We start from the raw sequence: 144,179 nt of genomic DNA on the forward strand, positions 1-144,179 counted from the left end.
TTTTCCTCAAATGTCTAAATACCACGTGTCTTGATTCTGCAACTTCAATGACCAAATTGGTCACTGTGAATCCTGCCTTCAATGCAATTCAATTTTCATGCAGGATTTAGAGAACAATATTTTCATGACTTTGTTAGTAGAGTATAATGGACAGGGAGAGCTATTTCTGGATCAAGAAAACAATTTTTAGTAAGAATGCGCAAATGGATTTTGGCAGGAGAAAACACTCATATGCAGTTGCTCTATCACTACATGTTGATAACAGTCTTTAGTCTTAATAGAAGTAAAATACTGCAGATTCTGGAGATCTGAAATAAAAACAAGAAAATGCTTGAAAAACATTAGCAGGTCTGTTAGCAACTGTGGAGACAGAAACAGAGCAAAAGTTTCGAGTCCCATATGACTCTTCTTTGGAACATAGTTTTGAAGTTCTGAGTTCTGAAGAAGAGTAATATTGAACTTGAAACGTTAACTCTGTTTCTCTCTCCACAGATGCTACCAGACCTGCTGAGTTGTTCTAGCATTTCATGTTTTTAGTTCAGTCTTAGTAATCTTGCCACATGGGTAGGTATGTGTGTACATATACATGTTTGTATATATTTGTGTAAGTAGAGGTGAGATGACATTAACATTTGTCATCCTCCACTTCGGGTACAGCTTTATTCCAAAGCTTAAGTACAGTTTAATCTAAATTGCTGAATCTAAAGCGAAACAATAACTTGTATTTATTCAGTGCCTTTAATACAGTCCCAAGTTACTTCATAGGAGCATTTTCAAACAAAATTTGAGGCTGAGCCATAGAACAAAATTGCTAGAACAGGTGATCAAAAAATTGGTCAAAGAGTGTTTTACGGAGTGTCTTAACAGAGAAGAGAAACCGAGAGAGGTGGAGAGGCTTAATGAGAGAATTCCAGAGTCTATGGCCCAGTCATCTGAAGGCATGATCACCAATGGTGGAACAATGACTATTGGGGATCTACAAGAGACCAGGAATAGGATATCCAACATTATTGACTCGTAAACAATAAATCTCAACGTATGGACAGTGTGTAAATTAGGGCTGAATCATCCCAGATTTGCACTAAGTGCGGTTGTGGGTGGCATAAAGAACGTTTTACCCGCTGGCCGCAATGGCGGCTTTTCATGCCATATCATCCAAATCCTACCTCATTAATCATATATTCCTAGGAAACACGCCATCACCTCGCCGCTTCATCATGCTGAACACCACATTTAAAGTGCAGCCACGCACACACCTCTCAGTGCTTCTAGTCCATTACTGCTGCAAAGAAGACATGGCCCCGAAAGGCAAGAAGACTGCAGATCCCCGGTTTAATGATGCACCTCTCGAGCCTTTTGGAAGCAGTGGAGGCCCGCTGTGATGTCCTCTACTCCTGCTCTAGCTGCAGGATGGGCAGCAACACCACTAATCCAGCATGAGAGGTGGTGGTCAGCGCCAACAACCTACAAAAAAGGACAGCCGCTCAGTTCCGAAAGAGGTTGAATGATCTCCTCTGTTCCGCCAGGGTAAGTCACCCTTCTCATTACTCTCAACTCACACACTCACAAACCCATCACGCATCCACAGGGATCTCACTAACTGCCAATTCAAGGGTCAACGCCAATCACTCTCTCATACATACACTGTCATTGTCCTCATCCCGTCCATGGGACCACTTGCCACCCATACATGCCAGGCATACTCATCATCTGGCCTGGCAGGTGTCCTACTTATAAACTCTCTCCACCTCTATTTGTGCAGGACAAGCTGGCACACAACAAGAGGGAGAGGTTGCAGGCTGGTGGTGGAATGTCTGAAATCAAGGTCCTCACGCACTTTGAAAACAGAGCCATCCAGCTGGCCAGCGAGGATTTGGCCCATTCCTGTGCTGACAGTAAGGTCAGTGGTGCTCCACCAAGTGAGGATCCAGCAGTGCAAAATCCATCTGACAACCATGCCGTGAGTGATGTGTCCTGTTCCGCAGTTCCCTGCCATGCACTAATTATCTCTCCTTGCTTTCACAGGCACACCTAGGAAACAGCCAATGGAGTCCACGACTCAGAGCCTCCAATCAAGCCCCGAAGAAACCTCTGAAGAGGAATCTGAAGACACCTTCATTGACGACCCAACACAGTGCTCGCCCACACCCTCCACCAGCGCAGACACACAACTCGGTGGGACATAGCTTTAGAGTAGCCTCAGGGTCACAATATGGTGAGCACATTGCACTGTCTGATCCAGAGCAGGTGACAGCAGGGACTTCCCAGGGGTCCGGTACTTAGAGGACTGCTGGAGGCCAGAAACCTGCTGAGTCCGAGTCAGATGAGGAGCCTCTGGACTCGGTCATGTCACAGTTGCTGGAGCTGCAAAGACAAGCTCAGGAACATCAGGAAGGGATGTCCACTGCACTCCTCAGATTGCAAAGCATGATGGAGGAGTCTGTCCGCCTTCAGGCTGAGGTGATAGTGTCGGCATGCCAAAGCACTGAGGTCTAAAGCAGTAGGATGGCGGCTGCCATGGTGATCCTGCTGTGTGGGATGAACTCCATCGCTGATGCTATATTTGGCCTCCAGCAGTGTGTACACAAGGGAGGTGCGAGGCAGCTCAATCTCACTCTAGTTACCCCTTCTCCTCAAGGTTCTCAGCCAGGGGCCTTTGGGCACCCATAGGGAGGAGGACCAGCAGCTTGACACCCCAGGGCCATCCACCCAGGTGACTCCGGAAGTGTCTGGCCCATTTGGAACCCCTCTTCCTATGACCCCAGCAGCTCCAGCTCCTCAGGCTGAGGAGGGTGCTACTGACACACAGCAGGATACCCAAAAGCCGTCCAAAGCCTTCCAGCTCTCAGCCCTTCAGACGACGCCAGCAAGGTCATCTCAGACAGGGCGTAGCAGTCAGTAGGCTGCCTCCACTTTCGCTGTGGATGTTCGGGGAGCACCAAGATGTAGCGGCAGGGCTAGGAAAGTTTAAGAAGATATAGCTGCACAGCCTGGGCATGGGTGTTAATCACTTGTACATAATGTTCACTATTGTAAATAAACTCCCAAGAATGTCTCCCTACCTATGGCTCCTTGTTCTGATGAGCAGTGTTTGTGTCACTTAGATGTGAAACCTTGGTTCCTGCACAAGATAAGGCAGGTGTCTCAGTCCAGGGCCTCTCCCCTGTGATTTGTGCAGCCTTCAGACCAAATTGGTGGTTCGGCCTCACTCACTGGATATATCACTGATACCTGCACCTCGATGGTGCTTGTTGTTGCTGCCAGAATGTTGTGGGCAGGCGTCACAGAATTCCATCATTCTCTCTGTGTGCTCTCAGCACCTTTAAGGTGGGGCTGGCCCCCATCTCTTCAGCATCTGTGACCAGTGCCGCTGTGATCAGGTGCTGAGGACTGACAAAGGATCAATTTAAAGTTTCATGGCTGCGTCTCATGTTATGGCCCTGAACACAAAGCGTAAGAGAGCTGCCCTCGGCCAGACAGGAGTCAGACATTCTCAGAGACTATGTGAAGATCTATGGAGTGTTCTCACAGCATGTCATCAGCATCCTCCTGCATGCTGTGTTCTTCGCTCAGGTGTGGGCATTCTCCTAACCCACACTGAAAGGCTGCACTATTAACTTGAACCATGGGGGACACTGGTCCAAACCTGAATAATGACATTACAAGGGGCTGTGAACGCCTCCACCAGTGACTGCTCCACTGCGACCTTTAGCAGGAGATTGTACAACGTGCCCAGTCTATTTTGCAGTCCATTAAAATGCTCATTAGTTTGCAGTCTGTGCCCAAGGGGTGAAAAGCTCTAGAGCACTTGGTGGCAATTTCATGCCTCTGCATTGCTTGAGTGGACAGATAAGCTACAGACCTAGCCCTGCGCATGTCAGTTTGGCTGCGCCTGATCTGTCTCAGCTGCAGAAGAATGGTCACTTTATACAAGGTTTCCTTTCCCCACTTCCCAGCCCCCACTCCACACGTGCTTGTGTACCACCATCAGCCGCAGTGCAGCCCATGCGCACACCCCAACTTGCCTCAACCGCAGGGCAGCCATTGCCTCCCACCATGCACCTCAACCCTGAAGTCCAACAGGCAGTCTTTGTGAGTGCTGCCCAATGTTACTGTGTGCTCACCTCCGAGTTCCCCTCAAAGTGCAGACCACCAAGTGCACGCCTTATATATTCGGTACGTGCTCGATGATCCAGCATGGGGAGATGACTCCAGCGGGATGGGCTTATAATAAAATGCAGATGTATGAAAATGAGGTTTCCGACATCTGACAGTGGGAAACATGGCCCGCTATTGTCGGGCAGAGTGGGCGACTGGAAATTGGTTTCACGACATCGTGAGCCTGATTTTTGGCCTTCTCGCCATATTGTCTGCTCACACCGCCGAACACACCCGACGCCTGCGGGCACGGAAAATTCCACCCTTGGACTGTTATTGAGAATAGGGACAAAATCTACTGTCAGGAAGGTAAAATAATTCTCATAATGTTATTGGAATTTATTGTAAAATAGTGGTATCTGTGTCTATATGTGTCTGTGTGTGCGTGTGAGACTCAATTGGATTAAAGGCAGCTGCTCTGAAGGCTTTGATGTAAACATGGTAAACATGGAGGAAGTTTAGAAAGTAAGATGTAAAAGGACATTTGCATTTTGAAATAAACCAGACTAGATTGTTTTCAAAGGAAAGGTGAAATGTGTCACCTAGCCAGGTGAAGTTTAGAAGCAGCATGTTTATTTTTCCCAAAGATTACTGGTAAAACTTAGTGCTATGAGAGATTTTTATTATCAGAAAGATAAAGTCCAAAGACATAGCGAGACAATTGGAATTTGCATTCAAAAGGGAAAATATGTATAAAGGAGCGAAAGCTGCATGTAAGGGTAGGCATTTTTAAGGTCAAACAAGTGTGAAAAGTCTTCAGCACTAATGTCTCAAGCTGCTATTTCAAAGAACTGATGTTAAGAAAACTCACTTTGAATTTGATTGGTTCAGGGTATTGTGTCTCACTTTGCCTGGGTCTTTTAAAATCTATGTGTCTTACTGTTTCCTTAACGAAAGTGTAAGTGGGAGTCAGATTAAGTAGGGGATTTAGAAGTTATTATAGTAGTAATTTATATATCTATGTATGTGTTTAAAATCATTTCTCTTATTAACAAATGTTTAATCTAGTTTTGTAAAAACCTATAAGGCCTGGTGGTATTATTACTACTGAATTCAAGGCACGATTCTCTAAATTTATACAAATTGTGAAATAAGTAGTGGCAGTTGTTTCAAGTTTCCCTTTGGGATTTGAACAACTCAACATTTACCATCGGCTGTGCCATAACGCTACAAAGTAAATTCAGGGGAAGTCCCATTGTGTTGGAAACATGCCAACATGATGCCTGTTTTCAATAAGATAACCCTTGTAACCACAAACACATTAGCATTAAATAAACAATTGGCAAAATAATAAAATTGGGTCAACCTTAAGGATTACCAGTATGTAAATAACTTAGTAAACAGCTCTCATCATAGTTTCAGAAGGGGGCTATCCTGATTGACTAATCTCCTTGACTTTTTTGAGGCGATGGCACCCTAAATAAATATTGTAAAGCTCTTTGTTGTGGAGCACCACCATTTTCAGAAAATGTTTAATATTAACGTTCTGCATCAAAGGCCCCTGAACAAGTTTAAAGAATTGGGCGCCGAGGGTAAAATTTGCAGGTGGATAATAAACTGTTTGAAAGAGAGCACGTGTCAAGCAAAACGTTGCACTTTCTCAGCTCAGCTGGGGCTCACTGTTGGAATGAAGGGCAGTACAGGACTTGAGTTGAGGTGTACCGGCCTCTAGTTTGGTGTAAACGGGCTCCTCCAGGTGAAGGGTCCGGGCAAGGATGGTATGATAGAGTTAGCTGAAGGGAGGCCTGAGTAACCTCCAACTAAATAGTGGGCAGGCACTGGATTTTCTGATTGCACAGGTAGGCAGGTGGCAGAAATGCATGCCTAATGCTGTTGATACCTGCTCATTTTAACTGGGTATCTGCCACTGAAGCTGAAAAATCCTGCTCAATGATGAGTGGAGAATCCCAGCAGAGGAGTAAAAAACTGAACTTGCAAATATTGGCAGAAGCTGACCAGATGATAGAATGGAGAACACAGCAGCAAATGCCATCTCGACAGCTGACACAGTAAGTAAGGAATGGATATGGTAGTCTGGAGCAAATTACCTTAGATTTTTGGAAGTATTAAGAGGAACAGCAGAGTCATGGCAGCCAAGTTGTGTTATGCAGTTCAGTGGAGCAACACAATCCTGGTGCTAGAAGAGTTCAGAGAGTACAGGAAATCAGAGCTGAATGAAACGTGTCCCCTTTCTAATGACATATCTTATAAAGTGCTAAGTAAAGGGACTGTTCTCCCCAGAACATGACATTGCATTGATATTTGTACCTACTGCCTGTATAGAGATGTGTCTAATGACTGAGGTATATATTCTGCTGCCTGTGGCATTTTGCACTGAACTTCAACCCTTAATGCAGTGCAAAAGTAATTAAAAGAACAGTTATTGAGTAATGTATAATATACAATAAGAAATTGATGTGGCAGTGTGGAGGTAAGTGCAACAATCATGTGACTGCATGAGAACTGTATGTTGAAATACAGTTTGACTACATGACTACTGGTACTCCTAGCAGAATCACGACAGATGCAATGAGCTGAATGGCTTTCCATTCAATGTGAACTTCCATATATCTATGGTTCTATCTATATGGGATGACAATGTGACTGTACACTGCTCTATGGAGTGACTGCAAACCTGGATCATAGAATCAATAGAATGGAGTTGATTCTGAACTGCACTGCAGATGATCACGTTCTCTCTGAATCAGTTTCAACATAAAGTAAATCCCATACATTGGTTAAACTACCAGGAAGAATGTTTAACTCAACATAGTTATATTGTCTAAAGTTAATGTTAGTTTCAGATCCAGATTAAATCAAAGACTTTGGACTGAGTTGGTTGATTTTAGGAGGGTGAAGTCTGAGCATTGCAGTGGGCTTGTGCACAATTGAACTGAGGTGCATTTCACCTTCCAGTGACTCTTACTGGAGAATGCTTATGAGAATATTGGGTCATAATGGTTTTGAACTTAACTCAGAATCAAAGAATGGCCATGTGGAATGGGGTACTGACTGACTGACTGAAGGTATCCATGAATTGTATCCCAGCAAAAGTCACTGTCTTCAAGGGAGAAAAAGAGGAAGAAGTAATAAAGCTCTACAATCTATTGAGCTTCAGCAGACTGCAAGAGAATGTGGCATTTTTGTTCTTAGGGTTTTCACACTCTGCCCTCAGTTGCAAAGATGTGTCTCAGCCAATCGCCAGTTAGTTCCTTACCAAGCTGAAAGTTGGAAATGTGGTAGGATCACATATTTTACACAGATAGACCAGGATCTTAAAAGAAACTAACACATCTCCAAGGATTATTAGAAATTTTATGTAATGATGATAAAATATTAAAGGCATGTGTTTTGGTTTTTGAACTGCTTTGAAGTGCAGTGTTGGGATCATACAGCTGATCATTAAGAGATGGTGTTATTGTAAAACTTCTACCAGGAGTTCATTCGCTCGAAGATTAAATAATTAAACTTGTTTGCTATATTAATCTAGTAAAATAACCCAACTATTACACTAATTAACTCTGTTTCATGGCAGAATTTTACACCACGCTGCAGTGCCTGCCACAGCCCCTCCCCCCAGTATCCCCCCAGTTAAGAAGTCAGTGGGGAGCCCATCTATGGGAAGAACGGCTGCCCTGCTGTCAATTAACAGCCGATTGGCCGTTAATCGGCTAGAGGTGGGATTTATGCCCCTCAGAGACAGGAAGTCCTGCCTCAGAGAGCTGCTGGCCAATTAATGGCCGGCAGCTCTGCAGTCCCAGCAGCACCAGGCAAGAGCAGTAGCTGCTGCTGGGACAAGAGACAGGACCCAATGAAGATTACTGCTGGAGTTGGACACCAAGGTAATTGGGGTGGTATTTCACTGGGGTCAGGCTGGCAGGCCCTGGCGAGGAGGGGTGGGGGGTAGCATTGAGAGGCTAGGGTGAGGGTAAAGGGGGAAGTGTGCTTTAGTGGGGGGTGCCTCCCGTGGGCACAGGGTCCTGTCTTTTAGATAATATCACCACCTTCAACACCTCTTTGTTCTTTTGTCTGTGACATCTTTTGGTTATCTCCTCCTATCACTGTTTGCTTGTCCCAACAACCACCCCCCTTCTTCTCCCCCCCCCCCCCCCCCACCTAAACCAGCTTATATTTCACCTCTTTCCTATTTCTACTTAGTTCTGTTGGAGGGTCATGAGGACTCGAAACGTCAACTTTGCTCTTCTCCGCCGATGCTGCCAGACCTGCTGAGTTTTTCCAGGTATTTCTGTTTTTGTTTTGGATTTCCAGCATCCGCTGTTTTTTGTTTTTATCCCTGTAAAGGAGGTTCCTCCCCTCCTTGCCTGACAGGTTAAAGCTGCCTGGCTACTCGCATTACATGGGCCTCCCCCGTGCTGTGGGTAAGATAGTGGTGGGGGAAGGATGAGGCCCTGAAGGTGGCTACCTAAGGGCCTGAATAGGTCCAAGAATGGGCGGGCACCTGCTGCTTCCGCCACCCCCTATAAAATTTCATACAGGTTGGGGACGGGCAAGCCACCTGCTGGATTTTACGAAAATTCAAACCCACCAGTGGGGGAACATAAATTCCAGCCGATAGACTTTGTCAACAGGTTCCTTCATCTTGATGATATTTAGTTAAGGCTGAAAAAATTAGTATAAAAACTGATTGGAAGTTTAGCTACATTAAGGTTGTTGAAAATAGGGTTAAATGTTAAATAAGCAAGCATGTACAGAAGATGTCAGATTATGTACCCGGAGACCATGGGTGGAATTTAATAAGATGAGCACGACTCCTGATACCAGGAAGGATGTGGGCACCACGTTGCTCATGTATCGAGAGCTGCAACATGCAAAATCACAATACAAATTTTAAGTGTGTGCAGTGGGCATGTGTCCCAGAATCACAGAATCACAGAATCATAGTGCAGAAGAGGGCCTTCGGCCCACTGAGCCTGCACCGACACGTGAGAAACACCTGACCTACCTACCTAATCCCATTTACCAACACTTGGCCCATAGCCTTGAATGTTATGACATGCCAAATGCTCATCCAGGTACTTTTTAAAGGATGTGAGGCAACCCGCCTCCACCACCCTCCCAGGCAGTGCGTTCCAGACCGTCACTACCCCCTGGGTAAAATAGTTCTTCCTCACATCCCCTCTAAGCCTCCTGCCCCTCACCTTGAACTTATGCCCCCTTGTGACTGACCCTTCAACTAAGGGGAACAGCTGCTCCCTATCCACTCTGTCCATGCCCCTCATAATCTTGTACACCTCGATCAGGTCGCCCCTCAGTCTTCTCTGTTCCAACAAAAACAACCCAAGTCTATCCAACCTCTCTTCATAACTTAAGTGTTTCATCCCAGGCAACATCCTGGTGAATCTCCTCTGCACCCCCTCCAGTGCAATCACACCCTTCCTATAATTTGGCGACCAGAATTGCACACAGTACTCCAGCTGTGACCTCACCAAGGTTCTATACAACTCTAACATGACCTCCCTACTTTTGTAATCTATGCCTCGATTGATAAAGGCAAGTGTCCCATATGCCTTTTTCACCATCCCATTAACATGCCCCTCCGCCTTCAGAGATCTATGGACACACACACCAAGGTCCCTTTGTTCTTCAGAACTTCCTAGTGTCATGCTGTTCATTGAATACTTTCTTGTCAAATTACTCCTTCCAAAGTGTGTCACCTCACACTTTTCAGGGTTAAATTCCATCTGCCACTTATTTGTCCATTTGACCATTCCGTCTATATCTTCCTGTAGCCCAAGACACTCAACATCACTGTTAACCACCCGGCCAATCTTTGTGTCATCCGCAAACTTACTAATCCTACCCCCCACATAGTCATCTATGTCGTTTATATAAATGACAAATAATAGGGGACCCAGCACAGATCCCTGTGGTGCGCCACTGGACACTGGCTTCCAGTCACTAAAGCATCCTTCTGTCATCACCCTCTGCCTCCTACAACTAAGCTAATTTTGAATCCACCTTATCAAATTACCCTGTAACCCATGAGACTTCTTTATAAGTCTCCCATGTGGGATCTTGTCAAAGGCTTCGCTGAAATCCATATAAATTACATCAACTGCACCACCCTCATCTACACACCTGGTCACCTCCTCAAAAAATTCAATCAAATTTGTTAGGCATGACCTCCCTCTGACAAAGCCATGCTGACTATCCCTGATCAAATCTTGCCTCTCCAAGTGGAGATAGATACTATTTTCAGAACTTTCTCTAATAGTTTCCCTACCACTGACGTGAGACTCACTGGCCTGTAGTTCCCTGGCTTATCTCTACAACCCTTCTTAAATAGTGAAACCACATTAGCTGTTCTTCAGTCCTCTGGCACCTCCCCCGTGGCCAGAGAGGAATTAAAAATTTGGGTCAGAGCCCCTGCGATCTCCTCCCTTGCCTCCCTCAGCAGTCTGGGACACAAATCATCTGGACCTGGAGATTTGTCCACTTTTAAGCCTGCCAACACCTCCAATACCTTGTCACTCACTATATCAATCTGCTTAAGAACCTCGCAGTCTCTCTCCCAGAGGTCGATACCTTCATCCTCATTCTCTTAGGTGAAGATGGATGTGAAGTATTGGTTCAACACTCTAGCGATGTCCTCTGGCTCCACCCATAGATTGCCCCCTTGGTTCCTTATGGGCCCTACTCTTTCCCTGGTTATACTCTTCCCGTTGATATACTTATAGAATATCTTGGGATTTTCCCTACTTTTACCAGCCAGAGCTTTCTCATATCCCCTCTTTGCTCTCCGAATTGCTTTCTTAAGATCCACCCTGCACTTTCTGTACTCCACTAATGCCTCTGCTGATTTGCTTCCCTTGTACCTGCTAAAACCCTCTCTTTTCCTTCTCATCATAACCTGAAAACCCCATGGTTCTCTGGGCTTGTCACTCCTTCCTATCACTCTAGAGGGAACATGTTGAGCCTGTGCCCTCCCCATTTCCTTTTTGAACACCCCTCACTGTTCCTCTGTAGATTTCCCCACAAGTAACTGTTCCCAGTCTACCTTGGCCAGATCCTGCCTTATTTTACCAAAATCCACTCTCCCCCAATCCAAAACATTTTTTTGCAACTCGTCGATTTCTTTGTCCATAACAGACTTAAACTGTACCATGTTGTGGTAGCTATCTCTAAAATGCTCGTCCACCACCACCTCAGCCATCTGTCCGGCTTCATTCCCCAGAATTCGGTCCAGCACTGTGCCGTCCCTGGTTGGACCCACGACATATTGACCTAAAAAGTTCTCCTGTACACATTTCAAGAAATCCACTCCATCCAAGCCCTTAACACTATGTCTATCCCAATTAATGTTGGGAAAGTTGAAATCACCTAATATAATTACCCTATTGTTATTGTTTTTACACGCCTCCACAAATTGTGCACATATTTGCTCCTCAATTTCCCGCTGACTATCTGGGGGTCTATAATAAACATCTAACAATGTGGCTGCCCCTTTTTTATTCCTAAGCTCTAGCCACAAAGCTTTATTCAATGCCCCCTCCAAGATATCATCTCTCCTTATTGCAGTAACTGACTCCTTAACTAATAATGCAATGCCTCCTCCTCTTTTACCCCCTCCCCTGTCTCGCCTGAAGATTCTATATCCTGGAATGTTGAGCTGCCAATCCTGCCCCTCCCTCAACCACATCTCAGTGATGGCTACTATATCACAATTCCACATGTCAATCCTCACCCTTAACTCATCTGTTTTACCTGTAATACCCCATGTGCAGTCACGTGGTGGGGGATCATTCTCAGCAACCTGCCTCCTCATCAGCTGCTGATGTCAGGTGTAGTGGTCATGAAAAAAAAATTACTATGAATTGAGGGCACAATGGTGGCATGGGTGCTAAGAAACTGTTAAGGTGTGCACATGTTTATAGATATCACAATATATTTTGTTCACTTGACTATTGTGTGCATTATGTGCATTTGCTGGACGTCCTCCTTCAGAGGGCACATTGCACTGTCATGCTTCATGATTGGCAGTTGTTGCTCAATGAAGGGGACTGAGGGAACATCTCATCAGTGTGGGCAACAATGTGGTGGTGATTTAGAGGTCAGACTTTATTGGATAGCAGTGTGTGTGGTGTGATTTGACTTCTCAAGGCAACGCGACATGGCTGCACATGAGGCGTCTGCTGGCCTCTCCATAAATGACTTGCCAAGCAAGAGATCACTGATAAGTGTGGTAAGTGATGGGCTGCTTGTGCAATCATTGGCCTTGGAAATGTGGGAAAGGAGAAAAGAGATTGCTCATGATAGCTTCATTGGCTTCAGTGTCAGTGCAAAGTTGGTATCCTATGGGCATGTCACGTCTTTTCACCCTGTGTGAGAACAGACCATTCCCCTTATCCTCTATGGGGTAGAGAACATGTTTAATGAGGTAGCTCTGGATGGGGCTGGCAGAAATGGGGCACAACAGGAGCAAGTGAAAGATTTCAGGTGAGGAAATGATGGTCAAGTAGGTGTATCACTCATGGTCAAAACGATTGAAGATGAGGTAGTCGCTGACAGCCCTGGGACAGCTGATGCGAGATCTCTGTCTTCCTCCTTATAGTCTTCCTTGTCATTCTCACCTGAGGAGGTTAGCAGCTCCTCCATCTCCTCGATTGGCAATTTTTCTACCTTTTGAAATGCCACATGTGCAAGGCACAGCAGAGGTCAACAAATCCTGGACACTCTCTGTGGTATGTATTGTAAAGCTCCACTAGACCAGTCAAGGCATTGGAAGCACATTTTGAGTAGTCCTATGTCTGCTCAATGGTTGTCCTTGTTGAGCAATGTGCAGCATTGTAACAGTCCTCTGCAGGGCTTTGGGGATGACGCACTATTGTCATGAGCCACGTTCTGAGGGAATAGTCCTTTTCACCCAGGAGCCAAGTCTGCAATTGGACAGGGGCCTCAGGAGCTGTGGCAGCTGGGAGTTCCTTAAGATGTGTGCGTCATGAGAGCTCTCTGGGAAATGAGCACATACCTGTATAATTCTTTTCTGGTGGTCACAGACAACTTGAACATTGAGGGAGTGAAAACCCTTCTAACTTAAAAATGCAGCTGGCTGTTCCCAGGGAGCTCCAATGGCCACGCGTGTGCAGTCGATTGCTCCCTGTACCTGTGGGAATCCTGCGGTGGCCCCAAAACCAACAGCTTCAGTAGACTGGCTGTCAGCAGCTGTTGAGAATCTGATGAATTTTTTGGCCCTTCTGAACAGAACATTTGTCACCTGCCGTATGTCTGGGAAAAGTGCCGAACATGTTCTTTGTGAAGCCCGGAAATGAATCGCTGTCATAGGGATTTAGGTCACAGTTACATTCAGGGTGACTGGCATAGGGTTCCCTCCAAAGCCAAGAAGCTGCAGATCTTGTTTTGGAATTGTGCACAGGTCAGTGACTGCCTCCTGGGAAAGCCTTAGCTGCCTCTAACATTTGCCTTTCAGACATCTGGATGTCATTGGTGCGCACTGTGAACATGCGCTAATGCTCTTCAGTGAAGACGGCCCTGGTTGCCTTTCTCCAGACTTCCCTCCCGCTTAGCTTGTGCCGGCTGATGGCCTTGTGGCCTATGTTTTTGTTCACCCATGTCCTTCCTCTGGTGAGTCTCCTCCACCTGCACAAGGTTGCAAAAAGTTTGGGTGTTTGTAACCCATTGCAGATCCACAAATTGAACTGTATGAAGAAGCAGGCACTGATATTAGCACCTCTGTTGACATATATTTCACTCCTAAAGCAGCTGCAGTTGACCAATAGGAATGGATGGCCATCCCATGGGGGCCACACACAGAAGTCCTCCCATTCCCACAGTGGCCTCCTCCCTGAGCTCCAGCAAGGTAAACGTTTCTTAGTAGCCATGTCAATGGACACTAACACTGTGATCCTGCAGCTGGACTTGCCCTGCTTCAAACTCAAGGTCCCTTCCCTGATTGTTGAACTGCTATGCGTGGTGCAGCTGCCTTCCTTGGACACGCAGGATGAGACGACTGCAACAATGGACCACGCCTTATGTTGTGGTTATTATAACGATATAAAAGCACCATTTACTCATAAGGGAGTGGGTAAACATGTGGGTTCATTTATTTAGACTTGGCACATAAGAACATGTATAGGTAGAAAGCTTGAAGACATCAGCAGCAAAACTGTGTGTTTGTGCCCTGCTCAAAATCAAAAGCGAAACTAAGACTGTGTCGAATGACACCGTTCCCTTTTAGTGCTGCCTTGCTGCTATCCTTTAAAGGCATATTACAGCATCCTCCTTTCTTTTTAAAGATAATCTCCCCCCTTCCAAAGAAGTATTTACAATAAATGTTCATGTGTGGATACCATTACATAAGTGTCTAGGGCTGGTGAATCTGTGAGTCTCTAAAGCGTAAAGGTAATCTGCTGGTACGCCCAGATCCTGTAATGGTAATCTTGCCTGAGAGTTTCTTTAATTGCTCACAGCAGTCTGTAGGGTTGTCATTTTTGGATGCTGTTCCTGGTTGCATTTGGGATCTTTTCCTCGCTGCAGTAGGACAGTACGGTGGTTGAGGAGCTGGAATGGATCTGATTTGTCCTCGGTTACCCCTCACCATTGGGTCTTTGTGTGTAATGACTTCATAGGACCTTAGTTCTGAACAAATTCTTGTCACCTTGGCTGGTTGCTATGTACCTTCTGTGGGCTCCTGGATACAAACTTGTTGTCACAAAGCTAAACTTGGTAATTCTGTACCTGGATTTTTATTGTTGACATTAATTATCTTCTCTTACTGTTTTAAAAGTTGCTCTTTAGTTTCTGAGAGAGTAGAATGGCTAAGAGTAGGTAAATTGGTATGCACTAGTCTGCCAAATATGAGCTTTGCTGATGATGGAATAGATGATGGAACTTAAAGGTGTAGCTATCAGATGTAACATTGCAATGTGTAGATCTTGCTTGGTCTGTCTACCTTTGAGAATTAGGGATTTGACTGTGTGAATCATTCGTTCAGCTAGACTGTTAGATCTAGGGTAATGCAGCGAAGAAGTAGTGTGATCCATATTCTACTTCTTATACACACCTTGAAATGGCTTACCAATGGATTGCAAATTGTTATCTGTAATGATCTCTCTAGGCACACCAAATAAACTGAAAATAGCACTTAAGAGAAGCGTGACAGTTGTACTTGATGTATTGTGCAATTGTCGAATAATGGGGTACTTGGTAAAGTCATCCACGATGATGATGAAGTCAGAGCCATGGACATGAAAGAGGTTGGATGTGATTTTGGACCAAGGTTGGATAGGAATTGCATTGCACATCTGCATTTGCGCAACATGTACCAGATCAGTTGATGGACTTGCATTCTTCTGCAAGTGTAATGTTGCAGCTTCTTGAAACTGGCAATTTTGTTGAAAGATGCTAGATATTTTGATGTTAGGTCATGAACCAAGGTGATAGGGGTAATTTCTGAGGATTACCTGCTGTGTGAGGTCTGACTAATTCCTTGGATTGTCACTAATACGAGGTCATGGCAAGCCAGTAGACCTGCAATCGCTGGGCCTTTAGTTCGCATGATGAAGAACATGTGCGACACCCAGAAGGATTGAATGTACTTGTACTCCAAGGCTATGGATCCTGCACATGGAATTTGTGAACCATTGTACACTGAAAGTTGTGCAATAATAGTAGCTTTTGCCATGGTCTTCCATGTCTGTGGATACACGTCTTTTTGAATTTGCAGAGGTAATATGTTGGCGCTTGCTCCTGTGTCAATAGTTGCCAACTTTCTTAAGACAGAGGACGGTGTGACAGCATCTGTTTTTTTCAGGAGATTGACAGTGCGAAACATGTGCCATTGTGCACATCCTCATCATGCTTTTTGTTTGTTCATCACCTCACGTATATGTTTCTGATGGGATACTGGGTGGTCATTCTTCTTGCCTGAAGGTACCTGTTGTGTACGGTCTGTTTGGAGCAGTGCACGGCTGTTTGTAGCTGTGTCAGCCTTCACTCTAGTGCACTACCTCTGTTAGTGACCCTTTCTGCCACATGCCTTGCAGAGCTGGTGGAAAGCTGGGCATTTCCTTAGTGCATGCAGAAGGCCACACATTCCACATGTCTTGCTAGGTTTGGGTGTTCTAGTGAATACGTCAACAATTGGGGTTCTGCTTAGGACCTGTAAGCTTCGTCGACCTGCGAGGGTCGCTTCATACTTATGTTCATCCTTGAGTAGCTCTCTGATGCTGTATGTTTTGGGCTTTTCTAGCAGATCTTTCTGGAAAGCTTCCATGGGAATGGACGTGATCACAATGTGACAATTCTGCCCGCTAGTTCTGCGTCTGAAAAATCACAGTACGTACCCTTTCATATACATCTGCTGATGAAGTGGTCTATGGATTCTGTAGGCTGTGTGTATGTGCTCTGCTCAAAATCAAATGTGAAACTAAGACTGGATCGCATGACACACATCCATTCTAGTGATGTCATGCTGCTATCTCTTAAAGGCATATTACAACACCTTATAGGCTGGCTCCCTTCTGACACCTCCACCCCCCTTGCCCCCAAATGTGCCAGTGCCTTGCTGCTGCTTCAGGAGCCGAGCACAAAGCTCACCCTGTTGCTAACCCAACCACTGCACCATTTCAGGACCCAAGAACCACACTCTCCACCCCACCTCGTCCTTTCTGCTATCTTCCCCGATAATGTCCGCTGTATTGCTGAGTTAGACAGAGACAAAATCTCACCTCAGATTCAAAGGTTGTAAAACCTTGCCTTGTGCACACCATTTTTAAATTATCGGGAAACAGGAGGCCCCGAGTTTCCTGTTCGTCCACTGCCTTAAATCTTTAATTTAGGACTGAATTTGGTGTGAGTCCCAATTAATGAGTATCCATGCTATGCGGAATGCTATTTTGATCCCAAGACAGTGAATGAACAGAAATATATTTCCAAGTCAGGATGGTGTGTGGCTTGGAGGGGAACTTGTAGGTGGTAGTATTCCCATGCATTTACTACCCTCTGGACCAAAGGTTTCTGCAATCTGGTGACACGTTGGCTGCTCCACCGATGACATGCCACCCAATTTATCTCATGAACTCAACCCTACATTGGGAAACCGAGATTTCAGCTCCTACCCAATTAAGTCCCCCTGCCGGCCATATTTCCCACTCTTACAGGCTCCATTAAGTGCCACCCCACAGACGGTAACCATCTCCCCTTGGCATTGAATGATATTACCTGAATTCCCCAATATCAACATCCTGGGGGTTGTCATTGACCAGAAAATGAACTGACCAGCCATATAAATAGTGTGGCTGCAAGAGCAGGTAAGGAGCTGGGAATCCTGCATCGAGTAACTCACCTCCTGACTCCCCAAAGCCTGTTCACCATCTACAAGACACAAGTCAGGTGTGTGATGGAATACTCTCCGCTTACCAGGATGAGCATGGCTCCAACAACACTCTAGAAGCGTGACACCATGCAGGACAAAGCAGCCTGTTTGATTGACACCTCATCCACCACCTTAAACACTTACTCCCTCCACCACCAATGCACAGTGGCAGCAGTATATACCATCTACAAGATGCACAGCAGCCACTTATCAAAGCTCTTTCGACCTAACCTTCCAAAGCTGCAAGCTCTGCCACCCAGAAGGACAAGGGCAGTAGATGCATGGGAACACCACAACCTGCAAATTCTCCTCCAAGCCACACACCAGCCTGACATGGAAATATATGGCTGTTCGTTCTCTGTCTTGGGATCGACATCCTGGAATTCCCTTCCTAACAGCACTGTGTATATCCCTACACCACATGGACTGCAGCAGTTCAGGAAGGTGCCTTAACACTACCTTCTCAAGGGCAATTAGGGATGGCCAATAAGTGCTGGCCTTGCCAGCGACACCCAGATCCCACAAAAGAATAAAAAAATGTCCAGTATTATAAGCAGTACTATCACTCTATGTTGAAGCAATCAACTTGATCATGGTCCCAATGGAAAATGAAAACAGCAGGATAGGAATCTGGGATTCTTGCAGATCCCACATTTCCCCAATTTCAGAGCATCAACGATTGTGAACATATCTCCTTGTGGGCTCCTGTAGATGAACCTGTTGCCTTCATGATTCGCAAAGATTTCCTTTAATATGGAAATAGAAACTAGCTGGCACTTTTGCCAATCCACTATTTCCCCAGCCCCCCATCATCGTTTAATCCACTCAAGTAATGGCTCTTCTGGTCTCTGTGTTTTTGGTGACCAGACATGCAACAGAGATGCACATCAAGACCCTGCAGATACCCTGACGTGTGGACCTATGTGGGAATTTCACAGGAAGTTTAAACTTCTGACGAGATATTCCCCTGCTGTCGAGGACCCTCCACGAACGTCTCCAACTCTGAACTAGATTGGAGACTTGGGACAGATCCGTGCGACTTACCTTGATAGTTATCTAGGAAATGTTAGACAGTTTAAAACCTGGTCTAACATCTGCGTAACTCCACAACTGACACCCCATTCAATCCTAAACCACCCGACTACCCGCAACCTCCCCAACTACCAACCCCGACCATCCGACTATCCCCTCGAGCCCCCCCGACAGACCCCAAGCCAACCAGACTCGACTACCCCCCGACCACCCGACTATCTCTCCCGACCAGACCCAACTACCCCCCTGACCCCTCAGCTATCCCCCTGACCAGACCCAACCAACCCCTGACCCAACTACCCACTCGTGCACCTATCCACCTACCCACCTCATCCACTCATCCACCAACTCACCTCACCCCCATCTACCCACTTAACCACTTACCCACTCATCCACCTACTCATTCACCCACCTACCCATTCACTCACTCACCCACGTACCCATTCACTCACTCACCCACCTACACATTCACGCACTCACCCACCTACCCTTTCACTCACTCAGCCAGCTACCTATCCACTCACTCACCCATCTACCTATCCACTCACTCACCCACCTACCCATTCACTCACTCGCCCATCTATCTATTTATTCACTCACCCATCTATCTAGTCACTCACTCACCCATCTATCTATTCACTCACTCACCCACCTACCCATTCACTCACTCAGCCATCTACCCATTCACTCACTCACCCACCTATCTATTCACTCACTCACCCACCTGCCTATTTACTCATCCATTCATTCAGTAACACACTGAAAAGCTTTGGGACCTTTAAACACTAACCTGAATACAGCAATAAAAACAGAAAATGCTGGAAAAACTCAGCAGGTCAGGCAGCAACTGTGGAGCGAGAAACAGAGTTAATGCTTTGAATCCAATATGACTCTTGTTTTATTTCAGGTTTCCAGCATCCACAGTAATTTGCTTTTATTTTACCTGAATGCAGCAGCTGATGTCACTAAAGGGGGTGTATTGTTTGCGCTGATCTTCTTTGCAGGTCTCTAAATGGATTCGTGCACTGAGGGTGTTCTTCTGCCTTGTGGATTGGAAGTTTGGCCAGAAAAATTGTGTCCAGGTAAGTGGGCAGTTTTCTGTCTGGTCACAGTCAGGTGTAATGGTTCAGATGCAGCTTGGAAGATTTGGGCCAACAGTTCTGCTAGCTGAACAGATATTCTGGATTCATCAAATAGAACTGAGAGAGAGCATTCGGTACCAGTGGCTGGCTGCATGTTGCATAACGTTGCTTTGCAATGGGAATAACACATTGGATAAGATCCTTCTATCAGAGGACAAAGGTGAAACATCAAGGATGGCGAGGGAGCAGGAGGGCATCAAGACCAGCAATGAAGATCACTTGAACTGAACAATCCGCCTCTCTGGTGAATTAACAGTCAAGCCCAATATTTCTCCCAGGCCCTTCCACCCTCTAATAAACTACTTTCACTCAAGGACCGACATCCATATACATGTCATCTGATGTTAGAGGGTCAACAACTACTAGGGGAACTCACACACAAAGATTTTGGAAGTTTATGATTTTACTGACTAATACAAGTGTCTATCAACTAATATCGCCCAAATGTGAGCTCACGGTTCCTTTTTTAAGTGATCCCTTAACTACTCTACAATTCTTACAACATGCTTACCCAGTGACTTTGGTATGGGAGGTGGAAAGCTGCTGTGGCTGAGATGAGAGTTTTAGGAGGCTTGACCTAAGGGACCCAGCTGCGGACTTCAGCATCTCAGCAGCTATCAGGTGCCCTGCTGGCTTTCTGGCATTAGAGTGCACAATGGTTGAGGGGATGTCACGGACCCAGAGATGTCTTCGCCCTGAGAGAGGGCAACATGTTAAAATCTGTGTAACTGCCCCTGCTATAGGGCTGTGGTTCAGTACCCTGAACTATAGCAGAGTGTAGGGAATTATTCATAGTGTTTAAGAAAAAGGTGAATTGGTCAAATACCCAGTTGTTGAATGGTAGCTACATTTGTCGCACTTAATAATACACTTCCTTTGCTTTCCAGTCCCATTTCACTCCAAGTGATGATGTTAAAATTCCGGAAGTGAGGTCTTCAAACAAACACCTTGGCAGACAAAGAAAATTTTATTTTGTGCGAGTAACATTAGTAAAACTTTACGATGTAGGGAGCCTTTTTCACATGAGGAAGAGTCAGAGTACGAAGATGTCACATGATTTCTATGACTCCAAGTCATAAACAGCTTAATCCTGAAGGATTTCCTTTCCCTTGAGGAGAAATGGAACGAAGATAATTTTATTTTCTGACTATAGGTTGCAGCTTAAATGAGGATTTTCCTGCTGAAACCTATTGTGAAATGCAGCCTGTATCATGCAATTATTCAATGGTTAAGCCTTAATGTTATAATAGACAATAAAATATCTCTGCAACCATGTGCAGTATTTTACATTCGGCGTGTGGGTGCGCACCCGACACGCCGGAACGTAAAATGGTGCACCATGACGTCGGGCGTGCGTTCTGATGTCATCGCGAACTCGCACGATATTTCGTTCGGTGGGTGCGCGATGGAGTCGGCTGTGCACCTGCCGATAATTGAAAGGCCTATTAAGGCCATTAACAAGGTAATTAAGCTGAATTTTACGCTGCCTGTCCAACCTTACGGTTGGTGGGCAGGTGAAAAGGCCAAGCGGCCTTTACATTTTTTAGGAAACCTCATCCACGAGCGGGATGAGGTTTCATAAAGCTATTACAAATTAAATAAAAACTTTATTTTGAAAATAAAAACATGTCCCTTCATGTGATTGTGTCACATGAGATGGGACATGTTTTATTTTCAAAATAAAGGTTTTATTTCATTAGTATTAGTTTTAGGAAACCGCATCCCACTCGTGGATGAGGTTTCCTAAAAAATGTAAAGGCCGCTTGGCCTTTTCGCCTGCCCACCAACCGTAAGGTTGGACAGGCGGCATAAAATTCAGCTTAATTACCTTGTTAATGGCCTTAATAGGCCTTTCAATTATCGGCGGGCACACAGCTGACTCTGGCGCACGCCTGCCAAATGAAATATCGCGTGAGCTCGCAATGACGTCGGGGCACACGCCCTACGTCATGGTGCACCATTTTACGTTCCGGCGTGTTGGGTGCCGAATGTAAAATTCTGCCTCTGGTAACTTTTACCTTCCAGTGAAAATCCAGTGTGTTAACAGTGCCAAAACAGCTCTCAAAAATAACTACTGATCACAATGTAGTCACTGACATGAAATGCAGACCTTATGTAGTGACTTCCTAACAGGAAATACTGTCATGACATTGTCACAAACTGATGCTGAACATAGTTCTGAAGCTATCACATCCCAACATAAAATGTAATTCTGAGGCAGTTACACCCTGACAAACTATGCAGTCCTGATGTTTGTCACATGCTAACAAATAATGTCATCCTGACAGTCAAATTGAAATGCAATGCAATCTGGATGTAACCAAATTGGGTCAGATTTTATTACTAAAATAATGATGAGGCCAATGGCACTTGCTATTATTTAGATGTATATAGTACAGCAACTTTAAGTGAGGAGATACCCAGCTAAGTGCCAAAGTTTCAAAGTTGCTGTCCGAGCTTTGTGGAAACTCCAGTTAGCGGCCTGCCTCACCATTGATGTGCATTGAATGCCTTGAAGTTCCTGACATCGCTGTTTCTTCACTGTCACTGGATCAAAATTCTGGATCTCCATCCCTAACAGCCTGGCTGTACCTACATCAGATGATCTGCAGCAGTTTGAGAAGGCAGCTCACCACTACATCCTAAAGGACAATTAGGGATGGGCAACAAATGCTGGCCTAGCCAGCATGTCCACATCCCATGGAAGAATTTTTTTTCAAAAATTGCCCTGTAGATAAGAACTAAATTTTCCGCAGGATGATAGAAGAAAATAGTTGCATTTATATAGTACTCTTCATGACCACCAGATAACCCAAAGCACTTTGAAGTACAAAGCACTTTGAATATACAATGAAGTGCTGTTGAAGAGCAGTCACTGTTGCAATGTAGGAAACAGGGCAGCCAATTTGTGTACAGCAAGCTCCCACAAACAGCAATGTGATAATTACCAGGTAATCTGATTTTGTGATGTTAAGGGCGGGATTTTTCGGCCTTGCCCGCCACTGGGATCGTCCGGTCCCATTGAAACTAAATGGACTTCTAGCTGGACTACTGAATCTCCTGTAGCGGGTCCCGCCATGACGGGACCGGAAAATCCCGGCCTAAGTCTTTTCTCACAATTGTAACAACACGTTCAATAAGGTGATAATTGTTAAATACTACCAATTAACCTTATTGGCATTTAAAATGAACTATTATAAGTATGCATTTTTATTGCTTAAGGAATTAATTGTTGTTGGAGACTTTAGAAACATCTAATCTAAAATTTTAGTTTTATCTCTTTTCTCTCTCTCAATTGGATCTTTTGTTCCCTCCCTCTATTTTTCTTTATGTACCTGATTTGTCATTGAACTCAGTCACTCTAATTGATTCTTCCTTCTCAGTCGTTCTGCTGCAATTTCTCAGTACCTCAATCTAATTGGTTAAGGAGATACACAATTGCTTGCTCTGTTCATTCAGGTTCCAGAAGCCTATTTCTCTTACTGTGCCTTTATCAGCTTGCACTTTCAGCAACTTAGTGAACAAAAGCGTTTACAGCTGAAAGGTGTAGGGGCAAGTCTAATGAATTGGAGATGGAATAGATGCCCCACTAAAACAAAACCTGGCCCAAAATGAAGTGCAGTGCAATCCAGATGCAGTCACAGTCTGGCATGCAAAACAGTCCTGATGCAATTAAACCATGAACATGCAATGGACTTCTGATGATATAATACTCTGACAATGGATGTGGTGCTGATGGAATTGCACAGTAATACTGCACTATGTATTTCAATTGATGATTTATAACTACATCCACCCTGCGTTCTGTCTTTAATAAAATAAGATTGTGAGAATGCAATATTGATTTGCAGGATACAATGATTGCTTTTTTTCCAAGAAAATCACCCAGTGATTATTTTTTGGATTCACTTTTTTCTTGTGCTGTATCTTGAGTGTCAGAAATCCCTACAGAGCTCATTATACCCAAACCCTGCACTCTTAAGAGGGCTTAAGGTCTAAAGCAGCCTGTTCTGAAATGATCAGTATTAAAGTCAATGATCCTCTGCTGCACCAAATTAGATTGCCTGATTAAATCCCACAAAAAAGGGAAATATTTTAAAAAGCATAATTGTATGTGACATTGTGAACCTCCTCACTGGTAATTGAGAACATTCTGCAGCTCAATTCAACCTGTTCTCCATAACAATATGGAGTGGAAACTGCACCAAAAAAGTGCAATTCCTCAAAGTTGTTAACAGAGTAAAAGGAAATTGTTCCTGTTCTCTTGAGAAAGACATAAAAATTGTGTCCATCTGGAAGAAAAAAGATATCCTGTCCCCATGTCAAATGGATAGTCACAGAAACCAGTTTTGTCCTTTAAGATACAGATTATAGACATGGAAATCCTACTCTCAGAGACACAAACCGTGGTCCCCTGACCCTTCCAAAAAATCATATAAACCAGGGTTGTCCCTCTCGCCTAAAGAAACAGTCACATTCTCCACCTATAAAAAAATAGAAACAGCATTCTCCTTCCGGGTAGAACCCTACAGCACAGAGCAAGGTCATTCGGCCTAACCTGCCTGGGCTAGTTCTTTGAATGAGTTGTCCAATTTAACCCAACACCTTTCCCCAATAACCCTGCAAATTAATCCTCTTTATGTAAACGTTCAATTGCCTTGGAATGTTTCAATGAAATCTGTGTGCACCACTATTTCAAACAGTATGTTTCAGACCTTAACAACCCTCTGAATGAAGAAATTGCTCCTCATTTCCCCTCTTGTTCTTTTGCCAATTATTTTTAATCTTATGATCTCGGGTTGCCATTCCACTTGCCAGTGGAAACAGTTTCTCCCTATTTATTCTTTCAAAAATCTCTCCCCATTATGGAAGCTTCTCATCTCTGGTACCACTCTCGTAAACCTCATTTGTTCCCTCGCCAAGGCTTTGACAGCCTTCCTAAAGTACAAATACTTTTGGGGTATACACAAAAATGTTCATTGCTCTGCATTATAAACAAAAAAATTGTGAAGTAGTCTTAACCCAGCTCAGATTCATTTCAACTAGGAATCTTTTATTCCTTGGATTGAGTTGGAAATAAGGCCTGGAAGTTAAAGAACATTTTTCTAATCTACTTCCAAAACTGAGAATATACTGTCACTTACACAGTTCTGGTTCTTTCCCAATCCTGTATTTTCAGAATAGCAATGTAGAGTTCACTGGCCAGCAGAGTGCTAGTTATTTATTTTTGTATAGGCTCAAAAACCATTATTAGGAATGTTCCATTAGTATTGTGTTCGATCACGATCTGAGCTTAAAACCCCGCACCTCTTCACCACCAGATTTGCTTAGTTCTATCACATAGCCTGCCTCTGCCCCCGGGGTCAAAATCCTGGAACTCCTTCCCTAACAGCACTGTGGGTGTACCTACACTACATAGACTGCAGAGGTTTAAGAAGACAGATCACCACCACCTTCTCAAGGGCAATTAGGAATGGGCAATAATGCTGGCCTAACCAGCAAAGCCCACATCCCTTGAATGAATAAAAAAAACTTAGCCCTTCATCTCCAAAATTCTTGTCCATGTATTTGTTGCCTCCAGTTTCAATTACTCCAAGGCTTTCCTTATTGTTCTATTGTCCACACTCTACAAATTCAAATTGTCCAAAATTGTTGCCTGCATCCTGATTCACCCTAAGTATTCCTTGCCCATCATGGCAAATTTACATTGGCTGCTTATTCCCTGACACCTCCAATTTAATACCTTACCCTCATGTTCAAATCTCTTCAAGGCCTCGCACCTATATAGTAAAAATAGAAAACGCTGGAAATACTCAGCAAATCAGGCAACATCTGTGGAGAGAGAGAAATGGAGGTAATGGTTCAGGAGTGTGACCTTTCATCAGAACTGAGAAAAGTTTCAACAAAGGTCTGAGATAGTGTGGAGGGCAGGACAGATTAAATGACAAAAGGTTTCAAAGATACAAAACAAAAGGAACTGTTAATTGGACAGATAAAGAAACAACAGATGTGTCTAGATGAGGTGCAAATAGCAGGATAGCAGGTCACCTTTGTACATTTGTACCTCTGCTTTTTTATGCTCTTCAGTTCACTGACTCTCACCTCCTGCACATTCCTTCTTCCTTCACCCTATCATTTGTGGCAAAGATTTCATTTATTTCATTCATCTTTGCTGTCTGAAAATCCCTCCCTAAATTCTGCCACCTCTCTATTTCTCTGTCTTGCTTTTAAGAACTTCGACGAACTCCCAGCTTTTTAAAATTAGCCCTCCATCACCTCTTCTGATTTCTATTCCAGGGCTTGGGGCACTGTCCATTCATTGTTCTTTCTTAGTCCTCTATGAAGCACCTTGTGCTGTCTGGCATGCTAAAGCTACTACATACCACACATTTTGTAGATCTACCTCTCCAGATCTTTGCCCCAGTTCCAGAGGACCAATCGATCCAGAAACTGAGCTGAGGCCAACTCTCAACATATCACATTTCCCTGTTAGTGTGACAGTATTTGCTGACTGTAACCAGCATCTTTTAGTAGCATCAGCCATGATCTCCCAATACTCGGACATGCATGTGTCAATCACCAGCTTGGGGTTGGAAATTTGTGCAAGTCTTTGGAGTTTTCACTCTCGCAGATGAGTAAATTGACGCAAAGAAATGTTTCAACCTGACAACCTGGCAATGAAGAAAGGTTTTGTTTTCACGTAATTTGGGTGCAAGCCTATCCTCCTGGTAACAGGGCACAATTCTTACTGTTCTACTGTGATAGTTTCTGGGCAGTAACAGGTTGTAATGTCGATGAACTACGGGTCCAATATCCTGGGCATATGGGAATTTCCTTTAAGGAGATAATTCCCAAAAGTTACATGTTTCTTCTTACACAGGTTTCTGCTTTAACCGTGGGGATTTGAATGTGGGAAAAATTGAGCGTGGTTAAAAAAGCTCTGACTGAAATGAGCTACAAGCTCTTCAAAAGCCCTGTCTTTTAAAGTTTAAAGCTTCCTAGATTGTTATCATATGCAATCCTGGTGCTGAACAAGAAATACAATCAGCAATATACTCCTAACAGCTGATTAGTCAATTTCCCCTTTTATGTGCTTTCCCAAAACAAGTGATTTGCTTCTGAGTGGTGGCAGTTGGAGAGTATTGGTGTGATATAATCTTATATATTTCTTTCCTTCTGTTCGCAAATACCAATGTTTAACATTGACAATCGGTGCTTGCGGACAAAATCCAGCAAAGGATTTAAACCTCCTAAGCTGTCCCCAGGGTGCCTCAGAATGGACAATGTAGATCATGCACACAAGCACACTTGTGATGCACAGCTCTCAGACTTTTGAACAGCTATGAAGCATCCACCCCTTGTTGGAAAGAGCTGTTTCCAAACCTTAACTCAAGTTTGAGCTGATCTTTCAGTAAATTTGTGAACTCCTTAATCTCACCTCCCAGTCCCCCTTAATGCAGCTCTCTCTGGCTCTGGTGGGCTTCTCTTTTTGATATTATTATCCAACACAACTGTTAATGTTTAATTCAGTGATGATTGTGTCTGTGTGGGTGCCGTGACAGTGTCAGGTACACACACTCTGGCCACTCCAAAATTATTGCAAACAAAGTACTCTAGATGTATTTCACTGATATTGGAGATCATGAGTGTCCACGGCTGCCATTGAGATATTTAATTTTTAAAAATTTGGCAGGAGTGACAGTAGAATGTGTGAAAGGGAACAAGGTGATAGAGAAAGGAAGAAATAAGGCTACTTTCCATCAGATATTGCTATATATTGATCGGGGTGTGAACCATCCTTAGCTCTGGAGGCCAAATGTGGTGCTCCTTATAGTCACCCTGGCTAGGATCATATCTAATTCAATATTGAATCTGGGACCTTCTGACCTTTACTTTTTAATTGCACAGCACGAGAAAGCAAGAGATTTCTATAGAGACACTGTTATCCCAGCATCCATAGTAAGAATAAAAAACCCTACTAAATCTATCTGTTTTAGATGGTTTTCACATCAAAATGAATTCTGAGATGATTTACATGACAAGTATTAGCATCCCAGGTCCCACATGTCAACTTTTGCTAACTAGAACCAGCCTGTGTCTCATTGCATCACTTATCAACCTGTGCTTGCACCATTTTTGAGTTTCCATTTTTTCCCTCCTGTGCCAACTCAAAGTTCATGTTAAGCTTTGGCTAAGTTGGAAGGTTGGCATGTATGGACCAGGTATTTTCCTACTTCTATCCTGCTTTCTCAGCTGTTGCTTTGATTTCTCTCTTTGCGTGGCAGAAGGTGAATGAGCAGTGCTGAACCTCAGCTCTGGCAATAACCAGAAGCATATGAAATAACAGATCTGCTGAGAGTCACTGGTGAAGGGGAAGAAAGCCACAAATGCCTTCTGAACAATATTGTAGTTAACATTGCCATAAAATCCCTCCTGAACCTCATTATAATTAACACTAATAAAGGAAATAGGTATTTGTTAAATATACCAGAGATAAAATAAGTTCTACAGAGTTAATATAATCACTACTGGCTGAGTGTAGCAAATGAAAGCTCTCAATTCTATGTGAAAATACTCTACTTTAGGCAGTGTAGATATGCGTGAATGAAAACATGGAAACATTTAAAGTGAGGTAGAGTTCAGTGTGAGGTTAACACAGGCACCTCAGAGCTCACAAGTTCATTTCTCACAGCATTTATGAAATGTGCAACTATGTGTCACTCTTGTGTGATTTCCATTTTATTATTTATGTCTTGCGTCCAGGCAGTATTTGTAGGATGTCCATTTCCCCTGTTACCTATCTTGCTGGAACCACAGGACATCTACAGACAACAAAACATGAAAACTGTCAGGAACATGAGTGATTGAGGTGGTGGCAATGTTAAAGGCATAGTTGCCAATAAATCTTGCAAGTGCATTCGATTCACTGAATACCCCCGCAATCAACATTCTGGGGGGTTACCATTGACCAGAAACTGAACTGGACCAGCCATATAAATACTGGCTACAAGAGCAGGTCAGGAGATAGGAATTCTGTGATGAGTAGCTCACCTCCTGAATCCCCAAAGCCTGACCACCATCTATAAGGCATAAGTCATGAGTGTAATGGACTGGATGCGTGTGGCTCCAACAACACTCAAGAAGCTTGACACCATGCAACAAAGCAGCCTGCTTGATCGGCATCCTATTCACCAACTTAAACATTCACTCCCTCCACCACCAGCGCACCGGTGCATACTATATACAAGATGCAGTGCTGCAATTCATCAAGCCTCCTTTGTCAGGACTTTCCTATCATCTGAGTCATTTGTATATCTTTGGTCGGCTTGCAGCAAAATCCCTGCCTCTGTCATGGAGTCCACCTCAGAGGTGGTAGGTGCATGGGGAAGGGGAGTTAGCTAGAGGGAAGAAGAGGGGAGGTAAATTGTTGTGTCAGGCCTTGAGTGTGTGCTGTTCTGTAACTGGACTGGCTAGCTTTGGCGCAACTAAAGTTGGACCTCTCTTCTAGGAATTTGAGTTTGGCAAGACAAGGCAAACATAGGCCTGGGCTCACAATTGATTACATTTCCTTCAAGCCTGTAAATTTTAAGTCACTGGCCGCCACATGCTACTGTGCTGCAGGACCATATGATGTATTTTAGCACAAATGACATGAAGTATATTGATCATATAATGATGAAAATCTAAGGGTGGAGCCAGAGGACATCACTAGAGTGTTGAATGAATACTTCACATCCGTCTTCACCCAAGAGAATGAGGATGAAGGTATCAATCTCGGGGAGAGAGACTGCGAGGTTCTTGAACAAATTGATAAAGGGAGTGACAAGGTATTGGAAGTGTTGGCAGGCTTAAAAGTGGATAAATCTCCAGGTCCAGATGATTTGTGTCCCAGACTGTTGAGGGAGGCAAGGGAGGAGTCGCAGGGGCTCTGACACAAATTTTTAATTCCTCTCTGGCCACGGGGGAGGTGCCAGAGGACTGGAGAACAGCTAATGTGGTTCCACTATTTAAGAAGGGTTGTAGAGATAAGCCAGGGAACTACAGGCCAGTGAGTCTCACGTCAGTGGTAGGGAAACTATTGGAGAAAATTCTGAAGGAGAGAATCTATCTCCACTTGGAGAGGCAAGGTTTGATCAGGCATAGTCAGCATGGCTTTGTCAGATGGAGGTCATGCCTAACAAATTTGATTGAATTTTTTGAGGAGGTGACCAGGTGTGTAGATGAGGGTAGTGCAGTCGATGTATTTTATATGGATTTCAGCAAAGCCTTTGACAAGGTCCCACATGGGAGACTTATAAAGAAGGCAAATGCACATGGGATACAGGGTAATTTGATAAGGTGGATTCAAAATTAGCTTAGTTGTAGGAGGCAGAGGGTGATGACAAAATGATGCTTTAGTGACTGGAAGCCAGTGCCCACTGGCGTACCACAGGGATCTGTGCTGGGTCTCCTATTATTTGTCATTTATATAAACGACATAGATGACTATGTGAGGGGTAGGATTAATAAGTTTGCGGATGACACAAAGATTGGCCGGGCGGTTAACAGTGATGTTGAGTGTCTTGGGCTACAGGAAGATATAGACAGGATGGTCAAATGGGCAAATAAGTGGCAGATGGAATTTAACCCTGAAAAGTGTGAGGTGATACACTTTGGAAGGAGTAATTTGACAAGAAAGTATTCATTGAATGGCATGACACTAGGAAGTTCTGAGGAACAAAGGGACCTTGGCGTGTGTGTCCATAGATCTCTGAAGGCGGAGGGGCATGTTAGTGGGGTGGTGAAAATGGCATATGGGACACTTGCCTTTATCAATCGAGGCATAAATTACAAAAGTAGGGAGGTCATGTTGGAGTTGTATAGAACCTTGGTGAGGCAACAGCTGGAGTACTTGTGCAGTTCTGGTCGCCACATTATGGGAAGGATGTGATTGCACTGGAGGGGGTGCAGAGGAGATTCGCCAGGATGTTGCCTGATGTTGCAGGATGAAACATTTAAGTTATGAAGGGAGGTTAAATAGACTTGGGTTGTTTTCATTGGAGCAGAGAAGACTGAGGGGCGACTAGATCGAGGTGTACAAGATTATGAGGGGCATGGACAGAGTGGATAGGGAGCAGCTGTTCCCCTTAGTTGAAGGGTCAGTCACAAGGGGACATAAATTCGAGGTGAGGGGCAGGAGGTTTAGGTTTTGGGATGTGAGGAAAACTTTTTTCACCCAGAGGGTGCTGACAGTCTGAAATGCACTGCCTGGTAGGGAGGTGGAGGCAGGTTGCCTCACATCCTTTAAAAAGTACCTGGATGAGCACTTGGCATGTCATAACCTTCAAGGCTATGGGCCAAGTGCTGGTAAATGGGGTTAGGTAGGTAGGTCAGGTATTTCTCACATGTCGATGCAGACTCGATGGGCTGAAGGGCCTCCTATGCACTGTGATTCTGCGTTGTCATCACTTGCAACTAATTGCAAAACACCCACCTATATTTGGGCAAATAGCATCACTCACCTTAACTCCCAATAGAAATTCTTAGACCTGGGGCTGGATTTAACACTCCTCTGCCAGCGGGTTTGAAGGTGGGGAGGGCACATTAAATTCATTGAGTGGCCTGCCTGCCACCTACTTGCCAGCCTCTGCTCCTGCAACAATTATACCAGCAGTGACGGTGGTATTGTATCATCAGCCACTGGCCCAATTGAGGCTCTTAAGTGGACAATTAATGCCAACTGAAGAGTCTCACCCTGCTACTCTTGGGATTTAACTGGGGGTGGGAGAGGCCCATGCCAAGTGGTCAGCCCGGCAGGTTTCCCTGTGTGGGTTGGTTGTGGGCAGGTGTCCCTCCTTAACTGGCCCCTTGGGCCCATCGGAGAGCCCACCCACCCGGTTGCCCTTTCTCAATGGCCTCTCAAACCCCAGCCCCATGCCAACTCCCCTCATCAACCCCTGGACACTTACAAAATTCCAATCCATCGCAGCTCACCTCCTCATTGCCCAAGTGCAGTACTGGCAGTGGCCACCGCTCCTGCTGGCACTACAGCAACATTGAGAAGTATCAGTCTCTGATTGGCTGGCAGCTCTCTGTGGTGGCCAATTGGCCATTAATTGACTGTGGGGCAACTGTTCTTCGCCTTGGGGGGGCTTCACCCAAACTTTAGACTGGGTGGAGCAGGGACCAAAGCACCCCATATAATTCAGCCCCTGGTGCTGGAAAATAGGTTGAATGGTTCTCTGTCTGATTTTCCTCTCCCACCCATACCAGATCCACCAACAATCAGACAGGATGGAATAGGAAAATGTGCCTTTTTGCCTTTGTTACGCTTCAAGGCTCCACACAAAGCTGCACTCCATAAAAAACATGGAGCTCTACTTATCTTTGATATTTAGCTCGTGGATCCCTTAGACAGCATTTGATTGAATTCTGAGTAGAAGAAACATGATCAAAAGTAAAGCCCTAAATCAGTGCTTCCCAAATAATTTTCCAATACGACTCTATTTTAACACTTGAAAGTTAACTTGACCCCAGACACCGACAAAAAACAAAACAGCAATAAAACAGCATAGCAACGTTCAGTATATAATGGCCAGGATTTTACGGCCCCTCCCACCCAATGGGATATTACGGTCCCGCCAAACTGAGTGGAGATTTAACTGGCTCACCGCATCCACCGGGGGGAGACAAGCCACAGTGGGGCCGTAAAATCCTGGCCAATCATTAAAGCTTGTGTATTATTGAAGGGTTCTCAAAATTCCCACATTTTTCATATCATCAACAAGGATATGACTTTTGGACTTTTAAACTGCTGAGTTAAGTGTAAAACCCTGCAGACAGGAGGCTGGGCCCATGAAGGCTTGGGGCTGCACATGCCCGGGCTTATTGAGTACAGTGTAGATTGTTTTACCTGAAACCAGACAACGAGAGGAGACAGACTACACATTCTTCCCTTTAATACAATCAACCCAGAGCAAGACTTCACCTCACACGAAACTGAAGCCCATTAAAATCTTGCATAAATAATCGCTACTAACTACTAAGGCAGGAAGGCACAAGCAATTCAATTATGCGAACCCATCAATACTCCACACATACAATGGCTTTCAGTTCAAAACTAGTTACTAGGCAGGAAGAAAATGATAAACATCATGCGAGCCCATTAAAAACAACGAGACATCAATCACCGGGGGAAGCCCACCAAAATCAAACAAAGAACTAACCTTGATTTGGATTGAGGTAAGAAATTCGAAAGACAGTATAACTGGGCAATCAGTTACGAAGGAAAGAGGGAGAAACCTGCTAGCGGAAGGGTTGCAGTTTTGAAAGCTGACAGAGAGAAACCAGCTAGCAGAAGGGTGAGAGAGAGAGAAATCAGCTAGCAGAAGGGCGAGGGAGAGAAACCGGTCAGTTACGAAGGAGAGAGAGAGAAACCAGCTAGCAGAAGGGAGAGAGAGAGAGAAACCAGCTAGCAGAAGGGTGAGAGAGAGAAACCGGTCAGTTAAGAAGGGGGAGGGAGGGAAACCAGCTAGCAGAAGGGTAAGCAGTTTTGAAAGCTGACACAGGGCAGTGAGCAGTTAGGAGCGGGTGAAACAGAATTTAAGCAAGAAGATCTGGAGGTTTTGCAGGCCTGCAGGCGACATCACGGCGAGGGGCACGGGGTGGCAGGCTCAACCGAAGACAACATGGCCGCAACCGCAGCCCTCCACGAAGATCGATCACCCACAACTGCACCCTCCACCCAACTGAAGAACCTTTGCAGATTCCACAGACCAGGACCGCATGGGGATGGCAGGCCCCAGAGGACACAAAGAGCGTACCCCAAAACTGCAACCAGCTTACCTGGCTGAATTTCGAATTGTCAAGGAACCCTGATTGGTGAGCATGATCCCTGACCTCTCCTAGTTCAATTTAGTTAGGTATTGGGGGTGGGACGAGGGTAAGGGGATTAGTAGCGTGATTTTCCCTCGTTATGCCGTGTGTTCCCCATTCTTAACTAAGTATACTTTGTAAGTCTGTATAATCTCAGTGTAATCCTAATGTTCATTTGTGGCTTCAATAAACTCAGTTTTTCTTGCACCAAAACCAGTTGTCTGCTGCACTTTGTCACAGCCCCCAAATAAGCGCAAGGTCTAGAAACCAGGGAGTGGGAGTGATTCGGACCGCTCAGAAGTCAGAGATGAAACTGATTCACACCACCACCCCCTACATTATAGATCAATATATAATACACATATAAATGTGAAAAGCTGTGTTAAAATATTTTATAAAAATATTTTTTCATGTGAGCTTATGGACTTTGGCCAGGAGGCAGCGGAAGCGCAGGTTGGGGGTCTTGAGGTGGTGAATGTTGGAACCCAGGCCATTCCGCAGCACCCGGGTGACAGGGTTGAGCTCAGATAGGCCGGACATCAGCAGCGGAGGCATTGCTGCTGTGTGCGTAGTTGGGGCTGGGCTTTAAGAGGAAAGTGGAGTGCTTCTGAACAGGTATACTGTTGTGAAAGAGTATTTCATTAACAGAATGCTAAAGTTGGGAATTTGGTGCAAGTGGGAATTTGGTGTAGAGGGGCAAGGAGGTGCTGCTTCTTTTTTATGATCTCCAATAATGAGTGTGAGCGTTATTCTGGATCCAAGCTGGGAAACTGTAAGCTGCTATTACTTTACTAAATTATTACTTAAACTAGATAAACTAATTAATTAATACAATTAAACTAATCAGTTCAATTAAAGAAAAGTTAATAAACAAATTAACTATATCAAGTAAATAAGGTTAGGCCAACATGGTAGTGCAGGTGGTGTGCTGTAACTGCAGCATGTGAGAATTTGTGGAGAGCATTGCAATCCCAGACAACCATATCTGTGGTAAGTGTCTGGAGCTCAGGAAACTTCAACTCAAGAGTTGCTGGTCTGGAGTCCAAGCTACAGACATTGTAGGGCATCAGGGAAGGGGTGTGTTACCTGGATATTTTGTTCCAGGAGGCAGTCACACTCCTTAGGTTAAATTGAACTTTAAAATTGCTCAATGTTCAGGGACAGGAGGGTATGACTGTGAATCAGGCATATATGGGGATCCAAGATATAGTGATGAAGGCACCTTAGTCCTTGTCTTTGACCAACAGGTATGAGGTACTTGCTACCTATGTGGATATAGAATAAGGACTGCAGGGTGCATGGACAAACTGACCATAGCAACATGGGGCAGGAGGCCATTCAAAAAGGGAGAATGAAAAGAAACATGGTAGTGGGGCACAGTATAGGGGAATAGATACTGTTCTCTACAACTGCGACCAGGATTTCCGAATGCTGTGTTGCTTGCCCGATGCCAGCTTCAAAGACATCTCCTTGTGACTGGATAAAAACTTCAAGTGGGAGGAGAGGATCCAGTTGTCGTAGACCACATAGGAACCAACAACATGGGAAGAACTAAAATGGTGTTCTTTTGTGAGGTTTGAGGAGTTAGGACCCAAATTAAAAACCTCAAATATTATGAAGCTCTAGAGTAATAATCTCTGGGTTGTTACCTGAGCCATGTGTCAATTGGCATAGGGATAAACAAATTGGAAATGCATGGCTGAAGGAGTGGTGTGGGATGCAGTGCTTTTACTTTTTTGGGACACTTTCACCTGTACTGTGGAAAGCTGATCTGTTGGGACCAGTGTTCCAGTGAATTGAATAACTAGGACAATAGGCAGGGCTTTAAACTAATAAAGTTGGGGGCGGCTGGGTGTGGTGGCAATGGCGGGGCAAGGATTCAGGAAACAGTAAATTCAAAAGCAACAAGGGAACTCTTCTGATTAAAGATCACAGACCTGAAACATTAACTCTGTTTCTCTCTCCACAGATGCTGTCAGACCTGCTGAGTATTTCTAGCGTTTTCTGTTTTCACTACAAATGAGGATGGTAGACAAGCATTGCCTAGCATTTAAGAAATTAATACATAATTTTCAACTGATATGCAGTCCTTAAAGGCACCAAAGCCTCACAGAGAAAGTGTTCCAATCATGGCTAAAGCTAAAGATAGTATTGGATTAAAGAAAGATGCTTATATGTTGCCCAAAAGAGTTGAACTTGAGGATTGGGAGGGTTTTAAAATTGTGCAAAAAAGCACCAAGAAATTGATAAGGAAAGAGAAAAAAGAATGTGAGAGTAGACTAGCAAGAGAGTGAAAATAGATTGTAAATTTTTCTATAGGTATATAAATAGGAAAAGATTAGGGAAAGTAAATGTGGGTCCTTTACAGACAGAGACAGGTGAAATTACGATGGGGAATAAGGAAATGGCAGAGACATTAAACAAATACTTTGTATCTGTCTTCATGGTTGAAGACACAAAAACATTCCGTAAATAATGGGAGACTAAGGGTCTAGTGAGAATGAGAAATTTAAGAAAATCAGGAAAAGTAAAGAAATAGTATTGCACAAATTGATGTGACTTAGCGGCAACAAATCCTGTTCATTTTTAAACCTGCAACCTAGGGTTTTAAAAGAGGTAGCTGCAGAGAAAGTGGATGCATTGGTTTTGATCTCCTAGAATTTCTTAGATTCTAGAACATTTCCTTAGATTCTATAACAATTCCCCAGAATTGGAAGGTAGCAAATGTAACCCGGCTATTTAAGAAAAGAGGAAGAGAGAAAATGGGTAAGTACAGCCTTGTTAGTCGAACATCAGTAGTAGGTAAAATCTTAACATCTATTATAAGGACGTGGTACCAGAGAACTTAAAAAATCATTATATGGTTATGGAGAGACAACAATTATTTATGAAAGTGCAACTTTGACATTTCTGTTACTTTTTTGAGGGTGTAACTAGTAAAATGGATAAGGGAGAACATCTGATGTAGTATATTTGGATTTTCAAAAAGCATTCGATAAGTTGATTAAATTAGCAATCATGGCATTGGGGATCATATATCAGGATGCATTGGGTATTGGTTAAGGGACAAAAACAATAGAAATAAATGGGACATTTTCAAGTTGGCAGGCTGTAACTAGTGGGGTACTACAAAGATCAGTACTTGGGCCTCAGATATTTACAATACATTAATGACTTAGATGAGGGACTGGGTGTAACATACCCAAGTTTGCTGACAATACAAAGTTAAATGAGAAAATAAGTGATGAAGAGTTTGCAGAGAGGCTGCAGAGAGATATAGACAGGTTGTGTGAGTGGGCAAGAACATGACAGACAGTTTTGGCACTATTATCAGCCTCAAAATTCAGGCTTTGGGGTAAATATTCTGGAGTGATACACTGTCAGAAGATCAGCTTGGACCTACCTCCATACCACAACCACAAACAGGATAAATGGATGTTTCTACTGAGAAACTTGTGGTAAATTCTTTGGAAGGTGAGAGTATTCAAAAATAGAAGCTCCCCTAATTAGGAAGTACAAAGGTATACATTGAAGCAGTAAGCAGCCCATAGAATAGTAAAAAAATTGGAAAGTGGTTCAAAGACAAAAATAGGGCTTCTTCAGAACTTCTTAAATTATCTGCTGTAGCCTTTTAAATTTTCTTCCACCATTTTTGTGATTCCGAATGCTGGGCTCGCATTTATATGGGTGTGAGTTAGGTCGAGCCTTATTGAGATGGTAATGACATAAAATGGGATACATGTCACCACATAATTTAAATATACTCTCTCCTAATTGTGTGGGTACTTCTGGTGTTCAGCAAAAGTGATGCTGGAATATATAATAGATGTTAAGATGGCATCACAGGTCCTTGCCCCATTTTCTGCTCCAGTATTCTTGAAAAATGGGTAGTGTAAAGAGGAAAGTCTACTCTTCACAGTTGTCAGATTATGTCCCATAGTCTCTTTAGAGCTTCTAGAATTGCAATGCGGAGTTCAGGCCTGTTGCCATTTTGCGAGATACTTGCTCTGCTTTGAAAGACACACATTGAGTAGATCAAAATTATGTCAAGATAATGAAAATCATTAATATTCATCATTTTAGTGGCAAAATCCATTTGAGGGTAAATTTCCTTTAGTTTTTAGATCTTATCATTAATGCATGATGCCAATAAAATTATGCAGAGCACCAAGGCCTGTTAAGGTTGATGAGGCCCAGCCCTGGTATGACATTTAAACACATTTCCATTTCAAGACTTTTTCTAATACAGAAATTAATGAACTGCTTTTCAGGGAAGGCGAGGTGAATCTTGCCCTCTCCTTGAAAGCTATTCATATTGTTCCTAATATAAAAAGAAAGCCTTATTGACCCTGCCCTCTAATTACTTGTCATAGCAGCCATATTCACATGACTTGTCTCAGCAGAGCCTGCTTTGCATTTTATAAAAGTTGTCATCTCCCTGACGTTATCAAAGCTGACTTTCTGAAAAGAGATCTGACTCTCATCCTCATTTAAACTACAGAAGATGAAAATTTAGCAGTTATGTAACTCTTAACTGTTAAATAAAAGTTTCTTATCAAAGCTGACTTCCTCCCAGTCCCCTGTGTTGCTGTAGGAAAGAAGAAATATTTGAAGTTCTGTCACTTTTACTATTAACGCAAATGCCTTCAAAATGTTGATCACAGTAATTTATATATTTGGTAGAGCTTTCTTCAAAAATTCTAAAATCATTAATGCTGAATATCATAGCATAGGTTTTCCACTTGATTGTAGGTGATATTATCACAAACAGAAGCTAATAGATAATGGAATTAATCACCAATTGTCAGTACATTTTTCCCTTGTGGATGCTTTCAATGAAGGACTAACAAGAGAAAATACAGTGTCCATTAGTCTAAAGTCGTGTTACTTTATCTTATTTTCTTCTTCACTAGCATATAGATCGCAGTGGAGCTTGGGCACATGCAGCACCTTTTTGTGCAATGGAGTCCAATGTATACAGAGAGTCTTCTGAACTGTCATGTACATCAATGTGCAAATGAACAGCCTTCATGTGATAGTGCAGTGTTAATACTGAACATCACAAATTAGACTGAAAATGTTATAAATGACTAATTTGCAACTGGGGGTTTCTTTAACCTAGAGCAGCGTGTGCATGGGTCCAACCTGATGATCTGTATTTAACCCCAATGCATTAGACTGCTTGCAGCCACCTCAGGATTGCTTATTACCATATGCTAATCACTCAGTTGGAGCAATATTTCAACTCACTTTCAAATTTAATATCATGTCCACAGGTTTCCCAGGCTTCCTGAAACTCGCTAGTGAATGCGAGATGAACACATTGGTAATTGTGGGGCTGAATTGAACTCATAGAAATGCTTCGTACTCAAAGCTGTTTAATCGCCTGCTAGTGGGTAAAGGTTTGTTCACAGTATTTTTGCTGAGAGTTTACTTTCTCACTTTGGAGGTTTACTGAATTTTAGCAGGATAGCTGGCACTCTGGCTGCCCTAGATTTGACCTAGAAAGAAGAGTAATATCACCATCAGCAGCAGCCTGCTCTTGAGACACCTATAGCTGGACATTTGCCTTTGATGGCACCAGTCAGAGTGAGCGGGCACTTGGGTTTGTGACTCTGGTTGGTTTCCCACAGCTCCAGGGTATCATTGATTACACAAACATGGCAACTTGGGTACCCCAGATCAACCAGGAGTATTTGTCAACTGCAAGAGCTTCCAATGGATGAATGCACAGCTGGTGTGCAATCACAAAAATATATTAATGCAGGTGTCTAGCAGATTTCCGGTTGCTGCTATAATGCTTTTGTGCTATGGCTGTCCAGGCTCCATGATCTCTTTGGACCTGCAAGCAGAAATAAAGGGGTGGCTGCTAGCAGACAAGTGATGCCCATTTTGAAGTTGCTGATAAAACCTGCTAGAAAACTGACCAATAAAGCCCAGCAGGGCTGCAGTGAATGCCATAGGCCCATCAGATTTGATCAAAGAAACGATTGGCATACAGGAGATGGGCTTTACCTGCCTAGATAGATCTGGAGGTACCCTTTAGTATGCAGCAGCCAGGGGCTCCAGAATTGACCTTGTGTGCTGCACTTTGTAAAGTGAGGTTTGGACTTGCAGCAGCAACAAGGCATGGAGTTCAATCCTCTTTGGATAATCCCATGGAGGAGGAGGAAGGCGATGAGGACAATTCGTCAACAGCTGCTCACATTGCTGCCTGGGATGCATATTAATGCAATGCTCATTTATGTTGCCCCAGTCGACCGATGCCAGAAGCTCATGCAATGACCACTTTTCCCACCATCCTGTGCACATTGTCCCCATCAAGATATGTCTCCCCATTTATCATCAAGTGAGTTAAAAGGTGACTAGCCATTCAGTAACCAAGAGTGGGCAAGATGCAAAAATTGTGCAAAAGATTAAAATTTATATACTTTAACTATACAACAAAAACTTGACAACATTACATTTTATTGTAAACTCATGTGGGTAGTCTTGTGTTACCATAAAATATTCATCTTCCTTTCCTACTGCTTCTATATGATGAAACCCCTGTGGCTTGAGCAGAGGTGGAGACAGGGTGCTCAGATCCCCACTCTGACAGCTAAGATGTTCTTGGCTGAGGTTTGTTGAGCCCTGCTGCACTTGCACCTGCACTGGGGCAGACTTGGCCATCGGGAGATGCGGCAGCATGTTGGGTAATGACTGATTAAGGGGCAATGAGTGAGGCGTGCTTTGAATAGAATCCTCACTTCAATTTTTCATTTTGCCATGATCTCTCTCATGGCCCAACCACACTTCATGGTTACCACTCTGCTGGAAAGCACTTTAGTGTAGATCAGAGTGGCACTGTAAGGCCAGTGTTTAAGATATCTGTCATCCTATCATCCTATTTAATATGGCTGACATGCTGTCATCCAGAGTGTGCATGGCCATGGTAAAGATATGCATGGGCTTATTTGTTTGGTGCATTTAATGTTCCATGGAGTTGGCCACTCTATCCTTACAAGAGCACATCATCACAATGTTCTGCAACATCAACCCACTCATGCTTGGGGTGGGTTACATCATTCTCTCTGCAGTCGTGCTTGGAAGGCCAGTTAGTGCTTCGCACATTCTCTGCTGCTGCTCAATGATTCTCCTTTTCATAGACTGCCCCCTCCAATGTGGACTCTCCACTGCTGTCCTTGTCACCACCAGCTGCTCATGCTCACTTGTGAAATCCCAACTATCTATCTAACTGGTCACAATGAATTGTAAATATCTGAGCTGGTGGGTGGTATGCAAGTGCCTTGTGATGGTGCACCCACAGAAGGAATTGGCTCCTCTGAGGAGCCTTGGTCTATGACCCCCACTGACTGCTGCGTGAAGGCCCTGTCAGAGGTAACCAAGTTATGAGACTGCACTGGAAAGATAAGAATGCTGTAAGTTATCATTATGAAGATGGTCATATTTTTCTCACTGTTGAAATCAAGTTTTTTATATACCTTCACAGGATGTGAGTGGCGCTGTCTAGGCCAGCATTTATTACTTATCCAGAATTGCTCTTGAGAAGGTGGTGGTGAGCCACCTTCTTGAAGTGCTGCAGTTCATGTGATGTAAGTACACTCACAGTGCTGTTAAGAAGGGTGTTGCAGGATTTTGACCCAGTGACAGTGAAGGAACAACAATATAGTTCCAAGTCAGGGTGGTGAGTGACTTGGAGGGGAACTTGCTCTTGGTGGTGTTCCCAAGGGCACTTGTTGGAAGATGCTGTTGAAGGAGCCTTGGTGAGTTGCTGAGTCACCATGACTGAGAGTTGCATGACATGAATTGTGTCACCAGGTAGCTGGAAGCTCCCCATCTCTCCATTAACAAGGCAGACCAAAACTCCACTTAACCCCATTGTCTCCTACTCTGCAGTTATGAGCTGGGGAATCTGTGGAGGCCAACCTTGTGTTCTATGCTTGCTTCTCCTGCAATGAGGGGAAGCCCTAGAAGTGACTGCAAGGGCATGTGTTCGCTCAATGGATGCATTGCAATTGATGAATGTGACTACTGGGGAGGCACATAAAATTGTATAAAATGAGGGCGATTGGTAGTGATGGATGATAGATGGGGATTTGATGAAATACATAGAGAGAGAAGGGTGGATGCATGAGAAAGGTAAGTGAGTGGGAAGAGTGAAGTGACATATTGGACTTGAGAAGACGGAACATGGGTGTGTGATGATGCGCACAGCAGGATGTAGGTGAATGTGCCATTGTACTTACCTTTTCTGACCTGATGAAGCTCTTACAGTGTTTTCTGCATTGAATCCATGAACATGGCTCATGCCCCTGCTCAGCCACTTCCAGCACACCTTCTTGGTGTCAGTAGCAGGCTTCTTCCTCTCACTGCTGGGGGAGTGTATCTCTCTTCAATACTTCACAATTCCCAGTAGCATATCAAACAAGATGTCATTGAACTGCAACAGAGCTGTTGCCCATCGGACACCCATTGCCTTGCATTGTATTCTCTTGTTTCCAACTCTAACTCCTCCAAATTTCATCTTTGGATTTTCCCTTTAAATACTTGAGTTGAGCTCTTGTCATGTGGGTCCTCATTGTGCCCACTGCTACACTTTGGACACCAACCCCTGAAAGTAAAATGCTAATGAACTGATTTAGCTAAAAATCAGCTGACAGACACACAAAACATCCTTCCTGGTTCCCTATGTGGTATGAACCCTGCTGCTTCCAATGCATCTCCAATATCAGAGCAATTGGCTCAGGTGGATGCTTTAGACATTGTACTCCAAGTTTGTGAAAAAGGCCTGGTTGGACATTTACATGTGAAAATTCAGTGTGTGGTGCTGCAAGGGGCAGTTGATGGATCTGATAGGAATAAGTTTATAATTAATAAATTAACAAATGCAAAATTGTGCCTTGTGAGACCAACTTGACTTGTACCACTGAAGGTGCAAAGTTGCTTGAAAATGTTATTCCTATCCCTGCTCTTTGTAGCAACATAACACTGTAGTAATCACACAGAAGAGTGATAAAGGTGAGACCATATTGACATACAGGGTGCATCCATCAAACATCCACAGACAAACAACAAGTAAAACTGAAACAAAAGGACTGATTTCCATTTCCTAATTTGCATCGTTTACCCATCATGTCTGTGCATGCTGCCTTACATTGACTCTCGCTAAAGCTATCCCTAGATTTTAATATTCTCATCCTTATTTTCAAACTCTTCCCTATCTCTGTAACTTTCTCCAGCCCTATAAGCCTTTGAAATCTCTGCATTCCTTCAATTCTGGCCTCTTTCCCATCCCTGATTTTAATTATTCTACTGCTAGTGGCCATGCTTTCAGCTGCCTGGGCCCTAAGATCTGAACCTCCTACTCTAAACCCCTCCTCCTCTCTTCCTTTCTCTCCTCCTTCAAGATGTTCCTTAAAACATACCTCTTTGACAGAGCTTTTGGTCACTTGCCCAAATATCTCCTTATATGGCTTGGTGTCAAATTTTGTTTGTAACTACCCCTTTGAAGTGTCTTTGGATGTTTAATTACTTTAAAGGCGCTTTACAGATGCAAGTTGTTATTTTTGTTGAATGCAGAACAGCCATGGGGAGTGTCATCAGCTGTTCACAAATAGGAAACTGGAGGTTAGAATTTTAACAATTGGAAGCCTGACCACAACTCGCCTTCAATGCATCCCCATGTGGGTTTAATGGGAGTGGGTGACTAATCAGCTCTCCAGAGGCAGCTTCCCAATTTAAATATTTTTATGAGGCTGCATGCCTCCTACTGTGCCACATTTTTAAATTTAGCATTGCAGGCTGGTTTCTCTCATGTTCAGAAAATCTTGCAGCTGAAAGGAAGTGGACGCTATAAGGTTCAGCACCTAAATGCTTTTCCTGTATTCTTGTGGACCAGGGGGAGCGGGGGAGTACTTGCCCGACCCCTCTCCCCCACCGTCCCATATATGAACTTACTTCTCTCCTCCTGATTGCACTGTCTCCCATTCCCACCCCCTCCTCTCATCCCACCACCAACCCCCACCCCTCACTCATGATTGGACACTTGACCCATGAACCTCACCCCTGCCCTACAGTCTATAATATCTCTAGGCCTTTCAGATTCCACTTCCTCCTTTGGTCTTTCCTGTTTATTTCATAGGCCTTCCCAATCCCCCCTGGACCTTTCTGTTCTGCCCCTGACCTACCACCCTGGCCTCCAGGATGCTTTTTTAGTATGAAGTCCAACTGTTAAATTTTGAAGGAATCCACATTTCTGGGATTCTTGCCCTGTTCAACTGCCCCTGTTCCTTTTCCATCTCTCCATAAATATCAGGGCCTATGCTTTCTATCGGTTTGATTCTACATAAAATTCCTCTAATTTGTCTCTTCAAGCAAACACGTGTTGGGTAGAGCACAGGGTGGATGAAGGATCAAGCTCCCTTTCCATTGTCTGAATGCACCTTAATCCCAACCTTTACAGTATTGTATTGACATTTCCATTCCCCACATCAATCAAACTCATTCTCTCTAAGGGTGGTTGCCTACTTGTCTGCTAAGCATGATTTGGACCTGGGGCCCCCTCCGCTTCACCCTTTACTCTTTTTGGACCGATAATAAGTGATGTTATGAGCCCATTGACCAAACAAGACAAATCACATTCATTTCCAAAAACTGCAATTGATTGCGGTGATGACTAATTAATAATTGACAAAATAATTAATGTACTCTTTCTGTCGGTGCTTCACTGTAGTTACATAATAATGAAATAACGAGCACATCTGCTCCTTGTCTCCAAGCACCAGGGAAATGAGTTTAACAAATCAATAATATGAATGAATCCAGCCTACTGAATGCTAACAACAGGTTCATGGGGGAAGCCAAGGTACAAATCTCCTCAGCTGTAGTGAGGTCTGCTGACACATGGAAGCAGCCTGTTGGGTAATTCCTGCCTAATTAAGGGATTAGCTGCAGTGCATAACATTTTTATTTTAAAATTGCTAAAACTCACCACAGTATCATAACCATACACAGCAATATACAGAAAAAAGCTTGGAGATTAATTAAATGTATTATTAAATATACATTTTATTAATTGTTGTAGCACGTTTCGACCTTAGCCAGTTCGTTGAAGAGGTCATTTCAATTTCATTACATTTCTAAATTATTTAAAAAGTAATTTTTCAAATGGTAAAGGCAGTCAATAGAAATGGCTATTTCTGTTCCTTCCTAAGAGCCTTCAGCTTACAAAGAGTGAGCTTTGCAGTAAAATCGCATACAGTGTGCCAGGTAGCGTCATTCTCTGTAGTTCTGATTCATTTTTTCTTTTATTTATGTTCTTTATAAATAATTGCATTCATTTTCTCAATCTCAGCAACACTGTTAGTTTGTTGGTAATATAGACAGTCTTTTATGGCAGATAGCGAGAGGGGATTTTTAAAAATTCTTTCATGGGGTGTGGGCTTCACTGGCTATGCCAGCATTTATTGCCCATACCTAGTTGTCCTTGAGAAGGTGGTGGTGAGCTGCCTTCTTGAACCGCTGCAGTCCATGTGGTGTAGGTACATCCACAGTGCTGTTAGATAGAGAGGGAGTTCAGGATTTTGACCCAGAGACAGTGGAGGAACGGCAAAATATTTCCAAGTCAGGACGGTGTGTGGCTTGGAGGGAAACCTGCAGGTGGTGGTGTTCCCATGCACCTGCTGCCCTTGTCCTTCTGGATGGTGGTGGTCGGAGGTTTGGAAGCTGCTATCGCAGGAAGACTCCAGATTAACATCTGGAGATTGTCTTGTTGCCAAAGAGCTTCTCCTGCCCTGTAAAATATTGTGTACATGCATACATCCATGTAGTTAGTGTTTGTCAGTTAGTGTTTTTTCACATCTGTCCTGAGCAGAGTGTGTCTCTGTCAGTGCACTTGCTGTGTATGCCCCCCATGTCTTTAGAGTGTGTTGGTACCTGTGCAGATTTTGTGTTAATGTGTACAGAATTCTGCCCAGAGAAATCCAAATATTGGGTCTCATCACAATTGGACTAGAGGAGACCTGCAGAGCCTCAAAAGCCAGTGTCATGCCCCAAGGACTACCAGCACAACATGATGGATTTCCCCCTTCGAAACAGGAAGCATGAGTCAGGCCACTTCCCAACATCACCCTCCTGATTTTTGAAAGTCAGCTCATTCGCATGGAATTTTCATCTTGCAGGTTGGGGCGGGCTAGAGTTGTGGCCACCTTCTCCTTAAGCAGATCCACAGTTGGAATGGAGGTGGGCGGATGCAAAGGTGGGCAGTTTAGAAGCCCACCTCTGTTCACTGAGACATTGGCCCAGTTCTCTATGATAGGCCCCTGAACCCTCATCCCTCACACCCAAACCCACCCCATGTCCCGGTTCCCCATACCCTCTCCATGCCTCATGCATCCTCGATACCCCCTCAATGCATCCATGCATCCTCCATTCCTCCATCACCCTTCATGCTCCTGTCCTCCCCCAATGCCCTCATGTATCCTTCATGCCTTCATTCATCCTCCATACTCACTCACTCAGAATCCACTATGTACAGAACTTATGATATGTATAATAATACTAGGGAGTCTTTGAAATGCTCATCAAATAAAAACAATCATCCATTCAAATGCCAGTTTAAAAAATTGCTCTTCCTAGAAGTTCATAAAACTGTCAATGCCATTGAAAATCCCCTTGAAAAATATTCCCTCAAGTGCTCCTTAATCTTCCAAATAAATAACCCTTCAAAAACCTCTCCAAAACATTTAATCCTATTATCTTCTCATAAAACTGTCAATCAAACAAAGCTCACAGCTGTGTCAACAAACCCTGCTGAGCTAAATCCATTAGTTGAGCTTGGAGTTTAGCCATGCATTCATAATAGGATTATATTGCACAACTCCATAGAGCTCAATACAACAGAGAACTTGAAGTTGCCTGGCCAGATCTCCAGCCATCTGTTACTTTGTTCAAAGGCTCAATGGAGTTTTAATCAAAGAAGTCTGGCATTTGGTCAGTTTTTTTCAAAGGCTCTACAGATCCCTGGACTTTAAATCAATGTAAAAATCAAAGCACAGTGTCCAGATGACCCATTTAAGTCAGATTCCCAATGCTGATGAATACATAAGGGCACTCTATCCATGTGAACACTGATACAATGTTGGCCAATTTAACTTTTTAAACGCAGAATCCTATGATCAGTCACTGCATTGAGAACACACTTAAACCATCATACACCATTACATTATGACATTTGAAGTTGGCAGGACCTTTTGAACATACCTGTCCACACTCCACAGCCTTCCCCCAAGGTTCACAAATGACTTATCTGGTGTTGTTCCCATAGCCTTTAGGAACCCACCCGCCTTGACAGAAATATCAATGACAGGGAAAATTGCATTTGCAGCAGGCATTTAAATGGTAATCCCCAATGTCACTTTACGTGAGCTTTGGATTGTGACCCACCATGTTTCCCAGCGTGTTTAGAAAGCCAAGGTAGGCATAAAATTGCAGACATGCCCACTTCCAGTTTGGGCCTTCTGACGTGGGTTCGCTCAGTGTTGCGAGAGGCAAAATTGGACCAACATCATTGGCTCTGCAGCTCAAGATTAGAACAGACATTGAAAATGATGGGATGCAGCCAGGTAATCACAGATCACTATCCAGCATCACAGCCCCCAACATGCTATCAATGCCAGATCAAGAACCCAATCTCCCATAAGCCAAGAAGAAGTGCAAAGAGCTAAACAAGTTCTAGATGGCAGATGGATTTTAATGGCATTAAGTATAAGGCACATTGGAACAGGAAATACAAAATACACACAGAAAACAGAAGAGATATCTATTACCAGAGGTGGAAAAGAACAAGATTTGGGTTAATTATTGACTATTTATCAAAAGTAGTTAGGAATCCATCTCCAGGGTACTACAAGTCAAACAAGGCACTCTCACAAGGCTAGATTTGGAACATTGTATCATAAGGATTGATTGCCATGAACTGTCAATAACTCCATTATTGTTGCATCATGTGACTACGAGGATGGTCAGTGCCACGACATGACAGGAATGGGAAGAAATGGTGGCTCTGTAGGCAGCAATGAGATTGTTGACCTAAGTAACAGTTCTCTACATGTGATCCTCAAGTTTGGTCAAGCCAGAAGACAGAACCTGTTACCGATTGGATCCTAAGGTTTATTTAGCAGAAGGTTAAGCACTCATGAGAGATGCTGTGATTCGTCACAGCTTTGCCACGGTAGGCCACATACTCCACATGAATGAAAGTGTGATTCTGTTCATCACTGGGTGTGTAAACTGCTGATTTGGGTTCACCTTAGTCATTGATGCTGTTCCAGAAATCCCAGAAGGCCACCTGTCAGAAGACTTTGTTGGATCCAGTGCCTTTAGATTTGTTGGGGACTAAAGGATTTGGGTTGCATGCTTTTACTGGGGTGACCGAGCTGGTACAGAGACAGAGAACATCAGGAGATCTTTGTTAGAATAAGCACATGCTGTTTATTTACAAACTAAACTCTGCGACCGTACTTGTTTACTCACAACATAAAACTCTGTCTTCACTCATCAGTGACTAACTCAAGACTCTCCATAGAGAGGTAGACCACACGACTCTGTTATTGAGTATTAAGATCATGTGACCTTACATTACAATACTTGTCTTAAAGGTATATTGGATATCAGATTACTACTGACGTTTAACTGCTGGCATGCCTTGCTGCACTGAGGAGGGTGAATTACTGTAGTTGCCAGATTGACTACAGAGTCAGATATTTGGCTAGCTGTCCAGGTCTGTTGCATAGCATGATTCCAAAATACAGTATTGTGCACTTGACATGAGGCAAGTTGTGCAGTATCTGTAGTGTATGCTGAACCCTGTGGAACTGTCTGAGGTGGGTCTGTGCACCATCTGAAAAAGATATTTTCAAAACTTTTGCATTATCTTTGAATGCTTCCTGTTTTCACAATATTATTGAGAATGCAAGTACAAGAGGATATTTTCTATGTGTTATACCATGTAGAAACTAAATCAATATAAATATAAAATAAATTAATATGGGAATCCATTTTCAAATTAGCCTCTGATATGCATTTAATTTCACTAAACCATTTTTAACCCTATACATGTGCAGCCTCCTGATAAATTTGATATAGTGCCTCCCTTATACCTATATCTGCACAAGTGCCATCACTAACATAAGCTCTAGGAGGTTTTCCTGTTTAGAAGATAATAATGAGTTTAGAAATTCCTGTTAGTAATATCAGTGATTGCATGCTTTACACATTCTTCTAACATTCCTTCATCTGTTATTTTAATGCAGATACCACTGCAAAATAATGGGCAGAGGAATGTAGATGAAGTTTATATCTGCTAATATCACCAACAATAATTTCTAAGCTGAAGTGTCAGAACAAAAGGTAAGTAAAATGAGAAAGGAGAGTTCAGTAGAATGCAAAATATTCCCTCGAGGTTGGGGTATTGTGGAGGTCAGGGTAAGCGATATAAGGCCTTGAAAGAGCCCAAGACAGGTAGGAATCAGTCTGTTGAGTGTCTATTGGGGCTAATTAAAAAGCCACATTAACCTATATCCCTAACAAACTCCCTAAGAACATTAAAAACAATGATTTCTATTGAAATTCCTGGATGGTTATCATCTTATAGACAACACAGATCTTCTACCTGGAGAAAAGCATTCAGGCTGATGGAAGTACCTGCAACTCTGATAGATTTGTGATTGAGGCACATCTTCAGAAAAGGTGCCAACTCTTATAATATTTGCTCCACTGTGAATCAAAAATATTTAATATCATCACATTCAAAAATAAGTCTTACCAGTCAGAACTCCAGTCATCTTCCTTGTATACACATCTGTAATTACACCCGTAATTGTTTGCACTGATATACTGGGATGGACAAAAATATTGAATAGTGATGGAGAAAATATCTAAATAATAATAGGCTAAGACGTCATTTCAAGTCATGATTCTAACCTTGTTCAAGTCAGCTACAGTAAATAAACTAAAATTCAACTAGCAAGCTCCAACATTTTTGTAAGCAAATTAAACAGGATAGTTATTTTGTTTAAGGACATTAATCAGTTCAGCATTGACAACTGTGATACCATAACACAAACGCTCTTATTTCAACAATTCTTAAGTATCAGTATTTTTTCCAAGTCTAGATTTGGAAGGGTTGTCCAGGAAAGCAGAAATGCTAATTAAGATATAAATTCAGTATTGGCCTCCCCTCTTAGATATCTGGTAGCGTGTATGCTAGGGTTATAAATAATAAGCCAACTCCTACTGGGACTACTACATAATGAACCATAGCCTTAAATCCCAACTTGGATGCCCTCAACCTCTGCAGGGAGAAGAAACCTAATCACTATATAATTATCTGAGCTGCAGCTGAGCCTTGAAGGTGAGTATGCTTAAGCACTGGCCTGTTAGAATAGTAGCCTGGCAATCCAACTTCATCCAAGAACTGAAGCTAAGGCAACAGGTTTAAAAGGCTCTATTTTATCACATTGCATTGCAATAAGGAGATAAAGCTGGCTAATTTTTTCATTGGACAAAAAGTTCATCCTGCCCCAAATGTGTGTTTTTATTATGAATTTACTATTTGGCAAAACAGAATTAAATAGAATTAAAGGCATAGAATGTTCCTTTTGCCTCTCCTAAAGTTGCGTCAGTGGTACATGTGGCTACGCAATGTCTGGAATGTATTGGATGGACCAAATGTTCTTTCCCAATTGCTTATTTCATTTTTGTACATGGTATGAGATTATGGTCCAGGTTTGGATAATAGGATTGACAGGTTATGGATTTAGCCCAGATTATGAGATGCGACCTTCTAAGCATGGTTGCAGGATTTGATTTAAAAGTTAAGATTTAAGTTAGGATTCAGATTTCTATGAGGCTAAAAGAGCTAGCAGAGTTTCCAAGGTTAGCTGTTCCTGAGAATTAAATGACGTTTTCAAAAATTATATTTTTCTTTAAGGAAAGGAAGAGAATTTGCCTAAGAAGTTAGTTTTCCATTGGATTCATTGTTTACTGAACAGTAAAAGTGTATAATTTTAAATTTGGAATAGCAATTCTATACATTGGGAATGTTTGGTTAGATCACAGCTCTATGCTATGAGACAGCTGGGAAGTGGTTGTGTATGAAGCATCCAGTACAGTGTCAATGAATGGGATCTCAATGGACACAGTAGAGTTCTGTATGATGGGATATGGTTGGTTATTAAAGTGCAAGAATAAATGGAAAGTAATTAGTTCAATTGAATGTTATACATTAAGAATAAATAAAAAGCATTAGGAACTGTAACAGGCTATACAGTAGGCATGAATGGGGGCTTGTTGGGTACCGTAGGATGTTGTAGAACAGGAAGGAATGGTAAACAGCTGAGTATAGTAGAATTCTATGGGCAGGATTTTCCCGTCGGCGAGCGGGGGGCGGGGCCCGCTCGCCGACGCGTAAAATGACGTTTGGTGACGTCGGGCGGAACTCCTGAATTGAGGCCATTGACAGAGTAATTAAACTAATTCATGGACCTGCCCATCCAACCTTAAGGTCAGGAGCCCTGGCAGGAATTAGAAAAAGCATGAAACCTCATCCATGGGCAGTTTAAAAAAATTTTGGGATTCCCTCCCCTCCGCCGGCACAGGGAGTGCATAGCGCTTCCGTGCAGACATCGCGCCGGGCGGGCTTTAATTGGCCCACCCACGTAAAATGGCGCCATGTCCCCGATCAGGGGCGCCGATCGGAAGTGCCCCCGCCCTTCAACTTCGCCCCCGACGGGGGGAAAATCCTGCCCTATAAATCAGTTTATAGTCACTGTATATGGTTGAATACCGAAGTGTAGGAGTGAATAGGATGTGGTGAGATACAATATGATGTTATAGAAGAGTGAATTGGAGGAGATTTTTTACAAAGCAATGCTAAAGACAGAAATGAGTGGGAATCAGTTGGATGTAGTGAATGGTTTATACAGTGCATGCCTTTTTCCTGCTTGAGGCTGCAACTCATTGTTTTCCTATGAGATTGCACTGCAACGACTGATTTGCCATCTTAAAGGCTCTGGCCAGGATGTTGTACCCTGATACTATTGTCACTATCAGTTTCTAGCTCTAGTTCCAACACAGAAAATGCTGGAAAAACTCAGCAGATCTGATAGCATCTGTGGAGAGTTAACGTTTCGAGTGTGTATGACTCTTTTTCAGTTCTGAAGAAGAGTCATACATGTGTCCAGAGTCCAGAATCAAAGTCCAATGGTGCATTCTTTCTCAGAGGTCAGAAGACTGAAAACTGATGCTGGATAATTCATTTTTCTAGTAGAGTTGACTTCCACGATGAGATAGGCATACAGAGATGAATTAGTCTTGTAGGCGATGGTATAGAAGTTCAGGAGTTCTAGTAGAAACACTGTAGATGGGGAGGCCAGGCATTCAGTCCTGGATAGAGCCCTTCTTCTGTGCTGCTGCTTGGTAGTTGGAAGATGGCAGACTGATTTGCAGTACAGCAAGACAGTATAACTGGTTCTCCCAGCTAGGGAGTCCCATGACTCCCACCTCTCCACTTTGGCTTTGACAAAGGCTGCATATTCCTTTTTCTGGGTTCCTGAGATTGTTACTGTTCTAACCATTAAGATTTTCGAAGGAAGGCTGCAGGGTTCTTTGTCCTAGCAAGTTAATAGATTCCAGTGACCACACCTGGCTAATGAAATGTGGATGGCCTTTGTATAATTCCCTTTGAATTTGGTCTCTGCAGCCCACAGGGGTCATTAGCATCTCTTCAGAGAATGAGGTGCAATGTGCTGTGATACTGCCAAATAGCTCTTATTGTTCAAGGGTCACAGCCAGTTATAGCTTCAGTCATTTAAAAAGGTCATTGTCCAGTTTTAAAATTTTAGAAAGGAGCTATGAGGATATGTATATATGTTTTATAAAAGTTTGCCTTCCTTCCAGCTCTTTGACTACATGGTGCATCTTTCTCACTATCTCTTTCCCTGCGCTGGGACTTCTCAGATCCCTATTTACTTATGGGACACTCTGTGAATCTGTTTGAGATTCTAGTGGCCTTTCCTGGACCTCTTTTAAGTTTACTGGCCTGGCTTCACCTTGCTACAATGTTTATGAGTGCTATTTCACCTTTTTGGGCCTCTTTTCTTCTGCTGGCTAACACTGATGCCAGCCAAATCATTCCCAAAGAGGGGATCGATTCCATCTACTGGTGGTTCAGGGACAATTCCTACTATAACAGGGCCTGAATAAAGGTCACACTCTTGGTGGATCTAATGGAGGGGGCAAACACCGATCTTCCTCCCACTCCACCGATAAATGCTTTTGTTTTCAGGGAGGACTCGATTGGTAGGTTTAAGTTTCCCTCCAACATTAGGGATAGTGTGGCCTCCATGTCCCAAAGCAATACAACAGACTTGCTCACATTTTGGGATGGGTAGGGGGACACTGTTCGTGACAGGACAAAATGCAGGAAGCTCTCTGAGAATTTTGTCTGGCTCAGGCACACTTGGTGCCATGCCCTCCAAGGGGTAAGTTTCTGTAGGGAGTGTCTCTGCCTGCTCTGCTGCACTACCCATTGGATGTCTTTTGCGTCACTACTCATATTATTATGACACAGCCGATGGTCAAGGCTGAGTTGTTCAAATCCCAGAGGGAAACTTGAAACAACTGTCATAACTCATTTTTGCAATTTGTATGTTTCGAGATGCAGGCTTTTAATTCAGTAGTATTAAGACCGCTGAGTCTCAAGAGATTTTTTATAAAACTAAATTAAACATTTATTAATCGAAGAAACATTGTAAACACATACATACATCTACAAAATTACTACTATAGTAACTACAAAACCCCCCTAATTAATCTCTCAGTTACACCCCTGTTAAAACAACAGTAAATCTCATAGATTTAAAGAGACACCTGGCAAAGCACAACCTGGACAGTCACATTCAAAATTAGTTTCTTTCAGCTCTGGGTCCCTGCAGACAGCAGCTTGAGGCTTCTCACATTTGTTAGATCTTAAAATGCCTTTGCCTTACACACAATCTCCTTTTTACTTTATACATATCTTTCTCCTTGAATATAAATTTTCCATTGTATTACTAGGCTTTTCATTTTACCTCTCTTAACAATAAGATCCTTTGATTCCACCAATTTTATTAGTAAGCTGATAAAAAACACATTGCTTGGTGTCTTCTAGCTAGATGTAAGATTTCACCTGCAGTCTTGAATAGTTTCTTTTAACAAATGCAAATTTACACTTTACCTTCACCCCACCTTATGTTTTCTCATTAACATCTTAAAACTACTATATATCAAAGCACCCAGACTAGCTGGCTTTAATCCAATGAAGACACACACAGATACATATATAGACACAAACCCCACTAAAACTCTATCTTAAAAAATAATTTCCAATAATATTATCGACATTAATCTCTTCATGACAATATGAAGACCTATTAGACCCATAGGTCTCCTGCTCAATCTCCAGCACTCAGGTCTGGCCTATTTTATTGCAATGAGAACTGTTATGATGGGCAGCTGATGTGTGTACGGTGGACCAAATCTACAAGGGAAACTTGATCGCGCTATCATAACAGTTTTGCAATTTGTATTTATTATGAGATGTGTGCACCGAATTCGGAAGTAATAAGTCCAACAAAACCTTTAGAGCTATTAAAAGTTAAATTAAATTATTTATTAACACAATAAAAGATTTGAAATACCTACATAAGATTACAATTACTTACTACAATAACAACTCCTAATATTCCTAATTAACCTGACTTCCAGTTACACAACCTCTTTAGGGCAAGAGTCCAAAGTAGAATTTAGATTTAAAACAAAACCAGCAAGTTAACACTGTACCCACTTGACAGTGGAATTCCAACTGGCTTTCCCCAACTTCAGTTACTTTACATGGCAGACTTATGCACAAATGGCTGGAGGTTTCTTGAAGGCCATTTCACACACTGCTGTTAGATCTTACATGGCTCTCTCCTCACATAGCCTTTCATTCTCCTTTATATATATGTTTCTCCATCTTTAGTATGTAAATTCTATTGTTCCATATATCTTTGAAACTGTAGCTTCCTTATAATATAAAAACTTTCATATTGCTAATATTGTCAATAACTTTTGGGAAAAATAAACACACTCCTTAGCCTGGCTTATCTGGCTAGTTGTAAACAGACAGTCCCTTTGAAATCCAAACAATCTCTTCATTTATCTAAAAAAATACAAATTCCCTTCACACCTTACATGCTAAGTCAGCATCCATGTTTACTCATTAGCAGTTCAAGCATATTTCTACACCTAGCTTCTTCTGATAATTTCAAGCTTGCAGTCTACTTGACTCTAAATGTAATTAAATTATATAGACAGAACTAACTATACTTACACCCATAAACCTACTTCACAATAAACCAGAGAAATATTATGAAAATCATTATACTTTCATAACAGAACGCACCGGTCTCTGGGGGTTTTCCTTTTGGGCTGCAGGAGGGCTTCCCGTAGCCTCTTTTGTGCTTTCTTTTCCGGGCGGGGACCTTTCCAATCTAGATCGCCCTGCTTATCTTTCCAGTGCTCATGGGAATGGTTGGGAAAGGGTCTGCCTGAGTTTCCACGTCTATGGGTTAGAGCATAGCTATCTGCTATGACTGCTGCATCACTGGCTGTGAGGATTCTCTGCTTCTCTCAGTGCACCCGCAGGTTGGAGAGTAAGAAATTTTTAAATCCCTCCAATAATACCAACTCACACAGCCCCTCATAGGTGCATGGGGTTCTTAGGGATCTTACCCAATGGTTGAACATGATTTGCTTCAGCCATTTGAACTCAATGTAAGCTTGTACGGGCTTCTTATGACTATTCTGGTATTGCTGTCGCTATGCCTCCAGGGCTAATCTAGGCCCTTAGGATGGCAACCTTGGCCTGCTTATAATTCATGGACACATCAGGAGTCAGCATGGAGACCTCTTGGGCTCTCCCTGACAGCTGCCCCTGAATAAAACTATCCAGATACCTGATGGCCATTTTAGCTGTCTTGCTATTTTCTCAAAAGTGGCAAAAAATGACTCCACATCACTTTCTTTGAATTTGGGAATGAATCTAGTATATTTGAAGGCCTCAGAGAGTGGTTCTGGGTTAGAGAGATAGAGAGAGATTCTCCCTTGCAGCTTTCTATTGTCAGGTCCCTCTCTCCCTTTAAGCAGCTAGCTTCATTTCCAATTTTTGAAGCTGGAATTCTTCTTGCTCCCTTTCCCTCTCTCTTTCTCTTGCTTGCTCCCTCTCTTTAAATTCTAGCTGCATTCTGAGCTTTTCCAGCTTGAATTGGCTAGGGGAGGTGATTTGGAATCATGGTTGGACTTTAAATCTAACTGTTCTACCAGCAACGTGAGATCCAAATGTTCCACCAACAATTGGATCAATTCACTTCTCTTCACTTTACTGGGCAATTTTAACTGTACCTCCATAGCCACAGCTTTTAGCTGTTCTGTGCTAAGGGCCGCCAAAGTTTCACCATTTAAATTCTCTTGCTGAACAAACATCTGGGCATCAAAAGTTGCCATTTTCTTAGTGCCACGGAAAAGGAATTTGCTGCAGTACGTTACTTGTGTTTTAAACTTTATTCTAGCCAGTGGGTTTTCCTCTTAGCTTCCAACTGGCTCTTTTATCAAATTCACCTTGTCTCTTAACTTGGATCCTGGTCAAATTCAAATGGATTATCCTGAACTTGAGCTCCCAATTTCTGTTACAGGCAGAAGGTGTTTAACTTAAACAGCCCTGATTTCTCCTCTCACCACCCGTCCTTAAACAGAGTGCTGTTTTGATTTTAGTTTCCCCTTAATAAGTGGTGGTGTATTCCCCAACCCTTCAGTTTTGGTGTGATCCAATTTCTATTAATAACTGCACAACAAACTTGAGAAAGGGTAAACTCAGAGGGTTATTTTATTTGCACACACTAAAACAGGGAGGAGGGTAGCAACATGCCCTTCTTTTCACTCACACAATAAAAGAGGACAATAGAGAAAGAAAGATTTACAGGGCAAAGACAAAGGCTTATTGTTTCAAGTGTGTCCAGAGTCCAGAATCAAAATCTAATGGTGTATTCCTTCACAGAGGCCAGCAGGTTGAAAACTGATGCTGGATAATTCATTTTTCCAGTAGCGATGACTTCCACGATGAGATAGGCACACAGAGATGAATTAGTCTTGTAGATGATGGTATAGAAGTTCAGAAGTTCCAGTTGAAATAGTGTAGATGGAGGGGGTGGGAGTGGGGGGGTGGTGGGGGAAGGCATTCAGACCTGGATAGAGCCCTTGTTCAGTGTTGCTGCTTGGAAGATGAAAGGTGGCAGACTGATTTGCAAAACAGAAAGACAGTATAACTGGTTCTCCCAGCTAGGTGGGGTCATGTCACATAGCTCACACCTCTCCATTTTAGCTTTGACAAAGGCTGTATATTCCTTTTTCTTGGTTCCTGAGATTGTTAAAGTTCCAACCATTAAGATTTTCAAAGGAAGGTTGTAGGGTTCTTTGTCCTAGCAGGCTAATAGGCTCCTGTGGTCAGGCTTGGCTTAATGTAGATGGCCTTTGTATAATTGCCTTTGAATTTGATCCTTGCAGCCAGTATAGGCCATTAGCATCTCTTCAGAGATAATAAGACGCAAGGTGCTGAGATACTGCCAAATAGTTCTTATTGCTTACGGTCACTGCCAAACATAGCTTCAGTCATTTTAAAAGTTAATTACTAGATTTAAAATTTTAGAAAGTCACTCTGAGAATATATATATAGATATATATTTTATAAAAAAATATAGAGTGTGGGCTTTTAGCCCTGTTACATATGTTTATATTTTATTAAAAAATGTACCACCTTTGGTATAATACTAATACATTTCTAGGGGAGCATGAGTTCAGACACTCTAGAAATGCATGTGCAAGACACGTTGCTGTATCACGAAGGAATGTTCTAAAAATTGTAAATTTTCTGCTTATACCCCTTCAGTAAAAGTGAATGGAAAATGATTGGGTATAGTAGAAGAGAGTAGAATACAGTTGTCTAGAGTTGGTTGCAACATCAGTTTAGAATCAGTTAAAAGTTAGAAGTACTATTCAAATCTTTAAATCTCATTGTCATCAGCTTGTTTAAATCTGTGTTTTGCTGTGAGTGTCAGAAATCTTCTTAGATCTCAAACTTGTTTTTACCTCCTACTGTTAGCTGCAGGTTGTTTTGTGGCTGATACTTTTATCTTAGCAGAAACTGTTAGACAGTGCTGTGCACTTTTCATTTCTGAGAGCGAGACAGTTCTGTAGCAATTGAAGAACAATGAATGATGATTACAGTTTTTGTCAGACAGCTTTTATTTCCCACACATTCACCAAATATATCCCATCTTTGATCTTTGCTTCTTTAGGAAACAGAATACAGACTGGCACTGAAATGCTGCTGGAAACAAAACGTTTGTTGTTAGCCTGAGGGTAAAGTATTGGACAGACTTGTCTGTTCGTTGTTTGATTTTACAGTACAGCATGTGAGTGTGTGGCAGATGTTTGGTAAGATGTGCCTCTGGTATCGTCAGTCCAGTTAAATATTGATGTTGCAGCAGAGTGAAAATATTGGTTCACTGTGATGCCCCATCTCATCTTGGATGGTTACTGCTTTCTAAAAAGTATATGTAAACCAATAAAATCTTTAAAAGTTATTTAACATATTCAAAATAACAAATTGTGCATTTATGGTGTGAAAATCTGACATTTCTGACTATAATGGATGAAAGGATAAAAAGTTAACCTTCTTCCCTCGTATGATAAAACAAAAACTTGCTCTCTCTCCATGTAAATTAAGGACTGGTATTCCCATTGGCAATCCATTTGTGCAAGTGGAGAGAGGATAGAACCCTAGAAGTTCCTTTTTACATCAATGATCAATATTCTTCAATTTTTTTCCACTTGTAAAGTAACACTCACATTTCTGCTCTGTCTCCCTTCATACAGTCTTTTCATTTTTAAAATGTGTGCATCTGTCACGATTGTGGTGTTGGGATGTGGTGTTGCAGGTGAAATCTATGTTTTCCTTGGAAGGGGAGCTTACCCTCTTACTGGTCATTGAAGGTTTTTTAATTCATTCATGGGATGTGGGCTTTGCTGGCTGGGCCAGCGGTTATTGTCCATCCCTAACTGCCCTTCAGAAGGTGATGTTGAGCTGCCTTCTCATGAGTGAACATTCCAAGTGGGTAAACATTCCAACTTTGGACTGTTAAAACTCTAGTGTCAATTTTGGCCTCCAATGGTTTTGTTAACAGTCATCTATCAAACTGTACCAGCAGACCATAGATTCCACCCAATAAATTTTGGGCTGAATTTTATGGGTCACCTGCAAGCTGGAAAGCAGACATGTGGACCTGTAAATTAGGGCGCGTGCCATCAGCGGCATGCCTGCCTGATCCCACTCCCACCCCAATTTTACGAGCGGCAGGGGAGTGTCGGATGGGTCACTTGCCCATGACCCAGTTGAGACCCTTATACTGAAATAAATGCCCAATTAAGTGCCCCATCATGCTGTCGCTCTGATTTAATGAGCGACCGGAGAGGCCTGCACTCAACATGCAGCCCAGCAGGTTTGACACTCTGGGGTGCTGGCCAGTTAAATGGGTGGGGGTGGGGGTGGCCCTCTTGCAGGGCCCCGGTACCAATTGGAGACTTCTTGCCACAGTTATGCCTCCCCATGCCCACCTTCGCTACATACTTTTTCCACAATGCTCCCCACTGTCCCCCTCTCTGGTGTCTGTCAGTCTGGCCCCAGTAATATCCTGGGTGTACCTGAATGTCCAACTCCATTGCTGAGTGCCACCTCCTTGGCCTACCTGCAGTACCAACAGTGGTCACTGATCCTGCTGGTGTGCAATGCTGCTGGTGTCTGATTGGTCAGCAGCTCTCTAAGGCAAAACTTCCTCCTGGAGCTGGATGGAAGTCCAGGCTTATTAAAGGACCGTCAACTGAAAAATTAATGTGGAATGAGCCGTCAAGACAGAGGAGGACTTGCCTCCAATATTTACGCTGGGATGTGGAGAGCCCACCCTCACCATATAATCCAAACCAATGTCTTTGTGTGTACTTTCTATCTACAAATACTTACTTCCTCTTGGCTACTTAAATCATTATAAATTTTTTAATAGAATCTGCTTTTGTAAACTTGTTGCATGTAATTGCACCCTCCCATTAGGGAGTATGATAGCTCCTGTTTTTGCATCAGCTCTCTAGCCTATATTGCACAGAAACTCCTATTCTCCAACCAGTTCTACTTCCCTGTTTTCCAAACAGCTGTACATTTTACCATTTAATTGTAAATTAACATATAAAATAAAACAATTGCACAAAGTAAGTACGGATCATTTAAAATAGGGACTGAATTACTTCTGATTCACTGGTCCAGTTATTTTCCACCCTTTATGTCGTCTCATTTAAAGGTTGAATTTACTCTTGACTCCCGTGTGTGATGTCACGGGAGAATGACTTTTCCTGTGTTGCACCTCTCCATTTCCTAACTGTTACACTTCAAGTGCAATTAAGTATGCTTTGCCTTTCTTTCTTGAATGGAGATTGAGTTTAACCTTGTTTGTGGCCAAAAAAGTTCACTTCTCCCCCAAAGCAGCTCTCACTGTTCTTCATTTTCCATCAGAAACTTGCAGCACAGCTTGCGAACATAGGAACATACGAATAAGGAGCAGGAGTAGGTCATTTGGCCCCTTGAGTCTGCTCTGCCATTTAATAAGATCATGGCTGATCTGATAGTAACCTCAAATCTGCATCCCGCCTACCCCCAATAGCCCTTCACCCCCTTGCTTACCAACAGTCTATCCACCTCTGCCTTAAAAATGTTCTAAGACTCTGCTTCCAATGCCTTTTCAGGAAGAGAGTTCCAAAGACTCACGACCCTCTGACAGAAAAAAACTCCCCTCATCTCGGTTTTAAATGGGCGACCCTTTATTTTTAAACAATGACCCCTAGTTCTAGATTCTCCCACAAGAGGAAACATTCTTTCCACATCCACCCTGTCAAGACTGCTCAGGACCTCATAAGTTTCAATCAAGTCGCCTCTTACTCTTCTAAACTCCAGTGGATACAAGCCTAGCCTGTCCAACCTTTTTTCATACGACAACCCGTTCATTCCAGGTATTAGTCTGGTAAACCTTTTCTGAACTGCTTCCAATGCATTTACATTCTTCCTTAAATAGGGTGACCAATAGTGTACACAGTACTCCAGATGTGGTCTCACCTAGTGCTCTGTATAACTGATGCATAACCTTCCTATTTTTGTATTCAATTCCCCTCGCAAGAAATGATAACATTCTATTAGTTTTCCTAATTTCTTGCTGTACCTGCACCCTATGAAACTTATGAGATCCTTTTGTGATTCATGCACTAAGACATCCAGGTCCCTCTGCATTTCAGAGCTCTGCAAACTCTCACCATTTAGATAATATACTTCTTTTGTATTCTTCCTGCCAAAATGGACAATTTCACATTTTCCCACATTACACTCCATTTGCCAGATCTTGCCCACTCACTTAACCTATCTATATCTTTTTGTAGCCTCAATTATGTCATCTTCACAACTTATTTCCTACCTATCTTTGTGTCATCGTCAAATTTGACAACCATCCCATCCATCCCTTCATCCAAGTCATTTATATAAATTGTAAACAGTTGAGGTTCCAGCACTGATCCCTGTGTCACACCACTCATTACATCTTTCCAACCTGAAAAAGACCCATTTACGCCAACTCTCCACTTCCTGTTAGCCAGCCAATCTTCTATCCATGCCAATATGTTACCTCCATGACATGAGATTTTATTTTCTGCAAAAACCTTTGATGTGGCACTTCATCAAACGCCTCCTGGAAATCTAAGTACGGTACATCCACCCTTTATCCACAGCACATGTTACTTCCTCAAAGAACTCCAATAAGTTGGTTAAACATGATCTCCCTTTCACAAAACCATGTTGACTCTGCTTGATTACTTTGAACTTATCCAAGTACCCTGCTAAAACTTCTTTAATAATAGCTTCTAACATTTTCCCTATGACAGATCTTAAGCTAATTGGCCTGTGGTTTCCCACTTCCTGTCTCCCTACCTTTTTGAATAATGGAGTTACATTTGTTATCTTCCAATCTTATTAGATGTTCCCCGAATCTAGGGAGCTTCGGAAAAGTAAAACCAATGCATCAACTTTCTGACTAGCCACTTCTTATAAGACCCTATCATGAAGTCCACCAGGACCCGGGTACTTGTCAGCCCGCAGCTCCAACAATTTACTCAGTACCACTTCTCTGGTGATTGTAATTTTCCTGAGTTCTTCCCTCCCTTCGATTTCCTGATTTATAGCTGCTTTTGGGATGTTACTTGTATCCTCTATAGTGAAGAGTGATGCAAAATACCTGTTCAATTCATTTGCCATTTCCATGTTTTCCATTATCAATTCTTCAGACTCACTTTCTATTGGACTGGCGCTCGCTTTGTTAATTCATTTCTTTTTAAAATATTTATAGAAACTCTTATTATCTGTTTTTATATTTCTGGTTAGCTTTCTTTTATACTCTAATTTTTCCCTCCTTATTAATCTTTTAGTCATCCTTTGCTGTTCCTTACATTCTGTCCAATCTTCTGGCCTTCCACCTATCTTTGCAGAATTATATACTTTTTCTATGAGTTTGATACTATCTTTAACCTTTCTAATTAACTACGGATGGTGTGTCTGTCCCTTGGACTTATTCTTACTTGTTGGGATGTACCTATTCTGTGTATTCTGAAGTATCCCCTTAAATGTTTGCCACTGCATCTCTATTGACCTATCCCTTAACCTAATTTGTCAATTCACTTTTGCCAGCTCTGCTTTCATGCCCTCGTAATTGCCCTTATTCAAGTTTAAAACAGTCTCAGACCCACTGCTCTCTCCCTCAAACTGAATGTAAATTCAATCATATTATGGTTGCTGCTGCCTAGGGGTGCCTTCACTATGAGATCATTAATTAATCCCATTTTGTTGCACAACACCAGGCCTAGTATAGCCTGCTCTCTGGTTGGCCACAGAACATGTTGTTCTAAGAAACTATTCCAGAAACATTCTATGAACTTTTCATCTAGGCTACCTTTGCCCATCTGACCTTTCCAGCCTATGGCCAGGATATTGAGGTCGGCGAGCTGGGGACGGGGCCCGTTCGCCGACACGTAAAATGACGTGGGATGTCGTCGGGCACTGTCTCGATGTCACGCCTCGTCATTTCAATTTTCAGGTCGGCGGGGGCGCAACCGAATCAGCTGTGCACCCGCCGACCTGTCAACGGCCACTTGAGGCCATTTAAAAACTAATTCAACTAGTTAATGGACCTGCCCGTTCAACCTTAAGATCACGGGCGGGATGAGGTTTCATGAGGGTTTTTAAAAATTTAATAAATGTTTGATTGAAAATGATGGACATGTCCCAACTCATGTGACAGTACCACATGAGGGGACATGTCAGGGAAATTTTATTTCTCAACATTTACCATTTTTAAATTTGGCGCCGATCTCCCTGAGGCAGCACTTAGCCTCAGGGAGATGAGTGCGCTCTTTGGCACACATGTGTGAAAGAGCATACTCTCGGCTGAGGGAATCCACCCCCTCCCGCCCGCACAGGGAGTGCATAGCACTTCCTGGCGGATGTCACGCTGGGCGGGCCTTAATTGGCCAGCCCACGTAAAATGGCAGTGCACCCCCAATCAGGGATGCCAATCAGAGGCGCGCCCGCACACGCCCGCTCCTGAACATCCCCCCCAACGGGGGGATAATTCTGCCCTATATGTAGATTAAAATCTCCCATGATTATCACTGTGCGTTTCTGACAAGCTCCTGTTATTTCTTCCTTTATGTTCTATCCTGCAATATGGTTACTATTAAGAGGCCTGTGAACGACTCCCACAAGCGACTTCTTGCCTTTACCATTTCTCATTTCTACCCAAACTGTTTCCACATCCTGGTTTCCTGAACTTAGGTCATCCTTCTCTGTTGTGCTAATACCATCATTAACTAACAGGTCCACCACTCCACCTTTTCCTGACTTCCTGTCCTTCCTAAATGTTCTCTATCTTTTAATGTTCAGGTCCCAATCCATGTCCTCCTGCAGCCATGGGGAGGGATCCCCCCTTGTTGGGTGGGCTTGGCAGGGGCGGTCGGGGCGGTCGGGGAGCTGCCCGCCGTCTGTGATCGGGGCCAATTAGGGCCTGCCCAGCGTGAAATGCGTGTGACAGTGCTCAGCACTGCCTGTGTGGGGGGAGGAGGGCAAACGGAAACTTCGCGCATGTGCGCGGGTGCATGCTTGAAAATGTCCCTGAGGCACAGAGCTGCCTCAGGGAGATGAACAGTTTAAAACATCAAAAACATTTTTTTTAATGTTATAAAACATGTCCCCTCAAGTGACTCTGTCACATGAGCAGGGACATGTTATAAATGAAATTTAAAATTTTTTATCTTATTTTTATTTGCTGTTGGAAACCTCATCCCACCCATGGATGAGGTTTCCTAAAAAATGCAAAGGCCCTTTTCGCCTGTCTACCAACCAAGGTTGCAAGTGCAGAGAAAAATTTCTTTCAATCATGACATTAATAGCCTTAATAGGCCTTTTAATTGTTGGCGGGCACGCTGCTGACTCTGGCGCATCCGCCAACCGAAATATTGTGCGAGTGCGCGATGACGTCGGGACACTCACCTGATGTCATCGTGCGTCATTTTACACTCGGTTGGGTTGGGCGCGTGCCCGCCAAGCTAAAAATTCTCCTCATGCCTCTGAAATGGCTTTCAAATCGTACTTATTTATTTCTATGTACACTCTCAGTTCATCTGTTTTGTTACGAATGCTTCATGCTTTCAGATACAGAGCCTGTAATTTTATCCTTTTATTCTTTTTATAGCCTCTAGCCTCATCTGTTGATTTACTGTTAGATTTGTACTCTCTATCCCTTCTTGTCACGGTCTGTTATTAATTTCCCGTAATAATACCTTTCTCTTTTACCATACCTCTACTCTTTGATTTACCACATCTTCCCAAATTTGTATCCTTGCCCCCACTACTTAGTTTAAAACCATCTCTACTTCACTAGTTATGCAGCTCGCAAGAACACCGATCCCAACACAGTTCAGTTGGAGACCATCCCAACAGAACAGATCCCACTTTCCCCAATATTGGTGCCAGTGCCCCACAAACCAGAACCCACTTCTCCCACACCAGTCTTTGAGCCACGCATTTGCCTCTCTAATCTGATTTGTCCTATGGCAATTTGCATGTGGCTCAGGTAATAATCCAGAGATTATGATCTTTGAGGTTCTGCTTCTTAATTTGGTGCCAAGCTCCTCATACTGACTATGTAGAACCTCCTTCTTTGTCCTGCCTATGTCCTTGGTGCCAACATGGACCACGATGACTGGGTCCCCCCCCCCACTCCCACTGCAAGTTCCTCTCCAGCCTTGAGCAGATGTCCCAAACCCTGGCACTGGGCAGGCAACACAGCCATCTGGACTCAAGCTCTTTGCTGCAGAGAATGGTGTCAATCTCTCTGACTGTACTGTCCCCTACTGCTATTACATTTCTTCTAATCCTCCCAATTTGAATGGCTTCCTGCACCATGGTGCCATGGCCAGATAATTCATCCACCCTGCAGCCCCCACCCTCACCCAAACAAGCTGATAAAACCTCAAACCTGTTGGACAATTGCAAGAGCCAAGGCTCCTGCACTCCTGCCCTCTAGGTCCCCTTACCTGCCTCACTTGCAGTCACACCCTCCTGTCCCTGACCACTGACCAAATCAGAGTACCCTATCCTAAGGGGCGTGACCGCCTCCTGGAATAAAGTGTCAAGGTAACGTTCTCCCCCCGATGTGCCACAGTACCTGGAGCTTGGCCTCCAGTTCAATAACTTTGAGGAGAAGTTCCTGCAGCCACAAACACTTACCGCAGATGTGTTTGGCCTGGATAACCGGAACTCCCACTTTTGGTGCCAAGTCAAGAGGATCCCCAGGTATCCAGCAACAGTGATGTCATCAATCAAGTAAGGAGCTAATCATATTAGAATATTCCCACAGATATCAAAACAGAAAACAAAATGCACTGATTATCCTTCACTTTCAATGAATTCAATGAACTGACTGCAAAGTGAATGATTGCAATATATACATTAGAAGCTGAAATATCATAAACAGAATTTTTCAAAAATACTTAAAAGCTTGAATTTTTTCATCAGAATGGAAAAAAATTGACATTACACAAACATAAAATTCATTTTCCAGTGTCAGAGAGGTTCTTCATTAGAAGTTATGACTTAAAGGTAACAGTTTTAGATTTTTTTAAACAGCGATATTACATTGTAGAAGGGAAGTGTTCATCTGTTCTGATTTCTAGTTTGACTGTCATCAGCTGAGACTTCAAAAACATTCCATACAGAGAAGCATAGAATCACTGACAGCAACTTTTGGATTTCTGCCTTTAACTCTGCATGAGCATTCTGCAGAAATTGCTATCACTTGCAGAGGAGTAATGACAGTGAACGCCAACAGTTTTGCCCTCATTACTATTGCAAATACCAGGTCAATAAGTATACTGAGAGCTGGCATGCATGATTTGGTGCAGCTTTGCCATTAAATATGTTTATTTGGCTGGCGTTCTTGCTGTTAGTACACCAGCAAAGAAAGCTCAGATCCACAAAGTACTTTTTTCCTATGTTTCTAGCTGGGAGAGCAACTTTCAGTTCTGGGATAAAAGCAAAATACTGCAGGTGCTGGAAATTTGAAATAAAACTAGAAAGCACTGGAAAAGCTCAGTAGACCTGGCAGCATCTGTGGAGAGAAACATTTGAGTCCAATGTGACTTTTTCTGAAGTTTAATGAAATACAAAATAAAATTGTGAACTTTAGTCACGTGCAGCTTTCTTCAGGCTCAGGTGATTCCAAGAGTCTGTGCCTGTCCAGGAGGATGAGCTGGTTCAGAAGAAGAGTCATATTGGACTCAAAATATTGGGCAGAATTTTTCCGTTGGTGAGCAGGGGGCGGGGCCCGCTTGCCAATGCGAAAATGATGCGGGATGAAGTCAGGGGGAACCCCCGACGTCATTGCGCCCCATTTAAATATTCAGGAAGGCGGGGGGACAGCGCCATCAGCTGTCCACCCGCCGACCTGTCAATGGCCAACTGAGGCCATTGACAGGGTAGTTAAATCAATTAAAGGCCCTGCCCGTCCAACCTTAAGGTTGGTGGGCAGGCCAGGAGCCCCAGCGGGCTTCTGAAAAAACATGAAACCTCATCCACCAGCGGGATGAGGTTTCATGTCAGTTTTTAAAAACTTTAATAAAGCTTCTGTGATATTTATTAACATGTCCCATCTCGTGTGATATTGTCACATGAGGGGGACATGTTAATAATTTTTTAATTTTTCTATTTTAAAACTTTCAAACATTGTCAGCGCTCTCCCTGAGGCAGCACTTAGTCTCAGGGAGATTTGCGTATTGGTCCGCCCACTTAAAATGGCGGCGGGGCCCGTTTCGGCGGCGGCGATTGGCTGCCAGCCCACCTGCCGCTGAGCCAGTGGGGCCCGCCCACCCATCAAGGGCAAAATTCTGCCCATTAAGTCTGTTTTTTCCTCCACAGATGCTGCCAGACCTGCTGAGTTTTTCCAGCACTTTCTGTTTTTACCTCAATTCTGAGAGACACCTGGACAATCTGAAAGGGCTAGCAACTCTAATTTCTTCAATGCCGTATTCCTCCAGCCCTGAACCCTCCTTTTGCACCGGTCACCTCTGTCCCACTCTCTGGAGCCTCGTTCCTTAACTTCTTCACTTTTAAATACATCCTGAAAGTTCATTTTTTCAACGAAGTTTTTGGTCACACATACCATTCTATCCCTTCCTATCCCAGTGTCCATTTTCTTTGTTCCTAGGTGGGAAGAGTCTTTGGCCATTTCTTTGGGATAACACTCCTGTGAAACGTCTTGGGCTGTTTTACTACATTTAAGGTGATGTGCAAGTTGTTGTTGTTAAAAACACTAACATTGTCATTGCCACAGTTTTAATTTCAGTTTCCTATGTCACAAGCAAGCAAGTGTTGGCTTGCACTTAAGCAATAGTGGGTTGCCTCTTTATGCTCAGGAAAGAATTTTGATAAGAGATGAAAATACATAAAAACATGCTGAATTACCTGGATAGTGATCATTTACAAAATAGTACAGCTGCGTCTCAATATAGTAGGCTACATTTTGCATTAGTTTTGATATAGGAGCATTTGTGTAAGCAACCACTGAGAAACTGAAAGCTCGTCCTTAGCCAATTATTTGTTGACTTGCAGGGATCTCGTGTCCTAATTTTGAGACATATTTTTCTAAAATCAGTTGAAATACAGCTGCAAATCAACTCCATGTACCAACAGTGGGACTGCAAGTGTTCTTGCAGTTATGGTGAATTACACAGAGCCAGAATGTAGAGAAGATTGAGATTTCTTCTGTGTCTTCAGTGCAGCCAATTAGTTAATCATGATCTTCTTACTTCCTACCTTGAGAGAGCAAACTTCAATTCTGGGAGACTCCTGGACAAACTGAGAGGGCTAACAACCCTAGCTGTGAACTGGCTCCTGGATAGATATAGGTCTCCCTATGGCCTAACTCCTCAGTTTCATACACACAGCACTCTCATCTGCTTCCACAGTGTTTTGCAGGCTCGACAATAGATGGAAAATAAAACTAGAAAGTGCTGGAAATACTCAGCAGGTCAGGCTGCATCTGTGGAGAGCAAAGCAGAGGTAATGGCTTGAATGTTACTAGCCCCTGGGTACGAGGAACAGAGGTGTGGAGTTTCGGTAAAATAGCGGGTGAGTTGAGGATCCTATTAGGGACCGTGAAGTGAGCTCGCTAGCATTTTGCTGGTGTCGGAGCAGTTCCTGCCACGTGGGTAGGCTGCCAGCTTCATGGAGGTAGCCTCCCTGAGGCAGCTCGGTGGGGAGGTGGTGGAATCATCGGAGCCGGAGGCTCTATGCCCCACAAAGGAATCTGCAGGGAGGAAAGGTGGTCCCTGTGGGGCCCACACTCCCCCAGGGAATGCTTTCCCCTCCGATCAGTGAGGTCTTGCGCCCTCAGCCATCCTGAATTTTAAATTATACTTACTTGGCCCAGGGCGCCTCCATGTTGAGGTGCCCTCTTGAACACCAACATGCCTCAGCAGCACTTGCCTCTTCCATTGGGGCTGCAAAGGCTCTAGATCTTCCGTCCCTCTGGGCAGGAAGCATCAGGAACCTGTCTTCTGGCTTTAATTGAATGGTGAACCCACAGGTGGCCAATTAGGAGGCTGTCCCCTGGAAAATTGCTGAGCTGATCCCACTGTTGGCATGGTTGGGCTCAGGACCCCCATTTGGTTCTGACGCTGGGGTCCCAAAGCCTGCAGTAAATTTCAGCTCAATGTTGCAGGTTGATGACCTTTTGTCAGAACTTTTGTATAGACTGAAAGTGGTCTAGTTAGTAATAATTGATCAGAATTTATCTCATTTTTGCACCATACTCCTGTAGTAAATGCTGCATTGATAAACAATGTGAAACCAAGGCAACATAACTACACAAACATAAAATTATCATGTGGATATGTAAACAAGTCAATTAAACTAAGCTTCTTAAGAATTTTAAAGGCTTGAGCTGAGTGATAAAAGCAACTGATGAAATGTGAAGACTGAAACAAATATTGCAGAAGTCACTGGAAAAAATCCCTGAAAATCAGTTTGAAGTTTCACAAAACACAGAGGAAAAATATCCTTTTATCCAACACTGAAGGGAATTTCAGAGATGCAAACTGAATACAGATCACGTCATCTCCATTCACTGGGCATCAGACTGTATTCAAACCTCATTAGAGCATGGCCCTGAGGATTCAAGTATTATGTGTTATAGGGGTACATGCAGCAGTAAATCCAATAATATTAACAGCAGCATAATGCAATAGGAAACATCAAGGGCTGACGTCTACTAGGTTTATAAGCACAAAAGCTTTATTATGTGGGGTGTATGAAATAGATGGTGTTATGGCCAGGAACTCTGTAACAACGATAGATGTACAGCATAATACTGGAACTGAAATGAAAGTGGGCTGTATAATGCATCTTGTTGTGAAATTATTGCTAACGTATTAAATTGTTAAAGTGGAATACAGCAGAATGAGGTTTTTAACTAAGAATCTTGTGATGAGGGTAAAGTGTATTAAAGTTGAAAGCCTTATGAGGAAAATGGAATGTGTCAGATTAAAGCAAAATCCTCATAATGAAAGTTGGGCACATTGCAAAGAGAGTTACAACTGAAAAATTTATATTGAAGGTAAAATATAACAGAGAGAGACCATTATTTCAGAGACTCTCTCAATGAGAGCAGAGATATTTAAGGAGCGCTCTAATAAAGAATATTACAATGAGGGTGGGGTGTATAAGCAACAGAAAATGCCTGTTACAATGAGTGAGATGACAGTGTAACAGAGAATTTCACTCCCTAAACCCAGCTTGAGTTCAAGCCCAGGCCCCAGAGAGCAAAGGTCAATGTTGAAATCATCTCAGCTCTTCAAAGTGTGAACTTTGAGAGAAATTTCTAATTTATGAAAGCATTAAGAGAAATTTATGCAGTACAAGTAGTAAATTAAATCCAACTTTGCTTTAAAGTGTGGCTATTGGGAGTGTAAAATAGAGTAGTGCAGAGATTCAAAGTCCAAAGAATTGAAATCTTCCAGTTCTGCTCATCTCTCTGACAAATGCGCATAATAAAAATGCTCAGCTTCAATCCAAAATCATGAGTTTTGTAAATAAGGACCTTAGCAAGGATGAGATATACAATAGAATTGAGATGTAGATCTTGTGTTATACTGATGATTTCCCAATGCAGCCTCGAAAGGGAGGTTTTGAGTAGTTAGCGACAACAGCCCGATCTGAAATATTTCCTATCCTAATGATGGCTGGAATTTTCCAGCCCTGTTGGCATCGGGCGTCATGGTGGGTGGGGGGGGGCGTGAGGAGCAACATGACAAGGAGACCAAAAATCGGTCTTAACGCTGTCGTGAAACCAGTTTGAGATTGTCAACGACGGGCCGTATTTCGCACTGCTGCACATCGGGAACATCATTTTAATACATTTGCATATAATTATAAGCCCTGCTCGCTGGAATCATCCTCTCACTTCAAATTTATCACCCACGTCGGCGTGACTTCAGAATGGCATGCTTCATGACTGCCTTTAAAAGGGGTGCACCTGGTGAGTTAAACTTCGAGGGAACTAACCTCTCACATATACCACCTGCTGCAGGATTTGGCACCACAGGGACATGGAGGGCATCCACTGCCAGTGAAAGTGACTGCGTAGTTCAATATTTACGCTGGTGGTTCTTCCAGGGCCTAGTAGGTGACCTGTGCAGGATCCCGCAAGCCTCAATGGACAAGTGTATCCAGGAGGTCATGGACACCATCTTAGAGAAGGCACAGAACTTTGTGCATTTTGCCTGGGATCAGGAAAGCCAGGAAGCACGAACACTGGGATTTGAGCAGATCTCTGGTTTTCCACAGGCGCAGCATGCCATTGACTGCACTCATGTGGTACTTAGATCTCCATGGCAACAAGCAGCCAAATTTTCCAACTGCAAGAGCTTCCAATTACTGAATGTTCAGCTGGTGTGCGACCACTACAAACGTATCCACCAGGTCTGTGCACGATTCCAATGGAGCGTCCATGACTCCTACATCCTTAGGTCTCAGGTCCCTGACATATTCCAGGGTCCAGTGAGGCTGAAGGGTTGGCTCCTAGGGGACAAGGGCTATCTACAGAGGACGCGTCTGCTGACGCCTGTGCAGCAGCCTCAGACAACAGCAGAGTGACGGTACAATGAGGCTCATGCCATGACTTGGACTTTGGTGGAGCAAACGATCAGCATTTTGAAAATGAGGTTCCGGTGCCTTGACAGGTCAGGTGGAGCACTGCAAGACAGTCCCCGGAAGGTGACGCGCATCATCGTTGCTTGCTATGTGCTTCACAACCTGGCGCTGCAACAGAGGGGGGATCCTGGCTGAGGAGGAGATGGAGGAGTTGCACATCTCCTCTAATGAGGAGGATGCCAAAGGGAATGACATTGATGACGTCCTCAAAGGCAAGGATGCCGGCGATGAGGTGATGAGGCGATGAGGCGAGGCGAGGCAAGCGCGCTTGGGAGACCCTCATAGCCGCAAGATTTGTGGATGATGATGACGAGATGCAGTGAGGACAGTCCTGACACCCTCACCTTGCACCTGTGAATGTTTGACTCCTGTGTGGCTGATGGTAGCGCACATACCCTCAGTGCTCAGGCTTATGTCATGGAAACACAGTGGAGACCCTAATTGTCGCTCGATTGCAGGACGGTGATGACAACATGCGGTGAGGACACTCCATAATTTTCACATTGCCTCTGTGAATGTCTGACTCCTGTTTGGCTGAGGGCAGCTCGCTTGCGCTCTGTGATCAGGGTCATATCATGGAGATGCAGCTGTGAAACTTTACACACACCTGATCCTTTGTCTGCCTTCAGCACCTGAGCCCTTCAGGAGCACAGCATCACTGGTCACAGATGCTGAAGAGATGGGGGGCCAGCCCCACCTCAAAGGTGCTGAGAACACACAGAGAGAATGAGGGAACTCTGTGATGCCTGCCCATGACATTCTGGCAGCAATGGCAAGCACCATCAAGGTGCAGGCATCAGTAATGTGTCCAGTGAGTCTTAAGCTGGGCCATCACTTTGGTCTGAAGGTTACGCACTGCACAGGGAAGAGGCTCTGGACTGAGACGCCTGCCTTTATCTTGAGCAGGAACCAAGGTGTCACATCTGAGTGACACAAACACTGCTCATCAGAACAAGGAGCCATAGGCAAGGAGACATTCTTCGGAGCTTATTAACAAAGTGAACATTAAGTACAAGAGATTAACACCTGTGCCCAGGCTGTGCAATGACAGATTTTTAACCTTCCTAGCCCTGCTGCTACGTCTTGGTGCTCCCCCAACATCCACAGTGGAGGTGGAGGCAGCCTGCTGACTGCTACATGCTGTTAGTGATGACCTTGGCAGGCGTCCTCTGCATGGCCGAGAGCCGGAGGGCCCCGGCCTGCTTTCGGGGTCCTGCTGCATGGCAGTGGCACCTTCCTCGGCCTGTGGAGCTGGAGCTGCTGGGGTCACAGGAAGACGGCTTTCGGATAGGCTGGACACTCCTGGAGTCACCTGGGTGAATGGTCCTGGTGTGTGCACCTGCTGATCCTCCTCCCTATGGGTTCCCGAGGACCCCTGGCTGGCTCCTTGAGGAGAAGGGGAAGCTGGAGTGAGATCAAGCTGCCTGCACCCCTCTCATGTTGGAGGTCAACTATGGTGTCAGTGATGGATTTCATCCTGCGCAGCAGTGCAGGACTGATGTCCTGGGCCAAGGTCTCCATAATGGCTGCCATCCTATCAGTGTTGACCTTGGAGCATTGGCTGCTGACGTTATCACCTCAGACTGAAGGCAGGCAGTCTCTTCCATCATGCCTTGCAATCTGAGGAGTGCAGCGGACATCCCTTCCTGATGTTCCCAAGCTTGCCTTTGCAGCTCCAGCAACTGTGACATGACCGAGTCTGGAGGCTCATCGTCTGACTTGGACTCAGCAGATTTCTGGCCTCCAGCAGTCCTCTGAGTGCCAGAAACATGGGAAGTTCCTGCCTACGCCTGCTGTGGATCAGACAATGAGATGTGCTCACCAGATTGTGATCCCAAGGCTACGCTAGAGCTAGGTCCCACCGAGGTGTGTGTCAATGCGCTGGTGGAGGGTGTGGGTGAGCGCTGTGATGGGTCCTCAATTAGGGTGTCATCAGATTTTTCTTCCAAGGTGTCTTCGGGGCTTGAGTCGAGGATTTGCCTTGTGGACCTCGCTTAGCTGCTTCCCAGATGTGCCTGTGAAAACAAGGAGAGATAATGAATGAATGGCAGGGGACTGCAGAACAGGGGAACTCACTCACAGTATGGTTGTCTGCTGGATGTTGCATTGCTCGATCCTCACTAGGTTGAGCACTGCTGATCTCACAATCAGCACAGGAACAGTCCAGATCATTGCCAGCTAGCTGGATGACTATTTTCAAAGCCTGTGAGGACCTTGATGTCGGGCATTCCTCCATCAGTCTGAGACCCCTCCCTTTTGTTGTGTGCCAGCTTGTCATGCATGAACACAGACAGAGAGAGTATTAGCAGGACGCCTGCCAGGCCAGATGAGAAGGATTCCTGGCATGTGTGGGTGGTGAGTGGTGTCACGGATGGGATAAAGACATGATCCACAGGGCAGATTAAGGTGTGTGTGAGAGAGTGAATGGTGATGTCCCTTGAATTGGCAGTAAAATGCCTGTGTAATGGGTTTGTGAGTGTGTGAGTTCAGAGTGATGAGAAGAGTGACTTATCCTAGCGGAATGGAGGAGATTATTCATCCTCTGTCGGCACTGGGTGGCTGTCCCCTTTTGCAAAGCATTGGTACTGACCTCCGCCTCCCATGCTTGATTTGTGACCTTGCTTGCAGGTCTTTGCCCAGGGCAGGCATAGAGGGCTTCACAGAGGGCCTCCACTGTGTCCAGTAGGCGTCCGAGGGAGGCATCACTAAATTTGGGGGCAGCAAAATTCTTCCCTTTGTCAGCCCTGACTTTGCAGCTGCTAGTTTAATTAACTGCTTTAATATTATTCAATGTAGCCTAGTCAAATAGTTGAAAGCTATCATGTCAATCAAGTTAAGTCAATGTATGAAACAATCCATCCAAGCTAATTAAACCACTTAACCCCTCAGTAGGCAAAATAGCTCCACACAACACTTCCTACATTATTCTGTGTATTCCTTTGTATTTTTGTTCTGCACTTCAGTTCTTTCATTATGTTGCACATTATTCTATGATAATTATCCTTCACAATATTCTCTGCTTAATGTGATATGTTTTCAGTTGTTTCTTACATTGTTCCATGAAATATTCTGCATAATTTTAATCATTCATGGAATGTGGGCATTGTTGACAAGGCCAGCGTTTATTGCCCATCCTTAGTTTCCCATAAGAAGGTAGGAGTGAGCCACCGCCTTGGACTACTACAGTGTGGGGAAGACAATCCCACAGTGATATTTGGTAGAAAGTTTCAGGATTTGACCCAATCAGAATGAAGGAATGGCAATATATTTCCAAATCAGATGGTGGTATTGGTCATGTATTTAGGAGGTGTTGATGAAAAAGCCTTGGCAAGTTTCTGCAGGATGCCTTTTAGATTGTACACACTTGTAGCCACAGGATGCCAGTGGTGGAGGGAGTGAATGTTTATGGTGGTGATGGGGTGCCAGTCAAGCATGTGGTTTTGCTCTGGATGCTGTGAAGCTTTTTGGGTGTTATTGGATCTGCACTCATCTAGTCAAGTGGAGATTATTTCATCATACCTCTCATTGTGCCTTGTATATGGTGGAAATTCTTTGGAGAGTCAGGAGTTGAATTACTCACCGCAGAATACCCAGACTCTGACTTGCTCTTATAGCCACGGTATTTATGTGGCTCGTTCAGTTAAGTTTCAGGTCACTGGAGACCCCCAGGATGGTGGTAATGATGAATTTGGCAATGATAATGCCATTGAATGTCAAGTGGAGATGATTAGATTCTGTCTTATTGGAGATAGTCACTGCCTGCATTTGAGTGGTTCAAATGTTGCTTGCTACCTATCAGCCCAAGCCTAAATGTTGTTCAGGTCTCACTGCATGCGGTCACCGACTGTTTCATGATCTGCAGGATTGTGAATGGAAGTGAACAGTGCAATGATCAGCAAACATCTCCACTTCTGATCTTATGTCTGGCCTTCAACAACCACCACCATCTTCCTTTGTGAGAGGTATGAATCCAACCAGTGGAGAGTTTCCCCATGGTTCCATTTGACTTCAATTTTATCGGGGCTCTTTGGTGCCACACTAGGACCAATGCTGCCTTGATGTCAAGGGCAGTCATTCTCACCTCACCTCTGGAATTCAACTCTTTTGTCCATGTTTGGCCCTGGTGGAAATCAAACTGAGTACCAGTAAGCAGGTTGTTACTGAGTAATGCTGCTGAGCACTGAACATAAGAACACAAGAACTAGGAGCAGGAATAGGCCAATTGGCTTCTTGAGCCTGCTCCACCATTCAATAAGATCATGGCTGATCTGATTGTGGCCTCAACTCCACTTTCCTGGCTGCACAGCCCCACATCTCCCACCCCCACTGCCCCATAGCTCTTGACCCCCTTGTTGATCAAAAATCTATCTAACTCAGCCTTGAACATATTCAATGACATAATTTCCACTGCTCTTTGGGGAAGAGAATTCAACAGACTAGGGACCCTCTGAGAGTAAAAAAAAAATCTCCACAGGAATTAGTTGAATGAGCCTTCTCTGAACAGCTTCTAATGCAATTATATCCTTTCTGATATAAGGAGACCAAAACTGCACACAATACTCTAGATGCGGTCCCACTGAGGCCCTGTATAGCTGTAGCAACATTTCTCTTCTTTTATACTGGATTTCCTTTGCAATAACCCCCAACATTCCATTTGCCTTCCCAATCACTTGAATAACAAATTTTTGTAATTCATGTACCAGGGCATTCAGATCACTCTGTACTGGAGAGTTCGGCAGTCTCTCTCCATTTAATATATACTGCTCTTGTATTCTTGCCGTCACATTTTCCCACTCTATCTCCAAATTTTTGTCCACTCACTTAACCTATCTAAATCCTTTTATAGATTATTTGTGTCCTCTTGACAACTTGCTTTCCTACCTATCTTTCCTACCTATTGCCAATTAGACCTCTAACCACTGTGCTAATGATTGAAGCTAGGCCGATGATTGAAAGTAGGCTGATGGTGTGGCAATTGGCCATATTGTATTTGCCCTTCTTTTGTGGACAGGACATTCTTGGATAATTTCCCACTTTGTCAGATAGATAACAAAGCTGTAGCTGTAGTGGAACAGCTTGGCTAGAGGCGCAGTTAGATTGGGAGCACAAGTTTTTAGCACTACAGTGGTGCTCAGCCATTTCTTGATATCACTTGTGAATCGAATTGGCTGAAGACTAGCTTATGTGATGGTGGGAACCTCAGGTGAAGGCTGAGATGGATCATCCACTTGACACTTTAAAAAAAATTAATTCGCCCATGGGGTATGGCCATTGCTGACAAGGCCAGCATTTGTTGCCAATCGCTAATTTGCCTTGAGAAGGTAGTGGTGCACTACCCTTCCTGAACTACTTCAGTCCATGTGGTGTAGGCACCTGGCTAAGGATGGTTGCAAACGCTTCAACCTTGTCTTTTACACCCATATGCTGGAGATGGGGGTATTCTTAGAGCCTCTTCCTCCCATTAAATGTTTAATTGTCTCACTACCACTCACAATTGGATGTGGTAGGACTGCAGTGCTTTGACCTGATCCATTAGTTATGGGATCACTTAGCTCTGTCTGTAGCTTGATGCTTCCACATGTAGTTCTGTGTTTTAACTTCACTAGATTGGCATCTCATTATTTGGTGCACCTGATGCTGCTGCTGGCATATTCTTCTACACTCCATATTAAAACAAGGTTGATTCCCATTCTTGATGATAAGGTAGAATGAGGAATATGCTGTGCCATGATTTTACAGATTGTGGTGGAATACAATTCTGCTGTGTGGATGACCCACAGCACTTCATGGATGCCCAGTTTTGAGTTGCTAGATCTGAATCTAATCCATTGAGCCTGGTAGGAGTGCCACACAGCATGGCAGAGGGTGTCCTCAGTGTGAAGATGAGAATTCATCCGCACGAGGACTGTGTGGTGATCACTCCTACAGAAACTCTCATGAACATAAGTATCTGCAACAGGTAGACTGGTGGGGATGAGATCAATTTGGTTTACTCACCCAGTAATATAACCACTATACTACCACACCTTGTGTTACAACTAATATCACTTTTGACATACATACCTTGTTGGCTCCATTTCCTGATTATGTATATCTTGATCCCTTCTCACTGTACCACCAATTCTATCTGCACTATAATATAACACACTCTATGCAGTGCATTACTTTGTAAGGAATATACTTCTACTGTTGTTATTCATTAAGGATCACACCCCAGGTTTTCCATTATCCTCTACAGAACCTGTCCATGCATTCATATGCACAGAATGGTTCTTAGCCTGCTCTTAAAAACTCTGCTCAAGGTTATGCAGTGACTTGGACATTAACTTTTACTTAGGGACTTGAATGAAAATACATTCTGGACTGATGTGATAAACGTCTACTCTATCCTCTATCTGCTGGCTCCAAGGGTCCTGCTTAAAATGAATTAGTAGAATGGTAGTAATATACTGCATGCTGCACAACTAGCTATGGAAAGGGGCATTTTCCCATTTATGCAAGAGGGAAGCAGCAAGTCATGGAACAACAGATGAAGATGAAGAAGAGCAAACACAGGCAGTTTATTGTTTGAGAAAGCAGCATTGGTTACCATCTTCTTTCCCTGAGGCCTATCTTATATTTCATTGCATGTTCCTTTTTGTTTTTATTAACCATGCTTTCATTGGGGTTTTAATTTATTGCAGATTACAATGACTATAACGTTTAAGGTAATGTGCTTTACTGAAAAAATGACAATATTAGGTGTGAACACAGTGGAGGTGTAATGTCTGTTCAATATGTTGTACCCCTTGTCATACATGAGCTAATGAATCATTATGTTTCTGTTCTACTTTAAATGATCCATTACTGGGATGATCAGAAATGCACGTTTCTTTAAAAGTCTGCTGCTTGCATATCGGCCTTCTAGCTACCTTGATGGCAGGTGGCAGACCCAGACAGTTCTGACTGTGTGCCAAGTATACCCTGTGCTGTTTCAGCTTGCTTCATAAGCACACTGAATTCCTTATGAACTATCTTGGGGAGCATGCCCACAGTTTCTTGCTGTGTGTGACTCGTGGATTCGGCTCAATGTTAATATGTATAAAATCAGCTCTACATTCTCTGGATGGAAAATTATTTGGGATAATTCCTTGCCAAGCAATGTGGTAATGGAGAGATGAAATGGGAACTGAAGACCCTGTTGGTTATAATGCATCTTTACTTTTGAAGATCAAATTTCTTTTCAGTATTTAGGTAATCATAGAATGGTCACAGCATAGAAAGGACCATTCTGTCCATTGAACCCATGTCAGCACTTTATAATTGCAATCCAGCTAGTCCCACTCCCTACTCTTTCCTCATAACCCTGTAGTTTTTTCACTTTCACATACTTATTGAATTCCCTTTTGAAAGCCTTGATTGAGTCTGCCTGCACCACCCTTTCATGTAGTGCATCACAGATCATTAACACTTGCTGCAAAAAGATAGTTTTTCCCCATGTTGCCTTCGGTTATTTTGCAAATCACCTTAAATTTGTGTCCTCTTGTTTTCAACCCTTGTGCCAATAGAAACAATTTCTCTTTACTAACTCTTCATGGCTTTGAATACCCCTCAAATCTCCTTCCAACCTTATCTGTTCTAAGGAGAACAATCCCAGTTTCTTCAATCTATCTATGTAACTGAAATCCCTCAACCCTGGAACTTTCTAGTAAGCTGCTCTGCATCTACTCTAAAGTCTTTGCATCCTTCCTAAAGTGTGATGCTCCCAGCTGGACACAATACTCCAATTGTGGTTGAACCATTATAACTTCCTTGCTTTTGTACTCTCTGCCTCTAGTTACAAAGGCCAGGCTCTTTTTAATTGCTTTCTCAGCCTGTCCTGCCACCTTCAATGGTTTGTGTACATATACTCCAGGTCTCTCTGTCCCTCCACTCCCTTAAGAATTGTAACCTTTGTTTTATATTGCCTCTTCTCATTCTTCCTACCAAAAGGTATCACTGCACTTCTCTGCATTAAATGTCATCAGCCACCTCTCCACCAATTGCACCAACCATGTCCTCTTGAAGTCCATCACTATCCTCCTCACAGTTTTGTGTCATCTACAAATTCTGAAATAGTGGCCTCTATACCTAGGTCCAAATTATTTATATATAGCACAAAAAAACAGTGGTTCTAGTACTGATGTCTGGGGAACAGTAGTGTATACCTTTCTCCAGCCCAAAAAACAATTGTTCACCACTACTCTGTTTCCTGTCACTGCAGTGTCAAATCTGATGCAGCCTGCTGCCAGGGATACAAACTGGTGATGAGGGAACAAACTGATTGCCATTTCATGACAGTGGTGTGGTCCCTCTGATTGAGCACACCTGGTTGAAAAACATCCATTGATCATGGGCACGCTGTTAGATCTGTCCCTTTCATATGAACATACGAACATACAAACTAGGAGCAGGAGTAGGCCCTCAGCCCCTCAAGCCTGCTCCGCCATCCAATAAGATCATGGCTGATCTGATTGTAATCTCCCACCTACCCCAGATAAGCTTTCACCCCCTTGTTAATCAAGAATCTAACTAGCTCTGCCTTAAAAACATTCAAGGACTCTGCTTCCACTGCCTTTCGAGGAAGAAAGTTCCAAAGGCTCACTACCAACTAAGAGAAAAAAATTCTCCTCATCTTTGCAATGGGCAACCCTTTATTTTTAGTGACCCCATAAGATAAAACATCCTCCCCATATCCACCCTGCCTGGACCCCTCTGGATGTCAATCAGGTTTCAATTTCAAAACTTTTCACTCAAGTTGCCTCTTATTCTTCTAAATTCAAGTGAATACAAGCCTAGCCTGTCCAGCCTTTCCTCATAAGACAACCTGCCCATTCCTGGTATTAGTCTAGTAAACCTTCTCTGAACTGCTTCTAATACATTTACATCCTTCCTGAAGTAATGAGGCCAATACTGTAGACTGTACTCCAGATGTCGTCTCTCCAGTGCCCAATACAACTGAAGCATAACCGTTCCATGGGATTCAACTTTGTTGACAAATCTTGTAGTAATTATGGTTTTATTTAGTGTGTAATGTACTTTTAACAATAATACTTGTTGGAAAAGATCACATGATCTTTATTAACCAATAGGCGTGTAGCAAGGGCTACCTCCGCAGATAATGTAGAGGTAGAGTTGGAGTTGAAAACATATGTGTAGTTGCTGCTGAGTATATTGTAAATAATCTTAATATTTCCACTTAAGAAGTGCCTGCAATTCAACTCTATTACTAACAGTACAATTTGGCTACCTACAACAAACTGGCACCAAGGATAAAACAGGATTGAGCAGAAGAAATCAAGTTAGAAAGAAATCAGCGCTATACCTCGCCCAGTGATTGCAAGTAGCAAGCTCTGTTAGAATTGAAGAAGTTATCCTCTCTCAAAATGCCACAATTTGGGAGAATTGATCCTTTTGGACTAGCCACAGATGATTGGTTTCAATATATAGAACGCCTCATGTTCTTTTTTCAAGCGAACAAGATTACGGGAGAAGAGAAGAGGCGAGCAATCCTCTTGAGTACTTGTGGGAGCAAAACCTACAGTTTGATTCAAAGTTTGATGGCACCAGGTGCCCCAGATTCAAAGAATTTTAATGAATTGATGGACCTTGTGAAGCGTCATTTTCAACCCAAACCCTCACGATGCAGGGGTTCAGGTTTAATTCACAAAATAGAGCCCTGGGTGAGACATTTGCATGCCACATGGCAAATTTGAAGCAGGTAATGTAATATTGTGACTTCGGTCCAACTCTGAATGATATGCTTATAGATTGTTTAGTGTGTGGTATGAAAGAGGAAACTATTCAGAAAAGATTATTGTCTGAATTGAATCTAGATTTCAAGAAGGCACTAGAGATAGCACTGGCCATGGAAAGCACTGTAAGAGATTCACAAGCAATACAGGGTGTGCAAAATGGTGCCGTCCTTCACATTGGTCAGGAAACCTCAAGCCAAAGTGGCACAAAAAAGCGAGACTCTGCTAACAAGTGGGAAACAGCCCCCAATTGTCCAAAGAATAAAGAAAAGTAACTAAGCAGCAAGATCAAGGAATAGCTTTGATAGAGGTAGAAACAATCAGCCTTTTAGCAATTGGCAGTTTAAAAAAGTTGAATGCTACTATTGTCACAGAAATGAGCATATAATGAGGCAGTGCAAGGAAAGATTCAAGCGGGCTTTTAAACAAATGAAGAAGCCCAATGAAATCTACAATGTAGAAGAGCCTGAAACAACAAATTCAGACATTTACTCTTTGTTTAACCTGAAAGTTGGAAAGACAGAACCAATATTTGTCACAGTGAAAGTAAACGGCAAACCTATTAAAATGGAAGTAGACACGGGAGCTTCCAATACAATAATTGGGGAACATACCTTCAGATATTTGAATAATTGTGAATGACAATTAAGTATAGAGCAAACAGCTGCCAAGCTAAAAACATAAATGGGTGAAGACATTCAAGTAAAAGACATAAGCAAAATAACTGTCCATTATGGAAGCCAATGGGCAAAGCCACCAGTGTTGGTATTAAGGGGCAGAGGACCAAGCCTTCTAGGGTGAAATTGGCTAAGGGGAATCAACCTTGATTGGCCACTGGGATTCCAGAAGGAAGCTGGAAGCATTCCTATTTTGAAAAAGGAGTGTGTAAGGACACAACAACCTGAAGAAATGCAGGCTGTCTTAAGCCAAAACCTGGAAGAACAGCAGAAGAAACTCGAAGAGACCCTGCTTAATGACAATGTTAAAGACGAGGTGAGCAACCTTTGCAGGGAAAAAGAAAACCTGTTGAAAGTCCTTCGCACACTACAAGATTCCCTCAGGTCAAAGTTTGTACATCTGGATAAGTATGAAGAGAAACAGAAAGAATTCAGTACTCCTCTGAACAAACTGAAGAATGAGTTGGCAGAGAAGAAACAACAATGTTCACTTTTCCAGGAGGCAGCAAACAAATATAAAAAAGAGATGGCAGAGCTAAAGAATCAGCTAAATGAATCCAAAGAGGCTTTGAAAGCAAAAGTCACAGAATTTTCCAAGAAGCAGACTGATAATGAAATTTTGGGAGATTCAACCACTGAACTCAGACAAGTTAAACTTGTATCTGAAAGAAGCCTGGCCAACAGTGAAGTCAAAAAGAAGGCTGAGATTAAAGTCTGCGCTAGAAAGAAGAAGGCGCATGGAAAGAAGATACAGAAATACCAATAGGGCCTTAATTCTGGCAGCATACGAATACACTTTTATACATAGGCCTGGCAATCAAATCGCAAACGCCAATGCCCTTAGTCGTTTGCCTTACAAGAAAATGATGAGCACATCCCAGTTCCACGGGAACTTCTTATACTGATAAATTTCTTAGATTCCTCACCGGTATGCGCTTAACAGATCAGAGACTGGAGAAGTCGGGATCCAGTCCTATCTCAAGTGCGAGAACAAGTGCTACATGCTTGGTCACAGGAACTTGTACCTGATGAAATGAAACTGTACTTCAACAGAAGACATGAAATAACCAGTCAGGATGGCATCTTATTGTGGGGAGCACGAGTGATAGTTCCTCCAAATGGAAGGGAGCCACTTTTAGTTGAACTACACAGTTCCCATCCAGGAATTTTCTGAATGAAGCAGGCAGCTATCTACACCCATGGGAGTGGCCAGGTAGGCCTTGGGCGCGGTTACACATTGACTATGTTGGACCTTTTCTGGGAACAATGTTTCTGCTCATTGTCAATGCCCATTCAAAATGGTTGGGCGCATATGAAGTGAAGTCACCAACGTTGGCCGCTACAATTGAGAAACTACGCCAGAGTTTTGCCATTCATGGACTACCAGAAATAGTCGTTTCTGATAATAGCATGGCATTTACGAGTGCTGAGTTTCAATGGTTTATCAACCTCAATAGTATCACCCATTTGAAAACTACACCGTACTACCCTCCCTCAAACGGACTGGCCGAAAGAGCGGTTCAAAGGTTCAAGACAGGCATGAAAGAGCTAACTGGTGATTCCTTGGCAACCAAGCTAGACGCTTTCTTTTTCATTACAGGACTACCCCTCACACAACAACAGGTGTCACACCTGCGGAGTTATTGCTGAAACGCCATCTCAGGACGAGATTGAACTTAATAATGCCAAATTTAGAGGGGAAGGTGGAAGGAGCCAGGGAAGCCAGAAAACTAGACATGACTGGCATAGTCGCAAGAGGAAATTCATTGTGGGAGAGCCGATATACGTCAAAAGCTTTGGAGAAGGATCAAAGTGGTTACCAGGCGAAATAAGTGTGGTGATTAGACCTCTATCTTGCCATGTGGACATGGAAGGCTGACTGGCATAGTTGCAAGAGGAAATTTATCGGGGGAGATCCGGTACAGCGAAAAATTTCGGGGAAGGACCGAAGTGGTTACTGGGTTAAGTAAGTGAGGTGACTGGACCTCTACCCTACCACATGGAAGTGGAAGGCTGCATCATCCATAAACATGTGGACCATTTAAGGAGGAGAGAGACAAATCACCAAGATTTGGTTCCACCATTGACCGTGACTGGGTCTGCGTTTCCTGTTGAAGATACTCAGCCCAGGACTGATATATCTGATGTTCCTGCAAGAATTGAGGATAGAGAACCACAAGTGCCCACTGTAACACCTGATGTTCAGGCAACTCCGGAAAAGGAGATTCCTGACAAAGAATCTGAAGCGGTAGAGCTGCGACATTTCACATGTACCAGGAAACCGCCTGAAAGACTGAACTTGTAAATTCTTTAACCTGGTTGTCTTGAGAAGTATGTACTTGTAAATATTATATGTGTAGCTGCGTTAAAGGGGGAGAAATGTAGTAATTATAGTTTTATTAAGTGCGTAATGTACCTTTAAGAATAATACTTGTTAGGAAAGATCACATGATCTGTAGTAACCAATAGGAGAGTAACAGGGGCTACCTCAGCAGACAGTGTAGAGATAGAATTGGAGTTGAAAGCACATGTGTAGTTGCTGCGGGGTGTATTGTAAATAAACTTAATATTTCCACTTGAGAAGTGTCTACAGTTCAACTCTATTACTAACAGTACTACTTGGTCATCCTACAACAAACCTATTATTTGAAACTTTATAAAACACCTTTTGAAGTCCATGTACACCACATCAACCACATTGTCCTCATTGACATTCTCTGTTACTTCCTCCTTAGTGTTAACCATTTTAATTTAATTGGGAAGAATAACTTGGTCTGTCAAAACATATACATTAACAACAAAACAATGTTGTTTACTGACAGGTTGAGAAATTGGTATCTTCCAATGTAAAACTCAGTAAAGGACTGCTTCCATTTTAAAAAGCATGTGTTCAGAAACCATATCTTCAAGAACTATATTTTCTTTTCAAATTTGAAAGGGCATTGTATTATTTGGATGCTTGGGAAATGATTTGGAAATTTAAAAAAAAATGCCAGGAGTACACCTTGGACTGTGAGCCAGCATGCCTTTTCCAAGAAATTACATGACCAGCATGACACTTGAGGAAGATAGCTATTTGCTTATTTGAATTGTAAGTCTTTTAATGGTTGGGAATAAAAAAAAACAGTTTTAAAGACAAAGAACCTGGGGATTTACTAGAAATCACCTGATGAAGATGAGATTTATGTTTTGAACTTGTTTTTTTTGACATCAGTTGGGAATAAACCGAGAAGGGGGAAAGCTGCACAACCCGCACTGTCCTTGCCTTGAAACAGTGTGGTTATTAGTGTCCAGCTAGGAATTCTCATCTCAATGGAACTTGTCTGTATTTAGAAACCTGAGATGCTGAGATGAAAGGGAGGATTGATCCAAGGGTTGATCCAGGCTCTATTCTTCTACAAGCTGAAGCTCCATTGGTGAGAATCTCTAGGCATCTACTGGGACTAGCGTTCTGTCTTCACACAAGGGAGCAGCAGATTGACAGTGTCAAAACCCTGCGAACTTTATCCTTTTCTTAATGTTTTTCTTTGCCCGCCAATCTCTGCAGAGACCCTATTTGTTTGTGTTTGTTTGTTTGTGTGTGTGTGTGTGCACGCACTGGGGCATAGATAGTTACTCTTCCAGATTACAAATTGTGTGTTAACCAGTTCTTACAACTTGTTTTATGAAAGAGGTTTTGTTTTATAATAAATCAATCATTCTGAGTATATTGAAAGAAGCCTGGTTAAAGTCTCTTTTATTCTGGGTCTAACAGTGGCGAAGGTAAATAATTGGCCATTTTGGTGAGTGAATTTACACTAATGGTGCGACCTGCAGCATTGTGAGGCTAGATAAATGGTGCACTCCTACCAACCCCATTGTAACACATGGGACGAATTTTCATCTGGGTGCAGAGGCATATTTCACTACGCAGATGGACACATTTAGTTTTTACTTGGAGGAAATCCTATTTTCCCCTGCATTTCTGACCCTGTGCCATTTGCCCCTGGCCTTTCTGTGGATCAGGAATGCCTACTGTGTAAAATGCACACCCACCCCTGCTGAAGTCGGGGGTCCCCACTTTAAATGGGGGACAAAAACCAGATTTCCTCCCGTACACCGGCCTGAAATTTTCACTTGTTGGGTGTCTGCGATTAGTGGGCCCGGGAAACTGCGATCAGCCTCCTGAATGCGATTTCACACTGGTTGGCAATTAACGGCCTCTGTTTTATAGCTGATTCCTTGAAGTGTGCATCACTGTACAATTCAACAGGAGCCATGGTTATGACGCATCTCTGTTCAGTAACATCCAGGTATTTTTTAAGTTGCCACCTTTACCTTTTCCATATGTGTAAAGTGACTTAGCTCATGCTTCTTCCTCTAAATAAGTAAACCATTCTCAGCATCTGTTTTGGTGTCTCTTCAAGTAATGACACTGTTGAGTGGTGTGGTACTAAAAGCACCCAGCATGCTACTGCAGTGATTCAGTCACATCTGTAAAAAGAAATGAACGATCACACAATAAGCTGTAAGGAGGCAGAGTTTTGGTGCCCTGACAAATGAATGCTGTTCTTAATAAGTTCTTATTAAGCAATTGCCTGGGGTTTTACCTCCCAGCCTAAGTCTAAGGGTGAATGGCTTGGCTCGCTGAAGCGTCTTGCACTAACCAAGTTCGGTCAAAATGAATGTAATTCACTAACCCTTGATTAGATTACCCTTGAGCTGCTGAGTGTGTGAATTAACTCTTTCATATCAAATCATCAAGGAAGGAGCCAAACCACAATTCATGCACAAAACTACTTATTAGTTACAAATCATAATTTAAGGTTGGTTATGCAAACGTTTATTGGCATTCAAAATGGTAATTAGAGGTATCTTTCAGTTGAGTAAAACTTTTTGATGGACAGTTATTTAACAACATAAGTGAGAAAGGTTACACAGATAATTCAATGTATCATTGTAAATCAGTGTTATAGATGGAGCAATAACTATAGTGCTGAACAGAGCCTGAGATTATAAATCGATAAGATTACTTTGAAAGTAATTCCTTAGATAGCCAACAAGTTAACGGTTTTAAATAGTCATTTTATGAAATAGCTCGTGTACTTACATGATTAGCAATTTTCATTCTCGCGTGTGGCATGGTTGGGTCACTATCTGCCTTCCTTGAGATGCAAACATTAGCTTCTGGAGTATTGAGTTGATGAGCCTCTTTCCATTGGGTTATCTGTTTCATTTGGATCTTCAGTTCTGACTAAAGCCACACTTGAGCAGCAATAACTGAGCTGGATTCCCACTCACCTTTATAGATCTCAGACAACTCATAAATAAATGACAAGGTTAGCTCTCCCTATAATAGGATACTATAACTACAATTTAACTTCTGATGCTCTGTTCCTAAAGGTGCCTTGTACTTGTAAGACTGCCTCTTTCATCTGCTAGACATAGGGTCTTACACAAGATGAATAGAGAATGTTAGCATAATGGCAATGTTACTGGCCTGGTAATCCAGAGGCCTGGACTAATGCTGCAGAGTCACAAAGTTTAAATCTCCCCATGGCATCTAGGGCAATTTGAATTTAATTACGTAATTTAATAAACATGGAATAAAAAGTTAGTCTCAGTAATGATGATCATGAAACTACTCAGGGAAGGAAACCTGCTATCCTTAACTAGTCTGGGTTATATGTGACTCCAGACCACAGCAGTGCGGTTGACTCTAAAGTGTCCTCTGAAATGGCTTAGCAAGCAACTCACTTGTACCAAACGGTTACAAAAAAATTGAATAAGAATAAAATCGGACAGACAATGCAGCATCAACCTAGGCACCGGAAACATCAAAGGTGTACCTGCAAAGTCCCATCTCTAACATCTGGGGACTTGAGCCAAAATTGGAGAGCTGCCCCATAGACTAGTCAAGCAACAGACTGACTTAGTCATACTCACTGAATCATACCCTACAGCCAATGTGCCAGACTCTTTTATCACAATCCCAGGGTATGTCCTGTCCCACCAGAGGTGGTATACAGCCAGGAGGGAGTGGCCCTGAGAGTCCTCAACATTGACTCTGGACCCCATGAGGTCTCATGGCATCAGTTCAAATACAAGCAAGAAAACCTCTTGCTGACTATCATCTACAGCCCCCTCTTCAGCTGATGAATCAGTATTCCTCCATGTTGAAAACCACTTGGAAAAAAGCACTGAGGGTAGAAAGCACAGTAGGTGGGGAACTTCAATGTACATCATCAAGAGTGGCTTGGTAGCGCCACCATTGACAAAGCTGGTCAAGTCCTGAAGAACATATCTTCCAGAATGGGCATGCGGAAGAGAAAACCAACATGAGGAAAATCTATTTGACTTTGTCCTCACCAAACTATATGTTCCCCTTGATCCTTATTGACTTCAGTTTTGCTAAGGCTCCTTGATGCCACACTCGGTCAAATGCTGCCTTGATGTCAAGGGCAGGCACTCTCACCTCACCTCTGGAAGTCAGCTCTTTTGTCTATATTTGGACCAAGGCTGTAAAGAAGTCAGTAGTGAAATGGCCCTGGCGGAACCCAAACTGAGCATCAGTGAGCAGGTTGTTGCTGAGCAAGCAACTTCATTGCACAGTCGACAATACCTTCCATCGATGATAGTACTTGACCACTATACAGTTTTTGCGGAGAAGAAGACCCATCCTCTCACAGAGGACATCCTCCATCATGTTGTGTGGCATGACCATGGTGCTAAATGGGATAAATTCAGAACAGATCTAGCAGCTCAAAACTGGGCATCCATGAGGCACTATGGGCCATTAGCAGCAGCAGGATTGTATTCAACCATAATCTGTAACCACATGGCCCGGCATATCCCCCAATCTACCATTACTATTAAGCTAACCTGGTTTAATGAGGAATACAGGAGAACATGCCAGGAGCAGCACCAGGCAAACCTAAAAATGACAACCTGATGAAACAACACAGGATTACGTGCATGATAAACAGTGGAAGCAACATGTTATTGATTGAGCTAAACAATCCAACAAACAATCTGATCAAAGCTCTCTGGTCCTGCTACATCCAAGCATGAATGGTGGACAATGAAATTTCCCTAAGAGGTTCCACAAATATCCTCAATGATGGTGGAGCCCAACATGCAAGTGTGAAAGACAAGGCTGTGAGGCATTTGCAGCCATCTTCAGTCAGAAGTGCTGAGCAGATGATCCATCTTGGCTTCCTCCTGAGGTCACCAGCATCATAGATGCCAGTCTTCAGACAATTCCATTCATTCCACATGATATCAAGAAAGAGTGGAATGTACTGGGTACTGCAAAAGCTATGGGCCCTGGCAACATCCCAGCTGTAGAACTGAAGAATTGTGTTCCAGCACTAGCTGCGCCCTTAGCCAAACTGTTCAGTACAGCTACAACACTGGCATCTACCCAACAAAGTGGAAAATTGCCCAGGTATGTCTGGTCTACAAAAAGCAGGACAAATCCAAACCAGCTAATTATTGCCCCATCAGTCTGCTCAAACATCAGCTTAGTGACGGAAGGTATTGTTGACAGTGCAATGAAGTTGCTTGCTCAGCAACAACCTGCTTACTGATGCTCAGTTTTGGTTCCTCCAGGGCCATTTAACTACAGACCTCATTATAGCCTTGGTCCAAATATAGACAAAAGAGCTGACTTCCAGAGTTGAGGTGAGAGTGCCTGCCCTTGACATCAAGGCAGCATTTGATCGAGTGTGACATCAAGGAGCCCTAGCAAAACTGAAGTCAATGGGAATCAAGGGGAAAACTCTCCACTGGTTGGAGTCATGCCTAGCACAAAGGAAGATGGTTGTGGTTGTTGGAGGCCAAACATCAAAGTCCCAAGACACCACTGAAGGAGTTCCTCAGAGTAGTGTCTAGGCCCAACTATCTTCAACTGCTTCATCAATGACCTTCCCTCCACTATAAGGTCAGGAGTGGGGATCTTCGCTGATGTTTGTACAGTGTTTGGTACCATTCGCAATCCTCAGATACTGAAGCAGTTTGTGTCTGGATGCACCAAGACCTGGATCACATTCCGGCTTAGGCTGATGAGCGGCACAAATGTTATTTGCCACTTAAGTGCAAGGCAATGACCATCGCCAATAAGAAAGATTCTAACCATCTCCCCATGATATTTAATGGCACTACCATCACTGAATCCCCCACCATCAACATCCTGGGAGTGACCAGAAACTGAACTGGACAAGCTATATAAATATAGTGGCTACAAGAGCAGGCAGATGCTGGGAATTCTGCAGTGAGTAGCTCACCTCCATGCTCTGAAAAGCCTTTCCGCCATCTACAAAGCACAAGCCAGGAATGTAGGCACATAGAAGCATAGGAGCAGGAGTAGGCCATTTGGTCTTAGAGTCTGCTCCACTATTCAATAAGATCATGGCTGATCTAGTTGTGGTTTCAACTACACTTTCCTGTCTTCCCACCATAACCCTTGACTCCCTTGTCTATCAAAAATCTGTCTAATTCTGCCTTGAATAAATTCAACGTTCCAGCCTCCACTGCTCTCTGGGAAAGAGAATTCCACATACAATGTGATGGAGTGTGGAGGAATACTCCCCACTTGCCTGAGTGAAATTAGCTCCAAAAACACTCAAGAATTTCGGCACCATCCAAGACAGAGCAGCTTACTTGACCGGCACCCCTTCCACCAACTTAAACATTCAATCTCTTTGCCACCGGCACACAGCGGCAATGGTGTGCATCATCTATGCTGCACTAACTCACCAAGCCTTCTTCAATAGCACCTTCCAAACCTGTAATCTCTATCACCAAGAAGCACAAGGGCAGCAGGCACATGGGAAGATGACCACCTGCAAGTTCCTCTCCAAGCCACACACCATGCTGACTTGGAGCTATATCGTCATTGCTTCACTGTCACTAGGTCAAAATCCTGGAACTCCATCCCTAATAGCTCAGTGGGGGTATCTACACCAGGTGGACTGCAGCAGTTCAAGAAAGTTACTCACCACCACTCTCTCAAGGGGAATTAGGGATGGGCAATAATCGCAGGCTCTGTTAGCGATGCTCACATCCCATGAATGAATAAAAAAAAATGGAGATGCATAAGACTATTTTGGAAGACCCGAATCCAATGTCATCCCCGGTGTCAATATTTGAGAAGAATTCAACACCATGCAGCGCTACTTGGAATGAGTGCCACGGGAACAACTGCATCTGTCCCCATGTCAGAGAAGCCTTCAGACCAATAGGTGTCTGGATTCAGGATCATACTGCCCACATGATGAGCCTGCCTGTTGAAAAGTCCTCCAAAGGATTTAGGGATGCCTGAAGATGAGGACCATTCCTGAACCAAGAATTTTATGGAATCATAGCATGTTAAGCACAACTGGTGTTTGTGGTTGTTTACTGGCACCTTGGACATGCACCAGGCTAGAGAAGAATCAGGAGTAGGCATGTTGCTAAAGATCACTTACTTTAAAATATAAATGGGGTTATTTTTCCTGGAGAAGAGGAGTTTGAGGGGGACATGATTGAGGTGTATAAAATTATGAGGGGCATAGATAGGGTAGACAGGAAGGAACTTTTCCCCTTGGTGGAGGGATTAATAACCAGGGGTCATAAATTTAAGGTAAGGGGCAGGAGGTTTAGAGGGGATGTGAGGAAGAATGTTTTCACCTAGAGGGTGGTGGGAATCTGGAACTCACTGCCTGAAAGGGTGGTAGAGGCAGAAATCCTCATAACATTTAAGAAGTATTTGGATGTGCACTTGTGATGCCATGGCATACAAGGCTATGGGCCTAGTGCTGGAAAATGGGATTAGAATAGTTAGGTACTTGTTTGACTGGCACAGGCTCGATGGGCCGAAGGGCCTTTTTCTGTACTGTAGAGCTCTGATTCTAAGACTCTATGATAAATGTACAATTACAAATATATTAACAGTATTATTACAATATATCCACTTTGTAATATGAAGTCCAGGGTTCTGAAGTATACCTGCTTCTTCTATTTTTTTGTGTTTGAGAGGGTATTTATGGAGCTCAATCTGTAATGAGATGCACATTCCTTCAAATGACCTTACTGAACCATTACATCCTTAATCAGTTCCCTTCTGATACATTACTGTGCAAGCATTGTAATCCATACACTCCTAGTTGGTGCTCTCATTTGGTGTGACTTTGTTGTGTGCAATTCTCTCATTTCATCTTTTTCCCGTTCCTGTTCTGCCTCCATCATAAGGAGATAAGCAGGCATAACTCTTCCATACCTGACTTAAGTCCTCTATGTTGGACCTATATCACTTTTGACTCAAAAGAGACAAAGAAGTTTGAAGCACTAGGCAGGTAATGCAAGAATCCTCTAAGACCATCTCTCTCTCTAATGGATTTTCCATTTTGGATACTGCTGGAGGAGATGGTTCCTCAGGGGAATGCAGCAGGAGCTGAATCTGTGGCACCACGAGTGGCTTAGCCGCACGGTGTGTGGTGAGGTAACAGAGTGGGAGAGCAATAGTGATAGGGGATTATATCATAAGGGGAACAGATAGATGTTCCTGCAGCTGCAGGTGTGACACCAGGATGGTATGTTGCCTCCCTGGTGCCAGGATCAAGGATGTCGCTGAGCGGCTAAAAGACACTCTGAAGGGGGAGGGTGAACAGCCAGAGGTCATGGTCCATATCGGTACCAATGACATAGGTAAAAAGAGGGATGAGATCCTGCAAGCAGAATATAGGGAGCTATGAAATAAATTAAAAAGCAGGACCCCCAAGGTAGTAATCTCAGGATTACTCCCAGTGTCATGTGCTAGCAAAATCAGGAATAGGAGAATAGACCAGATGAATGTGTCATTGGAGAAATGGTGTAGGAGGGAGGGATTTAGATTCCTGAGGTGCTGGGACCGATTCTGGAAAATGGGCCCTGTACAAGCTGGACGGATTGCACCCCAGCAGGACCGGGACCAATATCCTCGAAGGGGTATTCACTAGAACTATGGGGGAAGGCTTAAACTAGAGTGGCAGGTGGGTGGGAACTTGAACGGGGAGACACAAAAGAGGGAAACAAAGATAGAAATGAAGGACAGAAAAGTAGAAAGCAAAAGTGGAAGGCAGAAGAAACAAGGGCTAACAGCAGAAAGGGCCATAGTACAAAAAAAAGTGTAAAAATTTTAAAAAGACAAATCTAAAGGCACTGAACAAGAACAAAGAACAAAGAAAAGTACAGCACAGGAACAGGCCCTTCAGCCCTCCAAGCCTGCACCGATCATATTGCCTGTCAACTAAACATTTTGCACTTCCGAGGTCCGTTTCCCTCTATTCCCATCCTATTCATGTATTTGACAAGCTGCCTCTTAAACACCACTATCGTACCTGCTTCCACCACCTTCTCTGGCAGCGAATTCCAGACACTCACTACCCTCTGCGTAAAAAACTTGCCCCGCACATCTCCTCTATAGTTTTCTCCTCTCACCTTAAATCTATGTCCCCTAGTAATTGACTCTTCCACTTTGGGAAAAAGCTTCTGACTATCTACTCTGTCCATGCCACTCATAATTTTGTAAACTTTTATCAAGTCGCCCCTCAATCTCCGTCGCTCTAGTGAGAACAATCCGAGTTTCTCCAACTCTCCTCATAGCTAATAACCTCCAGACCAGGCAGCATCCTGGTAAACCTCCTCTGCACCCTCACCAATGCCTCCATATCCTTTTGGTAATGTGGTGACCAGAATTGCACGCAATATTCCAAGTGTGGCCTAACCAAGGTTCTATAACAGCTGCAGCATGACTTCCCAGCTTTTATACTCAATACCCCTGCCAATGAAGGCAAGCATGCCATATGCCTTCCTGACTACCTTATCCACCTGCGTTGCCACTTTCAGTGACCTGTGGACCTTTACACCCAGATCCCTCTGCCTGTCAATGCACTTAAGGGTTCTGCCATTTACTGTATAATTTCTGCCTGTATTAGACCTTCCAAAATGCATTACCTCGCATTTGTCCGGATTAAACTCCATCTGCCATTTCTTCGCTCAAGTCTCCAAACGATCTATATCCCGTTGTATCCTTTGACAATCCTCTTCACTATCTGCAACTCCTCCAACCTTAGTGTCGTCAACAAACTTACTAATTAGCCCAGTTACATTTTCCTCCAAATCATTTATGTATACTACAAACAGCAAAGGTCCCAGCACTGATCCCTGTGGAACTCCACTAGTCACAGCTCTCCATTCAGAAAAGCACCCTTCCACTGCTACCCTCTGTTTCTAAATACATGGAGCATTCGCAGTAAGGCAGATAAATTAACATTAACAAGTGCAAATAGATGTGAATGGGGATGATATGATTGTGATTACAGAGACATGGCTGCAGGGTGACCAAGACTGGGAACTGAATATCCAAGGGTATTCGATATTTAGGAAGCACAGACAAAAAGGAAAAGGAGATGGAGTGTGTTTTTAGTTCAGGATGAAATCAGTGCAATGGTGAGAAAGGATATTGACTCAGAAAATCTAGATGTAGAATCAGTTTGGGTGGAGCTAAGAAGAAACAAGGGGCGTAAAACATTAGTGGGAGTTGTCTATAGGCCTCCAAACAGTAATGATAAGGTAGGGGATGGCATTAAACAGGAAATTAACTTCCATCTGCACATAGACTGGGCAAACCAAATTAGCAATAGTGCTGTGGTGGATGAACTCCTGGAATGTGTATGAGTTTTTTTTTAGACTGGTACATTGAGAGACTGACTAGGGGACAGGCTATCCTAGATTTGGTATGGTGCAATGAGAAGGGGTGAATTAGTAGTCTTGTTGTGCAGGGTCATTTAGGGAAGAGTGATCATAATATGATGGAATTCTTCATCAAGATGGAAAGTGAAGTAGTCCAATCTGAAACAAGGGTCCTAATTGTAAACAAAGGAAACTACAAAGGTATGAGGGGTGAGTTGGCTATGATAAATTGGGGAACTTCATTAAAAACCATGATGGAAGATAGGCAATGGTTAATTTTTAAGAAATTAATACATGCATTGAAACCGTTATACATACCTTTCTGGCAGAAAAACAAGACAGGTAAAGTGGCCCAACCATGGCTAACAAAAGAAATTAAAGATAGTATTAGATCCAAAAGAAGGCACATAAAGTTGCTAGAAAAAGCAGCAAGTCCGGGGATTGGGAACAGTTTAGAATTCAGTGAAGGAGCACCAAGAGATTGATTAAGAGGGGAAAAATAGAGTATGAGAGTAAACTTGCAAGGAACATAAAAATAGGCTGTATAAGTTTCTATAAGTATGTAAGAAGAAAAATATTAGTGAAGGCAAATGTAGTCCCCTTACAGTCTGAAACAGGAGACTTTATAATGGAGAACAAGGAAATGGCAGAGCAATTAAACAACTACTTTAGTTTCGGTTTCATGGATGAAGACACAAGTAACTTCCCAGAAATGCCAGGGAACCAAGCGTCTAGTGAGAAGGAGGAATTGAAGGAAATTAGTATTAGTAAAAAAATAGTGCTGGAGAAATTAACGGGACTGAAAGCTGATAAATCCCCTTTGCCTGATAATCTATTTCCCAGGGTAGTAAAGGAGGTGGCCGTGGAAATAGTGGATGCGTTGGTTGTCATCTTCCAAAATTCTGTAGATTCTGGAACAGCCCCAGCAGATTGGAGGGTGGCAAATGTAACCCCACTATTTAAAAAAGGAGGGAGGGAGAAAACAAGGAATTACAAATTGGTTAGCCTTACATTAGTAGTAGGGAAAATGCTATTATAAAAGGTGTGATAACAGGACACTTAGAAAATATCAACGGGATTAGACAAAGTCAACATGGATTTATGAAGGGGAAATCATGTTTGACTAACTTGCTGGAGTTTTTTTGAGGCCATAATGAGTAGAATATATAAAGGAGAACCAGTGGATGTGGTGTATTTGGATTTTGATAAAGTCCCACATAAGTGGTTAGTGTGTAAAATTAAAGCACATGGGATTGGGGGTAAGATATTGGCATGGATTGAAAATTGATTGACAGATAGAAGACGGAGAATAGGAATAAATGGGTCTTATTCAGAGTGGCAAGCAGTAACTAGTGGGATACCACAGGGATCAGTACTTGGGCCCCAGCTATTCACAATATCTATCAATGATTTAGATGAGGGAACCAAATGTAATATTTCCAAGTTTGCTGAATACACAAAACTAAGTGGGAATGTGAATAGCGAGGAGGATGTAAAGAGGCTTCGAGACAATTTAGACAAGTTGAGTGAGTGGACAAATACATGGCAGATGCAGTATAACTTGGATAAGTGTGAAGTTATCCACTTCAGTAGAGAAAACAGAATGGCAGAGTATAATTTAAATGGTGATAGATTGGGAAATGTTGATGTACACAGGGACCTGGGTATTCTTGTCCACCAGTCACTGAAAGCAAGCATGCAGGTGCAGCAAGCAGTTAGCAAGGTAAATGGTATGCTGGCCTTCATTGCAAGAGGATTTGAGTATAGGGGCAAGGATGCCTTAATGCAACTTTACAGGGCATTGGTGGGACCACACCTGGAGTATTGTGTGTAGTTTTGGTTTCCTTACCTCAAAAATAATATACTTGCCATACAGGGAGTGCAGCAAAGGTTCACCAGACTGATTCCTGGGATGGCAGGATTGTCATATGAGGAGAGATTGGGTCGACTAGGCTTGTACACACTCGGGTTCAGAAGAATGAGAGGGGGTCTCATTGAAATGTATAACATCTAACAAGGCTGGACAGGCTGGATGCAGGCAAGATGTTTTTCCTGGCTGGGAGGTCTGGAACAACGGGTCTGAGGATATGGGGTAGGCCATTCTGAACTGAGATGATGAGAAATTTCTTTAGTCGGAGTGTAGTGAACCTGTGGAATTCTTTACCACAGAAAACTGTAGAGGCCAAGTCACTGAAGGAAAAAGATAGATTTCTAGACACTAAAGGCGTCAAGGGGTATGGGAAAGAATGGGAGTATGCCGTTGAGATAGAGGATCAGCCATGATCATGTTGAATTGCGAAGCAGGCTCGAAGGGCCAAATGACCTACTCCAGCTCCTATTTTCTATGTTTCTATGAATCATTCTTGGAGAGGATTAGCAGGAAGGTTACTCAGCATCTAACCATACTAATGCATACGTAGGGTTGCTAGATGTTGACAATGGAAAGTATTCCGTTCCTTAGCACTAACATCCCATACCCTGACAGGCACAAAATTCACAAAAATTAATTTAAAACAACTTTGCTAAAGCAATAATGCGCTTCACACAATAAATTACTTTTTGAAGTGCAGCGATTGTTATTTAGTCGACAATTCTGAATCAATTTCACAAATTCAAAGTCAACCAACCTGAACAGTCGATGTATGCTGAATGCTAAAGGTGTAAGCAGACCAGTGAGCTGAAGTAAGTTCAAACACAATCCTCAAAAATTCTCAGATGAAATAAGTACAAGGGCATAAATGAATCTGATCCTAAGCATGAGAGAAATAATGTTGCAATTTCACTGAGGGATCTACCCAAGTTCAGTATCAGTGGTGAGTAACACTGTTTGAGGGTGCAGAATGTTTCTATTAGGCTGATGTAGAAAGTCAAAGTAGGAAGACATCCAAACAGATGTTGGTGGATAAAATGCAAGTGTGCATGCTAATGAGCATGACACTGAGGAGCTGGTCTCCCTGCTCCCTGTTTACAGCAGGTTTTTGTGGTGAGGTTTGTTGTTAGTTCTATTTGGGAGGCTTCTTTTCTTTTTAAATATATTTTATGATTAGCAAATTTTAATTGGGCAAGCAAACAGTGTACTCTCTGGGCCGTCAAATCAACATGAACATCTTGTAAGTAATTTGTTGAACATTGTCAGTAATAAGCTACACGAAGCAGCCAGGACATAAATGGGTTCTGCTCTTTGTTTTTCTCTTCACTGAGAAACTATGAATCATTCATGTGGTCCAGAAAGAAAGCAAGCTTCAAAGTGGATGGTGCTGATTGGATGTCCTGCGTGATTTGCTGGGGTAGGCCTACTATCCACCAGGGACCCTCCTCTGCAGTAAATAGGGCCTCCAAAGCAGCCAGGGGCACAGTTCACCATCATATAATGATGCAAAGGGTCCTCTGAATCAGCGTGAGTGGCATGCGTTGGTGCGCCTTGCCATCCCAAGTGATTTCAAGAAGTCTGGCATGTTGATGTGATACAGTTGTTAATGGATAAACAAAACTGAAGGAACTCTTTGATTCTGAATATTAAAGCAGTTTATTAGCGGGACGAAGAAGACAAATTTAAGTAAACTGCCTTAATTTGAATTTAGAAAATGCCTCAGACACGATTTATTTTGGAGTAGTTCAGTGCTTTTATTTAAGGGTTCAATGATATTCAAATAATGCTGACAATTAACTATTATTTAATTAAATTATCCTAATTGTATTTAAAGGAATGCAATAATTTTGATTAGTGCAGTTTAAAGTGGGCATTAGGGTGAACGCTTGCTTGTTAATGCGAGAAATATTTCAGTAACATGTCAGGAAACAGAAGCAACATCTCTCAGCTTATGTAGCATTGTCTGGTACCTACATTTAGAGGAGGAGCTGGAGTGAGATGTACTGTAGTGTTCTTGACCCATATTGGAATTGGTACAAGTCAGAAGCATCTTGTTGAATTCAACACTGTCAACAAGATGTGTTGTGAAAGAACATTTTCACTTATGTCTGTCACTGTAGAACTTCTGGTAGATTCAGGAAGGACCTAGCAATGCTTGAGCTTAAAGTCTGGATCTATTCTTGTTCTCTAACATTTGTACAATGGAGTATTATTATTATTAAAATTATACCTTTAAGACATTAATTCTTCAAGAAACATGATGTAAAAGCTCAATGCCAATCAGTTATGTCAATAAAGTAGGCAGATAAGGAAGAAAACAGTATTTTGAAACAGAAATAAAATATCTTTCAGTATGATGTGAGAAGGGTTTATTTACATGGTAATGTGATAGCAACACTAGCTGGGGCTGTGGGAAAATTTTGTTTTGACTGTTCTTCAGTCAGTTTTATCTACAAATTGCTTGAGCACAACAGGAACTTTAAGTCTTCACCACTCAGGGGTTCCTCCCACAGCTGCTGTTTTACCATCATGATCTCCTGCTTCACAGCCCACATGTACCCTTCCTTCGCTCTTGTAACAGCAGACTTTCCCTCTGGTAATTATTTGTTCAGCTCATGCTTTTTGGAACCCGCTGCCAGTTTACTCTGCTACCTTTCCCCTTGCTTTTTAAAAATTTTCTTTAAACCAGACCCCCTGCTTTTCAACCATACTTGTGGTTCCCATCCTCTCCCTTCTTCCCCACTGTCACCTTTTCTCCCCCGCTGTAAATTGCTTACCATCTTCCTGCATGTAGGTGTGCTATATAAATAAATGGTGATGTTTTGTTGACCCTTAATTAAGTTTGAATGCTGTTACCTCTACTGTTGCTCTATGATCGTTTTGCATTTATCTCTTCCATTGATTGCATGATGGCTTTCTGTTCATCCTGTTGCTCTTCATTCCAAGGCTGAAATCTAGCCAAATACAAATGAAACTGGTGCAAAGCAAAATTAAAATGTATGTTTAGAAAAACATCCTACCTCAAAGAATGACAATTGCAAGACACAATGCTAACAAAATCATTGAGACGTGATAGGGTTGGTTTTGTTCTCTTTCCCTCCTCCACACCTGTGCTACCTATTTGACAGTTGTGCTTTGCCTCTCAAGGCCTCTTAGTGTCCTGTTTTGATGTCCTTGCATATTAGCATAACCTGAGTGTTCTCTGCCCTTTGGTAGTGTATAATGCTGGGAGTGGAAATTGCATAGCTGCAGACCTGAGATTCCTGTGGCTGCACTCTAGGCTACCTGTCTTGGGGCATTTTGCAGCTGAACAGTGACCAAGTGGAAACATTACCTGCTGTGATGTTCCTCTTCTGCATGTTCCCAGCCCCTCTTCAAGCCCGTTGATCGGAGGATGGCGCTTGAGCAAACCCAAATTTCAGGTTCTTTAGGGTGCCGCAGCCTTTTGTGGCAAAACCACATTTTTATTGTTCATCCGGAAAAAACGATGAACCAGATGATTATTTACAATAAGCTGGCAGTTTTCCATAGTTGCCCAAAATTCAAATTCATAACTTGCCATTGTGAGATTTGAAAAGTCAGGTTGTTGGATGTCAGCCTCCTACCACAATCAGTACATTACAGTACCCACTAGTTGGGTGCCCCATGAACATAAATGGAGGAAATTGAAATGAGACAGGCTGAAATATTTTATATTACCTCATGTTCCTCGCAATGTTCAGGCCCAGTCCTGCTCGTTCAGAAAAAAACCCTGAAATCGATGACCTGACGTAGTGGCAACATTTTGCCAAAGAGGTGGAAGTTGCACTGTTCATGTGGTGTTTGGGTGACCAGCATACTCTAGCAGGAGGCGGGACTTTACCCACAATATTACCAGGAGGACACTATTAAGAGCCGGCAGATAAGTGAGGCAAATAATTAAGGGTGACAGGCAGGCATGCTGCCCATCTGATCAGAGGGCTGGCAGCCCTGGAGCCTCAGCGTGCTACTAGGACAGGTGACTGTTGCTGAAGCCACAAAGAAAACGTGAGGGCACTTCCATTTTGAGATGGCCTCGGAAGGGGTGACCATTAAATATTTTGGTCAAGCAGGCAGGGCCTGGAGAATGGAGAGGAAACCCCTCCAGCTGTAGCATTGGAGCGGTGGGGGGCCCCATTGCCCATTGCTGCCGGCAGTCCCCTCCCTGTGTGATGGAGCCTCCAGCTCTGATGGACATGCCCATGCCACCCACCTTTCCCTATTCATAATGCATGGAAACTGAGTGTTCTACTGGTGCTATGAAGATGAAAATCAACCCTACCAAATGCAGTTGATTCCACCGTGGAGGTGTTAGGATACTTAAGGGACGAGCTTTAATGGATCAAAGGTCTATTCTTATCTGCTGTTTCTTGCGACTGATGGTAACAGAAGGTTAATCAGTGGTTCTCCTCACTTCTGTCAAAATTTTATCATTTTCAATGTGACCAAATTTCTTTGTGATGGTTTTCTTCAATATTCTCAGAAAAGGCACCAAATCAAGGATCTATTGCAAGTATTTTCCACCAATTTTCTTCCTTTTCCTTTCCTGAAGACAATACTTGTATAAGTATAAGTTACCACTGCCACCAATGCCCACCAGTGCCAAAGACAAATGGCCATTTGTGACATAAGCAGGCACTGGGTATAGGTAAGCTATCTGACCACAGGCAAGGGGCCAGCCCTAGCCAAGCCTCATGGTGTTGTCATCTGTCAGTTGCACACTAACTGGGTGGAATGGGGTCATTGAATAGCAATCAAGCTCAGGAGCCTAGCTTATTTTCCCCTCCCAGCCACAGATACTACAGGCATTTGTAGCAACCTGACCATCATTATTCCTGAAATCAATTAGATCCACACAGACCAGAGTTTGATCCTGGAACTTTAATGGGTAACTTCTATTGACTATGATGCTTCTCCAACAAGCAAATTAATGTACAACACAGATTTTCAGATGCGATGTTAAACTGAGGCCCCGTCTGCCTTCTCAGGTGGACATAAAAGATCCTAAAGAACAATTTGAGGAAGAGCAGGGAAATTGTCCTGGTCTCCTCGACAACATTTATCCCTCAAGCAGCAGGATTTAAAAAAATCCTGATAATTTATTTCATTGTTGTTTACAGGAGCTTTCTGTGCATTAATTGGCTGCCATATTTTCTACATTACAAAGTGAATACAATTTTTAAAAAATGTACTTCATGGCTATTAAGCACTTTGAGACATCTTGAGGTTGTAGAAGGGATTATATAAATCGAAGTTTGTTTATTTGTTCTTTCCTTAGAAACAAGTAAGTGGCCTTACTATTTCAATTTATATTGTCTGCTAGCCTGTTTTGTTTGTTCCTAGTCCTTCTAATATCCCTTTTCACTTCCTTATTACAATTTCTATATTCCACATAATTTTCTTCAATATTGTTAGGCACATTTTGATTATACACTTCCCTTTAGCTTTCAGTTTAGTTTTAATGTCTCTATTGATTCATGGAACTCCATCCTTTGGTGAACCCTTTTTGCCTTATAGGAATATATCTATTTTGTGCTCTTTTGCACTCTCTCCATCCCCTATTTGAAGACTCTCCATTGCTGATTCATTTATTGAAAACAAGTATTTCCTCTGATTTAATTTACTTTCTCACGGGTGGATGTTCTTTTAAGCTTCTACATTCAAACGAGAAGGGGGGAAAGTACTAGAAGCCATTGTGCAGATGGAACCTAGGATCCTCAGTGCAAGCAAACGTGTTGTTTCTATAATTTTAATGGAGCCCTTTCATGCGTACCATGGGAGGTGGGGGTGGTGGTGGTGGAATATGTTTTGCTCAATTACATACCCTTGTTTGCTTTCACTCAAAAGTAAGAGGAAGAAAGCACTGAGTAGCAGCTCCACTATTTAAGTTGTAAGAGACGGACAGAGGAACAGGGAATACTAATGCCTTTTGATAACAGACTGAGTATCAGCCTGATTTTCACAGTAATGCAAATAGGGATTCATATTCTCACTGCCTGCTCGATTTGTTGTGAATCTGGGGAAAACAAAGTTCTGTGCATGCATGTTTAACTCTCTCTTTACAAAGTCATTCTCATTGACGCTCCATTGCTAATGCATTTTTTTTATGATTTTGAAGACTTCATAAGATAGTTGCACATCTTAATATGTTTGTTGATGTTGCTGTTAAGACTACTTGGTATTTTTTATATCTTTTCACTAATGTTCTCCATTCCTACCTTGTAGGTTTTAAATATCATTCTTTACATGTGCTTCTTCTTATCGTGTCCACGGACAGTCTATACATGGCCCAGCCAGAACTGGACACATTTTTGCGCCTTGTTGTTGAATTTGGCAAGATCTGCAACAGTGCAGGTTCCTCTAGTGATAGACATTGCAGGAGATGTTGCATAGTCTGGCTCAGTTCCACATTCACAAGTTGTCGGGCAGGTTGTATATCCCCATTTGCTTAGTGACACCTTTGAACGACCTACACCAGTCCTAAGTCTGTTAAGGCACTTCCAGGTTGCCCAGTTGCAATTAGCTCCTGGGGGAAGACATTGCTGATGTGTACATGTGCTGATAGCTAATCAACCATGAAAGCACCATAGCTCCATTCAATTCTACCCTAATGTAATGTACATGCACGATCTTTCCAGCAGTAATTGCTGGAACACAAAGACAAAAGAATTAGGAGCAGGAGTAGGCCATTCAGCCCCTCAAGCCTGTTCTGCCATTTGATAAGATCATGGCTGATCTGATTGTGGCCTCAACTCCACTATCCTGTCTGCCCCCCAAAAGCTGGATAGAGATCAGGCTTCTGAATCCTGGCTGATTTTGCTTTTCCTAACTTGGGCTGCTGCAGTGGCCCTACTGCTGCATTGGCTGAGATCGATTATCTAGGAATAGACCAAAGATCAAATCTGGGACATGACAAACTGGATAAACCCCCTGAACCATTGGATAGCTGCTAGTACTGTCATTGCAGTTACTGCTACTCATTTTGATGCATTATATTAATGCTAATGCACTTCTGTTGCTACTGCTATTAATATTGTTAACAGCATTACTTGTGCTGTGCTGCTGTTCATAGGGGTCCATTTGCTGCTGTGGGTGCATAGTGCTGACTGTGGCTACACTGTACATCTAAAAAGGTCACTGATATAGAATAGGATGGTCATCATTACTGACATCAGCAGAGTATGATCAGCGTGAATCTGGCATAGATCATATCGAATTCACTTATTAAACTGAAAGCTCTTGAAATGGTGCATGGCAGATCAAGGAATACAAATAGTGCATCTCTTTCTGTCAAACTTATCTCACCAGTGACCTTCATCACTCGTGAAATTGACAAAATACTGATAATGGATTACTCTCACCACTATAATAACATGAGAATATGAAGTCCAAGCTACTATTAATTTTTTCTGTAAAGAAAACAAGTTCAGGTCCCCATCATACACCATGCTACAGAACAAAGATCGATGCAAACATCAGCAAGAAACTCCAAAACCTACTCGTTATGGACAGAATCAAGATCTATTCTAGCATACACACACTTTGGCTGTGAAATTGGACAGGATCCAACAATAGGCACAGGTATCACAGTGCATAATTATCCGGCCCCTGTAGGCAGCACACAAATCTCATTTTGCTGGTTCATTTCCGTGATTGCTGCGTGCAGCCACCGCTAAGGGCGCTGCTGACTGACTGCATGCCTTAGCAGGGGCCTAAGTTTGTGCTGGCGCAACCTAAAGTAAGCCTGCATTATTTAAGCCAGCCTGTACCTCTTAAAGGGGAAGTGCATTCTAGCTGATGCAGGTGCTGGAACTGGTTGCAGGAGAGAGAACGCAGAATGATGGGATAGAAGGGCAGAGAGTATGCTCCAAGTTCTCTGATGTTGTGTAAGACATCTTGGCAGAGGACATGGACAGGAAGAAAGAGCTCCTGCAGCCAGAGGAGGCTGCAAGACCTTCCGAAGTCTGCAAAGGCAGGGGAAGCAGATAGCTGTGATGGTCAGTGCCAGGAATCTAGACATGAGGAACTCGATGTAGTGCCACAAGAAGTTCAATTACCTTACATGAATGGTCAAGGTCAGTAAATTCATCATTAAATGCCATACACCACCAACTGCACCACTGGTGTCACACACTGCTCAATGCACCACACCTCATCACTTACCTACCAATATTTTTTTCAATCACGATTTATACATAACAGTTTCACTTCACCCTCACACACTTAGCGCTGCTGCAAGCCCCACATCCACACCTCACAGCTTGTACACATTGCCAGCTATTCAAGCATAACAATCACATAATCCAAGTACATTGCACCATATACAATGATATGCTTCTCTTTCTCATGCAGGACAAGGTGTATAACTGCATAACCGGAGGCAGCAGGAGCTAACCAATGGGGGAGAAGTGTGGCTACATGTTCTTATCCCTAAAGAGGAGATCTGATTGCCATCATTGAACTGGTCACAACTGAGGTCATGACCAACAGCATGGCTGAAATCATTGAAGATGACGTTATGCTCATATCTAATGCTCCTCCTCAAATCCCACTTCCCCATCTCCCCCCATTTTCTTCTAATTTACAAGCTGGAGATAGTGTAAGAATGCATCTCTTACTTTAGTCCCCTCTCCTCATCACAAACCTAGCCTTGTAGCTTTCTCCTTTCAGCCACCAAACAACTGCAAATTGGCTACACAGTGATTGAAGAGCAGGAAGATGAAATACTGTCACTTGCTCTCACATATGCAGCCATCAATACAAATACTGAGACTGCATGCACTTTAAAGGATAGCTTAGAACTTCCTGTCCTTTCTCAGGAAGACAGCATTCATTCTTCCACTACTGCCACACCCCTTGCTACTCTGACAGTCAGCCCAGGCTTCAAAAGGGTTTTTGATAAAGTGCCAATCAACATACTTGTGAGCAAAGTTAGAGCTCGTGGAATAAAAGGGAGAGCAGTAACATGGATACGAAATTGGCTGAGTGACAGGAAACAGAGAGTAGTGATTAATGGATGTCTTTCAGACTGGGGGAAGGTTTATAGTGGAGTTCATCAGGGGTTGGTGTTCAGTCCCCTGTTCTTTCTGATATATCTTCATGAACTACATCTTGGCATACAGGACACAATTTCACAATTTGCTGATAATACAAAACTTGGAAGTATTGTCAAATGTGAGGAGCACAGTGTAGAACTTCAAAAGGCCATGGGCGGGTTGGTGGAGATGAAATTTAATGCAGAGAAGTGTGAAGTGACTCATTTTGGCACAAAGAATTCAGAGAGACAATGAATACAATTCTAAAGGGGGTTCAGGAACAGAGGGATCTTGGTGCGAATGTGCATAAATTGCTGAAGGTGGCAGAGCAGGTTGTGAGAACTGTTGATAAAGCATACAGCATCCTAGGCTTTTTTAATGGGGGTGTAAAGTACAAAAACAAGGAAGTTATATTAAACTTGTATAGAATGTTCAGCTTCAACTGGAGTATTGTGTCCAATTCTGAATGTCACAGTCTAGGAAGGATGTGAAGGCATTAGGGAGATTGCAAAAAAGTTTCATGAGAATGGTACCAAGGACGAGGAACTTCAGTTATGTAGAAAGATTGGAGAAGTTGAGACTGTTTTCCTTGGAGAAGAAAAGGTTAAGAGGAGATTTAATAGAGGTATTCAAAATCATGAGGAGTCTGGACAGAGTAGATAGGGAAATACTGTTCCCATTGGTGGAAGGATTGAGGACCAGAAGGTATAGAATTGAGGTAATTGGCAAAAGAAGCAATGGTGAAATAAAGAAAAAGTTTTCACACAGTGAATAGTTAGGATCTGAAATGCACTGCCTGAGAGTGTGGTGGAGGCAGGTTCAATTGAAGCATTCAAGAAGAAATTGGATTATTATCCGAAAAGGAAGAATGTAGAGGGCTATGGGGGGAAGGTGGAAGTAGATGAATTGCTCCTTTGGAGAGCCAGCATACACACAACGGGCTGAATGGCCCATCTGTGACTCTGCTGCCATCATGCTGATACAGTTCAATCCAGAGCCAGTCTTTCCACAGCCAAAACTGCTCAAGGTTATCCTCCAAGGCCATCTGCAAGGCTCCCACTGAAAGCCAGCAATCTTCCATCAGCCATGCAGTAGCCGCTGGGGTATCAGAGCATAGGGACACTAAGATAGACAAAGGTACACCGAAGCCAGGCACTAAGGGAATGCATAAGAATGAATAACTGACTTTTATATGCAATATGCTATGGTTTAGTTTATAATTTTTTTGAAAATGTTTGTGTTTTGTAACATTGTGGCCAAGAGGACATTCTGTAACAGAATCAGTAACAGATGAAAACTAAGGTGAGACTGTTGGGGAATCAGCTTTGCTTTCACTGATACCACATTCAGATGAGTCCGTCACAGGCAGCCTGGCTAGAAAATGGGTATATTGGTTGCCTCTTCCTTTCCTCCATCTCCTCTTTAGCTGATGGAAAAGGCTGTGCCCATATGATGCTGCGGTTATGCTGCATACAGTAGATTATGACAAATGTTGACATGCATTCTCTGAGCGCTGTTGGGCTCCTCCAGAGTGCTCCAAGCAGCAGAAGTGTTGTTTAAGCATGCCAGTGGTGTGCTCTATCACATTTTGTGTGGCAGCATCTCTTCCATTATATGCATGCTGCCTACATGTGCACGGGATGTGCACTGGAGTCATAAGTCATGTCGACAAAGGATAGTCCTTGTTGCCCAGTAATTATCCTCTGATTTGTCATGATGGCTTTAATGCGATGGTATAGTGGATTATCCTAGAATTAAGGCATCATGAATGCTTCCAGAAAACCGGGCATTGACCAACGTGATGTGGTGCGCATGGTTGCAAACTGCTGGGCTTTGACGGTGTGGTATTCCTTCCAGTTTTGGCACATCTCAGAGTTTGCATGTGGTTCCTGCAAAGCGATGCAGATGTAGTCAGTGGCACAATAGGGAAGCCTGTAATTTTCGGGAAGCCGCATGCTCACCCTGCCTGCTTCTCTCTGCTAAGAGAGAATGAAATGTATTCAACTCTCTTTGAAAAGAGAGTTTCAGTGGATTTCTTTGTGCAAAACTATGTGACGTTGTAAATATCGCCTGCTCCAGCCTGGAAGGAGTCCAATGCATAAAATTTATGGCCATGGTCTCCTTCACAACCAATTCCGTCATTACCCTGCTCAGAAGTTGCAGTTGTGGCAGTAGCTGGCAGATTTCGATGACAATCTTCTTCATAAAATGGAGATGCGCAATACTTTTTTCCTCACTGAAGTTCAAGCGGAGAATTGTTCCCTGAACACTCTGGGCAGGCATGATATCCTGCTGAGGGCCCTTCTCCTCTTTTCCTTCTCCCTCTTCCAGCATCTTGTTCTGCTCTGTGTCATCTCTGCTCATTCTCAATGTTGTATTTTAAGGGGGTTGCAAATTAACACACACATGCCTGTGAGCAAGTGGTCTCTTCAAAATCTTTGAAATCCGAACTTCATCAGCAAACCACTTCCTGGAGACTTTACCAACTTTAAACAATTCTGGAAATTATCAAATGCTTCTACAATCAAAAGAATGAGTAGAACTCAGTCAGCAACTAACCTGAAAGTAGTGCTGGTGGGAATCCTTCCTGTTGCTAAATGCATATTCAGCTGGACAAGGATGTGAGGGCATTAGCTTGAATGTTGAGTTCAAAAATGACAGTCCTTGTGTGAAATCAGTGTTACATGCTGTTGACATGATCTACCTACTCTGCATACTTCTGGTAGAAGCTCCTTGCATGCTCACTAATGCCCTGCCAAAATGGTGTCTGTTGGTGCTTCCGCTAAAAGTGTGCACAAATGCCACGGATGCCATTATGGAGGCTAAACAGCACCTGTAACACTGAAAAATTCAGCACTATGGAGCCAAATTTCACAACCTTTGTTCATGCCCACAAATAAGTATATACCACACATTGGAAAATACTTGATTAAAACCACTCGCCATATTTTTTAACTAAGTATTGATTGTTTCATTTGTGTGGCATGTTTCCTTTGGAAGCTTCATATCATTTACTGGACTATGAGTACTCATTTAGTCAAGGGGTTCCCAAACTATGAGGCATGACCTCGATGGAGTTGCAGGAGACGATTTGGGGTCATGAGTGGGTGAATGGGGAAGGGAATGTTGGGAAGAGAGGGTGATGAGTAGATGAATGGGGGCAGGGGTTTTGACAAGAGGGGCTGAGGAATGATTGAGTGGGAGCAGGGCCAAGGGGGTTGGAAAGAGGGGCATGTGTGTGTGTGGAGGGCAGGGGTTTGGGAAGAGGGGCTGCTGAGTGAGTGATTGGGAAGGGGGAATTTTATGTCTTGGATAAATGAGTTCATTGGCCAACCAAACTCTAACTGCCGCCTTCCTATATTCTCATCAATTACTGCTTACAATCACTAACATGGAGAGACTGATATAAGAATAAACAGTGATGGTTTATTGAGACCTAGGGCAGAGCACCAGATCTTACGTGCTCACTCAGAAACTTCCAGGACTAGATTTACAATTCCCAGTTGCCTGCACTGTACAGTGATTTGTCAGTGCTGTTACATGGTCAGTACACTTGCATTCTCTTAAAGGGACAGGCTACCTCACTTTACCACATCCTACCCCCTTTACTTAAACGTACAACTAACAAGCTTAAAACACAATAACTATCTACACAATAACTAATTACAGGTCAAGTTTCTCAGGAGGCCTTCTTTGATGGGTTGAGCGTTGTAGCCCAACAACCTCGGCTGGTGTTTCCGAGTCCTCCTTTTCAGGGGCAGTTGCCCACTATGTCCCTCAGTGGATATTTTCACCATCTTCCGGGTGTAGTCACGTTCACTCCTGCTGTCCCCTCCTCCAAGCTGAAACAGATAAAGGGCAACAAGCACAAAGCAATACAGCGATGGGCTTCATGATGTGTGAGGAGAAAGAGGAAAAGGAAAAAAAAATTCTTTTTGGTTTTTTTTCTGAGGACTGTCAATAATTTCTCTTTTTATTCCTGTGTGTCCTTTTCTTGGTAGAATTGACTCTGTTTTCTCTTTAATTTCGCTGTTGGCTGGACTAGACTCAGGCACGAGCTGAACATGAATGAGCTCAGTAGTTGGGTTTTCTGACAGTTGTTCTGAGAATTCAGGGCCTTCTAGCTTTAAAACTTCAGGGCTTTTACGCAGCTGCTGCTTCAGCTCTTCCAATTCTTTCCTATTCTCATTAATAGTTTTCTGGAGAATCACATATAATTGCCCCTTCTCAGCTAATTCATTCCTTAACTTGGCCGGAGACTCTTCCTTTTCTTCTTCATATCTTTTTTGTGGCACAAATTGGGAGTTGATTGAATTTCGTAACGCACAAAAGTCCTTTAATAAACATTCCATTTCCTTTCGAAGGATGCTGATTTCAGCTTGAACCCTGTCCTGGATTAACACTTCTATGGATTTCTCCTGTTGGGTCTTTGCATACTCATTTTTTCTTGCAGCAATACTTCTGGTTTTGAATTGGGAACTTAGTGGGCCCTCAAGATTTAACTCTCCTAGCCATTTCTTTCTGAGGAGGCTCGTTTCCCTGCCTGACATTACAAATAGGGTTAATTTTGCAGACTGTTCCTCATTACTGCACCTTGACTTGACATACCCCTTTCACATTTATTTCTTCGCCCATGTATGTCCTCAGCTTTGTGTCTGAAACTTCTAACTTCATAGGATGGGTTACTTTACTCAGATATCTAAATGTATCTCCAATGATGGGCATTGACACTCCTGTATCAACTTCGATCTTAATGGGCTGTCTGTTAACTGTAATGACTACTTGGGTTGGCTCGGCTCTACCTACTTTGAGGTTATATTATGAATGGATGTCTGATTCTATTTCTTCTGGCTCTTCCATGAGGAATATTTCACGTTTTTTCCTCCTGCCTTCAACGTGTTGTTTTAGACTTTCTCTGCAGTGTCGCCTTATGTGGCCATAGCGGTGGCAGAAAAAGCACTCAACTTGTTTGAGTTGTCGTTCACTCACTGGAGGCCTGGATGTGTTTCTCTCATTCATTTTGTGGGGTGCACTGCAGTATCATTGCTTTTCAATGGTCTGAAGCCAGAGAGCATTTCCCATCTTTCCATGGAGTCTGAAGATTTTCACGCCTTTTGTTGCCGGATTGCCCCGCTTGACCAGATGGACGGCGCCATTTTGTCTTTCTTTTATAACTTCAGAATTTCTAACAGCACTCTCCATCGCGGTAGCTAATTCTAATGCCTTACTGAAGTCTAGACTAGGTTTGGCTAGCAAACGCCTTTGGATAGTATCATCTCCAATCTCGCATATCAGCCAGTCCCTCAACGTATCACTAATGGACCTTCCTAATTTGCAATGCTCAGTTAATGCCTTTAAAACAGCCACAGAGTCAGCTATTGTCTCCTCCTGTAATTGAACTTGAAGTGCTGCATAGTAACTGAGGACTTTGGTCTCAGGTGGATCTGTACAATTTTTATTAACTTGTCAAAAGTCTTCGAGTCTGAGGTGCTGGGTGATGTAAGGCTGCAGATTCAGCCCATATGTTTTGCTCCCGCATGAGGGTAAAAGAATCGGCCTCTTCCTTTCCTCCCCCGCAATGTCATTAGCGGTAAAAAAGAACATTAGCCATTCGACATACTGAGACCAGTCATCTGCAATGGGGTCGAATGATCGACACACCCGAACTCTGGCATCATGAATGACTGCAAGGGGACTGCACTTCCAATAAGATTTTCAGGTAATGATGAATTTAGGTGTTTGGCTTACCGCAAAGTTGCTCTCTCCATGGGGTCTCTTATCACTTTCTGCCCATAGCTATTTTTCATGTATTTACCCTTTTAAATGTATTGCCGCTTTAAGAGCAGTCACTGTTTCTTTTTTAACTCTGTCTCTGCAGCTGTCGGCCTTTCTTTGCTGGGTTTTATGCTCTTTTCAAGTTTTGGTAGGATCCCCACAATCACGGTTCTGCAGGGTTTCTTTTTAATGTTAAACTGCAGCACTGCGTTCTGCTCCGATTGCTGGCTGTTGTCTATTTTAAAAGGTAAGTACAGATGCTCTTTCCAATGCTTTGCTCATCCGTCTTGAAATTTATTTTCTTTTGTTCTGGATCCTCGTCGCCACTTTTATGCCTTGGGTAAATTAATTTGTTGGCCAACTGAACTCTAATTGCATGCCTTCCTATGTTCTCATCAATTGCTGCTTTCAATAAATAACAGGGAGAGGCTGATGTAAGAATAAACAGTGATGGTTTATTGAGACCTAGGGCAGAGCACCAGATCATACGTGCTCACTCAGAAACCTCCAGAACTAGACTGACAATTCCCAGTTGCCTGCACTGTACGGTGATTTGTCAGTGCTGTCACATGATCAGTACACTTGCATTTTCTTAAAGGGACAGGGTACCTTGCTTTACCACAGGGAGGGAGTTTGGGAAGAGGGGCATGTGTATATGTGTGAATGTCTGTCTGTGATGGGGAGAGGGGCTGCTTACAATGTGTGTGTGAGAATGGGTGGAGAGGAGTTTTACTGAATCTCCTGTCACCGTGGAATTTGGAGAGCTTGGTTGAAAGCTACCTGAGTACATAAAATAGTAATGTTTTTACAAAGTACTTTAAAAACTCAATTTTCATATTTATATGATGTACTATTATATGTTGATTGAAAATACGTGAACTTTAATAATTATATACTGAATGTTACTATGCTGCTTTATTGGTTTTTGTTTTTACTGGCATCTGGAGTCACATTAATTTTCAAGTGTTAAAATGGGGCCACATTGGAAAATTGTTTGGGAAGCACTAATTTAGACTGTGCTGTTAATTGTTAACTTCTAACAGTGTTTAATATCATTGACCTGGATTTGAGAATCAACCGCCTGCTCTGGGGCACTGCATGGCAGCAACTATGATTTGCAAACTAAAGTGCTGCAGTTTTGAAAGTTCTTGATGTGTTTGTAAACTGAAGGTCAGCTGGTGTCTTTCTTGGAACTAAACTCTTCACATCCACACAAACTTAATTTTCCTTTGAGTAAAACTTTGCTAATTAGTGCAGTTAAAGTTACTTGGCTCTGTTTATACTTTTACAGACACATGCTTGATGCAGTCAACAAGCAATCAATAGGGCCTTGAGTGGCTGATGAAGTTCTTGGGTTTAGTTCGAATGAACTGAGACCAGACAGGTAGTAGTTCTCAACAATATTTCTGTAGCAGACAAACTCAGGCATTTCAATGTAACAGTTGCTTTATTTTTCTGTAAAATCCAGATCTAAATAGGAGCTGCTGGGTCTACAATCCATTCCAAATCTGCAATGGAACATGTTCATCCTCTGGGGAGTTTGCCTATCAGTTGTGAAGATGATGCAGTCAGTTTCAAGCTTCTTTACTTCTATCGCTTTTTCACCAAATACAAGAAGTGACATTCTATCATGCCAAACCCATATAGAGAGAAGTTGATCTGTTCAGAAAGCTGCTTATAAAAATAAATGCAAATTCATATCACACCATTCTTGAGTTACTCCACTTAGGCTATTGTGACAGAGGCATGACTCCACCACCTTGGGTCTCATAAATAACAGGCTGTAATTTCCTTGGAGTGGCAATCAGCATCGGATTGCCACTCCGTGCCCACTTACCTATGCCAAATTTCTTCTGTGCCTATTTCGCCCGCCCTTCCTACTCAGCCTGGGTGAGATCCAGGCAGCGCAGCTGTCTCCGAAGTTCAGTGTCAAAGTCCATCACCGTCGAATTGAAAGAGGACACGCCCCCTTCTATTTTACAGCACTAGCTGCCGTAAAGCAGGTAGGTTTAAAGGTCCCATTGAAATCGACAGGCCAGGGAATAGGTAAGTGCCTAAGGTAAGGGAAAAGGATTTGGAGGGGGTGGGGGTGTTTGAAGGTTGGGTGGGGATGGGGGGAGGGGGGTCGGCTATCAGGATGAAGTGTAGCAGGCTGGACATTCATGGGGGTGGAGTGTTCGGACATTCAGGGGGGCTGGGGTTGGGAGGGTCGGACACCCAGAAGGGGTGGGGGGTGTTGGACATCAGGGTTGGGGGGGGGAGTCGGACATCGGGAGGGGGTGGGGGGGAGCCGGACGTCGGGAAGGGGTCGGGGTGGGGGGGGAGTTAGACATCGGGAGGGGGTGGGGGGGAGTCAGACGTCGGGAAGGGGTCGGGGTGGGGGGGGAGTTGGACATTGGGAGGGGCTTGGGGGGAGCCGGACATCGGGAAGGGGTCGAGGGGTGGGGGGGGAGTCGGGTCGGACATCGGGAGGGGGTGGGGGGGAGCTGGACATCGGGAAGGGGTCGAGGGGTGGGGGGGGAGTCGGGTCGGACATCGGGAGGGGATGGTGGGGGGGGAGTCGGAAACCGGGAGGGGGTGGGGGGGAGTCAGACGTGGCAGGGGGAGTTGGACATCGGGAGGGGGTGGGGGGGGGGGAGTCGGACATGGGGGGGGGGGGGGGTTGGGGGGGGGGGAGCCGGACATCGGGAGGGGGGGTTTCCGAGGTTGAGGGGGGGTGGGAGATTCTGAGGCCGAGGGGGTTCCAAGGTTTGGTGGGGGGTTTGAGGTTGGGGGAGGGATGAATGCTTCCATGGAGGGGGGCGGTGTCAGGGGTATGGGGGAGTCCCGTGGGGTTGGTCTGGACCTTTACATTAGGTGCCCAGAATTTACAATAAGTTTTAATTAGACCATAAGACATAGGAGCAGAAATTAGGCCATTCGGCCCATCGAGTCTGCTCCGCCATTCAATCATGGCTGATTAGTTTCTCAACCCTATTCTCCCGCCTTCTCCCCATAACCTTTGATCCCCTTACCAATCAAGAACCTATCTATCTCCGTCTTAAATACACTCAATGACCTGGCCTCCAAAGCCTTCTGTGGCAATGAATTCCATAGATTCACCACTCTCTGGCTAAGGAAGTTTCTCCTCATCTCTGTTCTAAAAGGTCTTCCCTTTACTCTGAGGCTGTGCCCTCGGGTCCTAGTCTCTCCTACTAATGGAAACATCTTCCCCACGTCCACTCTATCCAGGCCTTTCAGTATTCTGTAAGTTTTAATCAGATCCCTCCTCATCCTTCTAAACACCATCGAGTATAGACCCAAAGTCCTCAAACGTTCCTCATATGTTAAGCCTTTCATTCCTGGGATCGTTCTCGTGAACCTTCTCTGGACCCTCTCCAGGGCCAGCACATCCTTCCTGAGATACGGGGCCCAAAATTGCTCACAATATTCTAAATGTGGTCTGACCAGAGCCTTATAAAGCCTCAGCAGCACATCCCTGCTTTTATATTCTAGTCCTCTCGAAATAAATGCCAACATTGCATTTACCTTCCTAACTACTGACTGAACCTGCAAGTTAACCTTAAGAGAATCCTGGACTAGGACTCCCAAGTCCCTTTGCACTCCAGATTTCTGAATTCTATTCTATGCCTCTATTCTTCCTACCAAAGTGCATGACCTCACGCTTCCCCACGTTGTATTCCATCTGCCACTTCTTTGCCCATTCTCCTAACCTGTCCAAATCCTTCTGCAGCCTCCCCAATACTACCTGTCCCTCCACCTATCTTTGTATCATCTGCAAACTTAGCCAGGATGCCCTCAGTTCCTTCATCTAGATCATTAATGTATAAAGTGAAAAGTTGTGGTCCCAACACTGACCCCTGCGGAACTCCACTAGTCACCGGCCACCATCCTGAGAAGGACCCCCTTATGCCCACTCTTTGCCTCCTGCCAGACAGCCAATCTTCTACCCATGCTAGTACCTTGCCTCTAACACCATGGGCTCTTATCTTACTGAGCAGCCTCCTGTGCGGCACCTTGTCAAAGGCCTTCTGGAAGTCCAAGTAGATAACATCCATTGGCTCTCCTTTGTCTAACCTACTCATTACCTCCTCAAAGAATTCTAACAGATTTGTCAGGCATGATCTCCCCTTGATGAAACCATGCTGACATGTATCATGCACTTCCAAGTATTCTGAAATCTCATCCTTAATAATGGACTCTAAAATCTTACCAACGACCGAGGTCAGGCCAATCGGCCTGTAATTTCCTGTCTTTTGCCTCACTCCCTTCTTAAACAGGGGGGGTTACATTAGCGATTTTCCAGTCCTCTGGGACCCTCCCTGACTCCAGTGATTCCTGAAAGATCATCACTAACGCCTCCACTATCTCTTCAGCTATCTCCTTCAGAACTCTGGGGTGTAATCCATCTGGTCCAGGTGATTTATCCACCTTCAGACCTTTCAGTTTTCCTAGCACCTTCTCCTTGGTAATGGCCACCATACTCACCTCTGCCCCCCGACTCTCTTGAACTTTGGGAATGTTACTCGTGTCTTCCACCGTGAAGACTGACGCAAAGTACCTATTCAGTTCCTCCGCCATTTCTTTGTTCCCCACTACTACTTCTCCAGCGTCATTTTCCAGTGGCCCAATGTCCACTTTTGCATCTCTCTTACCCTTTATATATCTAAAAAAACTCTTGCAATCGTCTTTTATATTACTGGCTAGTTTACCCTCATATTTAATCTTCTCCCTCCTTATTTCTTTTTTAGTTGTCCTCTGTTGGTCTTTGTAGGCTTCCCAATCCCGTGGTTTCCCACTGCTCTTCGCCGCATTGTATGCTTTCTCTTTAGCTTTTATGCTGTCCCTGACTTCCCTTGTCAGCCATGGTTGCCTCGTCCTCCCTTTAGCATGCTTCTTCTTCCTAGGGATGAATTTTTGCTGTGTCTCCCAAATTACTCCCAGAAACTCCTGCCATTGCTGTTCCACTGTCTTTCCTGCTAGGTTCATCTCCCAGTCAATTCTGGCCAGCTCCTCCCTCATGCCTCTGTAGTTGCCTTTATTCAACTGTAATACCGTTACATCTGATTCCAGCTTTTTCCTCTCAAATTGCAGGGTAAATTCTATCATATTATGGTCACTTCCTCCTAAGGTTTCCTTCACCTTAAGCTCCCTTATCAAATTTGTCTCATTACACATCACTAAATCTAGAATTGCCTGTTCCCTAGTGGGCTCCACCACAAGCTGCTCCAAAAAGCCATCTCGTAGACATTCCACAAATTCCTTTTCTTGGGATCCACTACCAATCTGATTTTCCCAGTCTACCTGCATATTGAAATCCCCCATGATCACTATAACCTTGCCTTTCTTACACACCTTTTCTATCTCCTGGTGTATCTTGTGCCCCACATCCTGACTACTGTTCGGAGGCCTGTACATAACTCCCATTATGGTTTTTTCACCTTTGCGGTTCCTCAACTCTACCCACACAGATTCTACATCATCTGACCCTACGTCATTTCTTGCTATCGATTTAATTTAATTTCTTACTAACAAAGCAACCCCACCCCCTCTGCCAACCTGCCTATCTTTTCGATAGGATGTATATCCTTGGATATTTATCTCCCAGTCCTGATCTCCTTGCAGCCATGTCTCCGTGATGCCCACCACATCATACCTGCCAATTTCAATCTGTGCCACAAGCTCATTTACCTTATTTCGTATACTGCGTGCATTCAGATACAACACCTTCAGTCTTGTATTTCCCGTCCCCTTTCTCATTGTTGTCCCTTTATCTGATGTGCCTGAAGTTAGATTCCTAGCCCTTTCCAAACACTCTGTCCTATTTTGTGTTCTGGGGACTTTAATAGCCTCTCCTGAGCTCCTTTCTTTTCAGTTTTTTCATAATTTTCCATGAAGTTGAATCCACCCCCCCACATGCTAACCTGCTGCTTTGTTTCCCATTAGTCATACTTCTTGGAGTTTTACCCTTCCCTCCCCCCCCACTTTCTAGTTTAAAGTCCTGTTGACCACCCTATTTACCATTTTCACTAGAACATTGGTCCCAGATCGGTTCAGGTGGAGACCATCCCAACGGTACAGATCCCTCCTGTTCCAATACTGATGCCAGTGCCCCATGAAATGGAACCCCTCTTACCCGCACCACTCCTTTAGCCACGTGTTTACTTCCCTTATTCTCGCGTCCCTATGCCAATTTGCATGTGGCTCGGGTAGTAATCCGGAGATTATAACCCTTGAGGCCCTGTTCTTTAATTTAGTTCCTAGTTCCTGATAATCCCCAAACAGGTCCTCTTTCCTAGTCTTACCTATGTTATTTGTCCCGACGTGGACCACAACAACTGGATCCTCCCCCTCCCTCTCCAATATCCTTTCAAACCGGTCAGAGATATCCCTCACCCTGGCACCGGGCAAGCAACATACCATGCGGGACTCTCGATCCTGCTTACAAAGGATGCTATCAATTCCCCTAATTATAGAATCCCCTATAACTACCACTTGTCTTTTTCCTCCCCCCTCTTGAATGGCCTCCTGTACCACGGTGCCGTGGTCAGCTGGCTCATCCTCCCTACAGCCCTGTTCCTCATCCACACAGGGAGCAAGTACCTTGTACCTGTTGGACAAGGTCAAGAGCTGAGGCTCCTCTGTTCCTGAACACAGGATCCCTCTACCTGCCTCACTTGCAGTCACACCCTGCTGACACTGACCACTGACTGAACTTGAGGTACTTAATCTACCGGGTGTGACTGCCTCCTGAAACAAAGCATCTAGGTAACTCTCCCCCTCCCGGATGATGAGCTCGGACTCCAGCTTATCAATTCTGAGCCAGAGTTCCTCCAGCAACCAACACTTGCTGCAGATGTGGTCACTGCGGCTCGCAATGGGATCTGCCAGCTCCCACATCATACAGCTACAGCACATCACCTGCCCAGCCATCTCGACTTAGATAATTAATTTATTAATTAGCTTTGCAGTGTTTTTTTTTTCAAATTTGGTGCAGATTTCCTACCAACCAATCAGGTCACTGCTTTCCTGTGATGTCACTTTTTCAGTTTTGGCTTCAGTTACTCTGTGTCCCGAGGTCACCGCTCCAGTGCTCCTCCCTCTGAGTCTGCTCCCAGGATTTACTCACCAATCAGCTGCTTTTTCTTTAAAATCCACTTTCAGAATGTCCCTCACAGGTCTGGTGCACTCCTGAAGGCACTGCTTCTTCCTCTCTCTCTTTTTTTTTAGGTTTGAGGAGGAGGGATGGATGGAAACACTACAGCAATGTAATTTTTGGGGCTATTCAATTCTTTGACAGTGGGTCCTCCTCAATTCCCTCCTGAGTCGCAGTGGCTGCAGTGACTTCTCCCAGAATTTTTTTTTTTTATTGTAAAAATATACTTTATTCATAAAAAATCTTCAATCACATTCAAAACCATTTCAAAAACAACATTACAAGGGTACAATCCAGGTTAAACTTTTACAAAATGTATCACCAGGTGCATCAGTACAAACAATATTACAATCATTTACAGCCTTTCATTTTGATCTGTACAGCCCGAGGGGCTCTAAACAGTTCCCAGTCTCTCGGTGCGCTGTGGTAGAAAGGTCTTAGACAGCGACCCTTCCCCATTGCGCCTTTGCGGCAGCTGCCCCAAGCTTTAGTGCGTCCCTCAGCACGTAGTCCTGGACTTTGGATTGTGCCAGTCCGCAACAATCGGTCGGGGACAACTCTTTGTGCTGGAAGACCAACAAGTTTCGGGCAGACCAAAGCGCGTCTTTCACCGAGTTGATGATCCTCCAGCTGCAGTCGATGTTTGTCTCGGTGTGTGTCCCTGGGAACAGCCCGTAGAGCACAGAGTCCTGTGTCACAGAACTGCTCGGGATGAACCTCGACAGCAACCACTGCATCTCTCTCCAGACTTTCTTTGCAAAGGCACAATCCACAAGGAGGTGAACAACGGTCTCTTCCCCACCACAGCCACCTCGAGGGCATCGTGCAGAGGGGGTGAGACTCCTGGCGTGTAGGAAGGATCTGACGGGGAGGGCCTTTCTCACCACCAGCCAAGCTACGTCTTGGTGCTTGTTGGAAAGTTCTGGCGATGAGGCATTCTGCCAAATGACTTTGACAGTCTGCTCGGGGAACCATCCCACAGGGTCCACCCTCTCCTTATCCCTTAGGGCCTCTAGGACGTTACGTGCTGACCACTGCCTGATGGACTTGTGGTCAAAGGTGTTTTTCCGCATAAATTTTTCCACCAGGGACAGGTGGTACGGCACGGTCCAACTACTTGGAGCGTTCCGCGGCAGCGTGGCCAGACCCATCCTTCGCAACACCGGGGACAGGTAGAACCTCAGCACGTAGTGACACTTGGTGTTTGCGTACTGAGGGTCTACGCACCGCTTGATGCAGCCACACACAAAGGTGGCCATCAGTATGAGGGCGATGTTGGGCACGATTTTTTTCCCCCTTTATCTAGAGGCTTGTACATCGCGTCCCTGCGGACACGATCCATTTTCGACCTCCAGATAAAGCGGAAGATGGCTCGAGTGATCGCCATCGCGCAGGAGTGTGGAATGGGCCAGACCTGCGCCACGTACAGCAACAGCGAGAGTACCTCACACCTGATGACCAGGTTCTTACCCGCAATGGAGAGGGAGCGTCGCTCCCACATGCCCAGTTTCCTTTTCACCATAGCCACTCGCTCCTTCCAGTTTCTAACGCATGCCCCGGTCCCTCCGAACCATATCCCCAGCACCTTCAGGCCGTCAGCCCTGACAGTGAAGGGGACAAAGGATCGGTCAGCCCAGTTCCCAAAGAACATGGCCTCGCTCTTCCCACGATTTACCTTGGCTCCCGAGGCCAGTTCGAACTGGTCGCAGGCGTGCATCAGTCTGCGCACCGACAGCGGATCCGAGCAGAAGACGGCGACGTCGTCCATGTACAGGGAGGCTTTTACCTGAGTGCCTCCACTGCCTGGGATCGTCACTCCTCTTATGCCCGGATCCTTCCTGATGGACTCGGCAAAGGGTTCTATGCAGCACACGAAAAGGACAGGCGAGAGAGGACAGCCCTGCCTGACTCCAGATTTAATCGGAAAGCTATCTGTTTCCCACCCATTGATTGAGACTGCGCTACTGATGTTAGTGTAGAGCAGTTGGATCCAATTTCGAATTCCCTCCCCAAACCCCATTTTGGAGAGCACATCCCCCATGTAGGTGTGCGATATTCTGTCAAAGGCCTTCTCCTGATCCAAGCTGATGAGTCAGGTATCCACACCCCTGTCCTGTACATAGGCAATCGTATCCCTGAGCAGCGCCAGGCTGTCAGAGATCTTCCTGCCTGGCACAGAGCAGGTCTGGTCAGGGTGAATCACCAATTCCAGAGCGGATTTGACCCGATTGGCGATGACCTTGGACAGAATCTTATAGTCCACATTCAACAGTGAAATGGGTCGCCAATTTCTAATTTCCTCCCTTTCCCCCTTGTGCTTGTAGATGAGGGTGATGATGCCTTTCCTCATGGATTCTGACATACTACCGGCCAGGAGCATACTCTCGTACACCCCTAGCAGGTCTGGGCCGATCAAGTCCCACAGAGCCGAATACAACTCCGCCGGCAAGCCGTCGCTTCCGGGGGTTTTACTCTTCTCGAAGGACTCGAGGGCCTTAGTCAGTTCATCAGGAGTTAGCGGTTTGTCTAGGCTCTCCCGCGTACTGTGGTCTAAGACCTCCGTGATAGAGGACAGGAAGGACTGGGAGGCCGTGCTGTCCGTGGGCTTCACGTCATACAGTCCGGCATAAAAGGATTTGCTGATCCTCAGAATGTCGGACCGTGATGACTTTACTGAGCCGTCTTCTTCCTTCAGGCTGCTGATCACAGAGCGCTCTCTGTGTACCTTTTGGAAGAAGAAACGTGAGCACGTCTCATCCTGCTCCACGGAGCGGACTCTGGAACGGAAGATGATCTTGGAGGCCTCCGAGGCAAAGTGCGAGGCTTGCTGGCCCTTCACCTCTTGGAGCTCCTCCTTGACATCGACCCCCATCGACTGCAGCCGGAGCAGATTCTGCATGTTTTTCTGGAGTCGGGACATTTCCCTCTGTTCCTTTCTAGCTTTCTGGGTGCCTTTGCGGATGAAAAACCTCTTGATGCTTCCCTTGATCACTTCCCACCAGTGTGTCAGGGACTCAAAGAGGGGTTTCACGGTTCTCCAACCTTTGTAATCCCTCTTGAGCTCCTCAATGTTCTCTGGGGTCAGCAGTTGCACATTTAGCTTCCATGCCCCCCTGCCCACCCTCAGGTCCTTCTCCAAGTGGCAGTCCGCCAGTAGGAGGCAGTGGTCAGAGAAGAACACCGGCTTGACCTCGGTGGATCTGACTGTGAATGCACGGGACACAAACAGGAAGTCTATCCTGGAACGAATGGACCCGTCTGGCCGCGACCAGGTGTATCTACGCTGCGCTCCGTCTGCAGGGTTGCTGAAGACGTCGTGCAGCTTGGCATCCTTAACTGTTTCCATCAGGGATCTGGACGTAGCGTCCAATCTGCTTCCGGCCCTGCCGGATCGTCCAGCCGCATCGATGATGCAGTTGAAGTCCCCGCCCAGAATGACCGGCCTGGAGGTCGCCAGCAGCAGTGGGAGCTGCTGAAAAACCTCCAGCCGCTCAGCCCCTTGTGCCGGGCCATACACGTTAATTAACCGGAGTGGAGCGTTCTTGTACATTACATCTGCTACGAGGAGTCGCCCGCCCACCACCTCCTTAACCTCGGAGACGGTGAAGTTGCCTCCCCGCAGCAGAATACCCAGGCCGGAGGAACGAGAGTCGTTTCCGCCCGACCAGATCGATGGCCCGTGGGACCACCATCGTTACCATTGCCTGTAGGAGCTGAGGTGCGGTATCGCACACTCCTGCAGAAACAACAGGTCAGCTTTGACCTTGGCTAGGTAGTCCAAGGTCGCAACACATCGCGTAGTAGATTTAATGCTACGCACATTTATGGATACAATCTTTAAACCCATTTTAAAGCATTTATTCTCCTACCAAACCCACTGTCTCTGAGAGTCCCAGACCTTTAGTCTGCTCCTTCATACCCGTAGTGAGCTCAAATTCCTTCACTTTGGATGGGCTGAGGAAGATCTCCTTGGCCGTGTTCTGCTCCAGTGGCATCTGGAGGTTCACGTAGAGAGCGGGTTTTGAGATGACCTTTGCTGGAGAAGCTTCTCCAAAACTCACCCCCTCTGGGGTGTTGCTGTTCCTGGAGCTGGGGTGCGATGATTGCCTCACTGCTCCCAGATTCCAGGGGCTGTGGTGCACTGGCCTCCTCAGGTTGCAGGCAAAGTTGGGGTGCGCTGGTCTCCTTGTTGTCTCCAATTTTCTGGAGCTCGGGTGTCTCGTCCTCCAACGCCCTGGAGCTTTGCCGCCTCTTCTGTCGGTGCCGCTCTGGCACTTCATCATCCGAAGAGCTGCTGCCCTTGTCATCCGTGTCGGATGGGAGACGCCTCTTGCCGCTTCTCTGGGAAACGCCTTTGCTTCTTCTTCGCTCCCTCTTACTTTTCTTGTTCTTCACCGTCCGCCACTCCCCCTGCTGCTTTTCCACTGCTGCCTCCTCCTCCATTGATTCGCTGTCCTGAGGACTGGGAGGTTCAGGGGGTAGTGCTGTTGATTGGCTCTCTGTTGCCTCAATCTCTTTCTCCACCTTGTCTCTCTTTGTGTCCTCCTTTGTCCCGTTGAGCTCCCTGGGGGCCTTGGTGGTTGGAGTGACACGAGACATTTCTTCTGCTTCCCCCTGGTCGGCTTTGGCTGCCTGTGCGTAAGTACGGCAGCGTTTGGGGCAGGTCCTGTAGAGGTGACTTGCCTCGCCACACAGGTTGCAGCACTTGGCCTGTTTGCAGTCTTTTGTCTGGTGCCCTTCCTGTTTGCAGATCTTGCAGAGGGAGGCGCTGCAGTTGGCCACCACATGACCAGCCTTGCCGCATGAGCGACAATGCTTGGGTTGCCCAGCGTAGACCAGGTAGCCCCGGTTTCCCCCGATAGCGAAACTGGAGGGAGGGTGGAAAATGGCTCCCTTACCATCGGTCTTTAGCGTGACCTTAAACAGGCGTTTGCCTGTCCAGATCCCCAAGTCGTCTCGAATCTCGGTGCCGCTCCCCACCTTATCGAAGTACCTGGTGAGGAAGGTGACCACGTCGGCGACAGGGACGAAGGGGTTGTACACATGCACCATCACCTCACGTTCCCGTTGTAACGGCAGAGAAAAGTGCGGCTCCGCCGTCAGGATCTTCATCTCCGGCAGGTCTCTCTTCTCCTCGAACACCCTCAGGAGCCGGACGCAGTCTGCCACCCGCTTGAACGTCACGTCAAAATAACCACCTTTGCGGGAGTCATGCAGGGTGAAGATCTCCGGAGCTTGGAAGCCGCACGCCTTCAACAGGATCCTCCTGGTGAAGAAGCCCCGATCCATAGGTGATCCTCCTTCGCTGTGGTTCACCGTGACTCGGACAGTGATAGGTAACCCACGGTATGGATTTGGATTGCGATTGGTTATCGCCCTTCCATCCCGACCTTGCCTTGGCAGGATCATGGTGTCGCCCCTGCAACACTTGATCTTAGCCAAAAGGCCGAGAAGCGATCTTCTCCCAGAATGTTTCAGTCACTTCTCACCAGCACCCTCTGTTGGATGCTCTTCCTCCTGTTGAGTGCAAGAGTCCTTCTCCTCGATTCCCTCCTGAGTCGCGGTAACTGTGGTAACTTCTCTCAGAATGCTTCAGTCACTTCTCACCAGTGCCCTCTGTTGGAATTCTTCTAACTATTTCTGAGTAACTACTGGTATAACCCCAGCGGAACCATCCAAAGTTTGTGATTTTGTGTATTTTCGGATGGTTATAGAGTCATAGAGGTCTACAGCACATAAAAAGGCCCTTTGGCCCATCGAGTCTGCGCCGGTCAAACAAGTACCTAACTATTCTAATCCCATTTTCCAGCACTAAGCCCATAGCCTTGAATGCCCTGGCATCGCAAGTGCACATCCAAATACTTAAATGTTGTGAGGGTTTCTGCCTCTACCACCCTTTCAGGCAGTGAGTTCCAGATTCCCACCACCCTCTGGGTGAAAACATTCTTCCTCACATCCCCTCTAAACCTTTTGTCCCTTACCTTAAATCTACGCCCCCTGGTTATTGATCCCTCCACCAAGGGGAAAAGTTCCTTCCTGTCTACCTTATCTATGCCCCTCATAATTTTATATATCTCAACCATGTCCCCCTCAATCTCCTCTGCTCCAAGGAAAATAACCCCAGTCTATCCAATCTCTCCTCATAACTAAAACTCTCCAGCCCAGGCAACACCCTGGTAAATCTCCTCTGCACTCTCTCTAGTGCAATCACATCCTTCCTATAATGCGGATTCCAGAACTGCACGCAATACTCCTGCTGTGGCCTAACCAGTGTTTTATACAGTCCCAGCATAACCTCCCTGCCCTTATATTCTATGCCTCAGCTAATAAAGGCAAGTATCCCATATGCTTTCTTAACTACCTTATCTACCTGTCCCACTACCTTAAGGGACTGGTGGACATGCACACCAAGGTCCCACTGATCCTCCGTACTTCCCAGGGTCCTACCATTCATCATGTATTCTTGTTTGTTTTGCCCAAGTGCATCACCACACACTTATCCAGATTAAATTCCGTTTGCCGCTGATCAGCCCATCTGACCAGCCCATCTATATCCTCCTGTAATCTAAGGCTGTCCTCCTCACTTTTTACCACCCCACCAATTTTTGTGTCATCCACAAACTTATTGATCAACCCGCCTACATTCAAGTCTAAATGGTTTATTTATGTCACAAACAGCAAGGGACCCAACAGCGATCCCTGTAGAACCCCACTGGACACAGGCATCCAATCACAAAAACACCCCTTGACCATCACCCTCTGCTTCCTGCCACTCAGCCAATTCTGGATCCAATTTGCCAAATTGCCTTGAATCACATGGGCTCTTACCTTCATTATCAGTCTCCCATGTGGGACCTTATCAAAAGCCTTGCTGAAGTCCAAGTAGACTACGTTAAATGCAGCGCAATTGTCCAGAGGAAGTGTGCACTTCTGGGCAATTGCTGTGCAAACCCTTACCTGGGAACTTGCCAGAGGGAATCCCCAGCTCATTTTTGGGGTACCCCCAAATCCGACGCTGGGGAACTCGGAAGTTATGTGCCAATATCTAAACACTAATATATCAACCCCTTCACCGGAACTTCAGTTCCATCGCTTTTGTTTTAATCCCTTTACCTCCACAGTCTACACACTCCATTAAAGGAATTTGTAACAGTTTGAGTTTTATCAGTATTGCTTTTGCAAAGTAGCTCTTGGCAAAAGTTTCACTTTGATTAATGAATCCCAAACTTGGTAAATAGCATGAAGCAACCCTATGTCCCTTACATTTAATAAAGCATATTATTTTGTCCTTATTTAGCAATCAATATTTAGCACTATCCATACATATGGCATTGTTATATTCTGTGTAAGTAAATGCTGAGGCGGGAGGAGGGGAACATTTGCTAGGCGGAGTTGGGTACCAGCTTTGGTTCTATATGAGAAATGTTGTATATCAACATTGTGTTTATTGCTATACTGATTGCAATAGGGTAATTTTGGTGACAATTCTGGTATCATCAGCATGTACATGAAGTCCTGTAAAAATGATTGGCGGAATTTAATCAGTGGCATGCCGTTCCTGACGGTGGAGCCAGAAGGGGGCGCCACTTCCACTTTTGTGTTGAAAGCCAGCATCCATGTGATTCACATGAAAATTTAAAGGGCTGGTAACAGGCACGTGAAACACCTGCAATTACATGATGGGGGCTGGTGAAGCCCAGCAACAATGTAGCAAGTGAGGGACTTCGAGGCTAACCTAACAGCTACAGGGACAAATCCAGCCCCCTGTCTCTCTGGTCTAGTGCATGGTAAGGATTATTCTAGTGCCATTAGCATTTATGTGGAGTATTTAAGATCAATTAAATGCAGGCCAAATTAATCCTGACCAAGTCCTAACTAAAAGAAAGGAGCACTTGCATTTATACAGTGCCTTTCATAATCACAGCCAATTAAGTACTTTTGAAGTGTAGTCACTGTTGTAATGTGTTATGGTTCTTGTTAATGTTTGAGAGGTAATGTTTAGTTCTGGGGTGATTGTTGTTGTGATGGCAAAGTAAGTAAAATGCTGGGCTTTAGGGATTGCCAGAAAGAAAATGGCAATTCAGAAGGTTACCCATGTTTGTTTAATAGAGTCAGAATAGAAGTGATGGAGCAATAAAAGAGCAGGTGGGCTTATTTAGCTGGAGAACTGGAGACATGATGGAGACATAGAGAAGTACAGTCCAGAGGGATGTTTGGTTTTGGGAGTTAGAGCTAAATTAGTTTAAAAGCGTTCCAAGAACCCCAAAAGGCTACATCATCATGAAAATGGGTGAAGCTTAAGAACACTTTATCTGAGTGTTCTGCAGCTGGAGAAGAAGCTATACTGGAAGGATGCTGCTGTTAGCAGGCTCCAGGCAGTCAGGGCTCAAAGAAGCCCTGGGAACTGTTCAGTGTAGCTAGGGCTCAGAAGAAGTCCTAGGGAGCTGTGAAGGTGGCAGAAGGTCACTGGTTCGTGCTGGAGAGGGTTAGAGCTCAGAAGAAGCCCTGGGAGCCATTTATAGCTTGGTGCAGTCAGGAAACTGGAGTTTGGAGAAACCCAGGGACAGTGCCAGCTAGTGGTCTGTGAAAGAGTTGGAAATTGTGCTGTTAATTAAAGGCAAGAGTGCAGTTTTGTGAATCCTGTGGAACACATGCTCAGGAAGAGAATTTGAACCATCGGGAGGTGAGCAGTCATTGAGACAGTTTGAGTTGGGGTGACGTTTGAGGGAATTCAGAGGCAAGATCTTTGAAAGTGAAGAGTTGAAATCCCTTGTGAGGGAAACAGAATTTTAACGAGATTTTGTGACTCAGAGAGATCACTGACATCTGGATGGGTTGCTGAGAAATTATTGGGATCTGTCCTGGTCCCATCTGCTATTTAATGTGCATTGTGGTGTGTTCGACCACAGCTTGTCCGCTAATTCATATTTACCTCATGTTAATTCTGAATGTTAGTGTATAAGATAGATATTGTAGATTGTTTGTTTTTCTGGCTTTGTATTGTAAAGTTTATTTTGTTTGTTTAAACCCATGGAATCTTGAGGCTTTATTCTCTTTGTAAGTACCTGGGATTTCAAACTTCATCCACTTTAAACAAACTATTACTGGCCCCTAACCGGTTTGTAACAAATATATGAAATGGCGCAGCCAATATGTGTACAGCAAGCTGAATCCCACAAACAGCAATGTGATAATTACCAAGTAATCTGTTTTTGTACTATTGATTGAGGGATAAATCAATAGATTTTTGTTAGATTAGGGTTTCGAATGATATGGAGCTGAAGTGGGTAAATGGAGTTGTGGTATAGGTTAGCCATGCATTTCACTTTCATTTTGAGTATGTCAGCCTCATTTTGAACACTAATTTTTCAATATCTGTACATTTATTTTATTACTTGCAGATATATTTTGTATTGAATTGACTAAATGGAAGGTTTATGATTACACAATGCCTAGTACACAGCAAATGCACAATGACATCAGAAAATGTGCTTGTTAGTATCTCTCTTATACTGCATTGTAAGTCCCAGTGCCAGTTTTTATAAGTGAATAGAGATCATAGCAGAATATGTCAATTTTTGGGTTAAAAGTGAAACAGTGCACTGAAAAATCTGAGTTGTAACAGGAGTAATTTGAAAGTTACATTAAATAAGGATAATCAATTTTCCTGTATTGAATCAGGATAGACTTGTTTCATACTAAAAAAATAGTTAATGTCCATTAAATCCCTGAATTCTAGTTGCAAAATATAATAATTATAACAGTTAAATTCATCAATAAGACTCAGTTATTTTTAAGAAATTGCAATTAAAGATTTTGTAACTTTCTTGAAATAAGCATCAGCAGTTCAAAACTCAGAGATCACTGTGTTCAGTGTTGGACGTCATTATTTCACCTGCTTTAGTACCTCAACCGTGGAATACAGCCTGGGTCTGCCTCTGTTCTGTTGGCCACGGTTCCACTTCAGTGCGTTAGCTGCTTTTCAAAGTCACAAGCATCATGTTAATGGAAAGATGGCTTCACACATGAGACCATTTTGAGTTGAATTAAAAAAGCCAACGGAGCCTGTAGTCACAGGAGATTCTGACAACTGTTTCCTCTTTTTGCGCGTCAGCATCGTTTTGTCTGTGGAATTTACATAGATACATCAAGATCCTGCATTTGTCAGTCATTATTTAAATGGATCTTGGAAAGAAAACCAGAAAAGTGCTGTTCTTGCTCTTTTTTGATACAACATGATTTTTATTGCTCTTTCTCTCTCATACCCCAAATAGCAGTAGCCTATTTGACTAAATAGGACAGCTACTGTCATTAAAAATTTATAACAATTTTCTTTTACTACAACTGCCTCTCAAGAGGGTATAAAACCAAAATCGTTGTGTGTAATTAATTCAGTCATAAATGAAATTTGGTAAAACGCTTGTCCATATCCAGAGCTTGGTCAAGCAGCAGATTATGTCTGAAATATTAATCAGCGCGGTTCCACATTTCACCATTAAGCCGGTCTAAGAAAAGATGCTTCATTTTAATTTTTTATAAACAGCACAGGCCCAGCCACATTTGTACACGCTCTTCTGGTCATGTTACAGACTTGACTGCACTGGTGGGAAGGGGGGTTGGTGGGGTCAGGAGGCAGTGATTCAGGATCTAATAGTAAATGAAAATGGGAGTAGAAGTCAGTCTGTCCTGCTCTGAATGTTGCAGGTGCAGGCCAGTGGAAGTACTGACTCCAAATTGGGAGTTTTTGCAGCTCCACTGCCAACTTGAGTTGCTCAGGTTTTATGGACATTTACTCAGACATTCCTAGAAAGAGAGAAAAATTAAAATTGAGGTAGGCATTGAGCCTTTCCCAGGACAGGGACAGCCATGGGTCAATGGCACTGACTCTTCTTGGTATAACTGTACTTAGTGCAATAATTTGAGGCAAAGCTTGTGACATTGATTTTGTGGAGTTACTGAGAGAAACCTTGGATTGCAAATCAATAAAGGCTTAGAATGCAATACAAACTTTCCTTCCTTGTGAAGTTATTGCACATAAATAGAAATTGTTAAAACCTTGGAGGATTGAGTGTAGAGGCTGTTGCATGTTATTTAATGACAGTGTCCAAACTAATTTCAACAAAGGGCCACTGAGGTGCAACCATAATGATAGTACCTCACCACTCATGCTAATTAGCTACAACCCAGCTGAAGTTCCTGAAAGATCCCTAATTATAGATATCTGCCTTTAAACTTCTCAGTTGATGAGAGGATAGTTTCATATGATGAATTACCTTCATCAGTTATGTCAAATCATTTAATGAGATACGTTCTGATGGGAAATCTGAATCTGGATCACTGGAGTGCATTGTGTAATTGTGCCTCCCCAGGATAACTGCATGCATCAGTGACAACAACTTGTATTTATATCAAAACAAAAACAGAATTACCTGGAAAAACTCAGCAGGTCTGGCAGCATCGGTGGAGAAGAAATCAGTTAACGTTTCGGGTCTTCATGACCCTTCGGCAGAACTGAGTATAGTTAGGAGAAAAATGAAATATATAGCAACTTTAACTTAGTGAAACCTCCCGAGGCACTTCATAGGAGCATTATCTGACTAAATTTGACATCGCGTAACATAAGGAGATATTAGGATAGGTGACCATAAGCTTGGACAATGAGTGAGATTTTAAGCAGTGTCATGAAGGAAGAGAGAGCAGTGGAGAGGGTGAAGTTATTCGGGTCTAAACAGTAGAAGACGTGGCTACCAATGGAGGGGCAAAATAAATGAGGAATACTGAAGAAGTCAAGATCCAAGGAATGCAGAGATCTTGAGAGTTGTGGGCCTGGAGGATATTACAGAGATGGTGAGAAGCAAGGCCATAGAAGGATTCAAGCACAAGGATGAGAATTTTTAAATTAAGCATTGCTAGACTGGGAATTAACATAAGTCAGCGGTGATGGGTAAATGGGACTTTGTTCAATTCAGGATATGGCAGAAGGGTTTTGTATGAGCTTAAGTTTCCATAGAATGGAAGATGAAAAGTTGTTCAGGCGAACATTGGAATAGGAGCTAACAAAAGCATGGATAAGGGTTTAAGCAACTGAGGAGCTGAGGCAGGTGTGGAGATGGGGCATACTTCAGAAAAAGATGCCTCTCAGTTTAAGCATCTCTAGCCTGTAGGGATACATAAACATAATATACAGCAGGATAAAATGTGGAACACGCAAACACCATTTTTTCCATTAAAGATGTCATAGACCTTATACCATTTGCACTCTTGTACATACAAAATTCCAAATTTATTTAAGGGTAATTATTTTCATTTATATACTCCTAGCACAGAGCATATCATATCTGGGAGCATATTTTAGAAGATCATACAATTTCAGCCCATGATTTTCCATGTTTATGAAAGGGAAAAAATCATGACCTGCATGACTGCAGGTAGTTAAAGGAGGACATCACGATTTCTACAACATGAAGCACAAGCATAAGATGTCTGAAGCGGCAGCAGTCTTGAGGTAGTAGCAGGAAAGGTCCCCCATTTTCAGATACATTTATAGAGGTGATGTGGCACAATTAAAGGCTAAAGAAGATCAATTGTTAGACATCGAAATCAAGGAGCTACACAAGAGGCTGGTCAGACCATATGGAGGAAGGTTGCTAAAGTAGTCAGTGCCCATCGAAGAACAACCACAAAGTGCAGGAAGGGTCTAAGCATCTGAAGGTTGGTCAAGGTACCATGAAAGTACTGTTGCCATTCCAGATCCTGTACAAATGATACATGCCTCACATATCTCCTTAACTCTCATGCTCTTTCTGTGTCAGCATCTGGGTATCAAGGAAACAGTTAAGACAAACCTCTGTAAACATAGAAGCATCTTCTTAACTTACAAGTTCTCTGCCAACTCCAATACCTAGTTGCAAGTGTTCAGTAGTATTGGAAGATGGTATATTTGAGGGAACCAAACACTTGCACTGTTATCATCATGGGATGTATATACATAAAAGAAGTTCCATATCATTCACATTCTTTTGTTGTTGCATTCTCTTCCTGCAAAGGTAAAAGATCACATAGAAATAGCAACAGAGCACAGCAACTGGGGGAGAAACCCTGAGCCTGCACAAAGAGTAAACTCTGAAAATAGACAGACAGAGGAGGAGCCTGTGGAATATAGCAAGGTTGGAGCTGTGATGGCGTGAGAGGGTTGATAAAGGAAAGAGCCATCATACGTAAGGTCAGCTTCATGTGCTTTCTCAAAATATTATGATGCCCTTACACTCAACCATTAATTTTTCATGAGAAAATGTCACTGTGTCACTAAACAAGCCATTTTAATTTTCATTTCATAAAGGGAGTACATTGATGGAAGAGTCCAGTCATTTTGAGGAAAACCTGGCCACTTCAAGATACGCAAAGCTTGCCACGTTCTCACCAACTCTAACATGCATTTCGCCTACTCTAGCACCAGCCCAGAGACATTTATTTAGGAAGAAGTAATTGGTGAGCACTGATCGAGTAGGTGGGCTCAGGGTTATTGAAAATACGCCAAAAGAATATTGTCAATAGGTACACTTATGCACAGTGGTTGTAAGTGAAAGGGAGGCAGAATGCTATTCCTCAATGGAGGGTGGAGAAATGACTGCCTTTGACTGAAATGTAGAAATCCAGAATCCAGGAGCCCCATCTTCAAAAGAACCAAATTTCAGGAGTATTGATCTCAGGTTTAAGCAGTGGGGATGTTTGGGATGAAGAAGTGGGACAAGTCCACCATATGCAGGAAGTTTTTCACAACAAGTAGAACTTCCTGAACAGAATATCAATGCACTGTAATGATAGTTACAGATGCCTCTCCAGAGAATGACAACATGTCATTAAGGCAATTCCTGCAGTTGAGGCTTTTCAAATGTGGTGAACATGGTACCCATTGAAACAGATAGAAGTGGGTCCTCCTGGAACAGTATATGAAAAAGCCAGTTCAAAGTGTTTCATTTCATTATGAGGTAGATGTCGTCTTTTTCTAATTCCCGTATTTATGTGTAAAGGACAAAGTGTTGTTTTCATTTCATCATTTGGCGTGTGGTCAGTTATCGTGACACTGGATTAGAGTTAGCAGAAAGTGGTTGCTTAGAACTTTGGGCTGAACTAACAGCTTAACCTGTTTTGACAAATCAATGCTCTAATTGTTGCAGAAGACAGCACCACCTTTTAACTCTCCATCTACCAACAATACCCTCCGCTATCAATAATGTATAGATTATTGACTAGGCCAAGTGGAAGTTTCTTTACTGTATTACAATAAAAAGTAACTCAACTGAATAGGAATCAATAATTTTGAAAGTGATTCTCATGTTCTCCAACCAATACTCACAAGGTGGGGCTAAAACTCTTCCTCTTCAAAGCAAAAATTCTATGTAGCGTGCCCTATTATTTCATATGATTATTAATATCTAGCAATATCCCTAGAATTTCTGTTTTAGAGCTGCCTTGTTTTATATCTATACTTAATACTTTCCTAAAGTGATAGTATTTTTGCAGGTCTTTAATGAGGAGTGTTACTTGCTAGATATATGTTAGATAAATGCATTATGTGCCGAGATATTTAGACTTATGGAGAAGCAAACACACATACACAGATATGTACACTTCAACAAATGAGGATAAAAACTACATAAAATATTTAATTTTCAATTGTAAATACAAATGTCTAGTTGGCTAACATTTATGGATAGATAAGCTTTTGCAATTTACAGCATATGTCCACAACAGTAAAGAGCAGTTACGTTCTGAGGCTTGTCTACCTTTCTGGTTCTTTGTTCAAAGTCCCTGACTTAATGTGAATCTATGTGACAATCCAGCCCATCATTTATATTTCAGTCTTGCTGTAAATTGGTATGCTCACAGATGAGCTAACATGATGCAGCTAGCAGCTCACAGATGTTTCTTGGTCAAAGGGAAAGGCATAGTTCTGCCAGACTCCCAGTAGATAAACTATTCATTGAGTTGGATCCTCCTTTAGAAGCTCAGTAATAGTGTACAAGAAAGCATTGATTATAGTTTAATCATATTTATTGATTCTGTCTCAGTTTTTCTTATGACCTCCAATGTTTTGCAGTTACACAAAGAAAGGCTTTGGGGAAAAGGCAGGAGAGTGGGATTAGTTGAGGTGCTCTTACAGAAAGCTGGCATGGATACAACAGACTGAATGGCCTTCTTCTGTGCTGGAACCATTCTATGATTCTATGAAATGATTGAAGGAGCATAGAGCACCCTGGTCCAGCGAATATTTATCAAGCTAGTGGGATGGAGCCATCACCTTTTATGCCAGAAACATTACCAAGAAAGTTCTTCACTAAACGTGGGAAAGGAGAAACTTGCAGTAGACTTAGAACATGATATGTAATTTTACATAAATTTGTAAAAGGATAATGCATGAGACTTAACTAGTAGGTATCACATTTTGGGTTTTTTGGGCTATTTTTCAACAGAAAAATTGCATTTAAGGATTTGTTTTAAAGTAGAACGTATTCACACAACTTAAAGCCATTAAGTCAAAAGGTAGTTAAAGTGCTACATTTCTCATGACCGTAAACAATGAAGAATATGTTAGTTTCAGTAGTCAATGAACAACTCATTGGGTGATATTTAATGGGGGCCTGGAGTCAGACCGGTGAGAGCCCTGTGTCGCCTCTTTTCAGGAAGGCTCCACCAAATTAAGTGCCAATGCAGCAGGTCATCCCTGGGGTCAAGGAACATTGGGCTGAAGTCCTGCCCAGCACATGCTGCCAAACAATCAGAGGCCAGCAGCTTTTCCTTGCTCAGCAGTGCCACCAGGGAAGCGGTGGCTTTTGCTAGTACCACATTCATGCAAAGCTGCGGATCGCAGGGACCCAGGCACAGGCGAGTGACTGCGGGGATGTGGGTCACAGAGAGGAGGGGGTTCAGTAGCAAATGCAGGGGGTGCCTCTCAGAAAGCAGCCCCCCCTTTCCTGATGCCAGGTCCCTGGATCACGCACTGAGTGCATTTGAATGAGTGACTATGGGAGCCCGCAATCAAACACGACAGGGTTTGCTTCTTGGGCTTTCCGCATGGTAAGACTTTGCAGTGGCAAGATGAGGAATGAGGAAGGAGTGAGGAACACTCCTAGCTGGTTGGGTATTAAAATTGTGGACAACCAGTCTTGTGTCTAGGAGTCATCAGGAAGCAATATCAACTGTTCCATTGTCAGCCCCGAGGAAGTCTTTTTTAAAATCCAGCCATGTACGCAATCCCAAGAATTTGACAAAGCAGAAAAAAAGAAAAAAACTAATAAGAGAGCACCTGCATTGCCTTGATGATCTGGAATGGCTAAGAATGGAGAGAGGAGATGATCACATCTATTCCTTATTTGGAGATTATGGTTTCTATTTCACTTTTCTGTTTACACTTGATGAATTAAAAGTTCCTAACAAGTTATGAAATGAACCCGGAGCTATTTTTCAATTAAAATACTTGAATATCAGTTATCCAGTCAGGCAGCTTGTAATTTTGAAAGGTTAGCATATGACAGTTGATTGGCTGCCCATACAAAGATGTTAAGATTTTCTATCAGATCTCAGTTGCTTATAAATGAAACAGAATTGTAAAAAATTTTTTATTAAAATGCAGCCATATACATATTCCCAATCTACTATTGCTTATTTGAAAATGTAAAAAAAAGTTGGATATAATGATGACTAAAGCAGGAAGTCATCTTGGATTTTCAACCGCATATAGTAGTTACCTCCTTTTACATGCTTCTGTATTAATGAATTATCTAGAGAAGAAAAATGCTGGGAATGATAGAAAAGACTTGAGCTGCAGGATAATTCTGATTCAAATGAGTTATAATTGTCTTCTAGTCTCATCCTGTCAGGGATCCTCTTCTCTGTTAAATTAATTTATCTATAAGTGATCTTTGTTTAAATTTTTCAAATGACTTCATTCTTAAAAGAGCGAAATACTGCAAAAACTGAAAATCTGAAATATAAACAGACCAATGCCAAAAATACTGAGTAGGTTTGGTAGCATCTATGGGGAGAGAAAAAAGAGAATTAACACATTTCAGGTCTGTGACCTTTCATCAGAACCTTGTGTTTCACTTTCTGCAGATGCTGCCAGATCAGCTGAGCATGTCCAGCATTTATTGTTTTTATTGCATTCTTAAGAGATTTGGATCCGGATTTTCCTTAGAATCATCTAAATTGCACAGAATATTCCTAACCATAGGTCACCATTCCCCAGTAACATCCACTTGGTTTGTGTTCTGACTTATTATAGGAACGTGTGGGCATGGGCAAAGTTCACACTGGATTTTTCTCAATTTCTGCACCAACCCAACTCAAATTAATACCATCGCTGTATAAGTGGCAGAATGGGCAGCACAGGAGTATAATGGGTTAAGAGACCAATTTGTTTGCCAGAACTGAAGGTTGCCTGGATGGGGGAGGGAGGGAGTCAGGCAAACTTTTCCTGGTTAGTGCCACCAATGCCAGATAAGATCAGAAGAGGGATGCTGGTATTGAATGTGTCAAAGATGGGAAGAGAACGTTTGCCACTAAAGGAGGAAGAGGACCAGATTGCTATCACCCCTCACCCCCCCCGCCTCCCCCCCCCCCAATCCCTACTACAGTCCTCAAGCCAGGAAGTGAAATGACAGCTCATTCACTCAACATTTTCTGAGAACCTTCAGTGACTTTTATTCCCTTTAACTTTTGCTCCTTTTCCTTCAGGTGTGACAGTGCCCCACTGCCACACTGTTGAATTTCCCTGGTTGGCAATTTTCGGCACCCTCTGGAGTGGAGATGCTTCTTGGAGCCTGCCCTGAATGAATAATAAAATGGACCAGGGCCTGCAGCAGGATTTGGGCAGTGGGTGGAAGTCTATCCTCGAACCACTTCCATGGCCAAATTGAGGAGTGGTTTGTAATCTCCCTACGTGAACTAAAGGTTGGGGCCAGGATTTTCAAAGCCACGGAGTCAGTACCAGGTGTAGGTGTTCTCTGGAAATTGTAGTCTCGGAGCTTGTTTCAGGATCCCACGCTCGGGTTTCCGATTTTCAAATGACCTGTGCAGAGAGGGATTGGGGAACGTGTTCTCCACCAACTAACCAGCCTGTAAACTCCTTAAGGAGCTTTTGCTAAGGGGCCTGACAGGATGCAGTTTTCAGTTTTCTTTACTGACGAGACCAAGCAATCTTGTGCAAGTTAGTGCACAGTTTTTGGGTTTACCGGGGGCCCAAATAAATCTCTCTATAGTTGTCTACAAATCTGTAGGGCCAACTATCGCTGGCACGAGCACTGGCCCTTGCCTTGTTGTGCAACGCCACTGTTTGCCTCGTTCCATCTCCATGGCCTTTCCAGGAGATGCCTGCTTTAACCCATAAGCCAGCGTCAGCCACAATATGGCCACTACCTGCCTTTGTGCTGGTGCCAAGCAGGCAGTGCCTGCTCCCTGGAGGTTCTCTACACCTCAAATGGGGTGCCAAGCTCGCCTCCTGGTCAGGTAGACCATTTACATTTAAAAGTCATGGGGCCGGATTTTCCTACCCCATCCGTGGCCAGGATTTTCCAGTCCCACCGAAAGTCAATGGGCCTTTGGCTCCCTCTCCAAACTTTCTGGTCCCACTTGTGGTAGAAAGCGCTGTGGACAGGACCAGGAAATCCCGGCCGTGGTGTCCGGTGTCTGCCTGTGTGAAGGTGAAGTGTGATTCTTACAAATGAGGCTGAGTCTTGGGGCTTGATTTTCCTTCAATCCAACGCACAGTAAGTATTATCCACAGTAAGACCATATGATAATGGCTAGCATCTAAATTCTAGTGGTATTTAACAGTACCAGAATTCTCTTCCAGTAATAGCACCCTTTAACCCTCACTGGACTTCACCACGTTGCATTTAAATGAGGCCAAGTGGACAGGTCTAAGATGGCTGTTCCAGTTTCCCTAACCTCTGTCCCAAAGCAGAATCATAATTAATAATGTCACTTTACAAGTGATTATCAAAGCAAAGATTATCAAGACTTTAGAGATGTCCTCAAAACACATCTGAAGAGATCTAACGTCCCTACTGACTCATGGGAGTTGGCTTCTGATTGACCATAATGGAGAAGGTTCACTCGGGAAGGCACTGAACGCATCGAGAGACTTTGTTGGGAATGTGCAGAGGCGAAATCACTGGAGGGAGCACACAAATCTCCAAACACCTCATCTGCCCAACCCTTCAACCACCACCTGCCCCGCATGCAGCAGGGTCTGCAGATCGCACGTTGGACTTATCAGCCATCTTTTAGAACTCATCGAACCGGAGTGGAAGCAAGATTTTTTTTATTCTTTCACTGGATGTGGGTGTCACTGGCTAGGCTAACATTTTTATTGCCCATCTCTAATTGCCCTTGAGAAGGTGGTCGTGAGCTGCCTTCTTGAACCGCTGCAGCCCATGTGGTGTAGGTCTACCCACAGTGCTGTTAGGGAGGGAGTTCCAGGATTTTGACCCAGTGACAGTGAAGGAATGGTGATATATTTCCAAGTCAGGATGGTGAGTGGCTTGGAGGAGAGCTTCCAGATGGTGGTGTTCCCATGAGATGGTGGTCATCCTTAATCCCAGGGGTCTGCCTAAGAAGAGATCAAAACAGTAATACTGAGATGTATCCCACATATAGCAGGCCTTTTTTGTTTGAGCTGATGTATGATGTTAGTTTGCCTTAATTATCAATTGTAACTGCTGTTCTGGAGGTTCTGTCAAGACATTTTGGGACAAAATTGGATAGAGCCCAAAAATGGGTGAAGGGCTCATGATGCGGGATTACCTTGTGCCCATTGCTTTCGATGCAGGCAGCACAGAAGTGTACTGTTCTGAGTCTAGCACAATTTAATGCTAGATTTCACCTTTTAAAAGGAAGGTGCATTGTGGCTGGAGCAGGTTCTGGAAGTCATTCTAAAAGTGATTTCGATGTAAGGAACACGCAATAATAGCACAACATGGTATAAAGCAAGCGCCAAGATTTTCCAATGCTGCACGGGAGGCCTTGATGCAGAAAGTGGTGAGGAGATATTTAATCTACTACATGAGGCCAGGGGGCCCTCCAGATAGACTTTGTGAAGGCAGTGGGACCAGAAGGCAGTGATGGTCAATGCCAGCAGTCAAATCCTGGGGACCTGGATGCAGTGGTGCAAGAAGCTCAATGGTCTCACATGAGTAGTGAAGGTCAGTGAATGCGTCTTCAAATGCCCCACCAACTGCATCACTAGCCTCAGACACTGCTCAATGCACCACACCCCCATCACTCACCTACCAAAAATCTCCATTTATCAGGCCTCATACCTAACATTCATAGTTTCACATCACCGTCACACACTTAGCACTGCTGCAAGCCTTATGCCCATGTGTTACAGCTTGCATACACTGCCAGCTGTTCAATTATGACAGCCACATCACTCAAACACATTGCACCACACTAAATGCAAAATACTGCAGCTGCTGGAAGTCTGAAAGCGCTGGAAATACTCAGCAGGTCTGTCAGCATCTGTGGAGAGAGAAACAGGGGGCAGTATTTTATCTGTGGAGCGCTGTTCACAATAGTGGAACTAGAAGTGGGTGACTATTCTGTTCTTATGTCAGAAGCTGGCTCCCACCTGATTCTAATTAAAATTTAAAGTGCCGGCGGTGTGCATGGGAGGCATGTGTGATCACCCAGCATGGCCAGGTATTCATTAGTGAATCCTGAGGTCAACCTGGGATGGGGATCCCAAAAAAGCACTGGGAGCTGCGAGTTACACAGAATGTATGAGTCATGAGAGAACCCTGGGAAACTTGCATAGACATGCATGATTCTTTGCCTGTGGTCACAGACCAGTTGCATGTTCAAAGAGTGAAAGCCCTTGTGATTCGTAATGCAGCTAGTTGGCCCCAGGGAGCTCTAATGGCCACAAGAGTGCAGCTGATAACCCCTTGCCCTCTAGGAAAATGAGCAATGCCCATGAAGCCCAATTCCCTTGCCACCTGGCTGCCCTCATCTGTGGAGTAATGATGAATTAATTCACAGAACAGAAGAGGGCATTGGTCACCTCCATTATGCCATGTTTGTGGCAGCCTATGATATGCCACATATGTTGCCCGTGGAGCCTTGAAAAGCACCGGTGGCAAAAAGAACTGAATGCCCATAGTCACCATATGGGCCACAGGCATGGAATTGCCACCAAATCCACATGGCTGCAGATCTTGCTGCACAATCCCACATATTTTAGTGACCATTTCCCAGAACAGCCTCAGTCATCTCTGGCATTGCTTCTCCAATATCTGCAGGTGGTTAGTTCTTGTCCTGGGGATGCAGTGACATGCCACTGCCTGTGTTCTACAAAGCCTTTCCTGGATGACTGCATCTTTACCAACCTATCCCCATAAATGGAGACACAGAAGTTGAAAAAGAGGAAGGAAGTGTTGGAGATGGGCCATGTGAAGATGAGAGAAGGGTGAAAATTTGAAGCAAAGTTGATTAAGTTTTCCAGTTTCAGTCGAGAGCATGAAATGACAACGATACGTAAGTTAACGTACCAGAAAAGTTGGGAGGGGACCTGGCTAGGACTGGAACAAAGGATGTTCCACATGCTCCAAAAAAAGACAGGCATAACTAGGACACATGTGGGCACCCATAGCAACACCTTTTATTTGGAGAAAGTGAGACAAGATAAAGGAGAACCTATTGAATGAGAGGACAAGTTCAGCCAGGCGGAGGAGGGTGGGGGTGGATGGGGACAGGTTGGGCTCCATTCAAGGAAGAAATGGAAAGCCCTCAGACTGACCTGGTTGGGGGTGGCGGTATAGAAGGATTGGATGTCCATGATGAAGAGGGGGCATTTAGAGCAAGGAAACTGGAAATTGTTGAAATGACGCAGGGCATCAGAAGAGTCACGACTGTCAGTGGGAAGAGACTGGACAAGGGAGAAATAAGAGTCAAGAAAGGAAGAAATGAGTTCATTGGGCAGGGACAGGCTGAAATGATGGGTCTACCAAGAAAGTCCTGTTTGTGGATTTTGTATTCCCACTGAAGGACAGATTTCTGGCCTACAGTGACAACCAGGCAGAGCAGCTAGAAAGCCTGTGGTCAATGTCAAGGAGCAGAGAGGAGCCTGGCACCAGCTTTGCAAAGAGCTTTGGACAGAGCTAGAAGCTCATCCTTTCCACCTTGGAAGTGGTGGTCAACAACATTAACACACATATTGACCCAGCCATCATGTATATGTTGGCTGAGGTCTCGGATTTCATTGCAGTATGAGCAGAATCCACCCCAAAATCTAGTGCTACAATGGAAACTCAGACTGTTTTAAGGAAGCTTAGCTTCCTCCCACCCAGCTCAGGCTTTTCCCATGATGGCTGTGAATACCAGGGTTCTGTGTCACTGCAGGGCAGAAATCTGTCCTCCAGCAGATTACTAGAATTGGTACCACCCATTGGAAGATCCGTTGAGTATAAACCTGTTGTTCTCTATCTAGTTGACAACATTCATCCTCCCACTCCAGCCTCTCCAACCACTCCCCTAATGCCCTTGTTGTCCCTCATCAGTCAGCTAGCCTAGACTGCTGTCACCCTACACAACATGGTGCCATCCAAAGTTGGGCCTTTTCAGGCCAGAACTGCTTGAGTCCTCCTGCAAGGCCATCTGCAATCTTCCCTAGTGAAAGTCAGCAGCTTTCCACCAATCATGCTGCAGCCACTGAGGTAGCACTGTGTAAAGTAGTAGGCCAGGCAAAGGCACCCACAAAACAGGTACCAATGCATGCACAAGGATGATTAATTGGTGTATGTATGCAGCATTTATAAATTTGGCTTGGAGTGTTCACTTTGTGTTGGCTTGTATTTTAATACTGTGGCCAAGCAGATGCTATGATAGTCAGTAATAGGGGGAAGGTATAGCATGGGGCAGTTTTTGAATGGGGAATTGAGGTTGCCTTTATTGGTATCTGTTGTAGGGTGGCTGAGTTGTACTATTAGTGATAGAGTTGATCTGCAGACACTTCTTGGGTGGAAACATTAAGTTGAAGTATTGTTTCATTTTGTCAGATACTGGCTCCTGTGACAAACCATGTAGCACTTGATCTTGTACTTGAGATAGGATTGGGTCCTGACTTGTCCAGTCTCTGATGTGTCGAGCACATACCGGTGAGGAATCTAAGAAAATTAACAGTAAAACAAGTTCCTGTGGAACTGGGGCATGCCCATCATTTTCTTGTAAAGGCAAATGACTAAGGGCATCAGTGTTTGCGATTTGATTGCCAGGCCTCTATGAAAGCGTATTCAGTATGCTGCCAGAATTAAAGCCATTAGTTGTATTCTTGCTGAGGCTATGGGTGATATAGCTTTGCCCTCACTAAGCAAACCTAGCAATGGTTTGTGGTCTGAAACGACTGTAAAATGGCGGCCGTGTACGTACTGGTGAAATTTCTTGACACCAAAGATGATGAACAGGCCTTCTTTTTCTATCTGCGAGTATCCCTTTTCCACTGCGATGAGTGTTCTTGATACGTAACCCATTGGCCGTTCCGTGCCATCGTCCATCCAATGAAATAGCACTGCTCCCACTCCGTAGGGAGATGTGACACATGTCAGCACCAATTCTTTCGTCTAATCATAATGCACTAATAGATTGGACAAGTGCAACAATTGTTTCACCTTTATAAAAGCTTCTTTCTGGGGCGCCTCCCAAGACCAACGTTGGTTCTTTTTGAGCAGAGAATGCAGGGGAGCTAGCACTGTAGACAAATTGGGCAAGAAACGTCCATAATAGTTGATCATTCCTGGGAATGATTTGAGCTCTGAGGTGTTCTTTGGCGTAGGTGCCTGTCTTATGGCTCTCACTTTCTCCTCAACTGGGTGGAGGCCCTGTGAATCTACCGGGTGACCCAAATAGATTTCCTCCCTCACTTGGAAAGTGCACTTTTCTTTTTTCTAGCGCAGACTTTAATCTAGGCCTTCTTTTTGACTTCATTGTTGGCCAGACTTCTCTCAGATGCAAGCTCAACTTGTTTGAGCTCAATGGCTGAGTCTCCCAAAATTTCATTATCTGTCTGCTTCTTGGAAAATTCTGCAACTTTTGCTTCCAAAGCCTCTTTGGCTTCATTTAGCTGATTCTTCAGCTCTACAGTCTCTTTTTTGTATTTGTTTGCTGCCTCCTGGAAATTTGAACATTGTTGTCTCTTCTCTGCCAACTCATTCTTCAGTTTGTTCAGAGAAGTGCTGAATTATTTCTGTTTCTATTCATACTTTTCCAGAGGTACAAACTTTGACCTGAGGGATTCTTGTTGTGTGCGAAGGTCTTTCAACAGTTTTCTTTTTCCCTTCAAAGGTTGCTCACCTCGTCTTGAACTCTTGTCATCAAGCAGGGTCTCTTCGAGTTCATTCTGCTGTTCTTCCAGGTTTTGGCTTAAGGCAGCCTGCATTTCTTCAGGTTGTTGAGCCCTTACACGCTCCTTTTTCAAAACAGGAACGCTTCCAGCTTCCTTTTGGAATCTCAGGTTCACAAAGATTGATTTCCCTTAGCCAGTTTTGCCCTAGAAGGCTTGGTCTTCTGCCTCCCAATACCAACACTGGTAGCTTTGCTGATTGGCTTCCATAATGGACAGTTCCTCTGTTCATGCCTTTTACTTGAATGTCTTTATCCGTATATGTTTTTAGCTTGGCATCTGTTCGTTCCAAACTTAATTGATATTCACCATTATCCAATTATCTGAAGGTGTATCCCCCAATTACTGTGGTGGAAGTTCTCCTGTCCTCTTCCATTCTAACAGGTTTGCCATTTACTTCAACAGTGACAAATATTGGTTCTGTCTTTCTAACTTTCAGATTAAACAATGAGTAAATGTCTGAATTTGTAGTTTCAGACTCTTCTACATTGCAGATTTAATTGGGTTTCTTCTTTTGTTTACAAGCCCGCTTGAAGCTTTCCTTGCATTGCCTCATCATATGTCCATTTTCTGTGACAATAGTAGCATTCAATTTTTCTAAACTGCCAATCTCTAGAAGACTGATTGTTTCCGCCTCTATTAAAATTATTCTTTGATTTCACTGCTAAGTTATTTTTCTTCATTCTTCAGCTAGTGGGGGCTGTTTCCTGCTTCTCGGTAGAATCTCGGTTTCTCATGCCTGTTTCGGCTGAGGTTTCCTGTCCGATGTGGAGGACAATACCATTTTAGGTACCCTGTATTGCTTTTGAATCTCTTACTGTGCTTTCCATGGCCAATGTTATCTCCAGCACCTTCTTGAAATCCAGATTTACTTCGGACAATAATCTTTTCTGAATAGTGTCCTCTTTCACACCACGTACTAAATGATCTCTGAGCATGTCATTTAGAGACGTACTAAACTCACAATGTTACATTAGCTGCTTCAAATTTGCCACCTAGCATGCAATTGTCTCACCTGGGGTCCTGTTTCATGAATTAAACCTGAACCTCTGCATCGTGACTGAGGGCTTGGGTTGAAAGTGACCCTTCACGAGGTCCACCAATTGATAGAAATTCTTCAAATCTGGGCAATGGGTGCCATCAAACTTCGAATAGGTTTTGCTCCCACAAGTACTCAACAGGATTGCTCGTCTCTTCTCTTCCCCGTAATCTTGTTCGCTTGAAAAAATAATCTGTGGTGTTCTATGTATTGAGACCAATCGTC

This window comes from Cetorhinus maximus, chromosome 8 (genome assembly GCF_964194155.1).
Source record: "Cetorhinus maximus chromosome 8, sCetMax3.hap1.1, whole genome shotgun sequence".
NCBI classification, from domain to species: Eukaryota; Metazoa; Chordata; class Chondrichthyes; order Lamniformes; family Cetorhinidae; genus Cetorhinus; species Cetorhinus maximus.